This window comes from Castor canadensis, chromosome 4, assembly GCF_047511655.1.
Source record: "Castor canadensis chromosome 4, mCasCan1.hap1v2, whole genome shotgun sequence".
Taxonomy (NCBI): domain Eukaryota; kingdom Metazoa; phylum Chordata; class Mammalia; order Rodentia; family Castoridae; genus Castor; species Castor canadensis.
The window spans coordinates 123,259,159-123,367,928 of NC_133389.1; the positions used below are offsets into that span (position 1 = coordinate 123,259,159).

The following is a 108,770-nucleotide window of genomic DNA, read 5'->3' on the forward strand; positions in this document are numbered from 1 at the left end:
CTGGGTATTGAGGGGGGGGGGGAGAGGGAGGGGGCGGAGTGGGTGGTAAGGGAGGGGGTGGGGGCAGGGGGGAGAAATGAACCAAGCCTTGTATGCACATATGAATAATAAAAGAAAAAGGAAAAAAAAAAAAACCAACCTTTGAAATTACAGTATTTCTGTAGCCCTACTGAGTTCAGAATATGATTATGAAATAGTGTTTCATGAAGAAATATATGACACCATCTATATAAAAGCAAAGAATTCTTTCAGATCATGACTTCTGAATTCCAGAATTAACATGATTCTATGATAATTAACAACTTAAAACAGTATGATTCCACATAGGTATATGTGTGTGTTTTCTTTTAAATAAAGCCTGATTTCCAAATTATTACAGGTGATGTAGCACTTTATCATGACTGTTACATCTGTTCTATTTTTTAACTTTTTATTTAATGAAAGATAATTTTCAAATTATCTTAAAATTACAAAGTATCTACAGTGATCATATTTATATGTGTATGGGTCTTCTCTTTCCCTAACATTGACTTTTTTTTCTCTAGTCTTCAGTATTTCTTTTAAAATTTTGCCGCCTTTTCTTGTGTTTGGCAGTACTGGGGATTGAACTCAGGGCTTCACACTTGCTAGGCAGGCACTCTACCACTTGAGCCCTCATTTCCTTATTATTATCAAATCCTTGGTACACCAAAGCATGGTGGAAATAAATTAAATAATTTTATAACTTAATTCAATACTAATTTTAGTTTCCTCACTTAAGATCAAAGATAATTTAGAATGTCTTAGAAAATTAGTTTCTCTGCATTTGTTATTTCAGTTGTGATGGAGGTACCATTTCAAAGGTTTTTATAAAACTATAATTATAATGCACAAGTAAACATCTTTAAATTTCCTACTTCTAAAATAAAAATCTATATCCCACCATTTTGAGTAGAAAATAAAAAATTCGCAATAACAATTGTTGGAAAGAGGATCTCTCTTACAAGAATTCAAATGGACTCGCCTCATGTTCTTGACCTTTTCATCATTAATTCAGAGAGCCAAGCAGCTTGCCACTAGGCCACTTTTAGAGGAGTGACTCATTTTTATGATTCATTTTCCTGTTGGTTTGGTAAACATTTTCTTGTGGTAGTCTTATTAGTATATCTTCTAATGCTTTATGAATTTTAAAGCTGTCTACTTCACCTAAATGCCTTGTTCTTAGCTGTTTCCTTAGTGACTAAAAGTTCCAGTTGTTACTTTCAATCTATAACAGCTGCAAGAACAACTCTTCTTTCCAAAGTAGCTCTCCTAAATTCCCGTTGTTAAGAGTTGGCATCTATATTTAGCCGGTGGGATTAAGTTGCAAAGGCTTCAAGCTGGGCAAAGCACACTGATCTGCCTTTTTACAGCTAGACCTGTGTGCTGCAAGGAGCTAAGGCCCTCAGTGTCCCCTTCCTTACCCAGGTTTGTCACAAAATGGATTCCCAGCGGGAACTTGCAGAGGAACTGCAGCTTTACCAATCCACCCTTCTTCAGGACGGTCTAAAAGATCTCCTGGATGAGAAAAAATTCATCGATTGCACCCTAAAAGCAGGTGACAAAAGTCTTCCTTGCCACAGATTGATTTTGTCAGCTTGTAGTCCTTACTTCCGTGAGTATTTTTTATCTGAAATTGATGAGGAAAAAAAGAAGGAGGTAGTACTAGATAATGTGGATCCTGCTATACTTGATTTAATCATCAAATACCTGTACTCTGCCACTATTGACCTCAATGATGGAAACGTGCAAGATATTTTTGCCTTGGCTAGCCGCTTTCAGATCCCTTCGGTGTTCACCGTCTGTGTTTCCTATCTTCAGAAAAGGCTTGCTCCTGGTAACTGTCTAGCCATCCTGAGATTAGGACTTCTTCTTGACTGTCCCAGACTCGCCCTTTCTGCCCGGGAGTTTGTGTCTGATCGCTTCGTGCAGATTTGTAAGGAAGAGGACTTCATGCAACTGTCTCCACAGGAACTGATGTCAGTCATTTCAAATGACAGTCTAAACGTAGAAAAGGAAGAAGTAGTATTTGAGGCAGTGATGAAATGGGTGCGAACAGACAGAGAAAACAGGGTTAAAAATCTTAGTGAAGTGTTTGATTGTATCCGTTTTCGACTTATGACAGAAAAATATTTTAAAGATCATGTTGAGAAAGATGACATGATTAAAAGCAACCCAGAACTTCAGAAAAAAATCAAGATTCTAAAAGATGCATTCGCAGGCAAACTCCCAGAACCTAGCAAAAATGCACAGAAGACTGGGACTGGTGAGGTGAATGGCGATGTGGGTGATGAAGACTTACTTCCTGGTTACCTGAATGACATTCCCAGGCATGGAATGTTTGTCAAAGACCTTATCCTCTTGGTGAATGACACAGCTGCAGTGGCTTATGATCCCACAGAGAATGAATGCTACCTTACTGCACTGGCGGAGCAGATCCCCAGAAATCATTCCAGCATCGTTACCCAACAAAACCAGGTATATGTGGTAGGAGGACTCTATGTGGATGAAGAAAATAAGGATCAACCTCTACAGTCGTACTTTTTCCAGGTAAGATGGACGATTTTTAGATAGAGACATAGAGGAGGCTGTTATTTGCCATCCAGGTAGCTAGATGAGCTATCTAGGCTTCTTGCATTTTATTCTAATTGATGTCTTACTGCAATCCCTGTACTTTTATGACTTTAGAGGGTGGACAGAAATATTTAATTTGTCTGTTAGTATTTAACAGGAAGTATGGTGAAGTGTAGGTAACAATTTTTAAATTACAACTTAAGATTTTCTTTACACTTTTTTTACCCAAAATGTTATGTTTATACTTGATGGTGATTTGTAATCCTTCAAAGCCCAGTACTTTACTAAAAACTCTTACCTGAAATATAAATGTTGTTCCGTAAAGAAATCATTTCCTTATATCAAAGTACTTTACACATTATAAAGGAGTAGTAATTGGTCAGGTTTTCTACTCTCTTCCAAGTTTCCTTTTTTCCTTGAGCTTGAAGTTCTTGGATATAGCATTTCATCTTTATGTATAGTTACTATCTAAAATATAATTTTGTTGAAATGAGAAATGACTTGTGTACATATTCTACACACTTTGGATTATGTAGAAAAAAACTGTTCACAAATGTCACTAATTTGAATTAATTTTATTTAGGAGGTTATGCTTATATTAACACATATATTTGGATCAGAGTTACAGTTAGCCATTATTATAACTCAGTAACCCGTCCTGTAAAACATTTTTTTTTTCCTGTTTCCAGGAAAACAAGTCTTCCTAACCTAATGGACACTTTGTGTGTTTCAAGGGACTTTGTTCCGTTTTATCAATGCATTATGGCTTACCAGCCTGTGAAGGAATCTGTGGCTTCACCTTTATCTCCAGTAATGTCAGTGCCAATACTCTGTAGATTACAGCTGGCCCAAAAGAGTGTGTTTAGGTCATAGCTAATCATGGCCTGGGATTTACCGGCACTTGACTTGAAAAGGCCAAAGATAAGCAAGTGTAGAATGTCATACCACAGTCAGAGTATGCTCTCAAAGTACATGACATACTGCGCATTCACAAAATACTACCTTCAATCAACTTTTTCTAATGTTAAAAAAGTCACAATACCGTACATATTAGTCATGTTTCTTAATTTTCAAAACTCTAGTGAAAAATGTTGCAAGTATTTGAATGTGGGCCAGAGTTTCCTAAACACTTTTTTTTTTTTTTGTGAGACTGGGGTTCAAATTCAAGGCTTAGCACTTAGCAGGCATTCTAGTGCTTGAGCCACACCTCCAGTCCCTAATTTAAAATTCATATTAATTTCAGAAAGGACAAATACACTGAAAACACTAAAAATATATCTAGGAAGTAAAAATATCAAAATACAAACATAGATAGATGGACAGATAGATACAGATAAAATACAGATCTAAGGAATAGCCAATAGAATAACTCCCCCAAACACCTATACCTCCATTTCATATTTAGCTTATTGAATACAGGGCTGGTTGTGATGCTAAGTGGTAGAGTGTGTGCTCAGCCCAACACACACAAGGCTCTGGGTTTGATTCCCCAGCACCAAATAAAAAAATAAATTCACAACACAGTCCCTTTCAAATGTTCGGTTTAACCTTTATCTTTATTCCCTTCTATCCTATTCCCATCCTTACTTTCCTGACATGGCTTTGTTTTTCTTACTCAAGAAACCTGCTTGATGTTCTTTAAAGCTACCAAAATAGTCATACAAAGTTGGAAAGTCAACTCCCTGTCACTACCGATGCCTTGACACTTTAAAAAGGCAAAAATGGTAAAATAAGATACCAGGATTAAAACATCTGGCCATAAAAAAGGGTTGCAGCTGTCAAATGTCTGCATGAGAATTTTTCTGCCTGATTATATGTGCTTAAAATGTATTAATTTAGGAGTAATTTAGCATTTGATTGTATAGACTCCAAGAATTTTTTGCCTTAATAAGAGAGTTTTATTTCTCTCCTCCCCCCCATAAAATTAATAGATTCATCAAATTTTGGACAGCACCAAGTCTTGAAGAAATCTAGGTCCAAACTCTAATTTTTACAATGAGGAAAGTAAAGACCTAGAGAGGTTAGAAAGCTTGATATCTCATCTTTAGCAAACAGTGAGAGACTCTCATGATCTGAAGAGAAAACAGAGTATTGATAGCTCATCTGTAAGAACTGACCAACAATCTACCATTCCATCTGCTATAGAATGTCCACATAAGGGTAATATGAGAAGGTAGACAGTACAGTACAGTGTGCAAACTGAGCCCTCAGGCATTTTTTTCAAAAACAAAAACCTTAGGGATCACAACCTAGTTGTGGAAATTAATGAATGCAGAGCTAGCAACACACATGCAGGGATTAAACCTCATGTTAGGTCTTCTGGTTTTCGTGCTTTATTTAATTGGGGTACGATACCATATATAAAGAAGCTTCCACAGATGCCCTTCCCTATCCAACAGCCTATTCTATTCACAGCTATGCTTAGTATCCGATGAATCTGTTTTACACATTTTTCTTCTGCTACCCAGAAGTGGCACCAGAAAGAACATGTCTAAAGCTGCCCTTCCTCAGAAAAGTTTTCTTGTGCCTTGATGTCTTAAAATGCAAAGTAAAAAACCTTAAGATTACAAATAGTAAGTGCTGAAATGGATGCCAGTCACACCAGAACCATCCACCCTGGAGCATGGGCACTGGCAGGGGCATTGTAGACAACATAAAAAACAAGCCAAGTTACTTCTTACTATCTAAATCCAAAAAAGATGGCTCCCCAAAAGACTAGGAGACAGACATTAATATCTGCCTGTTTCAGAAGTAATAAAGCAAAACATGGGGAACCTAAAAATGCTTAAAAGAATGAAAAATGGCATTGCCTAACCTCCCAGTTGTCTGGGCTGAGTGACAGGTCCAGCTGTCTAGGTTGCTGGCCTGGGGAGCATGTTAAATATAGCATTCAGGGGTCATTCACATACTATGACCCTCTCTGCTGTGACAACCTGTCTTTTTCCAGTGTCCTGAAAGTATTAAGAGTCCTTGTTTCAAAGCTGAATAAGGCACCATGGGAAGAAAATCTGATAAGAAATCTCACCATTCTCACTAACCTCTGCTGATTCTATTTTATTCTTTTTGCTTTCTTGAAATCTTGAAATTTTTGGTACTTTATTTTGGTGGGCTAGACTATGATACTTTGGGATTGATAGCTTTTACTTATGAGATCTTTGACTATCTCAATGAACTTTAAACTGCACATAAAATATAGCATACTTTTTTGGAACACCTATAACTTTTCTACCATGCTTCACAGTTCCTCATGTATTTTTTTCAGCTTGATAACATAGCATCTGAGTGGGTTGGACTTCCACCTCTACCTTCAGCCAGGTGTCTCTTTGGTCTGGGAGACGTAGATGACAAAATATATGTAGTTGCAGGCAAAGATCTTCAAACAGAGGCTTCGCTGGATTCAGTCCTGTGCTATGATCCTGTGTAAGTTGGCATGACATTCCTGTTTCCTAAGCATTTGGGTATGCCTACAGCAAATCCACATCTACTGAAAGCATAAATTCTGTCATCTCATTTTAGGGCTGCAAAATGGAATGAAGTAAAAAATCTTCCTATCAAAGTCTATGGCCATAATGTGATTTCACATAATGGGATGATATATTGCCTAGGCGGAAAGACAGACGACAAGTAAGTGCCCTGAAATTTCCTTTTGATTTATAGCCAAATGAATTTTTAGTACAATGGTTTCTTCCTCTTTTCATTTGAATCTATATCCAGAAATGGGACTTGGTTATCATCCTTGGAGATATGATTTCAAAATAAAAATTTGAAAACTTATTGGAGGATATATATTTTTTTCTGAAGGAAAACAATAAAGTTTAAAAGTTGCTAAAGTAAATATGTAGATACCTAGCATACCGTTACGATGAGCATAATACATCAGTCTAGCATCTAGGAGCATAGTCAAGTTTTTTATTTAGCTGATTTATGTAGCCTAGGATAGCCCCAAACTCACAATCCTCCCACCTTACTTAGCCTTCTGAATGCTGGGATTACAGACTTGTGCCACCAAGCCTGGCTTATAATCATGTTTTGCTACATTAAAACCATTGGCTTTCATATTCAATTAACCATAAGTAGATAAAATTTTGAATGTATTTAACGTAGTATTTAAAATATATCTATGAAAACAGTGGTGCATAGAAAATATTGTGGATTTTTACTTTATATTCATAAGCGGGAATTCAGATAGTTCAATTTGAAACTGAAAAGCATGGTAATTAGAAAGAAGACAATGATTTCATCAACATGTCACTCCCTGAGAGAAGTAGCGTTCAAAATATTTAACAGCTTTTCAAAACAGGCACCACTTAAAAAGGACAGATGCTCCAAAGTCTCCTGGTGGGTCTAGCCTTTTCTGAGAAAACCAGAATGAAGTTTCATATATGTCACTTCTCAGGGGACAGGTAATTAGGAAGGAGATCTTATAGCTCAGACGGAGGAGACATGAGTTTAGAGAGCTGCGTCAGTCAGTGAAGCTAGAACTGTTATGGTTAAATGAACATTTTTAGTTTACATTGTGAGAATTCCCCCATAATGAAATCCATTATTTTGTACAGTTAACACACACTACTAAAATACTTTTGAAAGGGATTTACTTCCTTCCCCTGATAACTTACTTGATTTGGCTTATAATAATTTGTCCAGGTTTTTAATTAATCCAGATGGCCACTCCTGGAAAAGGAACCAAACTAACAAATTGTAAGGGCGTAACCAGGTACAGTGGTACGTGCCCATACTCCCAGCTATTTGGGATGCTGAGGTGCAAAGATCATTTGAGCCCCAAAGTTCAAGATTGGCCTGGGCCATATAGTAAGACCCCATCTCAAACAACAAGAATTGCAGGGGCACAGCAAGAAGGGGAAGTCAAATATGGAAATGTGTTAAAAAGTAAGGAACTCTATATTCTGGAGTTAATAATTAATGGTTATTATTCAATTAAAATGATAAATATAGCATAGAAAATATGATTTAAAGCAATAATTTTATATGATCTCTCCATCGTCAAAGGTAATATTTTGAAATTTTTATATCCTCCTTAATTCTTGCTATTTGCATCAAATGAATATTTAAAGGAAAGTAGCAGGGTATGGTGGTGCTCTCTTGTAATCCTAGCATTTGGGAAGCGGAAGGATTGAGAGTTTGAGGCCAGCCTGGCTTCATATCAAGTCTGAAGTCAGCCCAGGCTACACAGCAATACTCTATCTCAAAACAAAACAAATAACCCACCCAGTGGCATTTATTCCCAGAAGAAATAGAATGAAAAAATCTCTGTTAAGTAAGTTCTGGCTTTGGAAACATTGGAAGTCTGCCAGATGATTTAAATTGTTTCCCTTGAATAGCATTGGGAACTAGGCAATTGAGATGGTGGTAATAAGTGTACAGGTCTTGTGAGAATGTATGAATCTTACGAATATGATTACTTAGACAACACTGCTTAACAAATGTCAAAGTCAAGAACTGTGAAGGGAATCATCTGAAAGTAAGGGCTGGGGTGAGGGATGTAGTTCCCTGGAAGAGTATTTGTCTAGCATGTGCAAGGTCCTGGGTTGGATCCCTATCCACAGGGAGTTTTTTTAAATAAAAGTAAGGGTTGAAAATGCATGAACAGCAGTGAATTCAAAGAATACGATTTGTATCATGCGCTTACCAAGAAGCTTTCCAGTGATACCTATAGTCAAATACTACAGGAAATGCTCTACTCCAGATAGCTGCTCCTCCATAAGGGAAAAACATTACCCTCAGAAGAAGTTTGGGTGGAGTTTTGTCTGTTTTTTTGGTGTCAGTTATTTAGTTATTATTGAGATTTCTGAAGTCCCATTACTCAAGTACGATAACTTTAAGGAACACACAGAGGATAATTTCAGTGAATCCAAGTTTTGTGGCTTAGCCCTCAAAACTCCACGGCTCATCAGCCCATGTCACTAGTTGTCTAATGTATATTCCCAGATTTTTTTTAAATGAAGCATTACATCATAATGAGAAGCAGAGCCAAATTATAAATGAAGTTGCTTTTAAAAAAGATTCTAAAAGGAACATTCATTGCCTTCTATGCTTACAGAAAGTGTACAAACAGAGTGTTCATCTACAACCCCAAGAAAGGAGACTGGAAAGATCTGGCTCCAATGAAAACCCCACGTTCCATGTTTGGAGTGGCTGTCCATAAAGGCAAAATTGTGATTGCAGGAGGAGTCACTGAGGATGGTCTTTCAGCTTCAGTTGAAGCTTTTGACCTCAAAACCAATAAGTGAGTTGCTTTGCTACAACATATGAATCACTGAACATGTGGCTAGAAATTAAGCTTTCTAATTAAGACATGGGGAAGGAAAGGCAGCAAGGCATAGATTAAAGAGGAAGTATTTTCACCTGGGTTTCTTCTGCTGCTACTGGGTGTAAAACTCCTTTTTGGAGATCTAAAGTGTTGGTAATTTGGAACACACAGCCATCAAGTTAATGTTGGCATGAACTGTGTTCTTAGTTATTAAATTTATTTAGTCATGCAAAGATAGCACCTCTGAGTAATAGTGTATGTGTAAACGGATGGTTTACATCTTAATGGTTGTTTGATTTGGAGTATGTAGTTTCTTTAAGGATTAAAAGATCTTTACTTGTTAATGACTGGCATTTGTAAAATATGCATGCTTATTCCTTCGTACTCTGTAATTTTTCTTAAATTTATCATCTTTAAGCTTTTGTTGACTTAATGTGAAAAGACACTTGAATACCTGGGGTTTGAATTCAGGGCCTTGAGCTTGCTAGGCAGGCACTGTACCACCAGTGCCACTCCGCCAGCCCAAAAGATTTTCTTTATATGAAAACAGTCTTGTTAAAGTTTTTGAGTCACACCTCTGGATGAGTACATAGTTTTTATATTCCTAGTTTAATGATGAAGAAAAATTGGAGTACTGTTATTCCTTTTCTTAGGAAACCATATATGCTTGATTACAAAACAGACTTTGATATCTGAAAGTCACAAAGAACTTTCATGATCACTAACATTATGTTCCTGGGACTTGGGATATAGCTCAGTGGCAGTGCACCCGTCTAGTGTGTGCAAGGCAAAGCAGTCGACACTCGTGAAGGCTGTGTAATGTGGGTAAACATGATGCAAGACGCTCAACGGCTCTGCACATAGCCAGGCACCAGTGGCTCACGCCTGTAATCCTAGTGACTTGGGAGGCTAAGAGATCGGGAGGATCTCCACTCAAGGCCAGCCGAGACAAACAGTTTGCAAGACACAACCTCAAAAAAATAACCAGAGCAAAAATAAACTGGAGAGGTGACTCAAGCAGTAGAGTGCCTGCTCTGCAAGCTCAAAACCCTGAGTTCAAACCCCAGTACCACACAATAAAAAAGGCACCTGCACACAAAATTGTGAATACTTTGTGTTCTTAGTTTCACACATATCTGTGAATGCTTATATTTATTCTTTTAAAATGACAAAATTACACCAAAATGTTGATGATTATGTATGAATTTTGACTGCTTGAATTTTAAATTGTAATTTCCTGTAATTGTTCAGTAGATACATTTAGCATTTATTTAAGTTGCACACTAACTATATTTTCAATAAAATACACAGGTGGGAAGTAATGACCGAATTTCCCCAAGAAAGAAGCTCCATCAGCTTGGTCAGCCTGGCTGGGTCCCTCTATGCCATTGGTGGCTTTGCTATGATTCAGCTGGAATCTAAAGAGTTTGCACCCACCGAAGTCAATGACATATGGAAGTAAGTTCTCCTTACTCCAACTTTTGGAACCAAATATTAAATCAGATAACGATAATTTTGTAGTCAATAATAAGCCAGACTTTGCCAACAGGGAAACTAGTTCTTGATAACAGACTAAATGTTTCAAGCCTAATTAAACTTTTGCACATATACTTACTTGCTTAAGTACTGCTGCTAATTATCTGTAAGCCTGGGAAAGAACTTATCTGGGCTTGTTTCTCTACCTGTAAAATTGAAGGCTGAACTGTTTAAGCTCCATTTCAGCCCTATAAATGCAATGCTCCAAGGATTCGGTAGAGGAAAGAATAGTTTATTTTCCACTAGAGACTAGTTTATTTCCTAAGAAAACACAGCTCTGAAGAAACATTTAACCTCTTGAGTTTTCCATGAATTCATTAAATCCATTTTGAATCAAATTTATTTTTCCAGTTGAGGATTCAGTTGACAAAGACCTTTTTAAAAAGAAAAAAGTGAAAGTAGCAATCCATTTTACCTCCCAGATAGGTATGGGGCAATTCTCCCAAGGGTGACGCTTGGAATTGTTATTCAATTGAACTATTTTAGTTTTAATGTTTTTTAAAAAGGGGCAGGGAACACATTTTGCAAGGTTCAGGAGGTCTCAGGAGCAGGAGTTTAAGTTATGCAGTATGGCACATGGTGTGGGCAGAGCACATGGTATGTAGATATCCTGTCACCAAGATGTCCATGAGGATACTACATGTGTCTGCGCAGTGGTCCCTGCTATCTCAGGCCATGCACTGTACTTGCTTATCAGCTTTCAAGAAGTTAGATCTCAGGTGCCCAAAGTGAACATAAGTGAGCTCATGCTGCATACTCACCAGAAACTGCCACACTCATGCTTTCCTGTCAGCTTAAAGGCCAGCACCCACTTACAAGGCTGGATGCCTTTACCTGGTCTGTTACCAGCTTGTCCAGGGCCTTGCAACTCAAAGTCTGTAGAACAGCAGTATCATTGGCATCCCCCAGGAGCTGCTTAAAAGTGCAGAACATGCTGGTACACACCTGTAATCCCAACACTTGGGAAGCAGAGACAGGAAGACAGACAGTTTGAGTCCAGCGTGGGCTACGTATCGAGTCTCAAGTCAGCCTGGGTTAGTGGGCTACACAGCAAGACCCTGCCTCAAAAATACAGAATCTCAGGCCCCACCTCAGATCTACTGAATTAGAACCTGCATTTTAACAAATTTCCAGTTGGTTTGCTTGCACATTTAAGTTCATAGGTAGAGCTTTGAAAGAGTACCACTTATACCTGGTCAGTAAAGGCAGACCACTAAGCCTGAGGGTAGTCCTCGTTCTTCCTATATGCCAAGAGTTGGTAACTTTTAGAACAGAGATGATACTAAAGTGTCCTTAAATACTTTTAGGCTTGTTGAGCATGCAGACACAGGAAGAAAATTTTAAACAGAATGATAATTTCTATAATACCATATAACAGACTATGTGGGAAATGAAGCAAGGAATAACCTCTGCTTGAGAAAGGTGAGAAAGGCTTCAGAGAGAAGGCAGTATTCAAGATTTTCTCACAAATACAGCATTCCATGCACCAGGCAGAGGACATATATTGGGCACACATTTCAAGGGAATTCATGTTGTATCTTTATTATCTTGAATACTCAGAGATGAAGACCAGTCCTTAACTGAAGTCACGTGCCAAGTCTAAGAGTAGCCCTAAACACCAAGAAAGGGGAATACATTTTCAGAGTGACCACTGTGTATCAGATGCCACATTAGGCACTAGTGTGTGGGAACAGTTGAAATCATAATTAAGGGTACTAACAGTCCCTGCTCTTCCTCTTAAGAAAGAGCTTGCTTACTTTGACTCATGAAACCAGCTATCTTTTATAGGTCCAAAGGTGAATGATTAACTGTTTAGCTAATACTCTTCTCTGGACGGTCTGATTCTGAGAAGGTTGAAACTCCTAGGCATCTAGATTAAATACTGTGGCAAAGTTTGTATATGCTCATTCAGAGAATGCATACTTTGAAAGGAATTCAAATGTTATTCTACCAGCTCCTCTGGATAAGGATATTTTTCAAAGATCCATATTTGTATGCTGAACACAAGGAAACCTATAGAACTGTTTAAAAACTGCTTGTTTTGTTGTTCTTCCATCAGGTATGAAGATGATAAAAAAGAATGGGCTGGGATGTTGAAGGAAATACGTTATGCTTCTGGAGCTAGTTGCCTAGCAACACGTTTAAATCTCTTCAAACTGTCTAAACTGTAAATCAGGTGACAAAATGTAATAGAAAGGTGGTTTGTTTGGATAACAAGGCTTTCATGATTTTTAGAAAGCCTGTACAGAGATTCACATAGAAATTATTCAGTAAATTAATGTCTTACAAGGTGGACAGAGTATTAAAACTTCAGTCACTGACTCTTCAGTGTAACTCTGAGTTTAAAACCATTTTCTAATAAGAAATTTAATATTCAGTTGGACAAATTATTTCTTGTGTTAATCTGTCTCACTCAAAGAAATGTAAAGGAGGTTCCTCAATTTGAATCATTAATCCCTTGTATCGTTATAGTACCATTACAACTTGTTTTCTATTATAAATGAAATGCATATATCCACATTTTAAAATGTTTAGGCTATCAAAACCTTTCCTCATGCTTTAAGCTATGACAGGAATCCTGTGACCTATATTAAAGATTACATGTCGTAAGATGATTTGGAAATGCTATTTAAGGAGTGTTAATGAACGAAGCTCTTTTGAAGAGCAAAGTCTCTAAGTAAAAGTAGTCAAACCCAAATGGCCTTATTTTTTTCTCCATTCTTTTTTGCGACACTGGCATATTATTTGTGATTTCCAAATTAAATTTTAATTTTTGATTTTTTAAGACCAGTAAATCATAGTCTTCGTGCCATTAACTACAGCAGCTGTAGCAGGATGGGGAGCATCATAAGGAAATAGATAAATTCTTTAACCTTCTGGGGCAGAGTATGATATGGAGAGGGCATATAATCATTGATTTGGATTTCAGCTATGTTCTCCATAAAATGGCACTACACTCACTGATTCTTCTTAGTATAGATAGTAAGTTGATTCCTCTGTCTGTAGCCAAATTCAACCTATGCAAGTCACCAACTATTCATCACTTTTACCCTAGCCAAACATCCACATATGGGTCTCACATAGCTCATGTATTTGACTTCTATCCTGTCATGCTATTTTCTGAGAAATCTGATTTGGGACTAATTTGGAGCATTCCATTATTACTTATCAAGCAGCTACATAAAGAGCAGCTATGCATTCATACAGCTTTATTTTCCCTATCATAAATAAGGTAACAGGCTGGGAAGAGTGGCTCAAACCTATAATCCTATCTAATCGAGAGGTGGAGATTGGAAGGACTGCAGTTGGAGGCCAGCCTGAACAAAAAAGTCAGAGACCCTATCTCAACCAATGGCTGGGTGTGGTGGCACATGCCTGTCATCCTAGCTATGCAGAGAAATACAAATAGGAGGACTGAAGTCTAGGTTGGCCCAGAGAAAAATGACCAGTGCAAAAAGGGCTGGCACAGTGACTCAACTGGGAGAGCACCTGCCTAGTATGTGTGTGGCCCTGAGTTAAACCCCCAGTACCATAGAACAAAACACAAAGGAAATATGTTCAACAAAAATTTTTATTTTGTATCTCTGATGTAGAATCATGATTACTTTTCTGCATTGAAAAATACTGATCTGCTGGCGGAGTGCTCAAGTGGTAGAGCACCTACCTAGCAAACATGAGGCCCTGAGTTCAAACTCCAGTACTACCACCACCCCCAAAAACAAAACAAAAAAAACCAAACCTAACAGAAGAACACTGATCTGGGCACAGTAGTTCATGCCTGTAATCCCAGAATTTGAGAAGCTAAGGCAGAAAGACCACAAGTTTAAGGCCAGCCTGGACTACAAAGTGAATTTGAGGTCATCCTGGGCTACATGGTGAGACCTGTCTCAAGAAAATAAAGAAAAATGCTAATCTGAACTATACTATGAGTAAGCAATCAACAAATCCCAAGACAGGAAACTTAAAAGTTCTCCAACAGATAAAACTTAGGAAAAGGGACAGCGGGAGATGCTTATAAAGACACTTAATGGCAGCACACACCTCAAGAGGCTGAGGCAGGAGGACCATTAGTTTGGCCAGCCTGCACTATGTATCTATCTCCGAAAGACTTAAAAGGGGTATAGGGTAGGGAAAATTATGGTGCCAAAAGATGCACACTTAGGAGATGAGATTACTCCTAGAGATTACTTTGGGGGAAAGAAAGCTCACTTACGTAGACATTAAGTTGTAAAAATAATGCTTTATACAGTGTTTCTTTGAGGAGATGAAAATGTTTGGAATTAGAGGTGATGGCTATATAGACATACTAAAAATCACTGGATTATGCACTTTAAAGGGTGGATTTTATGGTATATAAACTTAAACTTTTTTTTTTTTTTTGGCGGTCATAGGGGTTGAACTCAGACTTGCACTTGCTAGGCAGGCGCTCTACCAATTGTGCCACGCCCCCAGTCCTGGTATGTCAGTTATATTTCAGTGCAAAAAATGTTTTTGTTTATAATAATCCCAGTTGTTTAGATGTAAAAAATTATCAACAGAAACACAGGGATATATAAATAAAACCATTTGAGGGCGATGTGGCTGTAACATGTCTTCCTACTGATTGCCAGGGTGATTTAGCTGATCTCGTTGGCCAGACAGGTGTCCTCTTCCTCCCTCACGCTTCCAAATGCGTCTCTCCTAAAACTGTCAAAGAGAAGACCACCTTCCCTGAGAGGGGAGGGCTGTTCTTCATCAAAGGTATATGAGTACCTGCACTCCCCTCCTACAGCCTCCAAACAGCTCTCAAGAAAAAACTATTTCAATAAAGCAGGCTAGCAAAAGGAAGTAAGAGATACGGTACATGAGAGTTAGATTATGTGTAACGTAAGTCAAAGACACACCAGGGTCATTTAAATAAGAATTCCATGTACCTCAAGTGTATAATAACTGGACTTCCAATTATTTATATCCAAAAGACACAACTTATAACTGCCATCAGTCTATTTTATTATAAAAGCTGCACAGTAAAATATTTTAACTTATTCATGCTTAGCTCTTTTCACTTACATGAGAAATAGAATACATTCAGGTAAATGGATAATCAAACACTAAGAACTTAGTATACCTGTTAATGTAAATGAATATCATGAGGATGGTTTACAAGGAGGTATCTTTCACTTGCTTAGTATTTTGATTCTTCTTTTCAAGAAAGGTTTTATGAAGTTTGGTTCTGCAAAAATTATTAAGTATTGCGGCTTGAGTCTTGGAAAGCCATTGGATATTTTAAACATGCATTTCAGAGGTCATAAGAGTAGAACACTGGGATCAGTGTCCTTATGAGAGGCCCAGAGAGTACTGGAGCCCTTCTACCATGTGATGAGGATACAGCAACATGAGGTCTAAGAACCAAGAAAGAAGCAAGCTCGCATCAGACACAGAATCTACTAGCGCCTTGATCTTGGACTTTCCAACTCCCGGAACTGTGAAAAATAAATGTTTATTGCTTGAGCCTCACAATCTATGGCATTTCTGTTATTTCAGGCCAATTTGAAAGTCAAATTTAACATCCTATATAGAAATATAATTTCTGTGAATTAAGAATTTCTTAAGAATTTAAGAAAAGGATATGCAAGAAAACCAGCTGTAGCAGTGTGCTAAAGATGGAATGAAATCAGAGCATGGAATTTGTTTGTAATCTAAAAGACTGCTTGTCATTCTTTGCCTCTAGAAAATGCTAGATAAACCCCTCATCTTCTCCGTGTGCCAAAAGTTGAGATTAAATTGGTATAAACTGGCTATAAACTAATTTTAAAGTATTTCAAAAGAACCATTTTCATTTTTGGAATGTAATGGTTTTAATAATTTATATGCTAAAATTTTAATTAAACATTAAAAACCAGAAAAAGCTTAATTTTCCTTCTAAGAAAAATGTGGGTTATGTGTATGGTTGTACTCAGCTGTAATCCCAGCACTAGGGAGGCTGAGGTAGGAGGATCATAAAATCAAGACCAGGCCAACTTGGGCTATATAATAAGACCCTGACTCAAAAAAAAAAAAAAAGTACAACAACTTGAACCTAACTTTAAACTATTTTTGATCTAATAAGTAAGTAAAATATATATTTACGTAAATAAACATGGACTTCCACTAAGACTAAGCCAAACATCAATGAAGCAAATTATTCACCAACACATTTTCGCCCCCAGGATCTTGTGCTAAGCAAGTACTCTACCACTGAGCTACCCTCTAGCCAGAACATGAATTTTAAAACTATACAATAGAAGGCACTCTGGCTACCAAGTACGGGACAAAGTGAGTTTAGAGGAGTCAGAAGATAGCTAAGTTTCAGATGATACCACCTCCCTCACACAAACACATGTACACACAGACTGCAGTAGCTTGAAGACAGCACACTATGGATTGCCACTGAGCACAAACATATTACCCAACTATACCACACATAGATTCTTTATAACTGAGTCATTATAAATGTTTTGTAACTTCAGCATGTGAATATCAGACCAGGTCAAGGTTGGTCCACTAGAGTTACCACCCCATTTCTTTGCTTCCATTTGGAAAATTCGTGTCTCCTTCCACTTTCTCTTGAAACAGTCAGGGTTTCATACCCACCACACTTCACCAGAACTACTTTTCAGATTACCTATGACTTTCATATAGGAATTTTTTCTTGGGGGACAGGGGGAGGGTGGAGCTGGGGATAGAATCGAGGGCCTCATGCATACTGTGCAGGCTCTCTGCCACTAAGCCTCAGTCCTCTCATGTGCTAAATTTAATTAAATTTAAATTAGGACATTTCCCAGATCTCAACATAACAGACCCACCAGCAGTATTTGATGCAACTGTTCGCTTCTTCCTCCTTGAAGTGTTAGGAAGCATAATTTCTCTAGGCAGTATTTCTAACTTTTGCTCCTACTCCATTGGCCACCCCTGCTCAGTCTCTTTTACTGTTCCTTTTCTTGATCTCTTAATGCTGGGGTGCCTGAGAGCATGGTCCACAGATCAATTCTGCATCCACACTCTTTCTAATCACATCTTAAGTGATTTCATCAAGTCTTGTGGCATTTAATACCAATGACAACATTCAGATTTCTATCTGGAGCCTGGACCTCTCCACTAATCTCCAAATTCATTTCTTGAACTGTTTGGTACTTTCCTTTAGATGTTTAAAAAGGATCAAACTCAACATGCCTTAGACAAACTCATGATCCTCCTTACTGCAGCCTACCTCCCATCTTGCTCTTCTCATAGATTTCCCAATCTGAGTTAATTACAATAGTATCCTTTTAGTTGCCCAGTACAAAAATTTGTAATTACCCTTGATTCTTGTTTCTCTTATATCACATGTCTACTAGTGAGCAAATTCTGTTGCCGTGAGCAAATTCTGTTGCCTTTACCTTCAAAATACATTTAAAAATCTGACCACTTCTCATTACCTCCACTGCTACTATCTTCAAGCCACCATCTATTTCTTGCATGCTTTCACAAGCTCCAGTGCAGTTTCTCTCAACAGGGTAGACAGCATGACGGACTTAAAATGTGAGTTCCTATCATTCTTTGCTTAAAAACCTCCAGTGGCTTCTCGTCACACTCACAACGGTCACCTAGGTTGTACATACTCATGTCTTATCTCTTACCTTTTATTATATTTTCAACCCACTATCCACTTGTTCTACACCAGTCACAATAGATCCCTTGTAATTCTCAAATACACCAGGCATGTTCCCTCTTCAGGATTTTTTTTTTTCAATCTCACCTATTATTTTTTAATTGAGTCAGGTCACTTAATTAAATGTAGCACACTAGAATAACTCATTTTATTCATAATCTTTTTCATTGTTGTTTTTAAGCCACACTGGGGTTTGAATTCAGGGTTTTGTAATTACTAGGCAGACACTGTACTGCTTAAGCTAGAATAACTTATTTTATTTTTGCAGTGCTGGAGTTTGGCCTCCCATCCAAGTACTGACCAGCCCTGACCCTGCTTAGCTTCTGAGATCAGATGAGATCGGGCGCATTTAGGGTGGTATGGCTGTAGACAGTACTGGAGTTTGAAATCAGGATGTTGTGCTTGCCGGGCAGGCGTTCTACCACTTAAACCACACCCACAGCCTGCTTTTTTTTTTTTTGGTGGTACTGGGGTTTGAACTCAGGGCCTCATGCTTGCTAGGCAGGAGCTCTTCCACTTGAGTCATTCAAACAGCCTCAGAATAATTCATTTTAAATAAAAACTACAGTCATGATTTGCCTTCTCCAAATATATGTTCTCTCAAGTAGTTCATTCGAGCATCCTTTGTTGACAGTGCCATAGAGTTCCATTCAAAATGAGGAATCTGTAAAACAAGTAATGTAGTTTGAATGAAAGTTTTAAAGCAGCTATAAAAAAACAAAAACAAACCAAAAAACCAGGAAAGACAATATTGCTGCCCAAAGCTGGGGCCCTACAAAATTAATTTCTAGAAGAATAGCTTTTGAGCCCTTCTGGAGGCTAAGTGGGTTTTTCTTCCTGGCATTGCCTAGAAGACCTTTTCTGCCTCAGAGTTCCTTTCCTACAGTGCCAACTACGGACATTTTTTTCCTACACAGCCTTTTACATTCACACATTAGCCTTTTCTCAGCCATCTTCAAAGTGCCTCTCTCCTAAGAGAAATATACCTATCAATAGATTTTCTAAACTGAAACCATCCCCCTAAAATCAGGAATGAGATAAGGTACCCACTATCCCCACTCCTATTCAACATAGTCCAGGAATTCCTACCCAGAGCAATTAGGCAAGAAGAAATAAAAGGAATACAAATAGGCAAAGGAACTGTCAAAATATCCCTATTTGCAGGTGATGTGATCCTATACCTTAAAGACTCAAAAAACTCTACCCAAAAACTCTGAGACACCATAAACAGCTACAGTAAGGTGGGAGGATACAAAATCAACCTAAAAGAATCATCTTTTCTATACACCAACAACGAGCAAAGAAGGAATATATGGAAACAATTCCATTCACAATAGCCTCAAAAAACATCAAATACCTAGGAGTAAATTTAACAAAAGATGTGAATGAACTCTACAAGGAGAATTACAAACTCCTGAAGAAAGAGATCGAAGAAGACTACAGAAGATGGAAAGATCGCCCGTGCTCATGGATCAGTAGAATCAACACAGTAAAAATGGCTATACACCGAAAGCAATCTATATGTTTAATGCAATTCCCATCAAAATCCCAATGACTTTCATCACAGAAATTGATAAATCTACTCTAAAGTTCATTTGGAAACACAAGAGACGGCGAATAGCCAAGGCAATACTCAGCAAAAAAAAGCAATGCTGGAGGTATCACAATACCTGACTTCAAACTATATTACAAAGCAACAGCAATAAAAACAGCATGGTACTGGCACAAAAACAGACATGAAGACCAGTGGAACAGAACAGAGGATCTGGATATGAATCCACACAACTATACCTACCTCATTTTTGACAAAAGTGCCAAAAACATACAACGGAGAAAAGACAGCCTCTTGAACAAATGTTGCTGGGAAAAGTGGTTACCCATCTGCAAGAAACTGAAACTAGATCATGTCTATCACCCTGTACTAGTATCAACTCAAAATGGATCAAGGACCTAAATATCAGACCTGAAACTCTGAAGTTACTACAGGAAGGAGCAGAAAACACTCTGGAACTAATAGGTATAGGCAAGTACTTCCTCAATACAACCCCAGCAGCCTAGCAACTAAGAGAAAGGATGGACAAATGGGACTTCATAAAATTCAAAAGCTTCTGCACAACAAAAGAAATGGTCTCTAAACTGAAGAGACCACCCACAGAGTGGGAGAAAATATTCGCCAGCTACACATCTGACCAAGGACTGATAAACAGAATATACAGGGAACTTAAGAAACTAAACTCTCCCAAAATCAATGAACCAATAAAGAAATGGGCAACTGAACTAAACAGAACTTTCTCAAAAGAAGAAATTCAAATGGCCAAAAAACACATAAAAAAATGCTCACCATCTCTAGCCATAAAGGAAATGCAAATCAAAACCACACTAAGATTCCACCTTACCCCTTTTAGAACAGCCATGATCAAAAACACCACCAACATGTGTTGGTGAGGATGTGGGGAAAACAGAACCCTAATCCACTGCTGGTGGGAATGCAAGCTGGTACAACCACTCCGGAAAAAAATGTGGAGACTTCTTAAAAATCTAAACATAGACCTGCCATATAATCCAGCAATCCCATTCCTGGGGATATGCCCAAAGGAATGCAACACAGGTTACTCCAGAGGCACCTGCACACCCATGTTTATTGCAGTGCTATTCACAATAGCCAAGTTATGGAAACAACCAAGATGCCCCACTACTGATGAATGGATCAAGAAAATGTAGTTCTTGTACACAATGGAATTTTACTCAGCCATGAAGAAGAATGAAATCTTATCATTTGCAGGTAAATGGATGGAACTAGAGAACATCATTCTGAGTGAGGTCAGCCAAGCTCAGAAGACCAAAAATCGTATGTTCTCCCTCATATGCAGACTTTAGATCTAGGGCAAATACAGCAATGTGGTTGGATTGGGATCACATGACAAGGGGAGAGCACATATGGATGATATAGAAATAGGTAGAAAACCCAAAACATGAAAGCATTTGATGTCCCCACTCCAGAGGAGCTAATACAGAAACCTTAAAGCAACAGATGTTAACATGAGAAGGGGATCGGTAACCAGCGTAAAGATCAGTTAGAGATGAATCAACATGGGTCATAACACATGTACACGAAAGCAATGCTAGGAATATTTCTTTATAGCTATCCTTAACTCAACTAGCAAAAACACTTTTGTCTTCCTTATTATACTTGTCTCTTTTCTTCAACAAAACTAGTGATAAAGGCAGAACAGGACCTGCCTGTAACTGAGGAGGGTAGCGGGGAAAGGGCGGGAGAGGGGGACAGGAGGAGAAATGACCCAAACAACGTATGCACACGTGAATAAATGAATTAAAAAAAATAGATTTTTCTAAAGACAGTAGGAGAAATGATGATTTTTATTTCTTATTCTACCAAGAACTAAAGCATATTCTAGAGACACTTTAATGTAGCTCTTTTAAATATAAAGGCAGCAATTCTGAAAACTTCAGGTTGAAGGAAAAATGTACCACTAGGGTATCTGGGCTTTTGTTTGGCTGGGTTTTCTGGGAGGGTTTTGTTGTTGTTGTTGTTGTTTTAACTCTACCACTTGAACCACACCTCCAGCCCATTTTGCTGTAGTTATTTTGGAGATGGGATCTTGTGAACTACTTGCCTGGGCTGGCCTAAAACCTCGATCCTCCCAGTCTTAGCCTCACAAGTAGCCAGGATTACAGGTGTGATCCACTGGCACCAACTACTTATCTTTTGGAGTAGGATCTCAGGTTTTTCCCCCAGGGCTGGCCTCAGGCCTTAATCCTCCTACTTGCAGTCTCCCACATAGCTGGGATTACTGGTGTGCACCTCCACACCAGATTGAGATGGGGGAAATGGGATCTCACTAATTTTTTTTTTTTTCCCCTGCCTGGCTGACCTGGAATTGCAATTCACCCTATCTACACCTCTCAAGTAGCTGGGATTATAGGCATGAGCTACCATGCAGAGCCTTGGCTAAATTACATGAGTATTTCCTACCTGAATTACATGATAGCCCAAAATTTCCAGATGTCGTTTTTTCATAGCAGATTTTCCTTTTAAGTGAGGAATATTTCTACAAAAAGCTCTTGAATCCAAAAATTCGAGTGCAATCCTACATAAGATAAAAATATTTACTTTCAAAATCAAAATGAGAAACTAGATAATTACAAGCCTTTCAAGAACAAGAACACATCTTTATAAACTAAAAATAGAAAGTCAAATAAACATAGGAAGTAGTATATGAAGTTATTTTTCTAAAGAAATTAACTAGGCTAGCGGAGTGGCTCAAGCTGTGGAGTACCTGCCTAGCAAGCACAAAGCACTGAGTTCAAACCCCAGTACCAGAAAGAAAAAAGAAAGAAATTAACTGATATCAAACCTATTCATTTAAAGCAAATTATAGTAAAATATCACCTTACTTTCATCTATTTGTTCCTTTGTCCAACCTGTACTTGTTATGTCCCTTCTAAACATAAGTAACTTGCACATAAAGACAAAGCAACCTAGTCTGAGAATTCAGAGTCTGAGAACAAGAGGTACAGTCACTGACGCAGTGTAGGAAGTAGCGAAATGCTGATGGAAGGTACAGAGGTTGGGAGCACAAAAGAAGACAATGTTTTTATTTCCAGTTGAGGACAACTAAGTCAGTACTTCAGTTAGAGAAACTGGTAGGCTGTGGACAGATGAAGGCAGGACATTAAGGCGGAGGCACAGAAAAGGCAAAGGTGAAGAGGCAGAGTGTATGAGATGCTTGGAGCAGATGCTACTGCAATCAGCCCATGGTAACTGAGGTCACAATATAACTTAACACATCAATAAAACCTAAAGCTAAGAAATAAACTACCTTTCAGCTCCTGCTGGAAGTCCTGATCCAACTATTTGAGTATTCAATTCCCAGTACATTCCTGGTAGTTTCCTCAAACTTGTATTTTGGTTTCCATAAGGAAGAGGTCTTTTTCTTTTATCCAAGATACACTCAAAATCTTAAGGAAGTACAGAAACCAAAATATAACTTAGGCAAATTCTTATAGGCAAAAGTTTAAAACACATTTTAAATATATAAAAATATGTATAGCAGCTGGCAGAATGGCTCAAGTGGTAGAGCACTTGCCTATCAAGTGTGAGGCCTGTGGTTCAAAATCCCAGTACCACAAAAAAAGGTAAAAAAATGAATAAAAATTTAAATATATATATATATATATAATATATATATATATATATATATATATATTATATATATATATATATAAAAATGATGAACTTCCCTAATTATCCAACTTGTAAGACTTGGTCCAATGGCACCTCTCCTTGAAAATCAACCAATAATGAGCAGTAAGTATTAATGAGCAAGAGCATATGACTGGCTACACTTAGTGCTGGGTTAAGCATTACATAAGGGAATTGTAAATGTATTCAATGACACCACAGGGTTGCAAGTAGAAAAGTCTACATTAAGAAAAAAAATTTCTTCTCAATAAATTGTAAGAGAAGAAAATGGAGAAAAGTCAACCAAATGCAACGTTTGGATCCCAATTCGAACACATAAATTATAAAACATAAACTATTAAACATGAATGCTATGTGATATTAAGAAATTATTAAAGATATATTAATCATTAAAGAGTAGTGTGTAGGAGTGTGGTGATGATGGTCATTGTTTTTAAACTCGTCACCTTTTGAAATGTGTCCTGAGATGACAAATGTCTACTTTCTAGAAGAGAATCAGGTGAGCTCTGAGTCTGGATGAGGAGTCATCCAGACTTGGGTATGATTGGTTGGTTGGTTGGTTGGTTGGTTTTGACTGGGTCTTGCTATGTTGCCCAGGCTGGCCTTGAATTCTTAGGCTTAACTGATTCCAGCCTCCTGAGTAGCTAGGAGTATAAGCACACACCACTATGCCTGGCTTTATTCTACTTTTGTATATGTTTGAAATTTTCCCATAATAAAAACACTTTATTTAAACCATGAAAAAAGGAAAGAAATGAAAAAGAAACAGTGAGTGAAAACAATGAAAGAGAAAGTTGATTATTTTTACTCACAAGGAAAACTGGGGCACTGAAGCATCTTCAAGTCAATTACAATATACGAAATATAGTTCTCTCATTGAGAGACTGAATTCTGAGCCAGACAGAGTGGTGACACCTATAACTCCAGCACTTAGGTAGGAGCACTAAGATAGGAGGACTGCGAGTTCAAGAACAGCCTAGGTTATATATCAAGACCCTGTCTAAATAAATAAATAAGAAGGAATTCTAGAACCAGAATGCCTAGGTAAAATCCTGGCTGTTGGAGATCAGGAGGCTCATCATTTGAGACCAGCAAGGGCAAAAGTTAGCAAGACCCCATCTCAATCAATAAGCTAGGCATGGTGGTTCTTCTCTGTAATCCCAGCTACAAGGGAGGCATATGTAGAAGGACCACATTCTAAGGCCAGGCAAAAACTTGAGACCTTATTTTTAAAAAAATCTAAAACCAATAATGTCTTAAGTGGTAAGGCACCTGCCTAGCAAGCACAAGGCCCAGAGTTCAACCCCCAATACAACAACAACAACAAAAAAAACAAAGGCCTGGCTCTGTCATTTGCCAGGTATATAACCTGGGGCATGGACTAGAGGTGTGGCTCAAGTGGTAAAGCGCCTGTCTAGAAAGCATGAAGCCCTGAGTTCAAACTCCAGTACCATGGGGGAAAAAAGCCACAATGTACAATAATGTCTCTGAGCCTGTTTCCTCATTTGCAAAATAATTTATGTACTTTGTAGAATATGTTTATTATATTTACGCACATATATAGTACTTAAAATAGTGTCTAGGATGAAGGGGGATGAATATGATCAAAGTACTTCATAAGCATGTATGAAAATAAAATAATGAAACCAGTTAATCATTTTTTAAAAAGGAGGGAGAATAAGAGTAATAGTGAGTAAATGTGATCAAAGTACATTATATACATGTATGGGAGCATCGCAACGAAACCCCTTAGTATAATTAATATATGCAAAAAAAGAAAAAATAGTGTCTAACACATAATAAGCAACACAGATAAGTGTATCTATTATTGTTGTTATATAAAATCACAGCACTGTTTCACACATGTACACAATCAGCACAAATCCTTATGGGTTGATTAAACTACAGCACACTCATTCAGACACTGAAAATGCTTTAGGTATTTTTGTTGACACAGAAAAATATTCATAACACACAAAAATGTTACAAAGTGCAATGATCTAAATGTTTCCCCCAAATTCATACATTGAAACTTAATCAGCAGCGTGATAATATTAGTAATGGGGTGTTTGGGAGGTGATTAAGACACATTGAAAAGTCCCCATTAGCGGGATTAGCAACTTTATAAAAGAGGCTGAAGGAAACACACCCTTTCTGCCCTTCTGTTCCTTTTGCCATGTTAGGACACACATTCGAGAAGTCACCTTGGAAGCAGAGACAGGGTCTCAACACACACAGAACCTGCTGGTGCCTTGATATTAGACTTCCCAGCCTCTGAACTGCGAGAAATAAATTTCTATCGTTTATAAATTACCCAGTCTCAGGTATTTTGTTACAGCAGCCCAGATAATCCACTATAGAGTAAGCTATATTTAGTTTTAAAAGTCAGTGAGAAAAACAGACACTAGGAATAAACAGTGGTCATATCATAGGTAATTTTTTTTCTAGTTTTGCTATTGGTAAACCTCTATCATATGATTTTTGTTTTGTATGTGCTTTTGTTGGAAATGGTCTCAAACTCACAATTCTCCTGCCTCAGCCTCCCTGAGATTACACACGAGCCACCATGCCTGGCCTTTGTGTGACTTTTTTTTTTTTTTTTAACTGAGTGGGCTTTTTCAAAGGTTTATTTACACCAGTCTCTTCTTTGCTAAGTATTTTACATGCCTTTCTCATTTAATCTTTACCTTTTTTTTTTTTTTTTTGTAGTGCTGGAGATCAAACTCAGGGTCAGCTCATGCTAGGCAAGCATTTGTCACTGAACTACATTCCCAGCCCTGAGTGGGTGGGGTTTTTTGTTTTTTGTTTTTTACTAACGTAGCAAAGCTCCTGATCCACTGGTTTTAGTGTTGCTGCTGTTGTTTGTTTTGTTTATGGAGATGAAACCCAGGATATTGAAAATACTGGACAAGTGTTCTATCACTGAGCTACATCCCTAACCCCTGATCATAGCTCTTAATCATACTATATCCCTATATACAAATATACCAGTTAAAGCTTATTTTTAAAGATGTATAGGACTGGGGGTGTGTGGCTCAAGTGATAGCCTGCCTAGCAAGTACAAGGCCATGAGTTCTAACTCCAATACTGCCGGAAAGAAAATAAACCAAAAAATTTATAATGCTGGGTGCTAGAGGCTCACACCTGGAATCGTAGCTACTCAGGAGTCAAAGATAGGAGGATCAAGGTTTAAAGACATCCCAGGCAAACAGTTCATGAGAGCCTATCTCAAAAACACCCATCACAAAAAAGAGGGCTGATGGAGTGCTCATGGTGAAGACCCTGAGTTCAAGCCCCAGTATCACAAAAAAATAAACATACAAAAAGAAGTAATAGAGATAAAGAACTGGCCACAGTGCCTATCCCACAGTTTTACACTGTTTGAAGGCCTCTATGAGAGTAGGGAATGGTCACAGGCAAAGGTCCTCCATCCTGGAGCACACGGGAAAAAGAAGTAAAAAAATAAAACTCCCTATGAGATGGAATTTCAGATCATTTTCATATTCACAGTTCAGTGCAATTACTTCCCTGTGTGGTTCATACCTGTAATCCTAGCTACTCAGGAAGCAGAGATCAAGAGGATTGCGGTTTGAGGCCAGACCCACAAATAGTTTGTGAGACCCTATCTCATAAAACCCTTCACAAAAAAGGGCTGGTGGAGTGACTCAAGGTGAAGGCCCTGAGTTCAAGCCCCAGTACCACAAAAAAAAATAAGAAACACACACACAAAATAAAAACATATTTCAAACTCACGTGCACCCAAGTATGTCTGTGGCATATGATTAAAAATGGTATGTTCAACTTCAGGGAACTGTACTCAAAGAGACACCCTTTCCTTCTCCTGCTTTGGATTGTAGACAAATGGCTGAAGCCAGGGCAGCCACCTTGGACCATGAAAGGGAAGGGTCCTCTGTGGAAGAGCCATCCCAGCCCTGCACTCTCTACATGGATGGGAAAAGGAAATAAACTGATAATTTCAGTTCCTGCTACTTGTGGATTTTTGTTACTCATGGCCAAACCTAATCCTAATATAAGCCAAACAAAAATAAATTTGCTTCTAATAATTTTTATTATAATTTTTCATCACTGAAACATATAATATGGTTTTTCTTCCATATAATCTTTCAAACCTTTAGCTTTGGGTTTTTGTTAATGTTTGTTTTGGTTTCTATCTTTTTTTACTTTTTTCTTTTTTTTTTTCAGTAAAGGGGCAAACACTTTAAAAGTTATGCTCTCTATAAAACTTCTATTTTTCAAACTAAATGTCTCTAGCTGTTTTTTTTTTCCAAATAAAATGTACTGAGCACTTACTATGTTCAAGGGTGCCCCTATCTTCCCCAAGAAAAGGAAAAATTGGAAGGTAGGGTAAAGTGGGGAGAAGTAGGGCAGGAAACGCCTACAATTTTACTAAAGTCTTTTTTTTTTTTTTGGTGGGGGATTGGTGGGTGGGCAATACTGGGTGTTGAACCCAGAGCCTCACACTTGCAAGACAGGTGCTGTACCACTTAAACCATGTCCCCAACCCTTTTAGCTGTGGTTATTTTTGAGATAGGGTCTCACTTTATGCTCAGGCCAGCCTGGACTGCTATCCTATTTGTACTTTCCTGTGTAGCTGGAATGACAGATGCACACCCTACACTTAGCCATTGGTTGAGATGGTGACAAACTTTTTGGCCAGGCTGGCCTCAAACCTCAATCCTTCTGATCTCTGCCTCCCAATAGACAGAATCACAGACTTGAGCCATCTTGCCCAAACCCAAGTCCTTTTTTGTTTGTTTCTGAGAGAAAGTCTCTCAAACTCATAATCCTTCTGCCTCTATCTATCAAAGGCTGGGATTACAGGCTAGGCTTGACTAGGACAGAATCTTCTGAAGATCCATAAATGTTCAGTGAATCTGAATCTGGATTTTACTTAAGAGTTGTGATAATATGATAATAATAATAATAACAATTTTAAAAAAAGAGTTGGTGAAAGATGACCTTAATATTTTTTTTTCCTGAAAACAGCAAAATGCTGATGTTATCAAAGCTGGGCAATGGGAATGAATTTGAGGGTTCCTAATTTTATTTGTTTGGAAATTTTCATTACAATTTGAAAAAAAAAATTCAAACTTTTAAAATTTCAACTGATTATTCTATTCAAGTTAGTTCCTCTGAAAGAAGCTAATTATCTACCAACCACTTACCTAGTGTGTGGAAATAAGGTGAGAAAACTGAAGCTTTTACACAATTGATTCCCCCAAGTATGTCCGCTAGCATTTTATAAATTTCTTGTTGTGCTCCATTCATACTGCTGCCATCTTTAAGAACGTAAAAGTAATTAGTCTACTTAATCAGTGTTTGAATGAAAATCATTCCAGAATTCTACAAACTGAAAAATAAAGATCAGTATTTTCCATTAGTGCCTCAATGTAATACCAACATAATGACATTAAAATCAGTAGAAGACAAATTCTTCCCAAGCACTTTAGTGTCCTAATTAAGGAATTCCAGCTGGGCATGGTGGCACAGCTGGTAATCCTAGGAATTGGGAAGCCAAGACAGGGGAAAGTAAGAGTTCAAGGCCACAGTGACTGCACAGAAAGACCCTCTCTCAAGAGAGAAAAACCCCAGAAATTCCTATCATACAAATCTCACCTAAAAAAATTAAACAGGTCATGGTCTTATTGAAAACTTCAGAGTCATATTTAGGTTGAATGATAATAACAATGTATAATTACCTAATAATTTACTTTAGAATTACACTTCACTTTCTTACCAAAACAAAACTCAAACCTTTATTATACAGTTGTTGACAGAAGCGGTCATGAAACCATGGAATTTGAAATTCAGGACATTCCAGGTAGACTGCTCTATTTAACTCCATAAGACGAAACTGGACCCTTGAGCGTAGAGATGAAGGTAAAACTGAAATTAAAAATAAAATACTAATGAATTTTGACAGTTTAGAACTAGCAAAAACTACATTTTTGTTTGCATCTAATCCTTGCTATTAGTTGCTACTCTTTTTTGACATGACAAAATCACTTCATTTGTGCAAAAATGCTTTATATTTTGAAATTATTATATTCAGTAGCATGATTAGGACAAGTTCTATTGTTTTTACAAACTGTGAATTTTAAAACTACATGTGAAAAAAAATACTACCACAAATTTTCATTGACCTAATATTCCATATTTAGGAATTTATCCTAAGTAAATAACTAATGCGTCATACAATTCATTATTTATAATAATGAAGAATTGGAAAACAATATAAAAGGTAAGAAATAAGAAATATTATGTATTTAAAATCATGACATCAGGTCATTCTCATTCTCTCTCTAGAGAGAATAGCTTTCAGTCTATTGAAAGTACATTCCTGACACAGGTTCAAATCCCAGCTCTGCCACTTGCTGTTTGTTGGGTGATGTGTAACTTATTTCCCCAAACCTCAATTTCCCTTTATTTTAATGTGTAGTAACATCCACTCCATACGTGTTTAAAGGATTAAAAGGGATTGTACATGTAAAATAAAATAAAGTCCCAAGCAAAAAAATAAAAAAAAAAGAAAGTACATTCCTTTCCTAATAAACCTCACTATCACTTTCAAAAAAATGATGACATCAAAAATATCTAATGACATGAAAACCTAATCAAGTTATAGTTAGATAAAAAAGCAGCACACAGGGCTGGCGGAATGGCTCAGGTGGCAGAGCACCTACTAGCAAGGGTGAAGCCCTGAGTTCAAACCAAGTTCTGCCAAAAAAAAAAAAAAGGAAGCAGCACACAAAAGTAAATATATCACCCAAATTTCATTTTAAAATGCACTGATATATAAGCATACAGGAGAAATATAGAAAAGAAATATTCCTAGCTCAGTAATAGAGCATACAAGAGGCTTTGGGCTCAATCCCCAGCACACACACAAAAAAAACACTACAAATTACCTATGGAATTATTGGTAAGTCCTTATTTTGTTTTTTGAACCCAGCTTGGCTTTGGGCCTTGAACTCACAATCTTCTGCCTCCACCTCCTGAGTGCTGGGATTACAGAAATATTTCATCATGCCCAGTTTAATTTTCTATTTTATACTTACATGTGTTTTCCAAATTTTCTACAATAACCATGAAAAAAAATTTTTTTGCAGTGCTGGAAATTAAACCCAGGGCTTCACACATGCTAGGCAAGTGCTCTACCACTAAGCTATATGTCCAGCCAATCGTTAAATACCTTTATTAACAGAAAAAAAAATGTTATTAGCCTTTAAATTCTTCAGTATAGGTAGAAATGAAACTTAGATATAAAATACAAGTAACTATTTAAGAAAGTAAAATGCAGATACATACTTTTAAGTTGAGAATCTAATCTGGCTAAGAATCTGATGTTAAAAATTGTCTTTAGCAGATCTTCTGGAAAATATTCAAGAGTGGCCAAAGAGAAACCAAGAAATACTAACACAAGGGGATCCAATGTACCTAAAAACATTAAGATTAAAGAACAATATAATGTTCAGCTGCCTCACATACACATAAACATAGAATTTACTCAGATAAAGCCAGGTTTTTAAAAAAGCAACACAAACACAGCATTGACAAAACTAATTCATACTGTTACAAATCAGTAGAGTGGCTAAGTGATTACTTTTGGGTAGGGACAGAGGAAGAAAGGGGAACAAGAGAAAGCTACTGTGTTTCTTGATCTGGGTACTGATTGCCTAAGTGATTCAATATTCAAATGATTATACTAAGTTTATATGAATGTTACTGCTATTACTATACTTTAAGTTTTTAAAACTGCCTTGAAAAAGCAAAGAAATTAAAAGGACAGTAATATATATAAAAGGAAAACTGACTGGTGATTATAATAGTGCTTAGAATGTGTTAGGTACCATAATAACCTATACACACTCTCTCGCTCATTAAAACCTCATTTCTGTACATAGTAGATATAGGTATTACCTTTGCTTTGTAAATGAGCATGGGGGGCACAGCAAAGTCAATGACTTTCCCCAGTTCATAGTTAATAAGAGAAGTGTAGGGTTTAACTCAGAAAAGCTCCAGTATCTCATGCTGCTCTCTGGGGATCTCAGGACTTCAGGCTAAGTGCACACATCTGAGGTTCAGGTCTCACTTAGCACTTTTCCCTTACCTATCACTTAGCAGCATGGCAGACGACTCAAACTTGGAAGTTGCTTACTTGGTTAATCTCATCCAAGAGACACTTCTGATGTGGGGGAAGGGGCCAATTAAAATGTCTTACTGGCGTGAATATTCTTATGAAGAACAGAAAAAATTAAAATTTTCCTATTGGATTTTTTTTGATGAGTTTATTTAATAAAGGAAGATCACATCATAAGTGAGGTTAATAGTAATGACTTCTACCAGCAAAACTATCTCATCAAAACCAGTCTTTATGCAAGAACAATTAATAGGGCTGGAGGCATGGTTTTTTTGTTTTGTTTTGTTTTGTTACTAAGGCTTGAACTCAGGGCCTATCCTTAAGCCACTCCACCAGCCCTTTTTTTGTGACAGGTTTTCTCAAGATAGAGTCTCGTGACCTATTTGCCTGGAATGGCTTCAAACCTCCATGCTCCTAATCTCTGCCTCCTGAGTAGCGATTATGGCTGAGAACCACCAGTGCATGGTTGATTTTGTTTTGTTTTGATGGAACAGGGTTTGAACTCAGGGCTTCACATGTGCTAGGAAGGTGCTCTATCACTTGAGCCATGTCTCCAGCCCAATTCTTTCAATTTTTTTTGCCCAATTCTTTCAATTTTTTATAGAACTTTGATACTTTTCATTTAAAAAGTTTCAAAAATGGTACAAATTTTTCTTTTTTGAGACAGGTTCTGGCTATGTGGCCCAAACTGGCCTCAAACTTGCAATCCTGCTGTTGGGGTAACAAATGTATGCACGACATCTAGCTCAAAACATGTTTTCTTGATAGAGTTCATGGCTATTATGGTTACCTTTTAATGAGGAACATCTCTTATCTCATAACCAATGTATTACCAAACAACATACCTACCTAAGTAAGAACTAAGGCTTTGCATGCACATTCCAAAAAATTTATCCCGTTGAGGTGGGTCATAGTTCAAGATGCTGAATGGAAGAATAATAGCAAGGATTGAAAAAGGATGGATCTGTATAAACAGAAAAAATTTTATAGTTCAAGCTTCAATAAAATCCAACAAAATTTTAACCTAATTATTATTTAAGGTGAAGTCTTTTTCTAACATGCCTACAGTTAAATATATGACTATGCTTATTAATTTTTCCATTCTGCTATAATTTATTTAACTCCATGACTAATTATTAGTAACTCTAAAAGTGTTGATCCAGAAAAAAATCAATCTACAAATTAATTGTTAGGTGTAAAATCCTGTTCCAGAATTCATTACTCATTAAAACAAACAGGAGACAGTGTCACTTATTTCCATGGTATCAGTGTACTTTACAGAACCATCATACAATTAGTTTCTCACTTTATACTTACCGGCATTTATTTTTCTTTCATTCATTCTTTCATTTCATTATTCACTCACTCATCCAATACTTAATGACTGTCAGACACTAAGCTAAGCAAATGAGATGGGCTTTTTTTAAGTGTCAATAGTAAAACGTTTACTTATTATTTAGGTGGGACTGGAGTTTGAACTCAGGACTTCACTCTTGCAAAGGAGGCATTCTACTGCTTGAGTCACCCCTGCAGTCTATTTTTGCTCTAGTTATTCTGCAGATGAGGTCTTGAGAACTATTTGTCTAGACTGTCCTGAAACTGGGATCCTCCTGATCTCAGCCTCCCAAGTAGCTAGGATTATAGCCATGAGCCACTGGTGCCCGGCTAACAGTAAAATCTTTAATCTTTCCTTTTGTTTTGTTTTGGTGATGCTGGAATTTGAACTCAGGGCCATGCACTAGCAAGCACTCCACCACTTGACCCACACCTCCAGCCCAGACATTTATTTTCATTTGTAAAAATACTATCTTCAAAATATATTCTGATAAATATATATACAATATTATAAGGGAGAAACTTCTCACAAAACTCATAACGCAGCATTTTACAAGCTAGTTCTAGAAATGAGAGGTTAGTTATACTACAATTAAGAATACTGATGTCAATGAGCACCTTAAAATTTTCTCAGTTCACACTTATCTCACAGTTTTGAATGTAGTTGTTTTTAAGCAGTAACATTAATACTACAGGATTATAGAAAATGAGAAAAAGGAGAAACAAGACTCATTCATATTCTACTATGCAAATATACCTAATATCATCCTAAGTACCTCCTTCTAGTCAAAGGATTCTGACTACTAATCTTAACAAAGGATGACTGCCAATCTCCCAAATGTTCAATGTTGGAGGAAGGACAGTAGCTTTAAGGTAGGAGGGACAAATTGCTAAACCAGAAACCAGAGTTTAATTTTAAACTTCATACTCTAACCCAAGTTTTGAAAGTACTTATGTATTTAAACATTATACTTTCAGGAGGTGGCAACTAAAACAACTAATGTGTAACATTTAAATTTCACCTTTTCAATGTGCTGAACCACCACTGAGGCTATCCGATCAAGTAGCAGAGGACTGAGGTAATTTGTTCTAGAAATAAAAGATGCAATCCCTGCAACATTGATATAATTAATTTCATCCATCAAACGCTGTAAAGTAGCAACTGTTTCTTCAAGAAGAGATTCATGAAACCAGTCTCCTTTTAAAGATCTAAGTTCCTCCCATAACAGACTCAAATTGTTGCTTTGTTGTAATCTCTGAAGGCCGAAGTGATCTAAGTTTTGAAGTAGTTTCAGTTGTTTCCCGGTAATACTACCCAAACACCTGTGATCATACTGAATCCATCTTAAAACAGATGTAGCACAATCATTCAGTTCATTGAGGCAACACTGTGGTAAAACTGCTTCAATTCGGGAAACCCCCATTTCATCAAGGTGAGGAGAAGGAAGCATGAAAATAGCACACACCAGGATGGAAATTTCGTGCGGTATGACACTAACTTTCAAATAACTGTAAAGAAAGGAGGGAAATGAAAACAATGAACTAAACACATCAGCAACAGAAACAAAATATATATGTATTAAAATATGGATACATAATTACTATTATACTTAATAGGTAAGCTTAAAATACAAATTGATTTAAGATTTCAATAATTTCAAAGGTCACAAGTTTTGAAGAGTTATTAAGGAAGCCTAAGGGGTCCTGAAGCATGCTCCAAATTTTTAAATGCAAACACAAAACCATAGTCTCTGACAAACAAAATGTCAATATCGAAACAATGTTTCCAGTGCTACTGCAATGGAATTTGAGCCCAATTTCTGAGAAGACCAGTCAGGAGTTGGTATGACCTTCAACAGTGATCGCTCAGTAACATTACTTCCCTTCTCATTTCTGGCATGCTGGCAGTCCAATCTTAACGCACGTGCACATGCACACACAACTGACCTCTTCTCTGTTCATTCTTTTCCAGATCTACATGGTAACTCTTCCCCATGAGGACAATATTATTAAATAACAACAACAACAACAAAAAACTAAGAACTTTTAAAGACTCTTTAGGTTTAGAAGTAGCAGAAGTAATAATCCAATCTAAATTAAATACAAAACTGAGTAACTTTAAAATATTAAATTAGCATAGTAAACTAGTCACAATATTCATTAGTAGCCAGGGTACACTAATATAGGCAGTCTCATTCACTATTAGCAAACTTAAAATGTTGGTGTACCCTGTCTAGGAAATTAAAAAAATAATCTAAAATCCACATAATCCAGACATAAGAAATCATACTGCATGATTTCATTTACATGAACTAAAAAGGGAAAACTAACCATGCAGTTAGAAGTAGAAACAGTAGTTAACCCTGGGGATGAGGAAGGGATATGTATATTTTATTTAGGTTATACTTCATTAAGTTAAAAAAAACCTTTTTCTATTCATGAGGAACTATTTATGTAAGCATTTATGTGAATTACTCCAATTTGCTTACATTCTTTCTAATATTAACTTCAAATTGTTCATACTGAAGTTAAGGAAGGTAATTTTGAAGCATGAAGCATCTATAATTTTTGGATAACATCTCATATTTTAAATGTTAATCAATGATTCAAAAATATTTTCAGAACCAGGTATCAGTGGCTCACACCTGTAATCCTAGAGCTACTCGGGGGCAAAGATCAGGAGGATCAAAGTTCAAAGCCAGCCCCAGAAAATTAGTTCTCCAGACCCTATCTCAAAAATACCCACCACAAAAAGAGCTTGTGGGGTGGCTCAAATGGCAGAATGACTGCCTAGCAAATGTGAGGCCCTGAGTTCAAACCCTAGTATCACCAGAAAAAAAATTTTTTTTTCAGGGTGTCTGGGGATGTAGCTTAATGGTAGAATACTTGCCTACCATACATTAGGCCCTGAGTTCAATTCCCAGCACCACAAAAAGAAGAAAACATTTTTTGACAAAAGTTTAAACTACAGAAATACATAAGGGATCTACTCATATTCTATACTAAATACAGAGAAGAAATAAGCATGCATATGATCATTTTAATAATGACCAAGCTGGACTGGAGGTGTGGCTCAAACGGTAGCGTGCCTGCTTTGCAAGCATGAAACACCAGGTTCTCCTCCAAAAAAAGAAAAAGGACTATAAGTTGTTTCTTCAAGGAAAAGATAAATTTCTTAAAATTTAGCTAATATGCTAAATTTTCATCTAATAAAATGTTAATTCTTATTTCTCAGCTTAAATCCTTCTTAACCATAATAGCATACCAATTTAAATCAATCTTTTGCTTATGGCACAGAATCCAAGGCCTGGTCTTTTAGAAGTCACAATAGTAGTAGTGAAAAATGGAGGGGAAATATATTAATCTGACCCCAGAACCATAATACAGGAAAGATTAATTTAGTTTGAACCACATTTCAGTCATTATTCTATTTTTTTTTTTTCCTTCTGTGCTGGGGATTGAACCTAGGGCCCTGTGCTTACTAGCCAAGCACTCAACCACTAAGCCACATCCCCAGCCTCCATTCTAACCTTTAAAATAAAAAAATTTAGTGGAAAACCTCATTTTAGCCTAATCAAAGTCAATGGAAAGCTGAAAAACTTCCTAATTGCAATACAAATGTTGTATCCATAAAGAGAAAGTTGTACATGAAGAATTTTTTTCACTAACATCGACATTTTATATGCATATATATGTGTGGAAGACACTGGGGATCGAACCAGGAACACCCACATGCTAAGCAAGTGTTCTACCACTTGAACTATAGCCCCAGCCCTTAACATTTTCAATTACAAGCTACCCAATTTTGCCTGGAAAACAAAACAAATATTGTGGCTACATTATAAAAGGAAACACTTCTTTTTTTTTTAACTACCTGCCCTCCCTCCCACCCCAAGCCAGAGCTTCACACTTGCTAGGCAAGAGCTCTACTGCTTGAGCCAAACCCCAAACCCATAAATATTTGTTTTAATCTTACCTAAACAGTAACTCTCTGAGTTTCACAAAAAGCTCTTTACTGTGAAACTGCAGAAAAATCAATGCTTGAGTTATCTTCAGCAGCTCTATTGGTTTATAGTAATCCAAATGTTTTTGCACAGCTGAAGCAATTCTAAAAAGAATGACAGAACATATGTTGTTAAATAACCAGTCCATTCACTTATTTATTAAACATTTACTATAGAGTTTTCCTGACAGACACTCTGCTCAGTGCTGGAGAAACACTAGTGAATGAGACAAAGTTTTCTGTTCTTACAGAACTGTCAAGATGTCGACAGAAATGTAAACAAAATAAAATTAAATAAAAGCAATCAGTAAGGTGTAAATGAGAGCTTGGTGTGTGGCTCAAGGGCTTGAACCTTGAAAGCCTGAGGCCCTTAGTTTAAACTCCAACACCACAAAAAATGTTGGAATGAAATAATGTTAAATTATGAATAGTAAGAAGCAATAAGCTGGGTACTGGTGGCTCATGCCCATAATCCTAGCTACTCCAGAAGCAAAGATAAGGAGGATCACGTTTCAAAGCCAACCTGGGGAAATAGTTCTTGAGACCCTATCTTGAAAATACGCAACACAAAAAAGGGCCAGTACAGTGGCTACAGTGGTAGAGCACCTGGCTAGCAAGTGTGAGGCCTTGAGTTCAAACCCCAGAACTGCCAAAAAAACAAACAAAATTCACCCAAAGTTATAAACAATTAGCAAAACTGGTTTAATTTTCTTCCTTAAACCCACTGGCCCTCAAGTGAAAATGCTTCAAAGCTGTGGGATCCTCAGCACTATCCCCACTGCAAGAAAAGGAACAAAAAGCAATGGGAATGCTAAGAGGCAATAAGTTCAAGGAAATGGGTCAGAAAGAATATTAAAATAAAGGAACATATAATAAACAAGGAAAAGGCAGATGCAGTGGCTCACATCTGTAATGCTAGCTATTTGGGAAACTGAGATCAGGAGGACTGAATTTCAAGGCCTGAGCAAACAGTTCCTCAGACTCCATCTCCAAAATAATCAGAGCAAAACAGACTGGATTGGGGGCTCAAGAAATATAGCACCTGCTTTGCAAGCATGAAGCCCTGAGCTCAAAAACCCCAGTCCCACCAAAAGAAGGAAGGAAGAAGGAAGTAAGAAAGGGAGGGAGGAAGGAAAGAAAATCAAGCATATATAATGTGACTTATATATATATTTTTTTCCCCTTAAATTTTAAGTTATAGGGGCTGGTACAATGGCTCAAGTGGTACAGTACCTGCCTAGTAAGCATGAGGAATGGAGTATAAACTCCAGGACTGCCACACATACAAAAAAAATCTGAAGTTACAAAAAAGCCCATATATGACACGGTTTCAAGGTACCACTGTGATGTGAGACAATTTAAACTCATCCAGATATTAACTGCTCTGCAGAAACTATGGATTTTTGATGTTCTGCTTCAGTACAGAAATAGCAGGACATGAAATGAAAGGTGCTATGAACAATGTTATCGCTAATCTGAAATAACATATTAGAACATAATATTGCTTTAAAAGTCAGTTCCTATTTCTTCAAAAAACAATTACAGAAAATAGTTTTATTCAGAAAGAAAATAGCTACTTATGAATGGCAACTTAGTAGCATCAGCCTCAGGAGAAATACTTTTTAATCAGGTGTGAGTTTCTGCTTTCCATTGCTTCCATTGCTTCCAGCACTGCCAGGGCTTGTTGACGGCTCAGCTCCTCTGACATCAATAACAGACTTGAGTTAAGTCTAGAAGCAAAGACAAGTATTTTTTGTGTTCAAAAACTGAAAACTAGCTTACAAATTTACTTTTTAAATAACTATTCTTGCTACCCCTGACAAAAATTAAATACAGACAAAATATAGACAAAAAACTGAATTCTATACATAACTTCAACTTATTCCCCACTTACTTGGGGATAATATAAAATATTATTAAATAAAGAAAATTATAGCTTTCTTCAAAGCAATTAAGGCCTCAGTATAATTCAATCTTAAACTGTTTCTTTAAGGTCTTTGGATGACTTTCAAATAAGATAAATTATAAGCCTATAATGATTTTAAAACAGTAGTAGAAAGCTAAGGAACTAACAACTGATATTCTAACAATAACAATTTTTAAACTGAGTAAGATCTAACCAGAAAGATTTACTTTCATATTAATAAAAATCATATATCAAGCTCCTTCTGTAACACTATAAACAAAAAACTAACAAAGGTGAAACTACCAACATGCTACAGTGAAGCAATCAATAAATAAATGTGTGGGCTGGAGGCATGGCTCAAGTGGTAGAGTGCATGCCTACCAAGTACTAAGCCCTGAGTTCAAACCCTATCACATACAACAACAAAAAAAAAGGTATTTGTCTTTGGGAATAATTTACAAATCCAAAACATGAAATCTGAGGGTGCAGAACAGATGTTCTATTTCAACCTTATCAAAAGTTTAAAACCTGCCAGGAGTAGTGGTGCACATCTATAATTCACACACTCAGGCAGCTGAGGCATGAGTATCTCCAAGGCTGGCCTGAGCTACAGAATAAAGACTGTCTGAAGCAAACAAACAGAAGTTTAATAACCCAGCTCTTCCCCAAAGCTTTCCCAACCACTTCAGCTACATTTTTCTCTCACTTCTGTCTGCCCACAGAGCTTACTATCTATAACACTGATTTTAGTACCTATTTATAAACTATGCCATACTGTTACGGTATTTACACAGTTCAGTTATTTCTAATTCCAGCAAACCTGTACATAAATTATTTAATTTTCCTAATTGAAATAAATTCCTTAAAGGCAGCAACTCAGTTAATCCCAACTTTTTGTAATGCTTTAAAAGCAGAAGACTTTAATTGTACTTGGTGACAAAAAATTATTTTTTTTTTGAGCTGAAGGCATGGCTCAACCAGTAGGGTGCCTGCTTTGCAAGCATATAAAGCTCTAAGTTCAAACCCCAGCCCCCCCAAAAATAATTATTCTTTAATAAGCATATGTAAATTGTAAAAAGGGGGTTCATTATATTTCCATGCATGCATATAATGTACTTTGATCAAACTCAGTACCTCCAATAAAAGTTTAATAACCATCTTGTTCTGAAGTGGCTGGGATTACAGGATGCCATCAAACTTGAATTTCTTTTACTGATTATTCTCATTTACATCTCCAGGGGTGTTATTTTTTTTGTTTGTTTTTTTGGTTTTTGGCTTTTTTTCAGCAGTATTGGGGTTTGAACTCTGGGCCTCATGCTTGTTTGGCGGATGCTCTACCACTTGAGCCATTCCATCAGCCCAAAACTGGAAATTCTTAAAAGAGATGAAAGAGACCAAATTCATGGATATGTGTCCATGCATAATATCCATATGCATAATAGCAAGTGCTTTTGATGATGAATGTGATGAAGATGACAGGGTATAGAATGGTCCATTGTTGGGACTACTATAATCTAAATACACTTATGATGGGTGGGGGAGTCTTAGGCCTGTGTGTAACTCCAGTCACATGATCTAGGAAGGGGAAGGGAAAATGAAAGTACTTAAATGGGCTGGAGATGTAGCTGAATGGGAGAGCACTTGCCTAGCATGCACAAGGTCCTGGGTTCCATCCTAAGAACTGCAAAAATTAATGAATAAAAATAAAAACTAAGTAGTTAAATGGTGTTCTCCCTCATCTTCTGTGTTGGTCCAGCCCAAGGGGATCTACTGACCAACTTTTGAACCTATCAGAACACTAAAGAGTTGGAAATGTACAGCTAGGTGCTGGTGGCTCACGCCTATAATCCTGGCTATTGGAGGCAGAGATCAGGAGGATCTCAGTTCAAGGCCAGCCTTAGCAAATAATTTGAAAGACCCTATCTTGAAAATACCCAACACAGGGGCACCCTCTTTTGGGAATCGTCCCCCCAAACTCTGGGGACTCTACTCTCCTGCTTTATACTTTTTTTTAATCTCAATAAACTCTCCAGCTTTCTACTTTTCTATCTCATTAAGTAAACACACACAGAAAAAAATATTCAACCCAAAACAAGGGCTGGCGGAGTGGCTCACATGGTAGAGCGCCTGCCTAGGAAGCAAGAGGCCCTGAGCTCAAATTCCAGTTATCCCCCGCCCCAACCAAAAACAGACCTGGAGATGTAAATGAGAATAATCAGAAAAAGAAATTCAAGCTCAATGGTGCATACCTGTAAACTCCCACCCAGCTGGGAAGCTGAGGCAGAAGGATAGTGAGTTCCAGTCCAGCCTGGGCTACATAGCAAGACCCTGTCTCAAAATAAAATAAATAATAAACAAAAAGGGTGGAGCACATGCCTCGACTGTGAGAGGTCCTAGATTCAATTCCCAGTATAAGTCAAGGGGAGAAGGAGAGATACTCAGAAAAGAATCAAGGAACAGAGCATATAGATTATTTCCCTTTCCCTTCTATAGTCCACCAAGGTGATTTTTGTGACTTCCAAGAAATATAAGGAGACCTAAGCTTGAAAGCTCTACAAATTCCCAAGTAGAAGAGTAAAGCACTTTAAGCTGAACTTACCGTTCCTTTTCTTCAGGTCCTGCCACTGGTCCCAAAGCAACAAACAATTTTACCAAGTGCGCAGGGTGCTCAGATAGAGGAATCATCTCAGTTAGCCTCTGTTTAGCCATTGTAATAAATTCAAAACTATGAAACTGTAGAAGTTTGTATAGATTAAGTATTTTGCTGATGGCATCCACATCAAGCTGGCTCCCACTGCTTAAAAACACCTCATTACATCTGTCTAACAGTGGGTAGTAACTATATTTAATATTTCGAAGAAACTGTACTATACTTCTTGCAATATTGACCTTGGAAGAATCTGTGGTGTCAAAAAGCAGTTCTGTCTTGTTCACTAATTGTTCTTGAAAACATCGTGATATTAAAGAAGATATGTTGACCATCAAGACAGACAAAGACCTGAAGAAAGAAAAAGAGATGAAAGATTTTTTTGCATTACTGAAAAAAAATGACCAATTCCAGAACTAAATGATTAGATATGGAAAGAAACTGGTAAACATATTGTCAGGCACCATAAAATTTTTCTTTTAAATACTAGTGGGACTTGAATTCAGATTTCCCAGTAACCAAACAGTTTTAGACAGAAACTCTGTCTGACCCAAACTGACCCAAACAATGTATGCACATATAAATAAATGAATAAAGAAAAGAAAACTTTGAAATAATTTTTAACTGACTGTATAAAATACTTTGTTCAATAGATAAAATTGCTTTGATGGGAAATATTCTGGTGAAATTCACTCCAAAATCATTTTGAACCAACAGCCCATGAATGCAATATTAAAAGTCTCATTATGTATTTTTGGAAGTTGACTTTTTGTTACTCCTTTCTGTGTATGCATATCATTTACTAATGAAACACTGACAAAATATTTCTCACTAGTGAATGATTTCATATTTTTTGGTATTTCATGATAGATTGGTATTAACATGTAACATGTAAAACAGTACTGAACATGGGGTGGTGTTTAATATTTCTTCCTTCAATAAGCACTTAAGAAACATTAAGTCATTTTTTAGGCACTATGAGGACACCAAAGGTACTATAAAGTATGGCCCTGCTTTTAATGCTGTTCTTACATAATACAAAAATCAGAAAACTACAAACACAAGGATGCAGTATAATGAATAAAGTATGCAAAGTGGAAAAGACATAAAACAAATTCTTGGGTTTGATAATTAGAAGACAACCTAAAAAAAGATAAAAATCTAAAACTAAAACCATCTCAATCTTTAGAACACTAGGACTGTTGACATTTTTTGTTTCAAAATTTATTCAAGCCTTTAAGTAAATTTACATTTTAAAAAATCTCCAGCTGTATAATAATTGGGTTTCTCCAGTTAAAATTTTGATATTTATGGAAATTAACATTATTAATTAATGTATTATTAATTAACATTAATTAATAACTTAAAATTGCCATTTAACCATAAATCCATTGAAATGATTTTTTAATTGTATATATACATTTATAATTGCAGTTTGGAGTGGGAAAATGTCCAAGGATTAGGTTTTCAAAAAGATCTGTAAGAATTTCTAAAGGCTAAAAAAAACTACAATGATCTTTTATTATCTCCACTTTTACAGGCTTCTCTTGTGGGGGGTTAAATATGCATAATAAAAAAATTACCATTCAGTTTCAGCAGTATTAAGTACTTTTACATTGTCATACAGTCATCACCTTTTTTTTTTTTTTTTTTTTTTGCAGTCCTGGAGTTTGCCAGGAAGGCAAACCACTCCACAAGCCCTAACCATCACCATTATTCCACCTGTAGAACATTTTCATCTATCCAAACATAAACTCCTTACCCATTAAACAGTACCTCTCCATCCTGACCTCACCCCAGTCACTGGCAATGACAATTTTGTTTCCATGAATTTGACTATTCTGCACCTCACCTAAGAATCATATACACCATGAATTTATCCTTTTATGTTTGGTTTATTTAACATTAAGTCTCCAACACTGTACATGTGTCAGAATTCCCTACCTTTATTAAAGCTGAACAATATTTTACTGTATGTATATAGTATATTATCTTTTGTCATTTATACACCAATGATGGACACTTTAGATGCTTCTACTTTTCAGTCAGACATGAATAATGCTGCTATGAAGAGTAATGTACAAGTATCTATTTGAGTCCCTGCTTTCAATTCTTTTGATTCTCTGAAGTGGAATTGACAGATCACATGGTAATTTTTTTGAAGAAGTGCCACACTGGGTTTTTGTTTTCTTTTGTTTTGACTTTTTGGTGCCAGAGATTGAACCCAAGGCCTCATGTATGCTAAGTCCAGGCTCTACCACTGAGATATACTCCCATCACCTTGCCATACTGTTTTCTATAGCAGCTGTACCCATTTTGTGCCTCTATCAGCAATATATAATGGTTCAGATTTCTTACAGAGACATCGCCCCCCAATACACTTGTTTCTATTATTTTCAAACATGTAAAAACAAATAGTAAAAAGTATATCAGAATCTATTCACAAGCAGAACAACTCTTTAGAATCAGAAAGCTTAGGTTCTAATCTTGGCTCCCCATATACTGGCTGAGAGACCTTGTACATTTTACTTAACCTCAAAAAGCCATGGTTTCTTATGCAGCAAATAAAGGTACATATACTTTAGGAAGAATGTTGGAGGATTAAACTAAAGAGGAATTTATATTCAAATCTTGCTCTTCTTTCAGCTCTAGATCACTGCTTGCGTTTTCTTGTCTGATCCTTAACAAAGCATCCAAAACCATCCTTTATCTATGCTAAATATCTTCTAAGTCTTTAATCAGCTCTCATTCTTGACTCTTTCTAACCCTATTTCTTATTTTACTGGAGATCCTAATAGACATAGCACTAATCTATTAATTAATCTATCTATTAATGTCAGGGACAATTAATTGACCCTGCACATGTACTAGTAATGAAGTTTCTATGCTTTTACTAAGATTACCAGTACTTCTGTATTTAAAAGTTTTCTTAGATTCTCCTTCAACCTCAGCATTTCATGAGATCAGATAGCCTAACCAGAGCAGATACTTACAAAATACTATGTGTAAGATGCTAAAAAGCCAGGCTCAAAATATCCCTTTCACCGGCCTTAAAATCCTATTCTTTATGAATTCATCACTGTCACAGAATAAAAGTCAATTTTATTTCTATATATTAGGAACAAAATTGGAAAATAAACTCTTAAAAATGTTATCTCAAAACACGAAGTACTTAGGAATAAACTAGAGATATATAAGATCTTTATACTGAAAACTTTCCTAAATAAATGGAAAACTATGCAATGTCTAAACATCAGAAAATATGATTTTAATATTACAATTACTCCTAAACTAATCTACAAATGTAATTCAACCTTATCAAAATCAAAGCAGGCATGTTTATTGAAACTGATAAACTGAATCTAAAATTTTTAAGACAAAGCAAAGGATCTACAATAATCAAAATGGTATTAAAAAAGAACCAAACCAGGTAACTTATATTATCTAATCTCAAAACTTAGATAATTTATATTATCTAATATAAAGCTATTAATACTCAAAAAATGAATATTAGTAAATGCACAGATCATAGGATAAAACAAAAAAAAAGTACAGATCACTTGAACAAAATCCATAAAAAGATCTGAACATTACAATCATGAGTTTAGTCATAAGTAACAAAGCAATTTTAACAGGGAAAGTAAAATCTTTTAATAAACGGTGTTGAAACAAGATATCAATATAGAATGGAAAAAAAATGCGGGATGCTGGCAGCTCACACGTGTAATCCTAGCTACTTGGGAGGCTGAAATCAGGATGGCAGTTCAATGCCAGCTTGTTCTCGAGACCCCATTTCCAAAATAACCAGAGCAAAATGGACTGGACTGGAGGGATGGCTCAAGTAGAGTGCCTGCTTTGTGAGCACCCACTTTGCAAGCACCAAGTCCTGAGTTCAAACTCTAGTCCCACAAAATAAAAAACCTGGACCCCATCACATACCATCACAAAAACTAATTCAAATGGGTCACAGGCTAAACTAGAAAGCTTTTAGAATAAAATACAGGAAAATCTTTGTAATCTTATAGCAGGCAAAAATTTCTAGTCAGACCCAGGTGGCTCATGTCTGTAATCCTAGCTACTCAGAAGGAAGTGATCAGGAGAATCAAGGTTCAAAGCCAACCCAGGCAATAGTTTCAGAGACTCTATCTCAAAAATACTCAACACAAAAAAGGGCTGGTGGAGTGGCTCAAGAGGTAGAGTGCCTACGTAACAAGCATAAGGCCCTAAGTTTAAACTCCAGTACTGCCAAAAAAGGGGTGGAAGGGGGAGGAGATTTAAACAGAAGCTTCACAAGACATACAAATAGTCATAGGAAATTTCTAATTAAAACCACCTTAAAATACCATTACATGCTCAACAGAATGGCTGAGAGTGATAACCATCAAATGCTGGCCAGGTTATGAAGCAACTGAAACGCTCATACATGACTAGTAGAAATGGAAAATAGTGTGACTACTTGGAGAATTATGTGGCAGTTTCTTAAAATTATACATTTGTCTTATGATGCAGCAATTCTACTCCTAGGTGTCTACTCAAGTAAATATGCATGTTTACGAAAAGACTGGAATATGAAATATCCCCCACAGGATCATGTTTTGAATGCTTGATCCCCAGCTGGTGGCAAGAGTTTGGTAGGCTGTGGAAATTTTAGGAGGTGGAGCCTAGCTGTAGGAAGTTTGTCTGGGGGAAGGGGATGCGGCTTTTTGGGGGTGTATTATCCGTAGTCCCTTCTCACCTCACTCTCTGCTTCCAGTCTGAGGTGAGGTAAACACCTCTCCTCTGCCACATGCTCCTAATCCATGATATTCTGCCCAAGTGCTTATGGCCAAGCAACCACACTCTTATATTAGGATATTAATTGTATTTTTATTCATAATATCCAAAACAAGAAATAGACCACATATTCATAAAAAGAATAGTAAACTGCTAACTATTTACACAATGAACTACTACTAGGTAATAAAAAGAAATGAATTACTGATATATGCAACATGGATGAATCTCAAAACATTATGCTGAGTGAAAGAAACCAGAAAAAAAAACTGTATGATTCCATTTATATAAACTTTTGGAACAGGCAAAATTTTAGAATGGTGGTAGAAATCTGAATAGTAGTTGCTGTTACATTGACTAGAAGGGACATGAGGGAACTTTCTATGGTGATGGAAATATATTCTATCTTGATGTAGGTATATACTTATCAAAACTGATGGAACTGTAGGCTGGAGGTACAACTCCATGGTAAACATTTGCATAGTATGCATGAATCCTGAATTTGATCCCCAAAAGTGCAAAAATAAAAATAAAACCTGATGGAATGCTACACTGAACATTTGTGCTTTCAACAATTATAAATCAAGTCTTGGACCAGGGATGTTGCAAAGTCGTAGAGCACTTGCCTAGCATCTCCAAGATTCTAGGTTCCATCTTCAGTACCACAAAAACAAAAACTAAGCCTCATTTAAAAAATAATGGTACCACCATAGTACAGGAATGAATATAAAAATCTTAAACTGGCAGAGGCCACTATGGGAAGGGAACTAGGGAAGAGTAAAGAGGAGTGGTAGAGATGAACCAATTGGGGTTATAATACTTATATGCACGGAAACAACACAAGGAAATGGTGTAGCTATCTTTATCTCGAACTAGCAAAAATGCCATGGTTCTCTTTTTATCTTTTATGATTTTCTTCTACAAAATCAGAGAACAAGAGGGTGATGTAATTGAAGAAATTAAAACCTTTAAATGAGAATCTTAGGCAGTGAGAAGACAGCACAGATGTGTTTAATAAAAAGAAGGGGAAAAGTCTGGGGGTGTAACTCACTGATAGGCAGTACACTTAACATATCTAAGGCCAATGGTTCAATCCCCAACCCTCCCACCCTCCCCATCCCCCCCCCACCCAGCCACCCTCCAAAGAAGGAAAAGCTGGGGAAGTAGGAAAGTGAGAAGGAAAGGAAGCTGCTATAATTTTACCAAAGTCCTTTTTGTTTTATTTTTATTTGTTTGTTTTTGAGACAAGATCTCACTATGTTGCCCAAGCTGGCCTCCAATTCATGATCCTCCTGCCTCCACCTCCCACTCCAGAGTGCTGAGATAACAGTTGTGCACCACCACACCCAGCAAAAATCTTAAACGTAACATGTTAGGGAAAGCTAAATCTGAAAAAGCAAAGACAATCATATGAAGATCAGCAATGACAGTAAATAATTTTATCATGCTAAAAACAAACAAAAACCCCCATAAATCTCTGAACTGAAAACCAGAGAAACTACTCAGACTTTACTTTTGAATTAGTAGCTATGATTTGATTAAAATAATCATCTCTCCTTTATGGAAGTGAAAAGAAAGCATTCCGAGATAGAAGAAATAAAAAAGCAGAATTTTATGTACACTCTGAATTTATATTTAAAGACCTCTTGGATTTATTGCAATATGTAATAATAATAGTAACTATTGATTACTGAGAAACTTCTATGTTATAATACTTATTGGAAGGCAATTCTCCATGGGTTTCTCAAGTTTCTACACATTGTTGCAAAGAAATGTACTGAATGCCTTTTTTAGAATTACCATTTGAAGGATTTTTATACAATACAGCAAAGAGTCTAGGAGGACAGAAACAGTATCTCTCTCTGGAGCAAGAGCATACACGTTTACTACCTATTGTAAAAGCAAAGGTTCCCTTAGATTAGGATTCCTTTCCTGAAACACAGCTCACTGTAGGAACCACAGTGCTCAGGAAACCAGCACCTATGTAAAAAAAATGCTGGTACTCTAGCTACCGCTATTGCTGTGAGAAAAAAAATGTCCTCTGTCTCTGACCTAGGAGTCTCATGTCTTCTACTAGCACATGCGAAAATGTGGCAGGCTGGCTGTGGCAGGGAAACTCATTAGCTTACAAGTAAGGTAAAAATCTAAGACCCTTCACACATCTCGACAATACTGTTTCTCACTTTAGTACCCATTGCAACACTGCAAAGCAGACATTACTATCACTGTTTTATACAGGAGGACAGTAAACTTTAAGAGGTTAATTAAACATAACTATGAATGGCAAATCTGTCTGCATCGAAAGCCCAAGACCTTACACCCAACACAAAGACCCTAAATAAATTTACCTTAAGTCCTGTATGGTTTCCAAGTTCCTATTTACAATATCAGCTATTTTCCCCATCAATGGACTACAGTACAAATGTTGATTTGCTAGGCAAGTGGAAAATGTTGACAGCACATCAATATCAAACCTATTAAAGGAAATACATAAACGAGATCGTTAGCATTTACTTCTAAATAAAACATACAATGCAGTTATAAGATAAAAAGGCAACAAAGACCGTATCTGTGTCCCTTTGAGCCCAGGACAGCCGAGAGGCCCCTAGAAAGGCTTCTAGGTGAGGACACAGATGTAGGCCAGAGGGGTGGGGCTAGACAAGGGTGTGGGGCCTACAGGTATGTTCTTACTGTGCTCAAAAGCCACTGCAAACATAACAATAAAAACATGTCATTTTCAAAAAAGAGAAAAAAAGCAACAAAGATAACTAATACGATTTTTTTCTAAGATGTTTTATTATGACAGTAAGAAATGATATTATAGCTTTAAAAGCCCAATACTAGCTGGGCACCGGAGGCTCTTTCCTGTAACCCTAGCTACTCAGGTGGCAGAGATCAGGAGGACCACAGTTCAAAGCCAGCCCTGGCAAATAGTTCTCGAGACACTATCTCAAAAAAATCCATCACAAAAAAGAGCTGGTGAAGTGGCTCAGTAGTACAGTGCCTGCCTAGCAAGTGGGAGACCCTGAATTCAAGCCCTAGTAACACAAAAAAGCCCAATACTCTACAAAGATTTAAAAGGGGGAAAAATCTCTCAAAATTATTTGAATCATTCACTTATTATTTTTCTTGTGGTTCTGGGATTTGAACTCAAGGCCTCACCCCTGCTTGCCTAACTATCACTTGAGCCATTCTCAGCCCTTTATTAATTTCTTGAGGTGCCAGGCTATTTCACTAGTTTGCATATGAAGAAGTAAGAGCTTTTTTCCGATCTGCCATCTGTGGTGGAACCGCTGGTCATGCAAACCCGTACTGGGAAGACCATCAAGCTCGAGGTTAAACCCTTGGATACTATAGAAAATGTCAAGGCCAAGATCCAGGCTAAGGAAGGAATTCCTCCTGATCAGCAAAGACTGATCTTTGCTGGTAAGCAACTGGAAGATGGATGTACTTTGTCAGACTACAGCATTTAAAAGGAGTCCATCCTTCATCTTGTGTTGAGACTTCATGGTGGTGCTGAGAAAAGGAAGTCCTGTGCCACTCCCAAGAAGAATAAGTATAAGAGAAAGGTTGAGTTGACCATACTGAAATATTATAAGGTCGATGAAAATGGCAAAATTAGTTGCCTTCACCATGAGTGTCCTTCAGATGAATGTGATGCTGGAGTTTTTATAGCCACAGACACTACTGTGGGAAGTGTTGTCTGACTTACTGCTTCAATAAGCCAGAAGACAAGTAATTGTCAATGGATTAATAAAAGATGTGAACTGAAAAAAAAAAAGAAGTAAGAAAGCCAATATGGTGGAACATATTTATAATCACAGTTGTTGGGGAGGCTGATGCAGGAGGACAGCAAATTCAAGGCCAGCCTAGACTACAAAGACTTTACCTCAAAAAAAAAACCCAAACAGGGGCTGGGGGTCTGGCTCAGTGGAAGAGCACATACCTGGCATGCATAAGGCCCTAGGTTCAATCCCCAGAACTACAACGAAATAAATAAATAAATTAATAAATAATAAATAAAAGGGAAGGAGAATTGCTACCAACTTTAATTTTTTTTTGGACCAGTACTAGGGATTAAACCCCAGGCCTTGTGCATGCCTGGCAAGCACTCCACCACTGAGTGCTAGATTTTAATTTTTTGAATTTACTAAAAGGTAAGCATAAGAAAGTTCACAGCAGCATAATATGCGTAACAGCAAAAAACAGCAAACAATCCAAATGTTCATGAAGAGTATATACTCTTAGAATAAAGTAACATAAAGCAATTTAAAAAAGAGAGAAAAAAACCTACTGAGTAATACACTATGGGTGAATCCTTAGATATAAGGGTTCATACTATAGGATTTCATTTCTATAAAAACAAAACTACTAGGCTAAGGGAGTGACTCAAGTGGTAGAGCACCTGCCTAGCAACCACATGACCTGAGTTCAAACCTCAATACCACCAAAAAAAAAAAAACCCTATTCAATCTCCAGTACCTTGAAGAAGGAAGAAAAACAACAACTAACTTTTGCTGTTAGAAATCCATATCGTTTTAGGATAGGGCTTGGGAGGTAGGACCAGAAGAGAACATGGAGGGAACTGCTAGGTAACTGGTAATGTTGTTTCTTGATCTTGGTACTGTTTTACTGAAGTACTCAGAATGTGAAAATTCATTATTTTGTATACTTACAATTAGTGTAATTTTACACAATGTTCAATAAAATGTTTACTCAAAGAAAAGAGAAACTTATCAGGCATGGTGGCTCATGCCTGGATTCCTAGTAACTTAAGAGGGAGAGATCAGGAGGATCAGAGTTTGATGCCAGCATGGACAAAAAGTTACCACAAGTCTATCTTAACCAATAACAGCTGTGTGTGGTGGGGCAGACCTGTCACCCTGGCTACTGCAGGAATCATAAATAGTAGGATCAAGGTCCAGGCCAGCCAGGGCATATATGTGAGACCCTATCTCAAAAATAAGCAAAGCAAAATGGGCTGGGGGCATGGCTCAGGTGATAGAATGCCTGCCTACCAAGCGTGAAGCCCTGAACTCGAACTACAGTATCACAACAGACAGAGACAGAGAGAAACTTAAAAGACACATTAAGTTTGAACTTTGGATGCTGACTTAAACTGCCTATAAGAAGATTTTTAGAGTGCAGCCCTGAGTTCAAACCCCAATACCACTACCAAAAAAAAAAATCTTTAGGATCAGGTGTCAGCTACTCAGGAGACACACATCAGAAAGATCATGGTTCAAGGCTGGCCCAAGCAGAAAGTGAGTCCCTCTCTCAAAAATACCCAACATAAACAAAAAAGGGCTGGTGGAATGCTTCAAGTGGTAGAAAGCCTGCCTAGCAAGTACAAGGCGGAGTTGTTCAAACCCCAGGACCAAAAAAAAAAAAAAAAGATCTTTTTAACATAATCAAGTAAATTTGAGCATACATCAGTTAAGGAGCTATTATTCACTTATATAAATATAATAATGGCCTTACTGGTATTTTCTTTTGTGTATATTTTTTAAGAGTCTTTGTCTCTCAGAAAGTTACAATGATAAAATAATATCACTATTTAAAATATACTGAAGGGTGCTAGTAGAGTAGAGTGACTCAAGTGGTAGAGCGCCTGCCTGGCAAGCATGAAGTCCTGAGTTCAAGCCCCAGTACTGGCAAAAAATAAGTAAATAAATAAATAAGATATACTGAAGGGTGCTGGATGCAGTGGTACATGCCTATAATCACAGCACTCAGGAAGCTGAAAAGTAGGATGACCATGAGTTCAAGGCCAGTTTGGGCTACATAGTGAGATCTTGGCTCAAAAAATCAAACAAATCAAATAAATAAAATATGAGTCTGTATTTTTATAACTATTTAAAGTCACGGATAATAATTTTTTTAAATTTTGGATTTCAAATACACACTAATTGTCTTTGCTATGATCCATCACATAGTACTACTACAGAATAAATTGAACCCATTTGAATCATTATAAATTACATTTATAAAATATGAGTTCACCTCATACACTGCTGTTGGGAATGTAAAACTAATACAACCACTTTGGAAAACAATATGGAGGCCTCTTAAAAATCTAAACATAGATCTGCCATATGATCCAGCAATCCCACTCCTAGGGATATACCTGAAGGAATGTGACTCAAGTTATTACAAAAGCACTCGCACACCCATGTTTACCTCAACACTATTTACAATAGCCAAGCTATGGAAACAGTCAAGATGCCCCACAACCAACAAATGGATCAAGAAAATGTCATACTTATACACAATGGAATTTTACTCAGCCACCAAGAAGAATGAAATTTTGTCATTCACAAGTAAATGGATGGAACTAGAGAACATCATCTTAAGCAGAGTTAGCCAGGCTCAGAAGGTCAAAAGTTGCATGTTCTCCCTCCTATGTAGATTATAGACCTAAAACAAATGCAGTAATATCATTGGACATGGGTCACACACTAAGGGGAGAACATGCACAGGAGAAATAGGGAAAGAAAGGAAACCTAAAACTTGAATGTGGATGATGTGCTCCCTGATGAGAAGCAAATAAAGTAATCTTAAATTGGCAGAGGCCACTGTGGGAAGGTGACTAGGAAATAGTGAAAAGGTCTGGTAGAAATGAACCAATGTGGGTTGCAATACACAAGTGCATGGAAGCAACACTAGGAATCTCTCTGTATAGCTATCTTTATCCCAAACCAGCAAAAACGGTATGTCTTTCTTATTATCTCTTATGTTTTCAACAAAATCAGAGAAGAGGGCGGAACATGTTCTGCTTGTAAGCAGGAGGGGATGGGATGGAGGTGGCACAAACAATGTATACACGTAAGTAAATGTAAAAAAACGATAAGAGGAGAATAAATAAAATAAAATGTGAGTTCATAGATATTTTAGCAAGATCACTAGTAGCTGCTACAGTAACAAAAAAAAAATCAACCTCACAGCCACAAAAGACAAAAATTCAGAAACTAGTATTTATTGTGTGACTATTAGAAATTCTACTATGGGATCCTAGGGTTTTAAAACTTTTTATAATTTGGTATTACACCAAAAAAAGTATATTTAGGTGGGCACAGTGGCACACTCCTATAGTCCTAGCTACTTGGGAGATTGAGGCAGGAGGGTCATTTGAGTCCAGGAGTTTGAGGTCTACCTGGGCAACCTAAGAAGCTCTAGCTTAAAAAAAAAAAAAAAAAAAAAAAAAGCACTATATAGTTCAAAGTCATTATCTTCTGAGTAAAAAATAAAATGTTTTGACCTATAAACAATGACTAGGACTGGCAGAATGGCTCAAGTGGTAGAGCACCTGCTAGCAAGCAGGAGGCCCTGAACTCAAACCCCAGTACTGAATAAATAAATAAATAAATAAATTTAACCTAAAAGACACCATAAGTAGGTATTTCTCATTGTTTGTAAAAAAGAATAACATTACTCTGCTTACCCTAGATAAAAGATAAAGGTAGAGAGCATGCAAGAATAAAGACACATAGCCAGGCTCAGTGGTTCACACCTGTAATCCTAGCTACTCAGGAGGCAGAGATCAAAAGGATCACGGTTCCAAGCCAGCCTGACACCCTATCTTGAAAAAAAAAAAACCCATCACAAAAAAGGGCTGGTAGAGTGGCTCAAAGTGTAGGCCCTGAATTCAAATCCCAGTACTGCAAAAAAAAAAAAAAACAAAGACAGATAAATTTAAAAATGAAATTAACTAAAACCATAACTCAGTAGATGAATGCAGAATTTCTAAATCCAGAGAACTATTCTATTTCCTGTTTAATTTTTTTTTCTTTCTTGGTAAGGAAGAGTAACAGAGGGAGTCAGACTGATAAAAGTACAATATAAACGCAGGTAAAATGCCAAGGCAAAGCCACACTGAACAATGAACTAACACTAGAACAATGAAGGACAGGAATGTAAAACAGGTCATGTTAAGGGCAGGGTAGTAGTGGGAGGAGGAGGGTAAATGAGGAGGATAAAGGAAAGTGAATATAGTTGAGGTTCTTTCTGTAAGGGTATGAATATGAAACACTGTAACCTGTCGAAGTCATTTGTAAAAGGGGAGTGGGAGAAGAGGAAGAATAATGGGGGTAATGAACAAAACCAGGGAACATCATACATATGTATGGAAATGTCACAATAAAACCCCCTGTGTAACCATCATATACTGGTAAGAACATTTAAAAAATTTTTTTTGACACAGGGTCTTACTATGTAGCTCAGGTTGGCTAGAATTCACAATGTCACCCAGGCTGGTTTTGAACTCCTGATCCTCCCTCAGCCTCTCTAGTGCTCAGATTGCTGGCATGCATCACTATACCCATCTCTCCTCTTTAATTCAGTGCACACAACAAAGATCTATAGAACTCACCAATATATGTCTACAATTGTAAGAATGTGTCAGCTTAAGCTTAAAGAAGTAGTGTACTAAAAAACAAAAATTATGCCCAGTATGGTGACTCACATCTATAATCCCAGGCTGAAGCAGGAGGATCAAGGGTTCAAGACCATACTGGACTACACAGTGAGATCATGCCTCAAGGGAAAAAAAAAAGCAGAAAAACAAACAAAACAAAAAATACAAGAATGCCCACACCTCTCCGTCCACACAAATAGCCTATTGTCTATCCTTTATCTTATCAATATTTTCCTTTCTAGCTTAGGTTGTTGTCTCTTCCCTACCTTAATTTTCCCTTTCCTCATTGATATTTGCTTTATTCCACTAAATTCTGATCCTTGGCCTTCCAGAATTCCCAGATTAAAAATGTGAAGGGCTGGCAGAATGGAGCAAGTGGTAGAGCATTTGCCTAGCAAGCACAGGCCGAGTTCAAACCCCAGCACCACCAAAAAAAAAAAAAAAAAAAAAACAACATTTTTGAAGTTTTCAGAATAACTAAAGTGATCCTAAGATAAGCCCTAATATTATCTCAGTTTTACACATGGATAGCTTCCCAAATACATTTATAGAAAAATCTTCTCTATACTCAAAAGAATATCCTTAATAGATTTCACATTTTTCTAGATAGTTAACAATTATGGTTACAGGCTGAAAATACAGCTGGGTATAGTATAGAAAGATCTGAATACTGTCCACAGCAGTGAAACCTGAAACTTACTTTCTTTAAAAAGCTTCTAAGTCACCTATATGCTGTGGTCACTGCCTATGCATAAAAATGGAGTGACAGAAAAATAGCTACAGATTTTTCTAAACAGTGACACGTTTCCATTCTATTAAACTGGTATCTTCTTTTTTTCCTTTTGTGGTTCCTGCATTTCTAGATTTTATCTAACAGTGAGAGAATCCCCTTTCTGAATCAGAACTCTTCCAAAAGGTCCATGAATACCTGTGACTCAACGCTATGTATATTTTGATTAACCATAAATGTGGAAAAGCAAACTGTTCCCTGCTTTGAGTTAAAGGAACATATGAAATACTTTATTAAAGAAAGAATATATATTGTACAATAAAAAACCCTCTAACTAAATTGAGTTTAAATTTTTTTCAATGAACCTTGACAGGCAGGCAGCAGTTCCCCATTCTTTTCCTGTAAGATTCCATTATGATAACCCTGAAAAAGATAATTGATTTAAGATGATCAACCCAGAGTACTTGCCTTTCCAGTCTCTTCCATGCTTCCGTAACTAGTGCTTCAACTAGCGGGTCATGGGCCTCAACAGTGAGCCTCAATGAAACATGAGAAAATAATTTTTCACCACACATAAATATTTTTAAACCACTGAAAACACATGCAGCAGAAGTACATTATATCCATGTATGAAAATGTCAATGGAACCCATTATTTTTACAATTTATGCTAATAAAAAAAGTTAACAAAGAAAACAAAACAAGACACATAGAGGCTGGGCATAGTGGTACACACCTATAATCCTACCACTCAGGAGACTAAGGCCAGAGGGTTGTGAGTATGAAGCCAGCCTTGGCTAAAAAAAAAAAAAAAAAATCCACATGCAGTAAATATAATGAAAACAGTGGTGAACCTCAAGCTATTTTTCTTATATAGGTAGTCCCCACTTCTGTTTCCCACCCAGTTCAGAATGTGGAATTCTTAGTAGAAACATCTATTTATTATCCCATGCCTTCTTATACTTTTATCTGCTCACTTCAATGCCCTCCAAGCAAAGAAAATGTTCAGTGATACACTTTATGTTAAAAGTGCATATAACATGTATTGCTTTGTTCTGATCAAAATCTAGACAAGCATTTTATTAAAACTTAGTATGTATTTGTTTTCTCTTTTTTGGACTGGCATTTGAACTTAGGGCCGCTTGCTTGCAAAAGTTTTACTGCTTGACCCTCAAGTCCAGCCCTTTTTTTCTTGTATTACCTTTTTAAAATTTTGTTTTCTTGTCAGGCAACAGTGTAATCCTAGCTACTCTGGAGGCAGAGATCATGAGGATCACATTTCGAACCCAGACCAGGCAAATACTACACAAGACCCTATCTCAAAAAAACACATCACAAAAAAGGGCTGGTGGAGTAGCTCAACTGGCAGAGCACTCACCTAGTAAGCATGAGGCCCTGAGTTCCAAAACCTCAGTACCACCAAAAAAAAGAATTTCTTTTCTTAATGCTTACTTTATTTCTGAGTTATCCTTTGACATCAGGAAGACTTTTGTACATGAAATACATGTCAATAAGCCATGAAATATAATTGAGGCACTTATCAAATGTAAATGAGTCTTCAAAATACTCCTATCTTCTCTCTTTTAAAGTTATTATTGGGAAATTAACTATTGTACCAATAACCCTTGAAAAACACATCTGCCATCAATTTAATTATGGGATCTGAGAGCACGTAAACACACACAAACACAATGTCATAATACTGATTTGTAACTAGGCATTATTATGTAGTCTAAATGCTTACCTCTTACATACTCATTATCTCTAGCTAACCCACATTTCTATAAAATTCCACAATAATCCAGTTTCATGTGCCCAAAGTTTATCATTTTACTCTTAGATTATTACATCTACTTTTTAAAAGTGTAATACTAATAGATATCAAAGACTATCCTCCAAACACTTTTTCTTTTGGTGGTACTGAGGGTTGAACTCAGGGCTTAAAGCTTGCTAGGCAGGCACTCTACCACTTGAGCCATGGCCTAGCCCTTTTACTTTCATTATTTTCCAAATAGGGTCTTGCTTTTATGCCCAGCTAGCGTGGACCTTGATTGTCCCATTTACAGGTGCATAAGTGCACACCACTACACCCAGCTTTTTACTGGTTGAGATGAGGCCTCTTGAACTTTTTGCTCAGGCTGGCCTTGAAATGCAATCATCCCAATCTCTGCCTCTGCAGTGGCTGGGATTTCAGGTATGACCACCATGCTTGGCTGTCCAAACATCTTCAAACTATTGCATTATCAAGAAAATTATCTTCTTGGGGAAAAAGGATTTCATCTTAAAGAGATGTTAAGAAAATTTAAGAGGCACAAAGAGATAAAACAAACCAAAAAAAGATATTTAGAAAGTTAAAATACAAACAACAAATCAAATGGAACTTACTGTTGTGTGATGTATAACACATTCACCAGGGTATCATCATTCATTGACGTGATTTGATTTCTAGTTAAATTATGAAGAGTAAGAAATTGAGGATGGTCTCTAACAGTCTCAAGATTTTTTAACAAGCTGGTCTTCTGCTTTTGGAGCTGCCAAAGTGTATTAAATGCACATCTCACTTGCTTTTCTGAAAGTGTGGCTTTGTTTCTTTCAATAAGGTCAAATACTTTCTCTTCATTTGTGCAGTTATTTATCTGAGTAATTAATGAGTCACAACTCAAGGGTCGAAACTGAAACACTTTCCAGGAGAATGGACAAAGAGCTCTTACATGAAACATTGATAACCAGAGTCTAGGAAAAAAATACATTTTCCTTTATATCCCAATTATTCCTAGGTAAAGAAAGCCACGTGCATCTAGGAGTCAGGTGCAATATGCTGGTTTATTTTATATATCTTTGTAAAATAACTGGTTTTCCTTCATGTCTTTTGTTTACATTCCAAATGCAGTTTCTGAAAAAGGAATTGGTTAAACATGGTTATTATCTCATTCATATCAAATTAATCCCAATATTCAAATATAAAATGACGTTTTCCTGCATTAAACATTTTGTTCTTGTCTGAACTAGACAGCAGTATCTGATCCAAAATGAAATATACAAGAAAAAAGGGCTTATTCCAGCAGCACATTTAAAAAAATGTCTGTCTGGCATTAACTATGTTTTCTAATTTTACCAAAAAAGCAGAAGGGAAAAAAACAAAATCAGAACTGTCTTTTTAGGGTTTCTGTTGTTTTGTTGTTCTGCTGTTCTGTTTTTTTGAGACAGGATTTCACTATATAAGCCCAGGCTGGCCTCAATTCTCCATCTTCCTGCCTCTGTCTCAGCTGCAGAAGTGCTGGGATTACAGACCTGCCACATCGCGCCCAATTCAGAACTGGCTGAAAGAGTAAAACTGTTTGAAATAAATTCCCCAAAAAAGTAGCCATTAATTTGGAGCCTTAAATTAAAACAAAAAACCTTTTTCTTCTTTCACGGTAATTTCATTTATTTATTATTTTATCGTTTTTGCATTTACTTACATGTGTATACATTATCTGGGCAACTCCCCCCTCCCTCCCTCAGGGTAATTTCTTGCTCCTTTATTCTTGTGCCCTAAAAGAACTTAAAAAATGAGAAAAGAGAGAGGAAGTGTTTCAAGAATTGTAGAGTAGGGGAGAAAGAGGGAAGGAAGGAGAGAGGGAGGGGGAAGACAGGAAGGAAGGAAATGTTCCCAGAGTTAGAGAATAGACCGGGAGCCGCCGGTGGCTCACATCTGCAATCCCAGCTACCTGGGAGGCTGAGATTGGGGGATCGTGGTTCCAGGCCAGCCCGGGCAAACAGTATATGAGCCCCCATCTCCAAAACAACCAGAGCAGAGGGGGCTGGAGGTCTGACGTAGGCGGGAGAGCGCCTGCTTTGCAAGCGCGAAGCCCTGAGTTCAAACCCCAGTCCCACTAAAACAAAACAAAAAAACCAAAACCGTTTTATTAGTCCCCGTTACACCAACAAGCAAACACGGGACTACTGCGTCACTGAAAGCGTGCCGCACGGAAAACGCGATGCGACCGTCCTGCCTGTCCTGTGACCCGGTCCGCACCTACCCAACAACCGCGCACCACGCGTGGGTCTCTCCACCCGCACTGACGTCAGGACAGAAGGGGTGGCGCCCGGCCGAATGACCTCGGTCGGGAACACAGGAAGGACAGCCGGCGGCGCGGTCCGCGGGCGCGCACGAGCTCTCAAGCCGAGCCTCCGCGATTGTGCTCGGCTTCCGGCGGGCTCCGTCTCTGCGCTTCAGAGAACTCAACGCCTGCAAGAAGGCCCGGCTTTCTCAGCCGAGCCCCGAATCCCGGCCCGCACAGGGGCTGGGTGGGAAGAGGAACGCCGCCGCCGCCGCCGACTCGCCGTCAAGTTCTTCCCTCCGCGCCTGACAACTCCCTGGAGGATCTCGGAGAAGGATGGTTACAACGGCTCCAGGAACACAACAGGCTCGGTTCTCTCGCTCACCCTTCCGTCCCGGGTCTGCAGCCTTTCCGTGAGAGACACTGGACAGTGCTGTGCTCCAACGCGGAGAAAAGTGCGGGTTAAGAGCGGCGTGCGCTCCAGAAGGCTGGCACTACACATCCCAGAAGGCGTAGCGCCAGACGCGCCGCTTACGTTTCCCGAGGCATGTTGGGCTTGGTAGTTTCTTCCTCATTGGACAACCCCCGCCCCCCACGGGCTGGGGGTGGGGCTCTGCTCCAGAACGTGAGCTGAAAGGCCAGCACCACAAAAAAGAAAAAAAAGCGAGAGACTGAAACTGAGTGTTGGTATGCTATGGCAGAAGATACAGGTGCTTTTAGGTCAGTGTCCTCTCTATTGAGGGTTTTTCCCAGACCTTGAAACACTGATATATAATATACACTAAAAATGATAAAAATTAAACTGCAAAATGTAAACATAGGGCCTGGAGTGATGGAGCACGCTTCTAATCCCAGCACAGCAGAGGCAGTGAGATGGATCCCAAGTTCGAGACCAGCCTGGGCTACACAGACTCTCCCTCAAAAAAACAAAAACAAACAGAAAAGTAAACATGGAAAAGATATTACAGATTTTTTTTTGTTCACTCTTTTCAGGATACTATACATGAAATAGCTGTCAAGTAGCTACAAAAGTATCAAAACTCAACTGTTATTCTCAATTTCTGCACTTAGGTCATGGACAAGTTCAGATTCTCAAACCATACTTCTATCGTGTTTTGTTGTTTGTCTTGCTGTTTTGAGACAGTGCCCCACTGTGTAGCCTAGGCTGGCCTCAAACTCTCCATCTTCCTGCCTACCCCTCCTGAGCACTTGACATTACAGGTATGTGCCACCACACCTGGCCCACACTTTCTTTTTTTAATAGTTTTATTAGAAATGTAGTTTGCATACCATACAATTCACCCATTTAAAGTGTAAAATTTGATGACTTTTAGTATATTCAAGAGTAGTGCAGCCATCACTACAATCAATTTTAGAACATTTTCATAACTCCAGCAAGAATCTCAGTAACCATTTGCAGATTCCCAGTGACCTCCCAACCCACCCATCCTTCAATAGCTTAGGCAGCAATTAATACCAGGCCACACTTTGAGTAGCAATGATTATGATCATTTGGAGCTAGATAGATTGATAATACATTTGACATTAAGGTTGATCTAAATGCACAGAATAAAAGAGATTGAGGAACACTTGTGTGGAAAAGCATGATCTGTGTCAATACCCTCCATTCAAAAGCCAGGGATAAAGGGCTAGCCTAGTGTGCAATAGACCCTGGTCAGATCCCCAGCACCAAACCAAAAAAATAAGCCAGTCATAAAAGGACTAATACTGAATGATACCAGGTATGAGGTAGTAGAATCCTCCAGTTCACGGGGATGGAAAGTGAAGTGGTGGTTGTCAGCTGGAGGGAGTAATGAGGAGTTCAATGAGTTGCAGTTTTGCAAGGTGAAAAGAGTTCTGGACAATGGCTGCACAATATAAATGTACTACTGAAAAGGTATTGTAAATAACTTTTTAACATAAATTATATGTTGCATATATATATGATAGGGTCTCACTATGTAGTCCAGGCTGACCTTGAACTGGAGATCCTCCTGCTCAGCTTCCCAAGTGCTGGAATTACAGGTGTGTACCACCTGGATTGGACCAGTATTGCTCATAGGTTTTTTTTTTTCCCAGTGCTGGGAATGAACCCAGGGCCTCACATATGCTAGACTAGTACTCTGTCACTAAGCTATACCCCCAGCCTTTTTAAAAATTTATTAGCAGTGTTTTGTTATTGTCTAGGCTTGCCTCTAACTTCTGGCTCAAGTGATCCTGTAGCCTCCACTTCCCAAGTACCTGGGATTACAGGCATATGCCACTATGCCTGGCCAACTAACAGTTTTTAATGATAGTATATAGGAATTGATACCTTGGGGAAAATGGAATTGGAAGGGATTAGGAGCAATTATTAAGTTTTAAACCTCTGTGGGATGTTTAAATCTTTTAAATGAGCCAAGTAGGGTGGTGTATGCATATAGTCCCAGTTACTTAGGATGCTAAAGCAGGAGGATCGCTTGGCTACTGAGTTCAAGACCAACCTGGGCAACATAGCAAAACACCATCTCAAAAAAAAAAAAATATATATATACACACACACACACACACACACACACACACAAAGAGTGGGCCCCAGTGGCTCCTGCCTGTAATGCTAGCTACTCAGGAGGCTGTCAGTTTAAAGCCAGCTCAGGCAAATAGTTCACAAGACCTTATCTTGAAAAAACCCTTCACAAGAAAGGACTGGTAAAGTGGTTCAAAGAGTAGGCCCTGAGTTCAAACCCCAATATGGCAAAAAAAAAACCCAAAAACATATATGTGTATTATATATGAGCTTTTTACAATAGCTCACATTACTGTGCAACAAGCATGTTTTCTAAGTAAACATACTATGGGGGGTGATATGGTAGACAATTAGAACAATAATTTGCTGATGATCGGGCTGGTGGAATGGCTCAAGTGTTGGAGCACCTGCCTAGCAAGCATGAAGCTCTGAGTTCAAACCCCCAGTACACCAAAAAAAAAAAAATCGCTTCTCGGCCTTTTGGCTAAGATCAAGTGTGTTGATGATCTATGTGTAGATGTAAAAAATGTTCATTATTCTAAATTAAAGGTAAAGCAAAGTAAAGGTTAGGTGTGGTAGCTCAGCCCACTCATACTACTGCTTTTGGTATCAGATCTTATTCCTCATAGTACGAGGACTGAAACATCCAGGCTAGACCAAATCTAGCATGCCAGGCCCGTGACCTGCTGGATGTGTAGTGCTGTGTATTGTAAAGAACAAAGCCAAAGATCAATGGTTTAACTCATAGAATTTGATCTCTCAATCACACCACATACCAATGCAGATGTCCTTCACCAGTGAACACTTTTCTCTGCACAGAGATTCTGGTTTGAGTATGCCTGGTTTCCTCCAAAGCTCACAGTAGGGTATATTCCCCACCATAAGGTATTAAGAGGGTGGAAATGTAATCCATTGGAGGTGTTTAGAGGTGGGGTCTTGGCAGGTAATTAGAATTAGATAAGGTCATCAGAGTGGAGTCCTAATGATTGCATATTGGTGACAGGACCTGACACTTGCTAGGTAGGTGCTCTGCTATTTGAACCCAGCCCTTTCTGTATTGGGTATTTTTAAGGGAGGGTCTCAAAAGCCTGGCTAATCAATCTTTCTTTCTTTCTTTCTTTCTTCTCTCTCTCTCTCTCTCTTCCCCCCCCCCCGCTCCCCTTTCCTTTCTCCTTCATTTTGAGGCACTGAGGATCAAACCCAGGGCCTTTTGAGTGTTGGGCAGGCATTCTACTACTGAACTTCACCCCCCTCCCCAGTTCCAAATACTGGTGGCATTATAAAAAAAAAGAATGATGAGAAGATATGTTTACATGCTCCTCATCTCACACCATGTGATGCTCTGTAACACCTGGGGATAGTTCCAGCAAGAGGGCCGTAACCAGATGAGGTCCCTTGACCTTAGACCTCCAGAAACATGAGTCAAAATAAACTCCATTTCTTTAAAACTAACAGGTGTCATTTTTCCATTTTCATACATGATTACATAATAATTCAGCCATATTCACCCTCCTACATACTTTCCTTATAACCTCCTCCCACTGACCAACCCCACAGGCAGATCCTTTAAAACTTGTCAAGTATATAGTGTTGTCTTTTAATGATGCTAAGCAGACTAAGACACAGGCTTCTTCCAAAATTCCCCAGGGCCTTAAGACCTTCTGGATTCAGCTGACAAAAAGAAAAAGAAAAGAGCTGGGGACTTAGATCAGTCAGTAGTAGAGTACTTGCCTAGAGCAAGGCCCTAGTTTTAATCCCCATAAACATTTATTTTTTGGAGTGGGTTTGGGGTTTGAACTCAGGGTTTACACACTTGAAAAGTAGTCACTCTACCACTTGAGCCACATCTCCAGCCTATTTGCCTCTGGTTATTTTGGAGATGAAGTCTCACAATACTCCAGATCTGAACCTGCCAGGTAGCTGGGATTGTAGGAGAATCCCTACAAACACTTTGACCTGGAAGTAGTACACGTCATTTCCAATCACTTTCCACTGATGAGAAACATTCATATTCCTCACCTAGAGGAAAGGAGACAGATAGGAAGCAGTTCTTAGCAGGACAGACAGACTCTACTGATACCCCTCAGCATAGGGAGAGCACAAATTTTGTCCTGCCACTGCTATGTTAAAGTAATTTCTGACATTTTATAATTGGAGATGACAGAGGGTCAGATTCTTAATATGAGATCACCTTTTAGAGAAATCAATCTGCAAAATGAAGCAGTGAGACCCTATCTCAAAAACCCAGGGCTTGGGCTGCTGGAATGACTCAAGCAGTAGAGCACCTGCCTAGCAAGTGTGAAGCCCTGAGTTCAAACCCCAGCACCAGCAAAAATAAAAATAATGGAAGCAGTCTTTAAAAATTGCCAGGCACTGGTGACTCACACCTGTGATCCTAGCTACTCAGGAGGCAGAGATCAGGAGATTGAGGTTTGAAGCTAGCCTGGGCAAACAGTTCGAGAGACCCTATCTCCAAAAACTCATCACACACACACACACACACACACACACACACACAAAGTCTGGTGGAGTGGCTCAACATGTAGGCCTTGAGTTCAAGCCCCAGTACCACAAAAAAACAAAACAAAACAAAACAAAAAAAACCTTGGGGCTTATAGATATAGGTCAGTGGTAGAGCCCTTGACTAACATACACAGGACCTGTGTTTGATCCCTATCACTGCAAAAAAAAAAAATAAAAAAGGGATGGGTGGAGGGGACAGGCATGCAAAGTGAGGAGCTAACTAAAGAACACCACTTAAAAATTCTGTTTTGCCGGGTGCAGGTGGCTCATGCCTGTAATCCTAGCTACTCAGGAGACAGAGATCAGGAGGATGGCAGTTTGACGCCAGGTTGGGCAAATAGTTCGAGAGACCCTATCTCGAAAAAACCCATCACAAAAATAGGGCTGGTGGAGTGACTCAAGGTGAAGGTCCTGAGTTCGAACGACAGAACCGCAAAAAAAAAAAAGGAAATTCTGTTTTGGTGATTGTAAAAACAATTTTTTTTCGTGTAACTATTTTAAGACAGAATTCTTAAACTACATTCTGTGTAGTTCAGTCCTCTACTTCCTGAGTGCTGGAATTACAGGCAACATCCGGCAAAGTGATAATTTCCCACTTTTTCTTTTTTTTCTGGGCACAAGCCAAGATTACATATCCCAGAACCTTGTAATTGGTTTTGACCATGTAATTGATTTAATTTTCATTGATGGAATTAGAGCCAAAGTGGCACATGTTATTTCCTGGTTTAGACCTTAAAATGTTGCCTCCTATTTCCTTCTGCCAGCTGAAATCCAAATCAACATATGCTGAAGGAATTTGGCCTGTGTTTGAATGACATGATAGAAAACACTCAAGTCCCCAAATGATTACATGGAGCACAGCTGTCCTCTCAAATGGACCATCCACCTAAAAACTTTAATGAAGTGAGAAACAGACCCTTTAAAGCCAGGATATTGTTGAACATTACAGTATTTCCATTTATTGCAATAGCTTCTTTGTTGATATAATAAACCCATGACAAATCAATTTGGGAAACTTTGGGATTACACAGCCCAATGAAATTTCAACATATTAGATATAATCTGTATCGTGGGGTTACTGTGAGAATTAAAAACAACGAACGTCAATGCTTTTTGTAATTTCCTCCTCTTTTTTTCACACAGCACTTAATTCTTTAGTGTTATTTTGCGGGGGGGACTGGAGTTTGAACTCAGGGCTCTCTGCTTGCAAAGCAGGTGCTGTACGCTTGAGCCACAGGTCCAGTTCATTTTGCTCTGGTTATTTTGAATATAGGGTCTTGCCAACTATTTTGCTCGGCTGGCTTTGAACCTCTAACCTCCCGACCTCAGCCTCCCACATAGGGCTTCATTACTGGAACTGGAGGCGGATCGTCCGTCAAAATACCCTGACAGAACATCGGTCAATGTTTATTAAATGAAAGACTTTATTTCATGTACAGTATGGCATCCTGAGGCACATAAACATACCTAGTCAAGTTATGGAAAGCTTTAAGCTATTTATGAAGTGTGTATCAATCCAAGGTGAGCACGGTGACGCAAGCCAGGGAACGCCGGGAGGCGTTGTCAACCAATTCGTGACGCACTTCCGGCGCGACGCTTTCTCTCCACGCCGGGACAGGGCTGTTGGGGGGAGGGAGGCGGTTAGTGGGCTTTAGCGCCTTTTCTGACGGCGGTAGATTTGAAGCGCTTTCAAATACTGAGCCCAGGGAAGAGGAAACTAACAGTGCAGGTATGGGGCGCGACGCCCGTGTTGCTTTGGTAGCGTCATTTGCTGAAGTCCGGGGTGTAAGCGGGAAGGGCCCAGGGAGAGGGGCGGAGCCGGCGCGGGCGGCCGGGCTGAGGTAACCGTCTTTGCCTCGAGGTTTGTGGGCTGCTTGGGTCCAGAGGGGTGGCCCTGAGGCCGAAGCGCCGGCTCTGCAGCTCTAGCGGCAGGAGAAGGCTCCCGGCCCTGCCTCCGAGGCCTAGCAAACGGCTGTTTCCCTGCCAGCCCCCGCCCTCCCACTCGGGCGCACACCTCCCTCCCTGACGCATTCTGCCGCACAAGCTGTAATATGGCGGCAGCGACGGCGGCCTGAAGTCTAGGAAGCTAGGTTGATTTTTGAGGCTTCAAAATCGTAAGACTGAGCACCACTGCGGGGTAGGTGGGATGATAGGTGGGGCAGAGGGAGGCGCCATCTGATGTCCTGTCATGTTAAGGTTATAGAGTGACGGGAGCACAGCCGGAATCGCGGGGATTAAGATTGAATATATCCGACCTTTTCCTCTCATAGGACAGTGGCTATCGAGCATGCTTAAGTGACACAGGCCACTTTTTAGAGAATTTTCTGAAACTCAACTCCAGGGGCTTCCTTTAGCTCTCTCGAAGTTTTCTCACGTTTCGTAGGAGCAGAAAGTGGCGCAGGCCTTTTAGGAGGAAGATGATGGTTGCCGAACGTCGTACTCCTTAAGGAGAAATTTGGCCCGTCTTCAGTCTTTTAAGAAGCATAAAGTCTGCCTGCAAGGAGAATGCCTTGGCGTTTTGGAAATGTTGTAAAAGCACCATTTTGTGCATTGAGTTTAATTAATTTCTTTCTACAAGAATACGTTCTGTGCACTACCACATTTTTCCAGTGATGATCCAAAATACGTCCAAGAAACAATTCGGTGTTTTGGAAATTTGAAGGTCCAATATTAACCAGCTAAAACCAGAAAGGATAAAAATATTTCTGTGTGTGTCTATGGCATTCCCATTTTGTAAAGGAGACTTGTCAGTAATTGCTAGCTCGTAGCAGGGTTAGGGAGGTGTAAGGGAATATTTTATATAAGTTTTAAAATGCACTATAAAATCCAGGAAGGATACAAACATCCACAATAGCACCCTCCCCCCTCTACTTTTTACTTGTGGAGATTATTTCTGTAGCAATTTACATTCTTAAGCCTAAAACAATTCATTGTATATTGCTAAACATTAGCTTTGATTCAGGATTATTGACGTGCTTTTGAATTGTGTTTGTTTCCTTTTTCAAAAAAAATTCTGGGTGGGGGTGGGGATCAAATTGAGTGCTTTGCACAAGCCAGGCAAGTGCTCAATTACTGAGCCACATTCCTAGCACCCAAAGGTGATTCTTTGCAAACCACTGGCAGGGTTGCCTTCCCCTGCTGGCAAGCATCTACCATGATGTGAATTTCCTAAGCTACAAAATTTGAATTTTCTGGCCCAGTCATCTTTCCATGTCTTAGTTTTTTTCATCTGCAAAGTAATGTTTTTATTTCCATATGTCATCACTCTGGGTTTGTTAAAATTTTGCATAAAATCTGCTTTCAGTGGCAACTCAGTGGTAATCCTAGGAGTGATGAGCATTTATTTTGACTTTTTAAAGGCTTTTTTTTTTTTTTTGTGCTTGTCAGTATGACCTTGCAGTATAGGTGGCCTCTACATATTTTGGTATTTTGTATATTTTTAATTGAATTTCTCTTTCAGTTAACACCTATTATTTATGGTAACCATTCATAATAGAAGAATGAAATAGTTCTGTTATCATAACACTACCTGCAAGTCTTTCTGTAGTTGCTCCTTTTAGGAAATGCCTATTATTTTTTTTCCCTTATTACTTTACAATAGGTCATGTTAACAAAATTATGATATTGTCTGTATTTAGTCTAGTATGTTGAAATGTCTTGTCATTTGTAGTAGTAATCCCCAGGTAATTAATTCAGGTGATTTGAAGAGCTTATTGCAAATCTTTCTGCCGTGTTGTATTTTCTGCTTTATTTATTTTTTCTTTTTTTATTGTAATATTAGCACTAAGCTTCATTTTTCATTTTGTTTAACTGTCAGTGTTTTTTTTTTCTTGGTTTATAGTGTACATATATTTGTATAAGACTTTTGTTTCTTTTTTCTTTTTCTTTTTTTTTTTGGTGGTACTGGGGTTTGAACTCAGGGCCTCATGTTTGGTAGATAGGCGCTCTACTACTTGAGCCACTCCACCGCCATGTTTTTATTTCTGTAGATTAAATTTGAATCTTGAAACTTTTTTTAGACAGTACTATAAATATTCAGGGAAAACTGCTGGAACTGGAACTTTGTGCCGTTACTGTGAGGGAAACTTCTGAGTTTTTAGAGGGTGGTTTAAAATAATCACAAACATCTTTGAAATATAACTGTATAATTATAAACACATGCATCAATCTTTGATATTAAAATGATGGGTTTTTGTTGTTTTCGGTACTCAAACTTGAACTCAGAACCTTCACCTTGAGCCAGCCCTTTTTTTGTGAAGGGTTTTTTCAACATAGGGTCTCGTGAACTATTTGCCTGCCTCCTGAGTAGATAGGATTATAGGTGTGAACCACTGGCAACCAGCTCCCACCAATGTTCTTAAACATGTTTTTCCACATTTGCAGGAGAAAAATAGAATATATAAATATTAAAAGTTTTAAGTGTTAGGATTCTGTGCATTTTTATATGATACAGTTTTTTCAGTGAGCCTTTAGACTTGCTTATTTATTTTTAATTTTTTTTGGTTGGATTGAGGTTTAAACTCGGGACTTCGAATGTGCAAAGCATACATTACTGCTTGAGCCACACCTCCATTCCTTTAGTACTTATTTTACATAAAAGTATTTTCATGCTAGACACTCAGTAAGCAGAAGCAGAAGGATCAAGAGTTCAAGGTCAGCTTGGGCTACATAGCAAGACTGTCTCAAAAAAGAAAAGTATTTTCTTTATATACATCTCATTATGTAGATCATAATTGGTATTACTCACATTTTTAAGGGGTCAGCCAGGTGAAGTGAAGTTAGTTCATAAGGTCAGGTAGATGATAAATGGTAACAGCTAGTAGACAATAGTAGGAAGGAACTAGAACAAACTACTTCATACTAGAACGTATATATTTCTTATGGGAGCAGGCTGTGCTAATTGCTGTACAGAGATGGGGCACTTTACTGAAAGTAATTTTTTTCTAGGAAAATTCAAATCTGGATTTTATAGATAATTAACTATAACTCTTCACACTGAACAAATTTGCAGCAAACAGATCATTCCCATACTAAATGATTATACTCTAATGTTCTTAGGCAGTTCATGGGTTGTACTTGCAATCCTCCTGCGTCTGCCTCCTGATTTCCGGGATTATAGCTGTGTAGCACCGTGCCTGGCTTCATGAATTATTTTGTTGAAAATTGTATGGGCTGAATTTTCCCTTGAATTGTATTTTTTTTGTATTTCAGCATTGTTTTCTCCTGACTTTTTCTAATTTTAGATAGAATTTAAGATTTTTACTTTTATTATCATAAAAGTACATTGTGATATTTACAAAAGTGCTTATAATACAATTTTAGATATTATTTAGTAATACCAGGGAATCGTACTTACAAGTACTTTTTTTTGGGGGGGGGGATCTAGGGTTTGAAATCAGGGCTTCATAAAGCAGGCATTCTACCACTTGAGCCACACCCCCTGTCCAAGGGAATCATAGTTATAGAAGAATTACTGTGTCCTAGTTCGGAATAGTAATGTGTTTAAGGTATTTTTGGTATCACTATTGTCCTTCATTAGCTATTAATATTACAGCATTTATATGCTTACAGGATTTGTGTAAATTTTATTTATTGTTTGTTTGAGAAAGGGTCTCACTATGTAGCCCGAGCTAGCCTCAACTCTTGATCCTGCTTCAACCTCCTGAGTGCTGGCATTAAAGGCAAGCACCACTGTGCCTGGCTAGAAGTTGTTTTTTTGTTTTTTGTTTTGGTAGTACTGTGGTTTGAACTCAGGGCCTCCCACTTGCTAGGCAGGTATTCTACAGCCTGAGACTCACCTCCAGCTCTAGAAGTTTTAATGATTTGCTTTCTTTCATCTTTCTTGAATTTACTATGTGTTTGATTTGTCATTTCAAGAAAAAATTTGAATCAATTTCTGTGAAAAGAATGTCCTTGGGCAGTAGACTCTAAGTATCTTGTTATAACCAGTTCACAGGCATGTCTTTTTTTCTTTTTTTTTTTTTTTAACTTTGGTAACAATTTAAAAAACCAGTCTATTCATCAAATATTTAATCAGGCAAGTAAATTTGAAAAACATTTGGGTTACTTATTGTATTTCTGATCAAAAATTTTTTCTTTCAGCCAATTAAGTAGTGCTCTTTCATATATTTTTGTAAAAAATATCATATATGCATATAGACACAAAAACACACGTAGGAGTAAAAGTAAGGTATTTAAGATTTCACTTAAGAAATTTTAGTTATGATGCCCTGGGCTGGTCTGGAGCCATGATCCTCACAATCTCAGTCTTTTGCATAGTTGAAAATTTTTGCCCAGGCTAGCTTCAAACTGTGATCCTCCTGTCCTTAGTCTCCTGAAGGCATTATGTTTTATTTTTTCTTACCTTTTTTTATTGTTGTATTGGGGGTGCATTGTGATATTAATAAAAGTTCTTATATCATAGCTGGATTCACCCCCTCCATCACTCACCTTTATCCCCCACTTTCCCCAAGGCATTATGTTTTAAAAGAAGCATTTAACTCCAGTTATTCTATAGAGAACAGACAGTACAGACTAAGATTAAAAACAAACCAGTTGGGAGGTTACTGCAATAGTCTATAAGAAATGATGGTGATGGTAAAAGTCATGAGACTATTTGGGATAATTTTTTAAATTAACCATCTATTTTCTAATGGGTTGATAAATAGGTTGTAAGGGAGAGTGGAACCAAAGCAATCTTCCAAGTTTTCAGCTTTAGCTGCTGACTTGGCAGTGATAATGTTTACAGCGTATGTAAGAGAATGAGGGTAGGAAAACACAAAGTCTTGTTTTAGATAATATTTTTAACAAACTTCTTTTGAACTCAGGGCCTTGGCTTTTGCTAGGCTGGTGTTCTTCCACTTGAGCCACACCCCAGCCCTTTTTGCTTTACTTACATTGGGGATAGGTCTTGCATTTATACCTGTGCAAGCATAGAACATGATCTCTCTATTGGCAGGCATGCATCACCATGCCTCAGTTTTGTTTGTTTTTTTGTGGGGCTGGGGTTTGACCCTCAGGGCTTTGCTCTTGCAAAGCAGGTGCTCTACCACTTGAACTACACATTCAGCCCATTTTGCTCTGGTTATTTTGGAAATGAGGCTGACTGGCCTCAAGCCTGGGTCATCCCAATTTCAGTCTCCTAAATTGCTAGGATTATAGATGTAAGGTCCCTGCGTTACACACAGCTTTTTGTTGGTTGAGATGGGGTCTTAAAAACTTTTCACTCTGGTCTTGGACTTGAGTCCCCTCCTGAGTAGCTGGTATCATAGTCCTGAGTCCCTGCACCTGGCCTCAAAGTAAGATTTTCATTGAAGTTAAACAATTACTGAAAAGTACATACATTCTTAAATGTAGCTTGACATTTTGCCCAAATAATTTTACTTACAAACAGCACTCAGATTAAAAAAAAAAAGCAGCAGCAGCAGAACAAATCATTATCCTAGTAGCTCAATCTCTTCTAACTCTATAAATTAGTGGTGGTAGTCATAGCAATTTCCAAGTACCAGAAATATAAGATTGTTGTGCTTTCTCTTAGAATTTGGAAACATTAAAGAATCATCAAAGATTTGGTCTAAGCCTGGCACAGATGACTCATCTGTAATCCCAGCCATTTAGGAGGCTGAGATTGGGAGGCTCTCTGTTTGAGGCCAGCCCAGGCAAATAGTCCAAGATTTTCCCCATCTCCAAAGTAAACAGAACAAAATGGACTGGCAGTGTGACTCAAGCAGTAGAGCACCTGCTTTGCAAGCATGAAGCCCTAAATTCAAACTCCAGTCCCCCCCCCCGCCAAAAATTGTCTAAAATGTTGTAAGTAACTAGGGGTTATTTTTTCAGCTTCAATAACTTTTATGTGATTTTCAAGAATACAACATATACAACTATAGGTTGAGGATGTGGCTCAGTGGTAGAATGCTTGCTTAGCATGCATGAAGCTGTGGGTTGGATCCCCAGCACTGCAGAGGGACAGGAAAGGGAGCCAGAGAAAGAGAGAGAGAATTTAAGGCCTACAAAAATTGTTTAGAAGATAAAAGATAATCAGGTACTAAGTAGAATTCAATGTTTTTCTTCAAATAAGGATAGCTTCCTCAGATTTTTGGTTTCAAAGTATTCTTAGTTCCAAATGTACAGCAATTGAAATACTATACAAATAAAAACTTACTGAAACCAAAGTTGACAGGATTCTAAAATTGCTAGGTTTTTATTGTTTTAAATCTGTATCTGTAGCACACTGGAGGATTGATGGTATCCTTTTTTGCTTTATCCTATCCCAAATAAATTTTTGGTGTCCTGTGCCCATGGCTTATGCCTGTAATCCTAGCTACTCAGGAGGCAGAGATCAGGAGGATCTCGGTTCAAAGCCAGCCTGGGCAAAGAGTTCGCAAGACCCTATCTCAAAAAAAAACCATCACAAAAAGGCTGGTAGAATGGCTCAGGGTGTAGGCCTTGAGTTCAAACCCCAGTACCTCAAAAAAAAAAAAAATCCAGAATATTTGTTAGAACTTTTAAGATGAAGTTATGAAAAAATGAAAAATTTCCATGCAATATCGTCAAAAGTGAATATACTAACTCTTGGGCTGAATTGAACACACTGTAATCTTTTATATAATTGAATTTCTAATGCACATAATCCACGTTAAACAAATGGGTGAATACATATGATTTGGGTTTTTCAGATTCTTGTAATTAGGCAAAGGGTTTATAATTCTTCCCTTTCTTCCTTGCTTTTGTTGAGTTCTCTGGCTTGTGGTACTGGGATTTGAACTCATGGCCTCATACTTGTTAGGCCATGCTCCCAGCTTGTATACTGGTAGATATGTGAACCTACAAGTGACAAGATTGTGTAAAACTAGATGAGTATAAGAAAAACTTGGAAAATGTGGGTAAGATAGGTGGGTTATATCAACATCTATTGTGCTAGCACATAACAGTTTTGAAAACTGTTCTTATTAGGAGTGTATGTAGCTTAACATTACAACATGCATAAGGTAATTCAAATGTGAAGGGAAAATATTTATTTTTTCTTAACAGATCTTTATTGAAATTGATAAACTGATACTAAAACTTATATGCAAGTGAAAATGACCTACACTAGCTAAAATGACTTTGAAAAAGAAGAACAAAGTTGGAAGAGTAACAGTACTTCATTTCGAGACTTATTTTAAAACTACAGTAACCAAGACAGAGTGCTATTGGTGCAGAGATTAACAATCAGATCAGTGGAGCAGAAATGAGAGTATAGAAATAGAAGCCAGCATACTGTAATTTTTGAGAAAGGTATAAATCCAGTTTGATGGAACAAAGATAGTCTTCTCAACATTAGTGCAGAAACAAACGCAAAAAAAGGAAAAGTAGCCCATACACAAAACTGACAGCAAACCACAAATCTAAATATCAACCTAACCTCTGAGAAAAAAACAGATATTTGTGATTTTGGGTTAAGAAAAGATTTTTTTCCATTTCTTCTACATTATCTGATTTATTAATGTATAATTTTTTTCCTATTTCTATCTTAGCTTTTTTTTTGTAGTAGTAGTAATGAGGTTTGAACTCATTACCAAATTTTTGCTAGGTAGGCATCTACTACTTTCTTGAGCCACATCCCCAGCCCTCCATTTTTAAAATTAGTGTTATATTGTACAAAATGAAGACTTTCTCTACATTTTCAAACATTTATATAATAAATGGGCTTTGAGCATATTAGTTCCACTCATTATACTCTCTTGTTCACTCCCTCCCCCTTCTCTTGGTCCCCTTCCTCTTTCCAAATAGTCTCCCTTCTGCTTTCATGTCCTTTTTTAAAATTGTTTTGCAGTACTGGGGTTTGAATTCAGGACCTCGTGCTTGCTAGGCAGGCACTGTACCACTTGGTGCCATGCTCTCAGCCCTCATGTGTTTATTTGAATTCTCTTTGACATCATTGATCATTTTAAAAACTAGACTTTCAGATTCTTTGACCAGCATTTCAACCATTTCAATATCTTTGGATTCAGTTATTGAAAAATTCTGGACTTTTGGAGGAGCCCTGTTGTCTTGCTGTTTCATTTCTTATGTTTCTAAGTTGTGATTGGGTCATCTGTTCGGCTTAATATTTCATCTGGTTTTATTTGAGCAGCCTTCCCTTAAGGGCTAAATCTCTAGTGCCATTCATTTAGAGAGCAGAAAACAAATTCCTATGATACCCACACCACCAAAATAAACCAGCATAGAAATATAATGAAAATCAATTAAAGCCAACTACTATGCCATCAATAACCATAGTGAAGAAAATTACAAGAATAATGTGATTTATGTTTGTTTGCTTGCTTGCTTGTTTTAGTGGTACTGGGGTTTGAACTCAGGGCCTCATGTTTGCTGGGCAGGTGCTCTAACACTTGAACCATTCTACCAGCCCAAGAACAATGTTGAATAAGCTGTAAGTTATCAGTCAAGCAGGGGTGGTACCATAGATCTGAAACAGGAAGATAGTGAATTTGAGATTAGCCGGGGCCATGTAGCAAATTAAAGAGCAGCCAGGACAACATACATGTAGCAAGAACCTGTTGCAAAAAAATAAAAAACATTAGCCTGTCACTAGTGGCTCACGCCTGTAAATCCTAGAGACTTATGAAGGAAATATTGGAAGGAACACAGTTTGAGGCCAGCCAGGGCAAATAGTTCATGAGACCCTATTTCCAAAATACCCAACACAAAAAAGGGCTCAAGTGCCTAGCAAGGGTAAGGCCATGAGTTCAAGTCCCAGTGTTGCCCAACAAATAATCAAAAAATTAAAAATTAAAAACAAATTTTAAAAGTAAAACTAATAGTAATGAATGAGATGAAGGAGGAGTGCATGGAAAGGGGAAATAGAAAGAAGCAAGGTTAAAGACCAGAAACAAAAAGGTAAAAAGGAATAGAATGTGAGAAAGATAAAAGCAAGGGAATTAAAAAAAATCTGATTACAAAATAAAGAAAATGCATAAATAAGATTAGATAAAACTAAAAAGAAGGATAAAATATAAAAACAAAATAAAGTAAAAACTTATAGAAAAAGAAAAAAGTTTTTAAAAACTATTTTTAATAAAAGGTAAAGAATTGGAGAATCTTCTCTCTGGGTCCTTTAATAGGGTAATCTGTCAGGTAGAGTGGGATAGTAATTTGTAGCTGAAGTCAATTATAGTTCCTTCTTTTTAGGATGATGCTATTTGTGGGTTGAGAACCAGGTCTGTCAAAAACTTCACTTTTACATATCCATAGCCACTGCTAGCCCCAACGAGCTTTTCAGCCTATGAACCAGGCAGGTTCTCACTTGCTCCAAAGGGTTTCCAGTTTGTACACACAGAAGCAGCAAATGTCCAAGCTTCAGGGTATCCCCCAACTACATCAGAGAATGGGGGAAGCATACAAAGCACTGAGATGTGCATTGGATGGAGAGAACTGAGGGAACCCTGCACTCTGTGGGGCTTAGACCACTCAGATCCTGCCCAGCAGCAAACCACTGTATGGGAAATTCATGACTTGACCACTATACCTGAGCTGTCAGTCTGCCTGACATCAAACCATATGTAGGAAGGAACAGCTCCAGAAGCTGATAATTTGCTGGCCATGGACTTGGAGTCTTCACAGGAATCCTTAGGTTGATGGGGTTTTCTCCTCATCACAGAGGGCATGGCCATTGACCACAGAGCCCTTATATTTCTCAGCAGGTCTACATCAAATTCTCCCCACTCCATGACTGCATATTGTGGCTGTCTCCCACCCAGACTCTGTGTCAGGGTGTCCCTAGGGTGAGTTGAGATTGTTCCTTGTTTTCAGGTCCCCAGAATAGCTCATTTTAAATGATAGGCCTTCTCTCAAGATGGTGCCTGACTATAGCACTCTAAGATGTTGGGTTTGGGAGGGATGCACTCCTCAAAATAGATTTCTTCTTCAACACTTGTCTGCAGGAGAATTTACTGTCAAACCTAATCCCCATGCTGGGTATAAAGCTTGCAAGAACTCTTGGTTTATCCACTTACTTGGAGTGTCCGAGGAAGCTTAGTTTAGAGACAGTTTCCTACTTTTCTCTGTATAGACTTTGTTTCTCCATGGTTTTCATTTGTCCTATTGCCTCTTTTGTGATTTTGATGCTTTTTGTCTCTTTGGAATATAATTTGTCCTTTGGTATACCAACTCATTCATGGAATTGGACAGAGGAAGCTTCTAACCTGCTATCTTATCCTGGAAGCCTCAAAATGGTTTATTTTGGCTTTCCCTTTTTTCCCAGCTATGAAGTTAAAAATTAACTTGGAGTTCTAGTTTTGGAGGTCCTGGTCCAAGATTGCAGTGGAGTGTTACTTTGAGACCCTAGCATAACAGCATGTGGCAGGACTACAGGAGGTAGAACAAAACCACTCAGACCTATCAGCCAGGGAGAAAAGAGAAAAAGAGTGAGAGGCTATTGGTCCACAGTCTCTCCAACTAGGCCTTACTTCCTAAAAGTTCCATTATCTCTCAGTAGTACCACCTTGAGGACCAAGCCTTTAACGTGGATTTTTGGGGAACACTTAGATAAACCACACCAAGAGTAAACTGTGTAATCTGCACACTGGAACTCTTTATATGATTTTCTATTAAATGAATATGAATTTTCTATAAGTGGATGACAACTACAGAATTATCTAAATAAAAAATTCATTTAAGGGGCTGGGGGTATAACTCATTGGTGGAGCACATACTTACCATGGGTGATGGCCCTGGGTTAAATCCTGAGCACCAAAGAGAGTAAAAAAATAGTTAACACTGGGCACTGGTGGCTCATGCCTGTAATCATAGCTACAGGCTATGAGAGCAGGAAGATTGAGGTTTGAAGCCAACCTGGGCAAATAGTTTACAAGACCCTATGTCACAAAAACCCGTTACAAAAAGGCTGGTGAAGCAGCTCAAGGTGTAGGCCCTAGTACTGCCCCCCCGAAAATATATATTATGTATATATATGTGTGTATATATATATATATATGTGTGTGTATATATATGTGTGTGTATATATATGTATGTGTGCATTCACACACACACATACGGTTAAGGGGAGGAATGTAATCAGGATGGAGAATGTAGATCTTTCAGAGCTTCACTTGATCTAAAATACTGTGTATTGGTTGCTAAGCCACCATTTTAGTTCAGCTATGGTATTTTTCATAAAAGCATACATTTCAATTAGTCTTTTCTAAGCAGATGAAATTGACATTTTTTTTAGTCTGTCAGTTTTTTGATGCTTTTTATACTTCCTGGTTTTGTTTTGTTGTCTCTTTACCTTACTCTGTTATCCCCCACCGAGTATTACAATTCATCATTTTAAGTTCTTAGAATAAATGCCTTACCAAAAAAAGAATGGCTGTCAAATACGAGGTATCTCCTGTGTTGATAAAGCTCTTACACAGCATATCACTCACTGGTGTATGTGCATAAGCATATCAGTCAAGGCTGCTTGTTGCCATGATCAGAAAGTGTCCTTAGCCCAGCTACTCAGGAGGCAGACAGAGGAAGTTCAAGGCCAGCCAACATAAAAGTTAGTGACCTGTTTCAAAGACAAGTGGAGCATGGCAGTTCACACCTATAATCCATGAAACTTGGAAGGCAGGAAACCCTATATGAAAAACAAATTAAAAGCAAAAAGAAAAGTAGCCTTATGTACAAAACTTAATGATTTGCTTTTACTTGGACTTTATAACTGTCAAATATTTCTGTCATGAAAGAATGAGTGATTTTTGGTGTGCTTTAGAAATTTGAATGGTTTTCTTTTTAAAAAGTCTCATATTCAGAACTCTCGTTTTTGTTTTATCGGAGCAAAAGGATTGGATCAATTGTCCTTGGTTTGGTTTTTTTTTTTCTATTTAAAAGTAATCTCTCTTTTGGGTTAACTAGTCATACAGATTTGATACAATTTTCTGTTTGGGCTGGCAATGTATATTGAGTTGATAAAACAGAAATTTATTACATGATAATGGCTAAACTATTTTATCAAAAAATGCAACCTAATATCTAAAAAAGAGAATTAATAATCCATATGATTTACCTCATGGAACTAGATATCAAAATAAATTCAAGTTTATGCTCCACAGGAATGTTTTTTCAGATATTTGTGAAAACTTGCTTATTTTAGTATGCTTGCGTAAAACTGTATTTTACTCACAGGTTGAAGTATTGGAAACATGGGAATAAAGGTTCAACGTCCTCGATGTTTTTTTGACATTGCCATTAACAATCAACCTGGTAAGACTGTTAATTTTCCTAATTAACATTCATAAATCAGTATTTAAAATTTTAAATTAGTAAAGTACATTCAGCCAACTACCTTTTTTTTTCAGCTGGAAGAGTTGTCTTTGAATTATTTTCTGATGTATGCCCCAAAACGTGTGAGAACTTTCGTTGTCTTTGTACAGGTTGGTTCACATTTTCAACTGCTCAATAATTCTTAGAAACACTAGTTGTAAGCTGGATGTGGTGGTATATGCCTGTAATCCAGCTCTTGGGGGCTGAGGTAGAAGGATAAAGAGTTGGGAGGCCAGTCTGGGCTGCATGAAAAGACCCTATGCGGGGAAAAAAAAAAGTTGTAATGAGATTTTTATTTGACGTTGATTTCTACACTTTCCAGAAAAATGTGAATGATTTTCAAAGTGTTTTTTTTTTTTTTTTTTAAATCCTAAAGGTAGTAAAAATTCTCTTGTTAAAGAAATCTATAGGTTGGGCGCAGGTGGCTTATACCTATAATCCTAAACTACTCAGGAGGCAGAGATCAGGGGGATCTCGGCTCGAAGCCAGCCTGGACAAATAGTTCAAGAGACCCTATCACAAAAAAGGGCTGGCCGAGTGTCTCAAGGTATATGCCCTGTGTTCAAACCCCAGTACGGGGGAATTTAAAAAAAAAAAAAAAAGTCTTTAAAAGTTCAGGAGGTGGTATACTTTATAGGGCAAAAGCGTTTGTGATTAATTTTGCTTTAATATTCTTTGATTTCTTATTTACTAAATGGCCTACTCATGCTTCTTTCTACAGGTGAAAAGGGGACAGGGAAATCAACTCAGAAGCCATTACATTATAAGAGTTGTCTCTTTCACAGAGTTGTCAAGGATTTCATGGTACAGGGTGGTGACTTCAGTGAAGGTGAGACCTTGATTCTCACAAAAGAAAACCCTATTTGTATTCTTTGTCAAATGTCAAGGATCTTAAAGTTAGAAAAGTCCTAGCTACTCAGGAGACAGAGATCAGGAGGATCACAGTTTGAAGCCAGTCCCAGGCAAATAGTTCTTGAGATCCTATCTCAAAAGACCCATCACAAAAAGTTGGAGGAGTAGCTCAAGCGGTAGTCTGCCTAGCAAACATGAGGCCCTGAGTTCAAACTCTAGTACCACCAAAAAAAAAAAAAAGAGAAAAATCCTTAGAAGTCTTAGTCTAGTTTTTCGTCTCATTCTATTTACTCTTTAATCAAATACTTTGGAAAACTCATAGAAAGACATAAAAGAAGAAAGTACATAGAAAATAATTTTACACCATCCCCATTCCCTTTCTGCGGATTAAACCAGGGCCTTGTGTGTGCTAGGCAAGTACACTACCACTAAGCTATACAGTGTGGTTTTACCTGAACTTTTTATTGGAAAATTGTGGAAACTATTTTTAAAGATACTTTGAAAAATGTCATTAATTATTATGAAAAGACTTGTATAGACATCTGAATCGGTAAGATTGTCACATTCTTACCATAATATCACAGGAAAAAGTAATTTTGGATCTTGTCATTATTGACATTAAATTAATATAATTTCTGTGATTGAGTATTGTTGATTCAAAATAATTCAAGTACCTGCTTAGTTTACTGTCTTGAATTCTAAGAGTATAATGTTTTTCATTCTTAGGAAATGGACGAGGAGGAGAATCTATTTATGGAGGATTTTTTGAAGGTAACGTGTTTACATTTAAATATGTTCTTATTTTTTTTTTATCAATTTGATTCTTTATTGAATCAGTAACATTATTCATTAAATATACTAATACCCAACTGCCTTCAACTAATCTGAAAGTTAATTTTCTTATAATAAGTTTTACGTGATATACTTTTATCTTATTTTGTTTTCAGGACATCAGCACATCATAATTACTTGAGGAGTTGCTGATATGTACTAAACTCTTAGAATTGTAGTGCTAGAATAGGAACTTCGTAGCTCAAACTTAACCTTTATTAAAGGAAATTCAGCAGTATTTCTTAGTGAAAGTATCCAAAATTTTAGGAAATCCTCTTTTTCTATGAAAATCTTAAATCTCTTTGATATTCTATCATTTGCACATTTTTTCCAAATTCAAGTTTTCTCTCTGGATTTTTTTTTTTAATCTGAAGATTCTTTGGAGAAACTGTAAGCATGTGAATGAAGGAATAACTTAATGGCTTTCACCTTTATTTTTTTTCTTTTTTTTATTAGTGTATATTGTACAAAATAATAAATTTCATTATGGCATTTTCATTTGAATATATAAAATAGTGGGATCGTATTCACCATCACCCATCTTTCACTTTTGATACTCAGTGAATTTTATTTCAAATTCCACATGCTTTGTTCTCATATTACTCTTTCTTTTTTTTTTTTTTTTTTTTGCATCTTATTTCAGAGTCTTATTGTATTACACTAAAGGAGCAGCAGGACAGTTACACAATTCTTTCTCATTCATTTTTGGAAATACGAAGTATTTGGAATTTTTTTTTGGTGGCATGGGACTTGAACTCAGGGCCTCATGCTTATTAGGTAGGCGCTCTACCATCTGAGCCACTCTGCCACCAGTACTTACAAATTCTTAAGAATGCCTTTACCACCATATTAGAACAGTAAGCATAATATAACCAATTTCTTAATAAGTAATGTCTTACAAGTAAAAACACATTTAAAATAGCTTTACATGCAAGTAATTATATATATTATATACACATATAGATCCATGTATGTGTGTATATGTATATACTTTTTTGACTGTACTGGGGCTAGAACTCAGGGCTTCACGCTTGCTAGGCAGGTGCTCTACTCCTTGAGCCACACACCCCTCAGCCCAAATTCATTATCTATTTTTATGTAATGTTCACTTACGCTTAAGAATTAAAGCATGTATATTACTCTGAAAATATGGGAAATCTCTGGGATTCTATTCCAAGTCAGAAGAGGAAAATCCCACTCTTCTTATTTTTGTAAATGTATCCATATATAACCATCTATAAATGTGGTAACCTGTCATGTCTCCCACAAGTCATATATACATTTTTCATTTCATCAGAAGCACCTGATGACTATAGCTAATTTATACTTAAGATGGCATTTCAATAAAATCAAAATGAGACTTATAAGTTCCTATAAATAAATCTTCTAGTGGACTAAAAGCAGTCAGTAATTCAACCATTCACAGGATTATGGCTGTTCCTTAAGTAGTGCAAGTTCAAACTTGTCAATACCAGAAGTAATAATTATATATTAATTTATACATAATTCCATTTAAATACTTTATCCAAGTATAACATAAAAACAGTCTTTCCACAAGCAAACAATGTAGAAACATTGGAGTTTGATCTCACGGTCTTGCTCTTACTACTAGGCAGTCACTCTACTACTTGAGCTGCACCCCTAGCTCCATAGGTTTGTCTTGGAAACCAGATCTCCATAGATAGAGCCCCTTAACTTGATGGCTTTTTGCATGCATTTAGTTGGACCAATTCTTCTGTGTGTTGTTCTAAGAGCTCATCGAAACATAGATCATGCCATATAGGTAGTAAAAAACTGCTTAAAGGTAAAAAGCTAATTTGGGCCATCCTCTCTGGACAGTGTGCTAGAATGTTTGCATTCATAATGGTTATGGGGTCATAGAGTCCTGGTCCATCCATTACTGCTCTATTCATATACCTCCAAATATGATGTGCCAAGAGGGGCAGATTGAGAACTAGTGTAAGCCATTTTGCTACACAAAGAAACATGCTGTATAGGATTCTTGTAAGCAATCCTCATCTCATCAGATGCTATAATGTGCCAGATAGTGAAAAAGATGAATGCAGCAGTGAGCAGCAGCACCACCATATAGCAAAAGGCCAGTAACATAAACGCCGTGGCCAGGGAGGAGCTGGCAGCTGGGCCAGTGCTAGCGAAGAAAACTGTTCTGTGATCTAAGATTGGAAGACTAGTTTCTCTCTGCAATAAGTGATGCTATGGTAGAGGTTATGTTAATGAATCACAACTAAATAGTATTATGTGTGCTTCTCATTGCTCACAAGTGAAAAAGGTAAAATGTGAGTCTTATTTGGACTCTTACCATTTTGCTTTTTGTTTAGTTTTGTTTTTAACTCGGTGCTGGGGCAATCCCAGCACACATCCCCTAGGCAAGCAGGGGATAGAAAGTTTTCTGTATTTTGGGCAGGGGATATAGCTCTTTGGTAGAGTGCTTGCCTAGCATGTGTGAGGCCATGTGTTTAATTCCCAGCACCAGGAAGAATAAATTAAAATTTTAACCTAAAAATATGAGAGAGAAAATTGATTCACAGTTAATTCTTCCTTTGCAACCTAACTTTGATATCTAAATTGTACACAATTTAGATATCAACCTGATATCTAAGAACACTACCAACCTGGCGTAGTGGCACACACGCATAGTCCTAGCACTGGGAAGACTGAGGAGGATTGTGATTTCAAGGTCAACATGGACTAACTAGCAAAACCCTGTTAAACAAAACAAAAAAAGTAGCCTTTAGATTATGAGAAAGAGTGAAAATGAACTTTTTGGAGGTTATGCTTATAATGTAACTAAAAACTTTGTTTCTCTATAGATGAGAGTTTTGCTGTTAAACACAACAAAGAATTTCTCTTGTCAATGGCCAACAGAGGGAAGGATACAAATGGTTCACAGTTCTTCATGTAAGTATTTATCTGATTGTTTAATGAAGAGAAACATGGAATTATTGAAGGGGGAAGTTGAACTGAATTTCTAAAAGTTTTTAAATGATGGAAATTTGTCAAGAGGACATGAGAACGGACTTAAAGAAGTTTCTGCTGGCCAAATTAGAACAGTTTGAGCATAAATACAAATAACAATATATTATCAAAATAGTAATCCAGGAGTCCATACTGATACATATTAGTCCTTTAAATGCATTTTAGCTTTCTATAGTTTCAGTTACCCACAATTAACCATGGTCTGGAAATATTAAATGGGAAATTCCAAAAATAAGCAATTCTGACTGGCTTGATGAACTTTTTATGTCATTCTACCTGGGTTTGTGAATCCATGGTATGTACGCTACGTGCCCTTTAGTTATTTGATAGCCGCCTTGGTTGTTAGATCAGCTGTCAAGCTGTTACAGTACTTGTATTCAAGTAACCCTTATGTAGTAGCCTAACACTGTATTACAATGTCTATGTCATTCATTCATTTCATCTCATCACTTAGGCATCATATCTACTGGAGATTGAACTCTAAACTCAGTGCCTAGTAATTCCAATTGCTAACCAAACACTTGAGCCAGGTCCTTCTATCCTCTTTATTTTTTCTTCCATCACAGTAGTAGGATTGAACCAAGGGCCTTATGCATGCTAGCCAAATGCTTTACCACTTGAACTATGGTCCCAGCACTTTTGTTTTTATTTTGTTTCTGAGACAGTGTCTCCATGATATCTTAGCCCAGGCTGGCCTTAAACTCGTGATCCTCCTGCATCTGTCTCCTAGGTAGCTGGGATTACAGGTGTGAATCAACATGCCCAGCCTGTGTTCTGCTTTTTAAAAGAAACAACTTTAGCTTTGAGAGTTTCAGTTAAAAAAATTTTTTTAGGGCTGGCAGAGTAGCTCAAGCAGTAAGAGTGTCTGCTTAGCAAGTATGAGGCTCTGAGTTCAAACTCCAGTGCCACCAAAAATAATTTTTTTTGTGCAGTAAGATATATAATATACAGTTTACCATTTTAAGGGGCTAGAGGCAGGCTCAAGTGGTAGAATACCTGATTAGCAAGTACAAAGCCCTAAGTTCAAATTTCACTATGACCAGAAAAAGAATAAATTTTATCATTTTAGTCATATTGATATGACTGACTTTGTGCAGTTTAGTCATATTTATTATATTCCCAGTGTTATACAACCATTACCACAATCTGTTTCCAGAACTATTTAATCACCACAAAGACTGTGTTAACCATTTTTTTTCCCAGCTTCCTCTGGTAACCTCTAGTTTACTACTATAATTTGCCAATGTAGATACTTCATTTGTGTAGAATCATACTGTATTTGTTTTTTTGTGTCCAGGTTGTTTCACTAAGCATCTTTCCAGGTTCTTCCATATTGTAGCATGTATCAGGACCTCATTCCTTTTTATGGTGAAATGATAGTCCATTGTATCTTTACCATATTTGTTTGTCCATTCATCTGAGATGGATATTTCAGTTGTTTCTACCTTAAAGCTTATGTACATGATGCTGCAGTGAATATTAGTGCTTGAACTTCAGTTTCCAGTACTTTTGTTTGATTACATCTAGAAGTAGAGTTGCTGAGTCATATGCTAATTCTATATTTAGTTTTTTGAGGAACTACGGACTTTTTCCACAGCAGTTGCACCATTTTACGTTTCAAACAGCAATGTACAGGAATTCCAGTTTTCCCACATCCTTGCCAACATTGTTGTTGGCATCAGTGAAAGACCATAAAAGCAGCACAAATAATTTGGGGGTTACATGTAAATTTTAGTGAGCAAAGTTGAAAATACAGATTGTATGAAATGAGGAGAGACTATTATCTAGATGCAAAGGATATCTACACACACACTGTGAATGTAACATGTAATATAAATTTATACATCGTATACACCTAGCAAGTTCAAGTGGCCATAATGTTACAGTAAGGAAACAATAGTAGTTTATTAACTTAAAAGTTAGGTAAACTTAAAGACACATTTATGTGCTGTAATTTTCTTCGGTAGTGTCATATGTGCTTTAACCAAAGTTTAGCTTTGGTTTGTTCTTCCAACTTTCTAATGCCTTTTTTGATAAGCTGTTTTAAAATACTAATAAATCTTATACAATGTACATCTTTGGTACATAATAATATAGCCTTCCCCCCGCCTTTTCTTGTGGTGCTGTGGCTTGAACTCAGGGCCTTAAATATTTGTTGGCAAGTATGTTACTACTACAACCTTGCACCCCACTCCTTTTTTAGTTTGTTTTTCAGGTAGGGCCTTGTACTGTTGCCTGGGCTAGCCCCAGACTCTACCTCCTGAATAGCTGGGATTATAAATGTGTATCCCCACACCCAACTTGTTTTTAAGAAGAATTTCTCTCTCTTGCCCAGGCTTCTCTTCAAACTCCTGGGCTCAAGCTATCCTCCCACTTCAACCTCCCCACTAGCTGAACTATAGGGGCATGGACCACCATGGTTTATTTGGGGTTTTGACCCACGTTGTAATTCAGGTTTCTTTCTTCAACATGAAGTTTACTTAATGTCAAAGATAACAGACTTATAAGCCTAGCCAAGGTTGGTAATACAAATAAAACTGCTAGGACAAGAAACTAAGGTGTCAATCCCTGTGTTGAAGAAGTCAGGAATACTTAGCTCTGGTCAGTTATTCCATGTACCAGGTGCCACAGCTTTCAGGTATTTCAGAGAGGTGTGAAATCTGGATTTTTACCCAAGTGGACCATTTCTGTTGGGTTCAACAAAATATGTCTGAGGGCATCAGAATATAATCTACTCCCACCTCTGCCAAATCCCTCCATCCCCTTCCAGCTTTTAACTGTTTAAAGCAGTTTTTTGTTTTGCTTTTTTTTTTTTTTTGATGAGACAGGAGTTTGAACTCAGGACTTTGTGCTTGCTAAGCAAAGCAAGTATGCTACTGCTTGAGCCACACCTCCAGTCCATTTGGTTCTGGTTATTTTGGAGATGGGATCTCCAGAACTATTTGCCCAGACAGGCCCCAACCTTCAAGCCTCCCAGTATCAGCTTGTCAGTTAAGTAGGATTACAACATGAGCCACTGTTCTGTGGCTAAGTGTTTAAAGTTTTAAGAATGAAAAGCACTATTGTTAAAGCCATAAACTTGTAGAATTTTGATAATGTTGATATAGTTGAATATTATATAACCATTAATATTCAGTAGAAATTAAGTTACTTGCAAGAAACACAAAAGCGATAGAAGTGTCAACTTTAAATCCAGGTTTTTAAGAAAAAGTGTTGCTGTTATAGTTTTCACATTATATGAAAAATATTTTCTGTTCTACTTAAGATTAAGGAAATTTGATTTTGTTATGTTAAGGTTGTATGTAATTTCTGTGTTTTCAGCTCTTTCCAATGCAGTTATTTTCTTTTCCTTTTTAGAGATGCTAACTTTGTTTTTCTCTGACTTTATTTTTATTCTTCTATCTGATGACTTCCTAAAGAACAACGAAGCCAACTCCTCATTTAGATGGGTAAAGTTTATTTTGATATTTTATACCTTACTTTAAATTAATATTTTAAAAATAAGCTTTTATTTAGTCATCTTCACTTGACTCTTTAGGCATCATGTTGTTTTTGGGCAAGTGATCTCTGGTCAAGAAGTTGTGAGAGAGATAGAAAACCAGAAAACAGATGCAGCTAGCAAACCATTTGCTGAGGTACGGATACTCAGTTGTGGAGAGCTAATTCCCAAATCTAAAGGTAAGAACAAGTACATATTTCAGGGGAACTTACTCATAAAATAAGCAGAGAAGCTTAGACTAGTTGACAAAAAGTTCATAGTAAAGCTGATATAAGTATGAAGGTTTTATGTTTTAAAATATATTTCATGCTTTTATTTTGCTAATTTATTAATTTTAATTGATTATATGACAGTACTATGCTTTGAAATATGTATATATTGTAGATTGGCTACATTGACATGTTATCACCTCACTTGTTTTTCTGTGGTGAGAAAACTTATAATCAGCTCTTGGTTATTTTTAACAATAACGTTTTTTGTTTGCTTTTGGGGGATTTTTGAGATGGGGTTTCTCAGCTTTTGGGGGTGGGGAGGGTAACTAAGGTTTGAACTCAGGGTCTTGCACTTGCCATCTTTCTGGCTCAGCCACCCAAGTAGCTGGATGGTGCTGGCCATAGTGCCTGGCTTGCAATCACTGTTACTAAGGATAGCCACAATGTTGTACAGTAGATCTCTTAAACTTATCCTTCTGTCTAACTTAAATTTTGTGTTCTTTGAGGTGTGAAGGGCAGGATCTCAATGTGAGGCCCAGGCTAGCCTTAAACTTCTGCTTCTCGTCTCCCTAGCCTCACGAGTGCTGAGATTTCAGGAGAGTACCACCTCACCTGTTTCATTCTTGGCATTTTTGTGGGTTTATTTTATTTCTTTTTAAATTTATTTGTTTATTTATTTTTTATTTGAGGTAGTTTCTTTTCTATGTAGTTCAGGCAGTCTTGAACTCATGGTCCTTCTGCCTCAGCCTCCCAGGTCTGGGATTACAGGTATGCAGCACATCCAGCTCAAAGTCTTGTTAATACTTCTGTGTAGCATGTCTAGGGTGTCTGCTTGGACTAGAGATAGATGAATCAAGTCCATCTTATTTGGAATTGCTCTATTCCCTTTTCCAAGATTTCTATCATATCTAAAAAGCTTCCCTTTTTTTTTCAATCTACAATCTACTCACTTTAAGTGACACTGTACCTATAAAGGCCTTTGTGAGTGCTCTACTTTCTTCAGCCCTTATTTCACATTCTTAAATAGTTCATTTCTGCTAGACTGCTTGTTTTGAAAATATGCACTTGTGCAATTGATATATTAGAAAACAATTTGAACATAATAACTGATTTCATATTTGCATATGCATGATTTTGTCTACAAGAAATTCTAAATGAATGCAGAAAGCCTTACATGGCTGAACAGCTTCATAGGAATATGCAAAAAATACAAACTCACATGCTGTAGCCCTTGGATACTTCCACAGGCAAGTTCCTGGTATTTTTTAAAAAGCCATATTTATTATTGTATTTTTTAATTATTTAATATAGATAAAATTGTAGTGCCATTTTATTTGTTTTTTATCTTTCCTTTTTGTTTTTTTTTTAAGTGTGTCACAGATGAATATTTTGAGTGCTGTGCTCCTAATTTTTTTTTTTTTTTGCAGTACTGGGGCTTGAACTCAGGGCCTACACCTTGAGCCCCTCCACCAGCCCTTTTTTATGTTGGTTGTTTTCAAGATAGGGTCTCACAAACTGTTTGCCTGGGCTGGCATTGAATTGCAATCCTCCTGAGCTCTGCCTCCTGAGTAGCTACGATTATAGGCATGAGCCACTGGTGCCTGACTCCTAATATTTTTGTTATAAGCCTGTTACTCTTTTCAGTTTTTTGAAACAGATTTCACTTTGTAGACCAGGCTGGCCTCAAACTCTTGTTCTTCCTGCTTTAGCCTCCCAAGTTCTGGGATTCCATGTGTACACCACCACAGCAAAGCCATGTTGTCTTGACTAGTTTTTCATGGTATTGTGCTTTATAGGAACACTTATGTTATGCTACAGAAGAACTGAGTATACTTCTCCAAAATTTCCACTTACCTCTTGCTCTTATTAACCATTCTTTTTTTATTTTTTTTCATTTTTCTTTTATTATTCATATGTGCATGCAAGGCTTGGTTCATTCCTCCCCCCTGCCCCCACCCCCTCCCTTACCACCCACTCCGCCCGCTCCCTCCCCCCCTCAATACCCAGCAGAAACTATTTTGCCCTTATTTCTAATTTTGTTGTAGAGAGAGTATAAGCTATAATAGGAAGGAACAAGGGTTTTTGCTGGTTGAGATAAGGATAGCTATACAGGGAGTTGACTCACATTGATTTCCTGTGCGTGGGTGTTACCTTCTAGGTTAATTCTTTTTGATCTAACCTTTTCTCTAGTACCTGTTCCCCTTTTCCTATTGGCCTCAGTTGCTTTAAGGTATCTGCTTTAGTTTCTCTGCGTTAAGGGCAACAAATGCTAGCTAGTTTTTCAGATGTCTTACCTATCCTCACCCCTTCCTTGTGTGCTCTCGCTTTTATCATGTGCTCATAGTCCAATCCCCTTGTTGTGTTTGCCCTTGATCTAATGTCCACATATGAGGGAGGACATACGATTTTTGGTCTTTTGGGCCAGGCTAACCTCACTCAGAATGATGTTCTCCAATTCCATCCATTTACCAGCGAATGATAACATTTCGTTCTTCTTCATGGCTGCATAAAATTCCATTGTGTATAGATACCACATTTTCTTAATCCATTCGTCAGTGGTGGGGCATCTTGGCTGTTTCCATAAATTGGCTATTGTGAATAGTGCCGCAATAAACATGGATGTGCAGGTGCCTCTGGAGTAACAGTCTTTTGGGTATATCCCCAAGAGTGGTATTGCTGGATCAAATGGTAGATCGATGTCCAGCTTTTTAAGCAGCCTCCAAATTTTTTTCCAGAGTGGTTGTACTAGTCTACATTCCCACCAACAGTGTAAGAGGGTTCCTTCCCCCCCCCCCATCCTCACCAACACCTGTTGGTGGTGTTGCTGATGATGGCTATTCTAACGGGTGAGGTGGAATCTTAGCATGGTTTTAATTTGCATTTCCTTTATTGCTAGAGATGGTGAGCATTTTTTCATGTGTTTTCTGGCCATTTGAATTTCTTCTTTTGAGAAAGTTCTGTTTAGTTCACTTGCCCATTTCTTTATTGGTTCATTAGTTTTGGGAGAATTTAGTTTTTTAAGTTCCCTGTATATTCTGGTTATCAGTCCTTTGTCTGATGTATAGTTGGCAAATATTTTCTCCCACTCTGTGGGTGTTCTCTTCAGTTTAGAGACCATTTCTTTTGATGAACAGAAGCTTTTTAGTTTTATGAGGTCCCATTTATCTATGCTATCTCTTAGTTGCTGTGCTGCTGGGGTTTCATTGAGAAAGTTCTTACCTATACCTACTAACTCCAGAGTATTTCCTACTCTTTCTTGTATCAACTTAAGAGTTTGGGGTCTGATATTAAGATCCTTGATCCATTTTGAGTTAATCTTGGTATAGGGTGATATACATGGATCTAGTTTCAGTTTTTTGCAGACTGCTAACCAGTTTTCCCAGCAGTTTTTGTTGAAGAGGCTGCTATTTCTCCATTGTATATTTTCAGCTCCTTTGTCAAAGATAAGTTGGTTATAATTGTGTGGCTTCATATCTGGATCCTCTATTCTGTTCCACTGGTCTTCATGTCTGTTTTTGTGCCAGTACCATGCTGTTTTCATTGTTATTGCTTTGTAATATAGTTTGAAGTCAGATATTGTGATACCTCCTGCATCGTTCTTTTGAATGAGTATTACCTTGGCTATTCGTGGCCTCTTGTGTTTCCATATAAATTTAACAGTAGATTTTTCAATCTCTTTAATGAATGTCATTGGAATTTTGATGGGAATTGCATTAAACATGTAGATTACTTTTGGGAGTATCGACATTTTTACTATGTTGATTCTACCAATCCATGAGCATGGGAGATCTCTCCACTTTCTATAGTCTTCCTCAATCTCTTTCTTCAGAAGTGTATAGTTTTCCTTGTAGAGGTCTTTCACATCTTTTGTTAGGTTTACACCTAGGTATTTGATTTTGTTTGAGGCTATTGTAAATGGAATTGTTTTCATACATTCTTTTTCCGTTTGCTCATTGTTAGTGTATAGAAATGCTAATGATTTTTCTATGTTGATTTTATATCCTGCTACCTTGCTATAGCTATTGATGATGTCTAGAAGCTTCTGAGTAGAGTTTTTTGGGTCTTTAAGGTATAGGATCATGTCGTCTGCAAATAGGGATATTTTGACAGTTTCTTTACCTATTTGTATTCCTTTTATTCCTTCTTCTTGCCTAATTGCTCTGGCTAGGAATTCCAGTACTATGTTGAATAGGAGTGGAGATAGTGGGCATCCTTGTCTGGTTCCTGATTTTAGAGGAAATGGTTTCAGTTTTTCTCCGTTAAGTATAATGCTGGCTGTAGGTTTGTCATATATAGCTTTTATAATGTTGAGGTACTTTCCTTCTATTCATAGTTTTCTTAGAGCTTTTATCATGAAATGTTGTTGTATCTTATCAAAGGCTTTTTCTGCATCTATTGAGATGATCAAGTGGTTTTTATCTTTGCTTCTGTTAATGTGGTTTATTACATTTATTGATTTTCGTATGTTGAACCACCCCTGCATCCCTGGGATGAAGCCTACTTGGTCGTGGTGAATAATCTTTTTGATGTGTTGCTAAATTCGGTTTGCCATTATTTTGTTGAGGATTTTTGCATCGATGGTCATTAAGGAGATTGGCCTATAGTTCTCCTTTTTGGAGGTGTCTTTGCCTGGTTTTGGGATAAGTGTAATACTGGCTTCATAAAATGTGTTTGGCAGTTTTCCTTCCCTTTCTATTTCGTGGAACAGTTTAAGGAGGGTTGGTATCAGTTCTTTAAAGGTCTGATAGAATTCAGCAGAGAATCCATCAGGTCCTGGACTTTTCTTTTTTGGGAGACTCTTGATTGCTGCTTCAATTTCATTTTGTGTTATAGGTCTATTCAGGTGATTAATTTCCTCTTGGTTCAGTTTTGGATGATCATATGTATCTAGAAATCTGTCCATTTCTTTTAGATTTTCAAATTTATTTGAATATAGGTTCTCAAAGTAGTCTCTGATGATTTCCTGGACTCCCATGGTGTTTGTTGTTATCTCCCCTTTTGCATTCCTAATTCTACTAATTTGGGTTTTTTCTCTCCTCATTTTAGTCAGGTTTGCCAGGGGTCTATCGATCTTGTTTATTTTTTCAAAGAACCAACTTTTTGTTTCATTAATTCTTTGTATGGTTTTTTTGGTTTCTATCTCGTTGATTTCAGCTCTTATTTGTATTATTTCTCTCCTTCTATTTGTTTTGGGATTTGCTTGCTCTTGTTTTTCTAGGAGTTTGAGATGTATCATTAGGTCATTGATTTGGGATCTTTCAATCTTTTTAATATATGCACTCATGGCTATAAACTTTCCTCTCAAGACTGCCTTAGCTGTGTCCCATAGGTTCCGGTAGGTTGTGTTTTCATTTTCATTGACTTCCAGGAACTTTTTAATTTCCTCTTTTATTGCATCGATGATCCATTCTTCATTAAGTAATGAGTTATTTAGTTTCCAGCTGTTTGCATGTTTTTTGTCTTTACTTTTGTTGTTGAGTTCTACTTTTACTGCATCGTGGTCAGATAGTATGCACGGTATTATTTCTGTTTTCTTATATTTGCTGAGGCTTGCTTTGTGCCCTAGTACATGATCTATTTTGGAGAAGGTTCCATGGGCTGCTGAGAAGAATGTATATTGTGTAGAGGTTGGATGAAATGTTCTGTAGACATCTACTAGGTCCACTTGATCTATTGCATATTTTAGATTTTGGATTTCTTTATTGAGTTTTTGTTTGGATGACCTATCTATTGATGATAATGGGGTGTTAAAGTCTCCCACAACCACTGTGTTGGCGTTTATATATGCTTTTAGGTCTTTCAGGGTATGTTTGATGAAATTGGGTACATTGACATTGGGTGCGTACAGATTGATGATTATTATTTCCTATTGGTCTATTTCCCCTTTTATTAGTATGGAATGTCCTTCTTTATCTCGTTTGATCAATGTAGGTTTGAAGTCTACTTTGTCAGAGATAAGTATTGCTACTCCTGCTTGTTTTCGGGGGCCATTGGCTTGGTAAATCTTCTTCCAGCCTTTCATCCTAAGCATATGCTTATTTCTGTCGGTGAGATGAGTCTCCTGTAAGCAACAAATTCTTGGATCTTCTTTTTTAATCCATTTTGTCAAACGGTGTCTTTTGATGGGTGAATTTAGTCCATTAACATTAAGCGTTAGTACTGATAGGTATGTGGTGATTCCTGCCATTTAGTTGTCTTAGTTGTTTGAAGGTTTGATTGTGTGTACCTAACTTGATGTTACTCTCTACTGTCTTGCTTTTTCTTATCCTGTGGTTTGGTGCTGCCTGCCTTTTCATGGTTAAGTTGGGTGTCACTTTCTGTGTGCAGGATCCCTTGCAGAATCTTGTGTAATGGTGGCTTTGTGGTCACATATTGTTTTAGTTTCTGCTTATCATGGAAGACTTTTATTGCTCCATCTATTTTGAATGATAGCTTTGCTGGGTAGAGTATCCTGGGGTTGAAGTTATTTTCATTCAGTGCCCGGAAGATCTCACCCCACGCTCTTCTTGCTTTTAATGTTTCTGTTGAGAAGTCTGCTGTGATTTTGATGGGTTTACCTTTGTATGTTACTTGTTTTTTCTCTCTTACAGCCTTCAATATTCTTTCCTTAGTTTCTGAACTTGATGTTTTAATGATGATATGTCGTGGAATAGTTCTATTTTGATCTGGTCTGTTTGGTGTCCTGGAGGCCTCTTGCATTTGTATGGGAATATCTTTCTCTAGATTTGGGAAATTTTCCGTTATTATTTTGTTGAATATATTACACATTCCCTTCGTTTGCACCTCTTCTCCTTCTTCGATGCCCATGATTCTCAAGTTTGGTCTCTTGATGGAGTCAGTGAGTTCTTGCATTTTCTTTTCACAGGTCTTGAGTTGTTTAATTAGTAGTTCTTCGGTTTTTCCTTTAATTACCATTTCATTTTCAAGTTCTGAGATTCTGTCTTCTGTTTGTTCTATTCTGCTGGATTGGCCTTCCGTTTTGTTTTGCAGTTCTGTTTCGTTCTTTTTTCTGAGGTTTTCCATATCCTGGCAGTTTCCTTCTTTAATGTTGTCTATTTTTGTCCTGAGTTCATTTATCCATTTATTCATTGTGTTTTCTCTTTCACTTTGGTGTTTATACAGTGCTTCTATGGTTTCCTTTATTTCTTCTTTTGCTTTTTCAAATTCTCTATTTTTATTGTCTTGGAATTTCTTGAGTGTCTCCTGTACATTTTGGTTGACCCTATCCAGTATCATCTCTTTAAAATTCTCATTGAGTACCTGTAGTATGTCTTCTTTTAAATTATTCTTGTGGGAATCATTGGGTCCTTTGGCATAGTTTATCTTCATTTTGTTGGAATCTGGATCTGAGTTTCTGTTCTCTTCATTCCCCTCTGGTTCCTGTACTAATTTTTTGCTGTGGGGAAACTGGTTTCCCTGTTTTTTCTGTCTTCCCGTCATTCTCTTTGGTGTTGTTACTGTCCCTGTACTGTGTGCAATTAAGTATTTTCTAGCTTGTAATAATAACAATGGTAATATTTAGAATGGAAGGGTGAGCTGAGATGGAAAGCAAGAAGTTAAAGAAAAGGGGAAAACAAATATACAGACAAGAGGGAGAAAGCAGAACAAGGTATCAGACAAGAGAGTTTCAAAGGTATAAACAGGGAGTGTTAGTGTACTAATCGACAGCTGAACAGACATTAGAGAGACAGAGAGAGGATTGAAAATCAAAGATAAAAAAAATAAAAAATAAGTAAATGAAAGTAATATCTATATATAAAAATGAATTAAAATAAAATGGAAAATAGAAAATTTAAAAAAAAACCAAAAAACTTCCAAGTTTATATGCAATGCAGTTTCAGTCTTAATAATTTGGGTGTCCGTCTCAATCTCCAGTCCTGGAGTTGGTGCCTCAGATGTTGTTCTGTAGTTGTCTCATCAAAGGGGATACATAAAGTAGAACAAAAGTGTGTACACACACACACACACACACACACACACAGTTTTTTGGCTTGCAGGTGTAATTCGGTTATTCTTTCAACAAAGGTAGGGAGAAAAAGAAAAAAAGCGTCTGGAGACAGTTCTGAGAGTGGTATCTGCAACTGTGGCTTGCCTGCCTGCTGCTCTCAGCCTGTAGCTGGCAGTGTTATTTATGCAGATCTCTGGGGTGAGCTTAGCACTCACCTGGTCCCACAGGCTTTGTTTGCTCAGAGTTCTCCTGTGCCGGAGCCTCTGCTACAGGCTTTCCCCTTTCCAAGCACTGGGAAAGGTGACACTGCACCTGGTTCTCAGGCCTGTGTGTTTATTTACAGTTCATGTGGGAAGTGGGTCTTCCCTCCTCTCACAAGCTTTCCCGCTCCTGGTTGCTGGGCGCGCGCCTCGCTCCCGCCAGAGGCTCTCAGGCCCACCCGGCTTGTTTATTTACAGTCCTGGGAAGGGTTCCCTTCCCCCAATCTTCAGCGCTCAGGGCGCCCCACCCTCTTTCCAGCGTGTCTTAACTGTTCTTATTGCTTAGTACTCAGTTTCTCTTTTTTTCCCGGGTGGAGGTCAGTCTGTCCAGGGGGCTATGCTGCTCTGGCCCAGGCTTGTCTGTGGGAGTACTGTGGTACCGCGAAGCTCACCTGGTCCACATCTTCCCAAGCCGTATGGGCGCCGGCCACTGGCGGCCCCGGGGGCGTCCTCTGTTCTCCATTTAACGTGAAGTGGAGATTCTCTGCGCTGGCTGGAGATGTGGAGGGGTCAAAGTTATGCCTTTTCTCAGTGATTATGCCTGCAAAGTGTGTCTCCAGCGTCTCTCCAAGATTTCACTGTAGGAGGGTCGCTTTCTGCTTCCTACCTCTAGCCGCCATCTTGGAATCCCTCTTATTAACCATTCTTCCAAATCCATGTACACTTTGTAGTCTAAGAATTTCTGTGAATTTATCACTGAAATACATATTTTCTGTTGCTGTTTTGCTATTTGAAGTCATTGGCCCTGTTTTCCCAAATAGATTGAAAACTCAGCAAGGATGGGGCGCTCATATTCTATAAGTAACCTCTTTCTTTGTAATATATTTGCAGTTCATCATCTGCACTTCCTGGCATCATGTTGAGTACATATCTATATAACATCCATTTAAATGTACTGGTAAACTTTAAGAAAGATAAAATTTTCATCATATTCACAATGTACAATTTAGGTTAACTCAGACTTTGAAACTCTGCTGTAGTCTACTAGAACTAATAATGATACTGTCATATCTCTATTTTTGCCTTTTTACCATTGTATTCTTTAACTGCCATTTCTTAATCATTTTCTCTCTTTTTTTCCTGAGTAGATATGTAGGAAAGTGGCCTGTAAATTAAATTCCCTTAGTATTGAGAAACATCAAAATAGGGAACCTTTTTAATCTTAGAGCTTTCTTAACTGTATTCCAAGGCATTTTTCCAGAACCTAATTTATTTTCCTTTTAAAGTTAATGTCTGACATATGGGCAAGTGACATTATTATAAAAATAGTCTGAGTCTCTTTCTGACTTTCCATGTTATTTGATATCTTGCTTCACTAAGATGTTTTCTTCTAAAGTAATGTATATTTTGCCAGTATGATAATGTATGCCCATAATCTAAACTACTTAGGAGATGCAGGATCAAGGAGGCTGGTGGAGTGGCTCAAGAGAGCCTGCCTAGCAAGCATGAGGCCCTGAGTTCAAACTCTAGTACCATGAAAGAGAAAAAAAGAGTTAAAGGACAGCCCTGGCAAATTAGGTCCTATCTCAAAAACAAAAAAACAAAAGGATTAGGGAACATGGCTGAGTGTTAGGGTGCTTGTCTAGCCTGCACGAGGCCCTGGGTTCAATTGCCAGTACTACAAAAAAAAAATAATATATAAGTTAAATAATGGTCATTTAAAATGTATTCAATATACTTGGTGGGGAGGGTGGGCTTACATTTTAAATAAATAAACCGAGGCTGGGCATGGTGACTCATAGCTGTAATCCCACCTACTTGGGAGGCAAAGATTAGGAGGATCAGAGTTTGAGCATAGCCTGGGCAAAAGTTAGTGAGACCTCCATCTCAATCAATAAGTCAGGTAGTGGTCTCTTGCCAGCCACTGGCAAGGCCATAAATAAGAGGATTGCTACCTGAGGCAGGCCCTGGGCAAAAACACAAAACCCTACCTGAAAAATAACTAAAGCAAAAAAGGGCTGGAGATAGGCTCAAGTGTTTAGAGTGTCTGCCTAACAAGTGTGAGGCCCTAAGTTCAAACCCAAGAATGCCAAATAAAGTAAACTGGGATGTACTTTTCATAGGAAAGAATTCTAGTGGAAAATAATTATAAGTTGGAGTTAGTGAATAAAGTTTTGTTAATCATGGTACAAAGTGTTACTAAGTTTTGTTGAATAATTTTAACAGGTATAATTTGTTTATGTGAAATATTTTCATTTTGCTTGAATATGATATAGTCCCAGCTATTTTTATTTAGATTTACTCCTATTCATTGTGAGTTTATTTTCTTCTTAGGCAACTTTAAAAGTTTAATAATCCCTCCATTCCCTTCAGGTTTTAGTTTAGACGTGTGTGTGTGTGTGTGTGTGTGTGTGTGTGTGTGTGTGTGTGTGTACACAGACACTTTGCCTTTCCAACAGCAATGGTCTTGGGTTCCTGCTAACATTAAACTCATGAGACAAAATAGGTCTCATCCAGCACTAACTTAACTTTAAGAAAAAAATGATAAAGGACAGGAAGAAGCTTGATTAGTTCAGCAATAATATTTTAGAGAAGGCTTATGATTTCCAGATACAGCTTTTGCATGTCCTAGTCATTTTACACTGGATATTTTTATGGTCCAGAGGAACATGATAGGATAAGGATGAAACCACTGCATCTGGGGGCTTTTCGACCTCCCACCTCTCCCCACTGAGATTTGAACTCAAGGCCTCACATTTGCTAGGCAGGTACTTTACCACTAGAGTCACTTCACCAGCTCTTTTTTTGTGATGGGTTTTTTCAAGATGGGGGTCTCATGAATTATTTGCCTTGGCTGGCCTCAAACCAAGATTCTCCTGATCTCTGCCTCCTGGGTAGCTAGAATTATAGGCATGAGCCACTGGCGCCCACCTTCATGGTCAATCTTGGTTTATCCATGTCTATTTACTTCTCACTTTTCTTTTTTTTGAAATTGGATTTCAATATGTTGCCCAGGCTGAACTTAAACTTTGTGTGTGTGTGTGTGTGTGTGTGTGTGTGTGTGTGTGTGTGTGTGTTTGTTTTACCACATCTGGTTCCTTTCCTCTTATTTTAAAGCAAATTCCAGGCATTACATTTTACCAATAAATACTTCATTTTTTCCCTAATAGATGACTATAAACCTAAATTTCAAAAATCCTGACAGTGCTCAGATTTTTTTATTGTTTTATTAATGTTAACTAATTTGTTGTTGTTATTTGAATCTGGATACATATAAGGTTCAAACATTGAGATGGGTTTTGTAAGTTGTTTTTTATTTATTTGAGCCAGGAAAGTAGTCTTAGCTACTTGGGAGGGTAAAGTGGGAGGATCAGTTGAGTCTGGGAGTTTGAGGCCATCCTTAGCAAAATAGCAAGACCATGTCTTGAAGAAAATACTTTCGAATAGAATTCCCCAACATCTTTTTGTTTCCTGGTGAAGTGTATTCGTTGACAGGCCTAGGTCATTATCATGTAGCATTTCCCGTAAATACACACACCATATTTTACACATTGAGCTCTTGTATTATATGTATTTCTGTGCTACTTTTTTTTATATAACGTAGTAGGTACATCTAGAAAATTGATCAGATGCAGTATTATTTAAGTTCCTTTTGGTGGGAAAGGAGTCAGACAGAGTCTGTTTGTGCTCTGCAGCCACCATTGGTGTTCAGTGCCTCATTAAAAGTTGCAAAAGGATATTCAAACTGTAATTTCTTCACTTATTGCTGGAATACTTCTGATAAAGAGCAGCTTTCCTTCATCTATTTGGCTAGTCAGTGGTATAGTTCATACAGGAAAAGCAGGACGAATATTTCATATTTTGCTTACCAATATCACTGTGAACTGGTAGATTTTAATATATTTGCTGTATTATCACCCATATAACTATGTTGTCCTGTCTTTGGCCTGAATAAAGCATCTTCATATCTATCATGCTTTAAATTAAAATGTCTTTAAATGTGTTGCGAGCTCTACCCACTTTTGTTTTATTTTCCTTCAACTCCTACACAATACATCTTGGTGGCTTTGCCTACATTAAATTACTTGATCCTTAAAGCACTTGAGGTTTTGGACCCTTTTAAAAATTACTACTTTCTTAACCTCAAATAAAATTTGAATTGGAATTGGACTTTTTATAGAGACCCCAGAGCATAGTTATTTACCATCAGTAAATTACTTCCCTCTGTTATGAGTCTGCCTATCAACTAGAGTCTACTTTTTCTTTTGTTTCCTATGTTTTGTTGTATTTATTTATTTTGCAGTACTTGGATTTGAACTTTGGTTCAGGGCTTTGTGCATTCTAGGCAAATACTCTACTGCTTGAGCCATACCTGCATCCCTTTTTGCTTTAGTTATTTTTCACATAGGGTCTCATGTTTTTGTCTGGGGCCAGCCTGTGGCCTCTCACGCTGCTGGACCCTGGGTCTGAGTCACTATTGCCTGGCTTTGATCAACAGGAGATCTCACTAATTTTTTGTTCAAAGCTGGCTTCAAACCATGATCTTCCTAATGTTCTCTGCCTCCTGAGTAGCTGGGGTTATTGACATAAGTTACCTCACCCAGCAAGCTGTACTCCTTAATCATTAGAGAAATATTAGTGCCAATGAAATCATGTTTCTTATCTTTCCATGTTCATGCAAAATTTTTTTTTCCTATTATAACTTTATGCTAGTTTTACCTCCAATCTCAATAATAAGAGAAAAAGAACACTACAGGATTGGAATCTGGGAGTCTTAAATGTGCTTCAGAACTTTATTCAGTTGTTTCTCAGTTGTTTCTTAAAATTCCTTTGGTTTGCATTTTTAGACTTACTACTTTTTCAAAAAATTCTTTGGTTTAATATGTGCAATTTTGACCCATTTGGCGATCTTAATTCTAAGTCTTGACTCCTTGGCTGTTCCCCCTCAGTTCAGATAGCCGAATGAAACTAAGTTTTTACTACTAGTCTTAGAATCTACAGAAAATTTAAATTTTTGCTTACAAAGTTTGTCTAAACATTTTCACAAATCTTGTTTTTATTAAAGTTAAGAAAGAAGAAAAGAAACGGCATAAATCATCTTCCTCGTCGTCATCCAGTGATTCAGATAGCTCAAGTGATTCTCAGTCTTCTGATTCTTCTGATTCTGAAAGTGCTTCAGAAGAGAAATCAAAAAAAAGAAAAAAGAAACATAGGAAAAATTCCCGAAAACATAAGAAGGAAAAGAAGAAGCGAAAGAAAAGCAAGAAAAGGTCTTAATTTTACTTTTGCAATAATAGCTTTGTATTCTGAGTTCCTGCTATTTAAAACATCTCAGTTTTGTGTTCATTCAGTGAAATGATGCTTTTGGTTTTATAAGGTTTTAAGTTTCCCAGGCTGGCCTCAAACTCATGATCCTTCTGCCTCTATCTCCCAAGGAGCTGAGATCATAGGCACACACCACCATGCCAGTTTAGGTTTTTATATTTTATAGGAGGATTGTAGGATTGAGAAGAATTACAAGAAACCAACAGTTGTGATCTTTATTTTCTGTAGCAGTTCTTTCTTGCTTTTTGTCCTTTATTTCTTTTGCTCTTTTGATAGGACTAGGGTAGAAAGCAGGTGGTATTGACTGCATATTTACTTTGTTTTCCATTTTGTTTCAAATGATTATGTTTATACTAAAACTTACCTTTATCTGCCTATTGCCTCAAAAGCAACTAATTTCTTAGTATTTAAATTCATCAGAAGTATTAAATTCATCAGACTACATTACCCACAGTTTGATATTTCATATCCATTTTATGAGAAGATATTTTTGAGTATAATAACAGATTTTTGGTTTTTGGGTTTTGGTTGATTATTTGGTTTGTCAGGGGAATGGAAGGTTTTTTTTCTCTCTATGTGATCACATCTTTGGGAGGGATAGGATGCATGTGTTGTGATATATAGAAAAGAAACACCAACAATTAGAAGTTTCAGGTAGGTCCATAATAACCACATTACTTATTTTGTGCATTTCTGTTAAGTGCATCTAGTGAAAGTGAGGCTGAAAATGTTGAAGCACAACCCCAGTCTACTGTACGTCCAGAAGAGATCCCTCCTATACCAGAAAATAGATTCCTAATGAGAAAAAGTCCTCCTAAAGCTGATGATAAGGAAAGGAAAACCAGAGAGAGAGAAAGAGAAAGAGAGTGGTATGTGAATATATTTATTTTATAGTATACCTTACCATAGAATTTCTTTTTTCACAACATTTTATTATTTTACACAGACTTAATTGATAACCTTATCCCATGATTAAAATACATTTAAAAAAAATAATAGCTCATCTCCTTTTCTGGTAACCATGTATATATAGATAGGAGGAAAATTTGACTTAAATTACAAGCATATTGTGAAGAAATGTTACTTTAAAAAAGTAAGCTCTCCAAGTACGAAATATGGTATGATATATAGCATTTCAAATTAATAACAAAACAAGATAGTCTTAAGCCAATAAAAAATAGTGTTTTATTATGTTATTTGTATATATCAACTTTTAAGCAAGTAAGAAACTTATTTTTTAAATTACCACTAGTCCTATTGGTTCTTTATAAGTCATCATAATAATTATATCTGAAAGTAAAAAAAAAAAAAAATGAAATTTTTCTTAGTTATCAGAAATACATTGTCTTAACATACAGGTAATAAAACTTTTGAGTGACCCTCCTATCTTTTCACAATACAGCAAAAATATAAAAAATAAGATTTACTTACTTAAAACTTGGGGATTTGTTTGTTTGTTTTTGAGACAGGGTCTCATTGCATAGTCAGGCTGGCTTTGTACTCTCCATCCTCTGGCCTCAGCCTCCCAAATGCTAGGATTATAGGCATTTACTACCCAGCTGAAATTTGGGTAATTTTGATGGATTGAATTGAGTTTTTCTGTTCATATAAAAAAGGATGTTTCTGAGGAAATGAAGATTCAAGAGAAACTATTCGAACTACTAAAGTTTACTTTTAGTGAACTTTTCAAATGTCACGTACATGTTTGTTGATGAGCTAATTAAATGCATATAACTGTTATTTGAACATAATAAACATAAAACATAAAAAACATAGAAAAGTTTCACTTTTTTATCCCCCCTTTTCAACCAGTTTGTTTTTGATATAAATGATATTAGCATTCTTCTAATTGAGACCAGCATGTCTCTGCTTAATTCACATTACTTACACTTCGCTATACTTCTTTTACCAATGAACAACTGCTCATAGAATGAAGGTACTTTGGAATAAGATAGTTGTAAAATTGTTCTCTCAGAGCCCCCTCTGAGTGCTCTGTGTTGACTCTCTTTAGCACTAGCAAATTAGTTTCATCTTAGTAATGTGTATGTAATGGTGTTCTAAACAGGACCTCATTGGCATTTTGGGGCAGGATCCTGGGCATTAATTACCAGTATTCTTGCAATTGACAATTGAAAAAATGTTCCGTTGCTTTTCTAGATACTTACTAGGACCTAATGGCATATTAATTTAAGAACCACTGATTATATATAAATTTATCAATTTAGGTCAGTAAAGCTGTTTTTTCCAGATTCATTTTTATAAAGGTAATGTGTTTTAACTTTCCTTTGCTTACTTCTAGTAATCTACCTAACTCCCAGCCTCCTTCATACCAGAGACGACTCTTAGTTACTAGGTCTGGCAGGAAAATTAAAGGAAGAGGACCAAGGGTAGGTGATTTTTTTTTTTTCTTTTTGTGCTTAAAATATTAATAGTATTGCATTTATCTCCCTTAAGAGCTTCAGAGGACTGGGGGTGTAGCTCAGTGGTTAAGTGCTTGCCTAGAATGCACAATGTCATCCTAGGTTTGATCCCAGAACTGTAAGAAAAATATGTTTTAGAGTGTTTTTGAAATATTATAAAATAATATTTCACTATTCAGGTTACTAAAATCTAGGGGAGATGTGGATATTAAGTTATAGATTCATAAGATATAAATGGATTGTACATTTTTACATGGCACAAAATAGGATTGGGGCTGAGAGTGGTGGTTTATGCCTGTAATCCCAGCTATTGAGGAGGTGGAAATCCAATGATCACAGTTCAAGGCCAGTCCAGGTAAAATATTATCAAGACCCTCATCTCAACCAATAAACCAGACATAGTAGTATACTTTAATAATCCCAGCTATGTGAAATGTGTAGGTAGGAGGATTATAGTCCAGATAAATCTGGGCAAAAACGTGAGACTCTATCCAAAAAAATTAAGCAGAAAGGGTTGGGAGTGTTGCTCAGGTGGTAGAGCACCTGCCTAGCAAGCATGAGGCCCTAAGTTCAAACGCCAGTACCACTGGAAAGGGGAAGGGGAAATTGAGGTCTTTTGACTCTTGCTACTTTCTACCCATCATATCTCTACTGTTAGCAAAAATTTCCCTTTGTTTCATTGTTTGAGACAGAACCTGGCTATACAGTCCAGGCCAGCCTCAGACTTGTAATCCTCCTGCTTCATCCTCCTGAGTACTGGGATTATGGGCATGCACTGTCACTCCAGGGTTCCTATTCTTGTATTTCAGTCATAGGAAGCACTTTACCACTGAGCTACACTCCCAGCAGAAACAATTCTTTATTTTTAACTTGTTCTGAAGATTGAACCCAGGGCTCTACCAACATGCTGTTTCCCAACTTGTATTTCCTTTTTTTTCTCTTTACTAGATTTTCTCCATCAGAAATCTTGTGTTTTCAAAACTTTTTAGAAACTTGGCTGTGCTTTTTCTCTTGTTTCCTACTCATTCCTCAGGAATTTTCAGGGGTTTGTTGTTGTTGTTGTTGTTTCTATACCTAGCATTTTGCTTGAAAACAGCACTTGCTATGTAATCAGTTCCAAATAACAATCCAATGTGTCCTTTTCAGTCTTTATTTAACGTTATCTCTCTCTTTTTTTCCATCACATTTTTTCCCTATCTACCAGCCAGTCTATCTCAAATTTCCAATGCTAGTTTATACTCCTATGCTTAAATATTGGAGGACCTCAAGGTTCTGGCTCTTCACACTGCACATGTTCCTTGGGCAATCTCATTACTTCTGTGTCTGATAACTCAAATTTCCATCTGCTCTCCTTGGCATCAAAGACTTATTTGACCAATAAGCACCATAGCCTACCATCTAGAAAGTTCAGCATATAAGCACTTATTCTTCATACATGATCCTTTTGCCTGTGCAGTGCAGTTCTTTAAACCTAAAGCCCAAGAATCATTTTGATTTTTCTCCTTTCTTTTTTTTTTTTCGGAACTGAGTTTTGAACTCAGGGCCTCACACTTGCTAAACAGACACTCTATATCACATGAACCACTTGGCAGCCATTTTATATTGGATATTTTAAGATAGGGTCTCACGAACTATTTTCCCAGGCTAGCTTTGAACCAAGATTCTCCTTATCTCAGCCTCCCAAGTAGCTAGCATTTCAGACATAAGCCACCAGTGCCCTAGCTTGATTCTCTCCTTTCATTCATACCTTGTAAATCTTACCCATCTGGGGCTGGTCTTGGACCATGATCCTCCTGAGTAGCTAGGATTATAGATGTGAGCCATGGGCGCCAGGCTGGCTTATTTTTCTTATTTGGAATTTACAGTATGATTACTTAAAGTGTCTTCTGCCTCATTGATTTCCTATTTGAAAATTGGGAGATTTTGATTGATTGCTTGATTGGATTGATGTGTGGGTGTTGAGGATTGAACCTAGGGCCTCATATATGCTAAGCATATGCTCTACCACTGAGCTAAATCCCCAGCTGTAATTTTAGAAGGCATAGAAATGCCAGACATTTTAATGAAACCTAGAAATATATATGCTTTAACTATTATTCTATTGCTTTTAAATTTTTTATATGATCATTTTGTCCTTTTTTATTTTCTTAAGCGTTATCGAACTCCTTCCAGATCGAGATCAAGGGATCGCTTCAGACGTAGTGAGACTCCTCCACATTGGAGGCAAGAGATGCAGAGAGCTCAAAGAATGAGAGTATCAAGTGGTGAAAGATGGATCAAAGGGGATAAGTAAGATTCACTGTTATTTTAAATGTTGTAATAATTTTTTACTATTGCACATAATGTTATTTTATTATTTAAATTATTTTTATATACTCTATGGAAAATACAATCTTTTTAGCTAATAATTACACTGTTCTTTTCCTAATAACATTTCCAAAAATCTTTTTTACTTATCTTTTAGGAGTGAGTTGAATGAAGTAAAAGAAAATCAAAGGAGCCCAGTTAGAGTAAAAGAGAGAAAAATAACTGATCACAGACATGCATCTGAGAGTCCAAACAGAAAACTAGAAAAAGAAAAAAAAGTTAAAGAGCATAAATCTAACAGCAAAGAGAGAGACATCAGAAGAAATTCAGAAAAGGATGATAAATACAATAAAAACAAAGTGAAGAAAAGGGCCAAATCCAAAAGTAGAAGTAAGAGCAAAGAGAAATCAAAGAGTAAGGAAAGAGATTCAAAACATAACAGGCATGAAGAAAAGAGGATGAGGTCAAGGAGTAAAGAAAGGGATCACGAGAATGTTAAAGAAAAAGAAAAGCAGTCTGATTCTAAAGGCAAAGATCAGGAAAGGAGTAGAAGTAAAGAGAAGCCTAAACAGTTAGAGTCAAAAAACAATGAGCATGACCATAGTAAAAGCAAAGAAAAGGATAGACGGGCACAGTCCAGGAGTAGAGAACGTGATATAACTAAAAGTAAACACAGTTACAATAGTAGAACAAGGGAACGAAGCAGAAGTAGAGACAGGAGCAGGAGAGTGCGGTCTAGAAGCCATGACAGAGATCGCAGCAGAAGCAAGGAATACCATAGATACCGAGAACAGGAGTACAGGAGAAGAGGAAGGTCACGAAGCCCAGAGAGAAGAACGCCACCAGGAAGATCAAGAAGTAAAGATAGGAGGAGGCGGAGGAGAGATTCACGGAGCTCAGAGCGAGAAGAAAGTCAAAGCAGAAACAAAGAAAAATACAGAAACCAAGAAAGTAAGAGTTCTCACAGGAAGGAAAATTCTGAGAGTGAGAAAAGAATGTACTCTAAAAATCGTGATCATAATAGCTCAAATAATAGCAGGGATAAAAAGGCTGATAGAGATCAAAGTCCATTATCAAAAGTAAAACAAAGCAGTCAGGACAATGAATTAAAGTCCTCCACATTGAAAAATAAGGAGGATGAAAAAACCAGGTCCTCAGTGGAAAAAGAAAACCAAAAATCAAAGGGTCAAGAAAATGACCATGTACATGATAAAAATAAAAAATTTGATCATGAATCAAGCCCTGGAACAGATGAAGACAAAAGTGGATGAGTGAGTTGTGTAAACTTATGTCCTTTCTGTCTCAAATTTAAGTTTTAGAGACTTGCTGATGAATCTCCTCTGTGTTGTTTTCATGTTTTGGGGTTATGTTCGTCTCTCTCTTTTTTTTTTTTCCTTTTTTTTTTTTTTTTTTTTTTTTAAATGTGGACTTCATTGAGTTGATCTTTTGATAATCTGCAACCTGGATAATTTGTACCGCTAAAGTTTTAATAAACTTGAAATGAGAAAAACACTTTGGTGTAATACTGTGTGCTATTCTGTATGCATTTTTGTGTTGCAACAATCAGCCAGTAGCATCCTAATTTGCTTAATCAGCCATTTGGAAACAAGCATAATTGATGGTTGCAATGCATTATTACAAAAGCTTGTTTCTTGTGATTACAGTAACTTGGGAAGCCACTAAAAGTTTTATATAGATTTTCTGATTGCATTTGTAATAGAGGCTTGCAGCAATTTCTTTTAATTATACAGAAGCAGGATCCTAATAATTTGTGGTCTTAAATCATCACTTGATTTTACAGTATTTGTACTTTATTTATCTTGTGCTTCATATCTTATTCTTTATACTTCTAGCCATAGCTTGTTTCTTTTTGTTCACTAGTTGTCTATAAAAACAGATGAATGTTTTTTTCAGTTGAGCTGATTGAGTTTGACTTGCTGTTATACAGCATTTGACAGGAACTTGGAAGATCAGACAGTAATTCTCTGTTGCTTTTGGTCTGAAGAGTTGAAATTGTTGCTTTTTTGAAAACATTATTTTATTATTACTGTTACCTTTTCTAAAATTTAAAACAGACATTTCTCATTAAAATATACTACTTGTGCAGGTCCTTAAGCTAGACAGATTCTAAAAATTGTTAATAGTGACATATTAACTAAGATGTCTCTTTGGCCACCAGCCTATAAAGTATTGAGTGTTAACTCTGCATGTTTTTTGTTTTCTGTTTTTTTAAACTTGTGAACTAACTTCTCTAACTCATAGCTATGCGTTTCAAATGGCAGGAAAATGTATCTTTTCTATATATGACCATGATAGGCTGCAGCATGTTTATGACTCTGGTTTCTTTCCACTAAGGTGGATTTATATCATTTACTGTTGACATTATTTTAACTTGGCATGTATAATGTTGCCATATAGAGTAGAATAGAAAGTTAAAAATTTTTTGATAGCTTAAACACTGAACAAATCCAAAGTCCATTCAGAATTTTGTGTGTTGTATTTTACCATTTTTGTGATGTGTGGCCTTTTATTCTGTAATATCTCTTTTAAATAAAACATTGAACATCCAGCAAACACAAATCCTGCCTCATTTGAAAAAGGTATTTGAAATTGCAGTTAATTGTAGCCTCTAGAGAGTTTTGTATTTTAATATTTGTCAATATTGTCAGCTCTATCACCAAGATAGCTTCTTGATAAATCCAGTAGCTACTCAATGCTGTTTGTACTGAATAAGAGTGATGTCTAACATACTTCCCATTATTTATTAATACAGTACCGATACATTTGGCATTGTAGCTGTTACAGAATAAATAATGTAATGAAATGATTATAAGATTGTTTGCAATATCTTGAAACAAATATCCACAATGCATTCTTTTTTTTTCCTGATGGTAAAAATAGTAGACGTGTATTATAATGCAGGGTGATTCTTTGGAGACTGACCACAGACCCACATGGAGGATAATCAAGTCTCAGTGCCCAGACTGTATAATCTGAACATGTTTTTAACAAGTTGTCTTAAATCCAGTAAATTGCATTTTAAAATCTGTCAGAAATTATTTGAGCTTTAAGAAAGGTACTATTTTAAGGAAGGATTTCTAATAACAGTTATATATTTTTAAAGTCCATGCTAAGTAAAAATACTTTTGTGTTGTTGATCCCAGAGCTTTGTTAGTGTTATATGCAGGGACTTTCCAAATCTTTAAAGTTTCAAAAGTAATCATAAAGAAGTGTGTCGGGGTGGGGGGTGTTGAATAATGTCTATAGTTCTGTTTGGGTTATCAAGAAAATAACTCCATGCTAAGCATTATTTATAGGCCTTTTTTCTTTGTTTAAGCTTTGTTCAAGCTGTTTCTATAGGACAGATGTGATAAGGAGTTGAGATGAGACAGGACAATCAACTAGATTTTATTTTCAGAATAAAAAGAACATTTTGAAAATAGTAGGCAGTATAATTGTACCTCAAAGTCCACTCTTGCATCTGAATAGCACAAGGCCCCAGCAAGTCCTTTCCTTTTCTCACATTTTTAGCAGTTGTGCTCTTTAGTTTTTATTTGAACAT

At 37.3% G+C, this 108,770-nt stretch overlaps 3 protein-coding genes and 2 pseudogenes across 9 annotated transcripts; 3 read left to right on the forward strand and 2 right to left on the reverse strand.

Annotated features, from left to right (window-relative positions):
* Positions 1–1,220: 1,220 nt before the first annotated feature.
* Positions 1,221–13,094, forward strand: Klhl41 (kelch like family member 41). Its single transcript, XM_020167970.2, has 6 exons — positions 1,221–2,568; positions 5,855–6,012; positions 6,109–6,216; positions 8,651–8,836; positions 10,172–10,318; positions 12,456–13,094. Exons 1-6 carry the CDS (start codon positions 1,459–1,461, stop codon positions 12,565–12,567), a joined length of 1,821 nt encoding a protein of 606 aa, XP_020023559.2. The 5' UTR covers positions 1,221–1,458; the 3' UTR covers positions 12,568–13,094.
* Positions 13,095–13,895: 801 nt separating this feature from the next.
* Fastkd1 (FAST kinase domains 1) lies at positions 13,896–59,418 on the reverse strand. 4 transcript variants are annotated; one of them, XM_020167971.2, is made up of 15 exons: positions 59,279–59,418; positions 57,642–58,149; positions 55,726–55,794; positions 48,463–48,588; positions 41,294–41,692; positions 38,408–38,518; positions 36,762–36,893; positions 33,808–34,294; positions 32,300–32,414; positions 30,619–30,747; positions 29,065–29,196; positions 28,476–28,589; positions 22,907–23,045; positions 22,060–22,174; positions 13,896–18,729 (listed from the first exon to the last, which is right to left on the reverse strand). In XM_020167971.2, the coding sequence occupies exons 2-15, from the start codon at positions 58,004–58,006 to the stop codon at positions 18,634–18,636; spliced, it is 2,529 nt and encodes an 842-aa protein (XP_020023560.2). In that variant the 5' UTR covers positions 58,007–58,149; positions 59,279–59,418; the 3' UTR covers positions 13,896–18,633. The 4 variants fall into 4 exon arrangements, 3 of the variants coding, with proteins under 3 accessions (XP_020023560.2, XP_073927150.1, XP_073927151.1); XM_074071049.1 differs by lacking the exon at positions 55,726–55,794; XM_074071050.1 differs by lacking the exons at positions 22,060–22,174; positions 22,907–23,045.
* On the forward strand, positions 49,414–49,853 carry LOC109689221 (ubiquitin-ribosomal protein eS31 fusion protein-like; annotated as a pseudogene).
* Positions 59,419–65,903: 6,485 nt separating the features above from the next.
* Ppig (peptidylprolyl isomerase G) lies at positions 65,904–107,454 on the forward strand. Of its 4 annotated transcripts, none has more exons than XM_074071053.1 (13): positions 65,904–66,057; positions 78,480–78,557; positions 78,653–78,727; positions 79,339–79,446; positions 80,196–80,240; positions 83,132–83,219; positions 86,717–86,746; positions 86,836–86,975; positions 100,222–100,426; positions 101,183–101,350; positions 102,781–102,868; positions 105,054–105,190; positions 105,366–107,454. In XM_074071053.1, exons 2-13 carry the CDS (start codon positions 78,497–78,499, stop codon positions 106,477–106,479), a joined length of 2,259 nt encoding a protein of 752 aa, XP_073927154.1. In that variant the 5' UTR covers positions 65,904–66,057; positions 78,480–78,496; the 3' UTR covers positions 106,480–107,454. The 4 variants fall into 4 exon arrangements, with proteins under 4 accessions (XP_073927154.1, XP_073927155.1, XP_073927153.1 ...); XM_074071054.1 differs by lacking the exon at positions 65,904–66,057 and adding an exon at positions 66,112–66,442; XM_074071052.1 differs by lacking the exon at positions 65,904–66,057 and adding an exon at positions 66,113–66,465.
* Positions 82,048–82,409, reverse strand: LOC109689223 (protein cornichon homolog 1 pseudogene; annotated as a pseudogene).
* Positions 107,455–108,770: the final 1,316 nt, after the last annotated feature.

Coding starts and splice junctions, on each gene's coding strand:
- Klhl41 (XM_020167970.2), top strand. CDS start 1,459: ATGGATTCCCAGCGGGAACTTGCAGAGGAACTGCAGCTTTACCAATCC. Junction 2,569..5,854: donor TACAGTCGTACTTTTTCCAG/GTAAGATGGACG, acceptor TATTTTTTTCAG/CTTGATAACATAGCATCTGA. Junction 8,837..10,171: donor TTTGACCTCAAAACCAATAA/GTGAGTTGCTTT, acceptor TAAAATACACAG/GTGGGAAGTAATGACCGAAT.
- Ppig (XM_074071053.1), top strand. CDS start 78,497: ATGGGAATAAAGGTTCAACGTCCTCGATGTTTTTTTGACATTGCCATT. Junction 102,869..105,053: donor TTAAAGGAAGAGGACCAAGG/GTAGGTGATTTT, acceptor TATTTTCTTAAG/CGTTATCGAACTCCTTCCAG. Junction 105,191..105,365: donor AGATGGATCAAAGGGGATAA/GTAAGATTCACT, acceptor CTTATCTTTTAG/GAGTGAGTTGAATGAAGTAA.
- Fastkd1 (XM_020167971.2), bottom strand. CDS start 58,006: ATGTATTTTTTTCCTAGACTCTGGTTATCAATGTTTCATGTAAGAGCT. Junction 29,197..30,618: donor ATTAGATTCTCAACTTAAAA/GTATGTATCTGC, acceptor TTTTAATTTCAG/TTTTACCTTCATCTCTACGC. Junction 18,730..22,059: donor TGGGCTATCATGTAATTCAG/GTAGGAAATACT, acceptor CTTGTTTTACAG/ATTCCTCATTTTGAATGGAA.